The 144179-nt window shown below is 35.5% G+C and overlaps 1 protein-coding gene, 3 long non-coding RNA genes and 1 pseudogene across 11 annotated transcripts; 3 read left to right on the top strand and 2 right to left on the bottom strand.

Annotated features, from left to right (window-relative positions):
* Nucleotides 1–29054: 29054 nt before the first annotated feature.
* LOC145115301 (uncharacterized) lies at nucleotides 29055–76946 on the top strand. Of its 8 annotated transcripts, none has more exons than XR_013711500.1 (6): nucleotides 29055–29455; nucleotides 29558–29607; nucleotides 29682–29753; nucleotides 49306–49395; nucleotides 56830–56908; nucleotides 56993–57156. It is a non-coding gene; the product is annotated as an uncharacterized LOC145115301 (long non-coding RNA). The 8 variants fall into 8 exon arrangements; XR_013711497.1 differs by lacking the exons at nucleotides 49306–49395; nucleotides 56830–56908; nucleotides 56993–57156 and adding exons at nucleotides 41089–41382; nucleotides 41473–41710; nucleotides 42191–42577; XR_013711501.1 differs by lacking the exons at nucleotides 56830–56908; nucleotides 56993–57156 and adding an exon at nucleotides 76882–76946.
* Nucleotides 76947–81208: 4262 nt separating this feature from the next.
* Nucleotides 81209–82172, top strand: LOC145116954 (uncharacterized). The gene is made up of 2 exons (XR_013712402.1): nucleotides 81209–81618; nucleotides 81718–82172. It is a non-coding gene; the product is annotated as an uncharacterized LOC145116954 (long non-coding RNA).
* Nucleotides 82173–82716: 544 nt separating this feature from the next.
* LOC145112144 (protein FAR1-RELATED SEQUENCE 5-like) lies at nucleotides 82717–86369 on the bottom strand (annotated as a pseudogene).
* LOC145116827 (uncharacterized) lies at nucleotides 84474–85660 on the top strand. The gene is made up of 2 exons (XR_013712322.1): nucleotides 84474–84982; nucleotides 85434–85660. It is a non-coding gene; the product is annotated as an uncharacterized LOC145116827 (long non-coding RNA).
* A 2667-nt stretch (nucleotides 86370–89036) lies between the features above and the next one.
* Nucleotides 89037–96778, bottom strand: LOC145111213 (protein BREVIS RADIX-like). Its single transcript, XM_079047509.1, has 7 exons — nucleotides 96581–96778; nucleotides 96327–96432; nucleotides 94120–94313; nucleotides 90390–90754; nucleotides 89973–90102; nucleotides 89547–89893; nucleotides 89037–89451 (listed from the first exon to the last, which is right to left on the bottom strand). The coding sequence occupies exons 3-7, from the start codon at nucleotides 94228–94230 to the stop codon at nucleotides 89373–89375; spliced, it is 1032 nt and encodes a 343-aa protein (XP_078903635.1). The 5' UTR covers nucleotides 94231–94313; nucleotides 96327–96432; nucleotides 96581–96778; the 3' UTR covers nucleotides 89037–89372.
* Nucleotides 96779–144179: the final 47401 nt, after the last annotated feature.

The following is a 144179-nucleotide window of genomic DNA, read 5'->3' as shown; positions in this document are numbered from 1 at the left end:
CGGGAATCCCACCAAACTCGTATTTTTCGTAACTTAGACCCCTAAAACCTCTATTTTATGCCAAATTTGATTATTTAAATCATGTTTACATAAAATAAAATTTAGGAATTATAAAGATCCTATCCTAAAATCAAGATAAGGACAACGAGGTTTGACCTTGTGATTTGATGTAATCTTCCATTTCCCATGCAAATCACGGTATCCAATGCTTTACCCACCAAATATCAATGCTCTGACCATCAGATTTCCATGCATCTAAGTTCCCCCCCCCCCTTCCCCTATTCTCTTAAAGCAACGTCAGTGAAAGAGTTTTAAGTTCCACTTCTTTCACTTCTCTCACATTCTCTCAAATACTCCTCCCAAGAGCAAAGTTAAGGATCTTGCTGAAAGCAAAATTTCTCAAATCTTCCCTGGAGTTTTTTTTAAAGTAAGTTCTCCACTCTTCTAATATTTTATATAATTTTCAAAATGAATCCATATTATTTTACTCATAATAATATGTGATAATCAACCTTAGGACAACATTCTTCCCGGAGGAGTTCCTCATCTCAGCCAAAGTCTGGGCTTGAGATCTTCACTCCATCACTCCAAACAACTCCTCAACCAACTGAAGGTGAGCTTCATACCCCCTACTTTTTCGAGAGTTCTATTGTTTTTGGGGGAGAATACAAGTCAAAGTCTTGTGTAAATCATGATCTATTGGTTTATTGTGTATGCATGCCACCTTACATGTGCTTAAGTATGAAATTCCTTACAATTAGTCCAAAAACTCGAGATTATGGTTAAGTCTCAAGAGTTTGGATTATTTTTCCACAAATCATGTTTAGGAACAAGAACTAGTATGTTACCAAGTATAAGTCACGAATTTTTATAACAACTATAAGGATTTGCGTCAAGATTTACTTAAACAAGTTGTGGGGCAAAATATTTTGAAAGTGATTAAATTATGGAAATAATAATATTTTGGATCACTTTTGGCCAAACATAAGTACAAGGGTTATCTTGGAATATTATGTCATACTCATGACTTTTTACCAGATTAACAAACTATTTGAGATTATTTATAAATATTTAATATAAATAATTTTATCAAGGAAAATATACGAAAACAGAGTTTTCATGACAAAAATATTTGCATTTCATAAACTGTTGTCGTAAAACCTTCAGGAACATAAGTAATGTTCTATATGTCATAAAACAGAAAATGTGTGTCATAACCTGCAATCATAAATTACATAAATTATAACTTGACACTTTTCTCTTGACTGATATGGGTCTGAGCCGACAATTTATAGAAAGGAAAGTCCATTTTGTCAATTCCGATAACGTTGGGTCATTTTGTTAAACGTTCAAAATGGCTTATTTTTCAATAAACGAAACGGAACGAACACGAGCACCCAGTTAACAAGCACAATAACGATATGGAACGAGAACTATATTTATATTAAATGAGTACAAAATTCATTATTTATCTAACGAATAATGGATCTCAAGCGATTGCTCAAAAGGTTGTTAATATTCTAGTCAGACAAATCTCAAAAGTACCTAAATATAAAAATATTAGTGTACGTCTAAAGTCGTGTAAGGAGTTATAGCCAGAGTCTCCTGGATGAAGAGCGGGAATTTGTGTATAGATCTATAAGGGGTTGACACCCCGCACCTTCGTTGTTCGCTATAGCTAGACAGACCAGTCTAGGGTGACAAATGTCTTTTTCCAAAACAAGGGCGCCCGAGAAACGCCAAAACAGACTTCTGTCATATTAATATGGTTATAACGACTCACTAGAATATGTTATGTTATCTAGAAATTTATGCAAGGAAAAACCTCATAAATAAATTTTGGCACGTTGTGTTGACTGTCCTACACATGATAAGTGATGGTCCGCATTTGTTGCGTTGACTGTCCTTTTTCATCGCGTAGAATGTCCACAATTGCCATGTCGATTCTTTCACCTAACAAGTATAGAGTCTAAATACTGCTATTTTACAAATTAAAAAGCGTAGGACTTTATGGAAAACGTTTGTAAACGATTTTGAAAACGATAAACTAACCCACACATATACACAGTTGGAAATAGAACTTAAGAATATTTTATAGCAGAAAATATAGGATTTTCTGGAGAAAACGATTTTCTACGATTTCAATAACGATAAACTAGAACGCACACTGAAATTTTACTCGATAAGAAGAACAAGATTTTCAAACATATTCTCTTTTTGAAAACAGGGGATTTTCTGGAAATGGTTGACCAGTACTACACAAAAGAACTATTCTCGAACACAGCTCGCCTTACAAACTATATTACTTTTCAAAATCACTCCTTATAAGGATAACCAAAAGTAACGACATGCACACACATATCCATGATTTTCAAAGCAATGCTTCAAACGATTTTATAGAAAATATCGGATTTTCTGAAAGTACAATAAGAACGATTCTAAACAAGTGTAAAATTATCTTATACAAAAATGCTTATGAACTCACCAACTTTTTAGTTGACGCTTTTTAAAACGACTTGTATTCTCAGGGATCTAGTAAGCAGGTAACAAGGGACGCGGATGCAGGAATATTTAGCTGTAGTTTGGATTTTTCTGCTTATGTCTCTTTTGTGTAATTCGAAGGACAAATACAATATGTAAACAATATAAGTTTGTTATCTCAATGTATGATGTTTGGATTGCTCTGTTTCATGTATATTCAATTGTTATGATACTGCACAATGAAGTCACCCACCTCCGGACGTTTCCACCGCCTGGTCTGGGGGTGTGACAGATTGGTATCAGAGCATTATTTATAGTGAACTGGTATATCTAGCCATACAAGATATACAACTATAAATACAATGGGACTAAAACACACTCTGCCTGAAAGTATACTTTAAAAAGACAAGTATTCTATAAAAGTATACATACCTACTAATACAGTATCATAACGAGAAGAAAACAAAAGTAACTAAAGGTTGAACGCTACAGTCAAACCTAGGCAGTATGTAATCATATATGGGATAAATATAGCCTGATCAACTATATTTATTTGAGATATGACCAACATGTGCTTGGGAGTGATGATAGTGTTGCAACAAACCTAAAACCTACCAACTATAAGTACAAGAGAATACTAGAATCGAACATCAAGTTTAAAATACTATAGGAGTATTTTAGGATACTATAAACCCCTCCCACACCTAAACCTTCCCCGTATATCTCGTACCTTGATTCTCGCACAAACAAGTAGTTGAAATTCCTCGCCAAGACTTCTACTACCCTGTCACGGTAAATTACGAGTGGGGCAATGAGAGACCAAAAGAAGTCCATGAGGAAAAACCCAGAAATGGATCCTAAGGAATACCAAGAGATGAATTGTAAAAGGGAGGATTTCGACTAAGGGTCAAACAAGGATGAAAGCACCAAGGGAACTCATAGCAAGCTTATTCCTATTGGCAGAAGACCCTTTCACCTTTCTCTTCCCAGATACATAAACACCCCATATAGGTACTCCTGCAATAGACATACCTAGAAACAAAACGGTACCCACGCAAAAACAAGTTGAGAAATTGACTCCTATCCAAATCAGGGCACACATTCACGAAATACACCCCGATCCACAATCGACGTGCACCGAACTCCGATAGTCAACACCCTCACAAATCAAGCATCACCTCCGTTTGGGCCACAAGTAACCCAAATTGACTCCCGGTTTCCAACTCTCTGTCATTGAGTAATGGAGACCGTAAACAAAGCCCAGTACACAACAATGTAAATCCGATCCTCCACAAGTAACAAGAACACCATTCTAAATGCCTTGCGAAACCCACAAGTAGAACCAGAAAACTATGCAGACCATCTACACTCCTTGAAAGAGGAGGTGGTCATTTAGAGACCACAACTCATTATAATCAAGGCTAGGGCAGCCTTAGCAGTGTAAAGAACACAAAAAGAGCACTCAGGATAGGAGTAAAAAGGCCAAGCACCTTGTGCGCCTTGTCGATAAAAGAGAATTACCGCACCACTCGCCTTAGGTTAATAATGCCTTTAATCGCAACCAATAGTAGTAAACCAAGCGGAATACGCCCTCCAAGAATCCATGCAACCAAGTCCGCTAACTATATTACTAACTATGTGCTATTTTGACGAACTTAACATCATGCAATATATGTTTCCACTCTATACCATAACTGCATCATAGGGATGTAGGTTGACACAATTAGCACCAGTACGTTAAGATTATATGAGTAAATCCACTTGGAATTAACTATGAATACTTACAAGCTCACTTTTCGTGTGCAACAGAGTCATGTCTTCTCATGAAGATAATCAGTAACCTGACGATGCACCGGTCCTACGAATAGAATCTGCCACTTTCCAAACCACTGTAATAGTTGTCGTGGCAGCCGCATTGGCATACTTCAATGCCAACAACACGAACGAAAATGGAAGCAGTATCGATAAATTCAACCGTAACAACAACCAGGGAAACCAACAAAGAACAACTCACCAATGCACCCTAAAACCTAAACCTAAGCTCAAGAAAAGAAAGTTCAGAAACGAAAAAGGAGGCAGTTCGACTCGAAGGCTTACTAAAAGACAACAAGCGGGATTAGTCCCTACCCCTATTAATCCTACACCTCCCACATCGAGACAACCATACCTTGGGAACAATCCACCCTGCAACAAGTGCAAATACCATCATTGGGTAGCGTGCCAGACAATTTGTTGCAAAAGGTGCAACAAGATGGGACACACCTCCCGCTACCGTAGGGCTCTGGCCCCATGCGTTGCCCCAACCCTCAACCCAAAAGTAAGTCCAGTTTGTCACAAGTGCGGTGCAACAGGACATTTCAAGAGAGATTGCCCAACAGAGATGACTAACCAAGGAGTCGACAGTTAGACAGGAAGAGACGACAAGGAACCCTACCGTAGTTTTTGGTACGTTCCACGATAAACTTTAAGCATCGAATTATCACAAAAAGTTTTGTTGATAAAAAAATATATATATAATCCAAAAACTACTTTCTCATTAGAGCAAATCCTGTAAATCACGGGAAGCTAGGGATCCTTACGAATGGACGATGATGGTTCCATATGAACGTTAGTATCATATATAGTTAGGATTCCACAAACTAAGAGAGCGCGATCCCGCCTTATTTTCTGTCCCAGGGCTGAATAGCGATTAGGACAAAACCCCGCAGTCAATCACCTTTAAAAATCCTAAGTATGTACGGTTACGTCACATCCATATATAGTAGAAAAACCGAGCGGAATTTGGATTTCGAATTCCCTTGCTTATAGCATTGCCCATGAACATTAGAACACCTAACAAGCAGAAACAAGATAGACCCAATGGTAACAACGAAAACAAAACTAACAATGAAAAGAACATGAACATAGAACACCCCGTGATTCCTAACAACCAATACTCCCCAAATCGACGTAACACCTGATGTAACAAGGAGTCCAATGCCATCAGTTGGCACGGACAGTCTCGATTCTCACCTCACAAACCCCGAGCACTACAAATAGATTTTCGTCTTACCCAACCGGGTAGCGAAACTCTTTCAGCTGGTAACGACGAACCCCTAGCAACCAGACACCTAAGTCCTGGTGTAAGAAATATCGCACCTTTCCCTAGCCCCAATAAAGAGGGAAAATCAAGAAGCAAAAAGCATCAAGGGAATCTGAAAGGCTTCCAACCTTTCTCCAGAGATTCCCAAGGATCCCTTTGGAAACCTCAACCAAGTGGTAAACGGAGATAAAATCACCTCGACTCCTGGAAACACCCCGACAACCAAACATCCGATACTACTTAGCACGGTCACATGAACAGATAGTGTCTGATCACGAGATTGGCATAATAGATAAAGGAAACATCAGACACAGTCCCTAACCGCAGGAAGCACCTATCTAGCTCATAAGAAAGAAAGACGAAACTACCATAGGCACCACCGACTACGAATAAGCCAAACAAACCCATCCTCAAGGAATCGATACTCCCTACCTCGAATCAGAGACATGTTCAAACAACAGCAAAGAACTGGCAGAGGCCGACCTACCATTAGCTCGGAAAACCATAGAAAGAAAACTCCTAAGATAATCTAAGACTCATAAGGTCAACTACATCACGCAAACGCAATCTTGGTGACCATAGTACCAACTCTTAAGGCCCATAAAACTCTACTTCTAGGACACCAGGATCACGATCATTAGAAGACCATTCAAAAGTCCTCGCCAAGATATGCCCGATAACTCATAGTCTCCGATTAACATAAGGACCCAGTTTTGGACATTTCACCTTCCATATGTTCAACACTCATAAGTGTCAGACCACAGAAGCTCTAGAAATTCCACCTGTCAAGGTCAATATAAACAAGAACCCACCCCCCCAAAGAGAAGCTTGTGTAATGGAAATTGACAAAGCTAGGGCTACCAACCCGCCTCTAAGTGAGTACTCATATAACAACAACTACCACTCGAGCATAGGTGTTGCACCCCTCGAGGCCCTATATGGCCAGAGGTGCAGATCATCGTCTGTTGGACTGAGGTGGGAGATACCCATCCAACAAGATGACAAACGCCCAATAGCACACTCACTAGACCCGTAATTATTCGAGAAACAACGGAAAGGATAGTCAGAACCCGAGCACGACTCCAAAAATCGTAAAGCCGACAAAAGAGCTATGCGGATAGCAGATTAAAGCCTTGGAATCCCAAGTAGGGGATCAACGTATTATTAAAGATCTTCCCTCGGGGAAGGATGACACGAATTGAAAGAGAAGGTAAACTAAATCCCTGGTGCATCAGACCATTCGAGATCCTTGCACGGATCGGTCCAGTAACCTACAAACTCCAACTACCCTCGGAGTTTAGTAACGTACACCTCGTATTCCATGTGTCGAACTTAGAAAGTGTCTATCGGACAAACCCTCCCGGTTCCATTAAACAAGACTGAAGTGAACTAGAACCTACTAATCATTGATCATCCTATCAAGTCAATGAACGAAAAGGTTAAGTACACAAAACAAAGTTGCATCCTGATTGTGAAGGTTCGAGAGAACGCTAGACGTGAGCCGGAATTCACTTGGGAGCGCGAAGATCAAATAAATCAAAAGTACCTTCACATATTCTCATATTCAGGACCCTATCTATCGAAAGAATTTCGGGACGAAATGTCCTCTAACGGGGGGATGATGTCACAACTAGCATTTTGGCTAGGAAATTTCGTCCTCATGAAAGCAATAACTATTGTGAGACTTGTGCTAACATATAAGAAGTATACTTTATGGTTCCTAATGGACCATGAAAAGATAGAATGCAAATCTCTCCATGTATCTCAAATCTCTCCCAAATCTCTCCAAGTATGTGAAATCTCTCTAAGAATGTGAAATCTCTCCCAAATCTCTCCAAGTATGTGAAATCTCTCCTAAATCTCTCCAAGTATGAGAAATCTCTCCCAAATATCTCCAAGTATGAGAAATCTCTCCCAAATCTCTCCAAGTATGTGAAATCTCTCCCAAATCTCCCTATGTACCTTCCTCAGTCGAAAACAGTCCAAAACCGATGGAGAAAACCCAAAAGGACCCTCTTGGTCCGGAACCCTCTTGGTCCGGAACCCTCTTAATCCGGAACCCTCTTGGTCTGGAACCCCTCTCTACTTCGGAGCTTCTGATGAATTCCGGAATGCCCTAGTTTGCTTCGGAACACCCTCACTTCGGAAGACCTCGCTTAAGACTACTTCGAAAGTTCTAGCCAGCCTTCGCATCTCCGGTCCGGACCTCCGGACTTCGCTTGCAGCTTCGGAACTCGCATGTTGACTCTAGAACTTCCTTGTCAACCACTTCGGAACCTCGCAGACCTGACCCTCCACTCCGGAATTTGAGAAGTAGCCTCGGAATTCACCATATGACTCCGGAATTCACCTTTTAGCTCTGGATTTTGGACTATTTCGGACTTTTTCTCCATTTTGGGGTATTTTGACATCGGGAATCCCACCAAACTCGTATTTTTCGTAACTTAGACCCCTAAAACCTCTATTTTATGTCAAATTTGATTATTTAAATCATATTTACATAAAATAAAATTTAGGATTTATCAAGGTTGTAAACATCGCTCGGCGGTAGCTCGGCGGTCGACTGGCGATAAGCGATTAATCGAACTAGGCGGGGATTAATCGGCGATTAATAGGGGACCCTTAATTATTAGTAAAATTATTTAAAAATTTAATATTCCCTAAAAACCTAAGTATTTGAAAATTTTAAATATTAAAAATTTTAAAATTTGAAAACTTTAGTTTAATATTTTAAAATTTGAAAGCTTAAAATTTTGAAAATTTTAAATTTTGGTGTAAAATTTGAAAATTAAAATTTTTTGAATTTTTTAAAAAATTCTCGCCTATGACCGCCGAGACCGTCAAGGGCCGCCAAGGACCGCCAAACCCGACTTTGACCGATTTTGACCAATTTCCGCCAAGCACCCTAATCGTAATCGGTTTAAGGCCGCCAAGCGATTAATCGCCGATTAATCGGCCGTTAAGGCCGATTTCTGCAACACTGGGATTTATAAAGATCCTATCCTAAAATCAAGATAAGGACAAAGAGGTTTGACCTTGTGATTTGATGTAATCTTCCATTTCCCATGCAAATCACGGTATCCAACGCTTTACCCACCAAATATCAATGCTTGGACCATCATATTTCCATGCATTTAAGTTCCCCCCCCCCCCCCTTCTCCTATTCTCTTAAAGCAACGTTAGTGAAAGAGTTTTAAGTTCCACTTCTTTCACTTCTCTCACATTCTCTCAAATACTCCTCCCAAGAGCAAAGTTAAGGATCTTGCTGAAAGCAAAATTTCTCAAATCTTCCCTAGAGTTTTTTTTAAAGTAAGTTCTCCACTCATCTAATATTTTATATAATTTTCAAGATGAATCCATATTATTTTACTCATAATAATATATGATAATCAACCTTAGGACAACATTCTTCCCAGAGGAGTTCCTCATCTCAGCCAAAGTCTGGGCTTGAGATCTTCACTCCATCACTCCAAAAAACTCCTCAACCAACTCAAGGTGAGCTTCATACCCCTACTTTTTCGAGATTTCTATTGTTTTTGGGGGAGAATACAAGTCAAAGTCTTGTGTAAATCATGATCTATTGGTTTATTGTGTATGCATGCCACCTTACATGTGCTTAAGTATGAAATTCCTTACAATTAGTCCAAAAACTCGAGATTATGGTTAAGTCTCAAGAGTTTGGATTATTTTTCCACAAATCATGTTTAGGAACAAGAACTAGTATGTTACCAAGTATAAGTCACGAATTTTTATAACAACTATAAGGATTTGCGTCAAGATTTACTTAAACAAGTTGTGGGGCAAAATATTTTGAAAGTGATTAAATTATGGAAATAATAATATTTTGGATCACTTTTGGCCAAACATAAGTACAAGGGTTATCTTGGAATATTATGTCATACTCATGACTTTTTACCAGATTAACAAACTATTTGAGATTATTTATAAATATTTAATATAAATAATTTTATCAAGGAAAATATACGAAAACAGAGTTTTCATGACAAAAATATTTGCATTTCATAAACTGTTGTCGTAAAACCTTCAGGAACATAAGTAATGTTCTATATGTCATAAAACAGAAAATGTGTGTCATAACCTGCAATCATAAATTACATAAATTATAACTTGACACTTTTCTCTTGACTGATATGGGTCTGAGCCGACAATTTATAGAAAGGAAAGTCCATTTTGTCAATTCCGATAACGTTGGGTCATTTTGTTAAACGTTCAAAATGGCTTATTTTTCAATAAACGAAACGGAACGAACACGAGCACCCAGTTAACAAGCACAATAACGATATGGAACGAGAACTATATTTATATTAAATGAGTACAAAATTCATTATTTATCTAACGAATAATGGATCTCAAGCGATTGCTCAAAAGGTTGTTAATATTCTAGTCAGACAAATCTCAAAAGTACCTAAATATAAAAATATTAGTGTACGTCTAAAGTCGTGTAAGGAGTTATAGCCAGAGTCTCCTGGATGAAGAGCGGGAATTTGTGTATAGATCTATAAGGGGTTGACACCCCGCACCTTCGTTGTTCGCTACAGCTAGACAGACCAGTCTAGGGTGACAAATGTCTTTTTCCAAAACGAGGGCGCCCGAGAACGCCAAAACAGACTTCTGTCATATTAGTATGGTTATAACGACTCACTAGAATATGTTATGTTATCTAGAAATTTATGCAAGGAAAAACCTCATAAATAAATTTTGGCACGTTGTGTTGACTGTCCTACACATGATAAGTGATGGTCCGCATTTGTTGCGTTGACTGTCCTTTTTCATCGCGTAGAATGTCCACAATTGCCATGTTGATTCTTTCACCTAACAAGTATAGAGTCTAAATACTGCTATTTTACAAATTAAAAAGCGTAGGACTTTATGGAAAACGTTTGTAAACGATTTTGAAAACGATAAACTAACCCACACATATACACAGTTGGAAATAGAACTTAAGAATATTTTATAGCAGAAAATATAGGATTTTCTGGAGAAAACGATTTTCTACGATCTCAATAACGATAAACTAGAACGCACACTGAAATTTTACTCGATAAGAAGAACAAGATTTTCAAACATATTCTCTTTTTGAAAACAGGGGATTTTCTGGAAACGGTTGACCAGTACTACACAAAAGAACTATTCTCGAACACAGCTCGCCTTACAAACTATATTACTTTTCAAAATCACTCCTTATAAGGATAACCAAAAGTAACGACATGCACACACATATCCATGATTTTCAAAGCAATGCTTCAAACGATTTTATAGAAAATATCGGATTTTCTGAAAGTACAATAAGAACGATTCTAAACAAGTGTAAAATTATCTTATACAAAAATGCTTATGAACTCACCAACTTTTTAGTTGACGCTTTTCAAAACGACTTGTATTCTCAGGGATCTAGTAAGCCGGTAACAAGGGACGCGGATGCAGGACTATTTAGCTGTAGTTTGGATTTTTCTGCTTATGTCTCTTTTGTGTAATTTGAAGGACAAATACAATATGTAAACAATGTAAGTTTGTTATCTCAATGTATGATGTTTGGATTGCTCTGTTTTATTTATATTCAATTGTTATGATACTGCACAATGAAGTCACCCGCCTCCGGACATTTCCGCCGTCTGGTCCGGGGGTGTGACATTATCTTTGAGCTAAATTTGACTGATGTTACATAAAAGCACAAAGCAAGCAGCATTTGAGCATCGAGTACTCATAATCAAAGCATAACCTAAAAAAGCCATGAAGATCACTGAATGATCAGTACTAGCATGCAAGTCTACAAGCTCATACATTAGGCATATAAAGGAATCTCTCCTAGCATTCTATCATGCAATCCTGAACAGATCCTTAACCCTAATCTAACATGCGATTCACAGAGTCACAATTCAAAGCATAACAAAAAAACATGTATGGGTATCTTGGGAAAACTCACTTGAGCTCGGTCGATTGCATGCACCAAACCCCTTTCTTTTATTAGACAAAAACTCTTTTATAAAACATTTCTTTTGATGAAAAATCTCCCAAACCCTCAGTATGAGTTCAGACATACCCGAGAGTATGTCTGAATCCCTCAAACCAAGGCTCTGATACCAACTTGTAACGTCCCAAAATTTAAAACCCAAAATTTTCTTTTTAGTAATAATAAAACCATCAACCAAACATGTTATAAAACCATATAGGAAAATCAGAGTATGGTAATCAATCATCCCAAAATACATCAGAGTCAAATAAATGAAAAGTCATGGTGTGTGTGATGCGATCATCCCGAGCTCTTCCCCTTCGATCTAAAAGTACCTGAAACATAAACTGAAAACCATAAGCATGAAGCTTAGTGAGTTCCCCAAAGTACCGCACACCATACATATATGTCAGCTCAAGGCTGTGTCGGGTCTATTTCACCCGCGAGTCTATTTCACCCCCCCGAGTATATTTTAACTCATGCGTCGGCCCAAGCTGTATAGGATCTATTTCACCCCCGAGTTTATTTCAACTCATATGTCAGCACAAGGTTGTATCAAGTCTATTTCACCCCATATATATATATATATATATATATATATATATATATATATATATATATATAGCAAACAGACACACATGCATATAACATATACAACAGGAGTCACAAAGACTACAAGAAAATAACATATCCTAGTGTCCTACAGTATAGTGAGCAAACTCACCTCAATTTACTGGAAAGATAGTCGAACATGTCACAACTCCAACTGTTGACTCTACAAGTCACCTATACATCAACCAAGGGCCTAGTCTCAAACCACTACTCAAAATACCCAAAATACCCCTAGGTCACACTTGGTTAAAATCATGGTCAAAGTCAGCGGTCCACGTCAGATGGACAGGTTACCATGTCGTGGCCTTACATTTGCCACGTCGTGGGTGCTTCACGACAAAATAGTCGGGTTTCCCCATTCGGTACGTCATGGCATCCAAATGTCATGTCGTGGGAACTGGGTTCCAGTAGCTTAACAGATCACTGCTTTATCAAGCCCTTTCCTTCTAACCTTCTAGAATCCATACTAAGGTCCAAAATACTCCAAAGATCACTGCTTTATCAAACATGCATGCCCAAAACATGTTTAGATCCCAACTTAGGTCAAAATGAAGCAATACAACTAAAAATCTCTTGCATGGAACTCAAAATAGCATTAAAGTCCAGATCTGAAACATATGATAGCAAGGGGACCTTAATAATTGTCACACCCCCAAACCAAGGATGGCGGAAACGTCCGGGGGTGGAGGACTTCATGTATAGTATCATAACAGCAATTGTAATAGTAATTCAAGCAAACACAACCAACATATATATAATTAAAAAAAAAATTACATCATTGTATGAATTACATGTTTACGAATCAATTACAATATGTTGATAAAATATGAAATAGTAGACGCCTTAGCGTCCCATCCTCAAAAGCACTTGATTACCTGTTTAATGATTTCCTGAGAATACAAGTTGTTTGAAAAAGTGTCAACACAAAGGTTGGTGAGTTCATAAGCTTTTCATTTGTAAAAGTAGTATTTGTGTTAGAAAAATCCAATATTTTCCTTAATGTGTAAATGTAGTCTTAAAACCCAAAGACCGAAATGTACAAGTAATTTGTCATATTTATAGTAAAACAATGCAAGTTTAAATCGACATAAACTCGTTAAATTTTAATGAAGTCCCCGTAAATTCCAATGTTTGTTAATACTTTATGTGAGTTTATTATAACCATACTATGACCACGGTTGCCTAAAACGACGTTCTTCAGGCGTCGGAAATGTTATGACATTTGTCACCCCAGACCTATCGGTCTAACTGTTGCATGCAGTTTAGGTGTGGGTTTGTCAAACCCAATATAGATCTATACACAAGTATCACGCTCTCCCTCAAGGAGACTCTGGTTACAATACAGGACTTAATGGTAATTTGAAGTAAATGTCTCACAAAGTCATTAACGGAATTACGTGTTATGAAAACTTGGTACCGTATGGCCGTACCTTGCTTAATGAAAATATCCTTTGTATAAATGTACCCTTTTTAAATGTATGTGTTATGTAATGTATCATAAACTATACCTATTATGGTTTATCAACCAAGGGTAGTACGTGGTAATGTATGCAAACTATATTCAAAATAGTTTATTTAATGTTTGAATGTATCGATTGTACTTTGATTATAATCACTTGTTATTCTTTATATTTTATATGACCAAATCCATTTGTAAACTGATGTGTGTCTAAATATTAAGATAAAATATCATATATTGCAGTAACATATAGTCACATAAAGATATACACCTTGCTCAACATGTTACAAGGTGAAATGAAATTAACAGCAACTTTTCGTTAAAAACAGTTTCTGTTACCGTTCTTAGAAAATTTATAGAAAAATCATCACAGCTCTAAATCCAAATCTGCAAATTTTGAGAGTTTGGAATATGAGTCTAGTTTGTTCGTGAATTTTATCATGATTTTTAGTGATCTCTAACAGAGGTGAAAATGTTCATAATCACAGACTGGTCCGGGTTTGCCTCTGAAATGACAGGCAGTTTTGTAAAAATCACCATTAATTGTAGAAAATCATTTGGAGATGTGCAAGTAGTCATTTTAAAGCTAAGAGTTTGAACTACTTGCACCTGAAACAGTTTTGAAAACTAAAATTTTTAAGTTGACCAAAACAGTCTGTGATTAACGTCCATCTTTTCTGATGCAATCTGTTAGAAAAAGTTTAATTGTGTTCTTGATGATTTTACTTGTATTCCCCCCTTAAAACTTAAGAAAAACATGTAAATGTATGGGTATGAACTCACCTTATGTGATTTCAGTAGATGAAAGTGAGATAGAGGAAGTGTTCAACCCAAGAACACTAAGAAGATGTCTTGATGATTCGAGAATCTAACACCGAATAAGATGGAATTTGTGTAAGATATCAATGATTTGAGTAGAATGGAGTTTAATAATTATGTGAATGATGAAGATACTTACTAATTGAAGAAAGAAATCCCTGGAGAAAGCCTTGAAGTTCTTGAAGTTAAGAGAAAAGATGAGAGAATTTCGGAGAGTGTTCTTGGTTGCTAAGTGTAGAATGAAAGAGTTTTTATGGAGAATGAGGAGAGAGGATCAATCCTCCAGCTCTTAGAACGTGGGAAGAGCTGTAGATTGGTTGTAAAGGTCCACTAAGGAGACAAGGAGTAGTGGGAAAGAGTGGATGATCATAGAGTGAGGTGGTGGTGGCTTGCTTTTGTCATAAAATAAGGAAAAGCAAATATTCCCTCAATAATTAGTCCAACCACCAATTCTTTTAATACATTTTTATAAAAACCCTGGAGATTTATATATTTTGGGGCCTTAGTTTATAAAATAAAGTTTTGGGTGAAAATCCCACGTTAAAATAATGAAAAACGGAGTTAAAACGAAGTCGTAGTCGAAAAACCGGAAAAATTATGACACGCAAACATGCATGTCGTCTTATTTTATGACAGGGGCTTCCTTGATACTCATTGCGTGTCCTAAACACGCGAGTCGTAAGTTTACGACAGACAAATGTGTGTCGTCTTCCTTTATGACAGGGACTTCGGTCCTGAAGCTTCAGTTTTGGGTCCTTAAGCCTATTTTACCCCGTTTCAAGTGGTTTTTGACCCAGTTAAGGGTCGGGATGGCCCGAATGATTACAAAAAATTAAAGGAACTTTTGAGAGAGATTTGGGAGAGATTCGGGAGAGATTTGGGAGAGATTTTAATAGAGAGAGGTTGAGTGAAAGAGATTGTGAGAGGTTTCGTTTGTGATCTTTTTGAGTGTCCGGCTTCGCAACGAAAGGTCCATAAACCCCGTTAAGCCATGATTTAGTGTCTTACACAATCCCGATGATTGTGCAATAGTGTTTTATCGCTTTGGTTTGTTGTTTAGCATTGTTAAGGCTAAAATCAAACACATGAACTTTCCAAATGATGATTTCTCATTAAAATAGCGAATTGTATAGTGATTACATAACGTAAACCCTAGCATACAAGGGTTATTGGAGTTGACCGGTTTGACTTGTTGACTTTGAATTGACCGAAATTTGACGGTTGTCACATCATCCCCCCGTTAGAAGGAATTTCGTCCCGAAATTTTCATTTTGACTGGGATTTCAAGAGTTTGGGAAGAGATGTGGATACTTTTGTTTCATCTGATCCTCGCGTTCCCAGGTGAATTCGGGTCCTCGTTTAGCGTTCCAACGTACCTTCACGATGGGAATACGACTTTGTTTCGTTCGTTTGATTTCCCGGTCCATGATCTCCACAGGTTCTTCCACGAAGTTGAGGCTCTCATTGATCTCGATTTCCTCGAGTGGAATAATGAGAGTCTCATCGGATAGGCACTTTTTCAAGTTCGAGACGTGGAAGGTAGGATGCACATTACTAAGTTCGCGGGGTAGATTGAGTTTGTAAGCTACGGGGCCGATTCTAGCGAGAATCTCAAAAGGTCCTATGTATCTTGGATTCAGCTTCCCACGCTTTCCGAAGCGTATCAAGCCTTTCCAGGGTGAGACTTTCAAAAGGACTCGGTCTCCCACCTGGAATTCCAAGGGTTTCCTCCGCTTGTCCGCGTAGCTTTTCTGTCGGTCTCTTGAGGCTTTAAGTCGTGCTCGGATTTGTACGATCTTTTCGGTGGTTTCGCGGATGATTTCTGGACCGGTGAGAGTGCTATTAGAGACTTGCCCTCTAGCTAGCTGTGTATCCCCCACCTCAGCCCAACACAGGGGTGATCTGCATTTGCGACCGTAAAGAGCTTCGAATGGAGCGACTTTGATGCTAGTATGATAGCTGTTATTGTAGGAGAATTCGATAAGCGGTAGATGGGTATCCCATGCTTTACCGAAGTCTATCACACAAGCTCTTAACATGTCTTCCAACGTTTGAATGGTTCGCTCGCTCTGTCCGTCGGTTTGTGGGTGCTAGGCCGTACTCATCTCAAGCCTAGTTCCCAATGATTTTTGTAGAGACTGCCAAAACCGTGAGGTAAATCTACTATCTCTATCGGAGATAATGGATATCGGCACACCATGGAGTCGTACAATCTCTCTGATGTACGTTCTAGTCAGCTTCTCCATCTTGTCGGTTTCTTTTATTGGAAGAAAGTGTGCTGATTTGGTCAATCTGTCTACAATTACCCATATTGTGTCAAGACCGCCCGATGTCTTAGGCAGCTTGGTTATGAAGTCCATTGTTATTCGTTCCCACTTCCACTCAGGTATATCCGGCTGTTGTAATAGCCCGGATGGTTTCTGGTATTCGGTTTTGACCTTAGCGCAAGTCAGGCACTTGCTCACATAGGTAGCAATCTCAGCTTTCATGTTCGGCCACCAGTATAATTTCTTGAGGTCCAGATACATCTTATCCGACCCGGGATGGATGGAGTATCGAGTCTTGTGTGCTTCATTCATGACGACATCTCGGAGTCCACCGAACTTCGGTGTCCAAATCCGGTTCATGATATAACGTGCTCCATCCTCCTTGACTTCTAAGTTTTTATCCATTCCCCTTAATGTCTCTCCTGCCACCTTTTCTGGTTTCAAAGCTTCCAGTTGAGCTTCCTTGATTTGTATGGTCAGGTGGGAATGGATTGTCATTGTTAAGGATTTTACTCGGCGGCCCGAGTACTCCTTCCTGCTTAGAGCATCGGCCACTACATTGGCCTTGCCCGGATGATAACGAATTTCGCACTCGTAGTCATTCAGCAACTCCACCCATCTCCTCTGTCGCATGTTGAGCTCTTTCTGATTGAGGATATGCTGAAGACTTTTGTGATCAGTGAAGATAGTGTATTTCGTGCCGTAGAGGTAGTGTCTCCAGATCTTCAAAGCGAATACCACTGCTCCTAATTCCAGGTCGTGCGTAGTATAATTAACCTCGTGCGTCTTAAGCTGTCTCGATGCATACGCGATAACCTTCCCTCTCTGCATGAGCACACATCCGAGGCCTTGATTCGAAGCATCACAGTACACTACGAAGTCCTCGGTTCTCTCTGGGAGAGACAAGATCGGTGCGCTGCATAGGGCTTGTTTTAACGTTTGGAAAGCAGTTTCTTGATTATTTTCCCACTTGAATATCACACCTTTCTGCGTCAAGGTGGTGAGTGGTTTCGCAATCTTGGAGAAGTTTTGTATAAATCTTCGATAGTAGCCAGCAAGCCCAAGGAATTGTCGAATTTCGGTTGGCGTCTTGGGTGCTGACCAATTCTCGATTGCCTTGATCTTGGAGGGATCCACATGTATGCCTTTCTCACTTACCACATGTCCAAGGAAATCCACTTCTCTAATCCAGAATTCACACTTAGAGAACTTAGCATAAAGCTTCTCCGCTCTTAGCGTCTCTAGCACTTGGCGTAGATGTAGGCGATGCTCCTCCTCGCTTCGCGAGTAGATCAAGATATCGTCGATGAATACGATTACAAACTTGTCTAGGTAGGGTCGACACACTCTATTCATTAGGTCCATGAATACCGCAGGTGCGTTTGTTAAACCGAAGGACATCACCACAAACTCGTAGTGCCCATAGCGAGTTCTGAATGCAGTTTTGGGAATATCTTCTTCTTGAACTCGTAGTTGATGGTAGCCTGACCTTAGGTCGATCTTTGAGAAGAAATTTGCTCCTTGGAGTTGGTCGAAAAGGTCGTCGATTCGGGGCAGAGGATATCGGTTTTTGATGGTGAGCTTGTTTAGTTCCCGATAGTCGATGCACATGCGAAAGGATCCGTCCTTCTTCTTTACAAAAAGGACTGGTGCTCCCCAAGGTGAGAAGCTTGGTCTGATGAACCCTTTGTTCAAAAGCTCGGTCAACTGACTGGACAACTCCTGCATTTCTGATGGTGCGAGGCGGTATGGAGCTCTGGCTACGGGGGTAGCTCCGGGTATTAAGTCAATTCTGAAATCGACTTGTCGTGCGAGTGGTACACCAGGAAGATCCTCTGGGAACACATCCGGGAAGTTACACACTTCGGGGATGTACTTGATGTCTTTCACGTCTTGTTTCTTGTCTACTACATGGGCTAAGAAGGCGTGGTACTCCTTCCGGAGATACTTTTGGGCTTTGATGCATGAGATGACTTGTAAATTCGCACTAGGTTTGTCACCATAGATGAGAAGGGTTTCGTCATTTGGTAGATTGAGGCGAACGGCCCTTTCGTAACATAGAATGTCGGCACGGTGAGGAACTAACCAATCCATCCCGATGATTACGTCGAAGCTTTTTATGGTGACTGGCATCAGGTCAATTTTAAATGTATGGTTGTCTAGAGTGAGAGTACATTCTGAGTATATATCGCTAGTGCTTTCTACTTTCCCATTTGCCATTTCTACTACATAAGTATCCTTTAGTGATTGGGGATTTTGTTCAAGTAAATGTTTATATTGGTGGCTCACGAAACTCCTCTCCGCTCCACTATCGAATAGTACGCATGCATAAGAGTTATTGAGGAGAAACGTACCGGTAACCACCATGGGATCCTCGACTGCTTCCCCGTGTCCTATTGCCAGGACTCTTCCTACTCCACCAGCATTAGGGGCTTGTGCTTTGGGGCAGTCTCTTTTGAAGTGACCTGCGTCTCCACAGTTGTAGCAGGTCCGGGTTGCCCCCGTACTGGCGACTTGGTTGATTGGTTGAGCCGGCGCTTTACAGAAACGAGCAGTGTGCCCCTTCCTGTCGCAGTTGTTACAGTGCATCTCCCTACAAGCACCATTGTGGTGAAAGTTGCACTTGTTGCACTTAGGTAGTTTTCCCGCATATGGCTTCGGTGGTGCTGGAGTGGTAGCAGTAGTGGCAGCATTAGTGGCAGCATGGACAGCAACAATTTGTTGCTTCTTAGCGGGGTCCTGTGCTGGTTGGCTCTTCTTTTCGTTCCAGAACTTCCTTTTGTTGTTTCCCCCTTTTGATTTATCAGTGGTGGTGGTTGTAGTATTATGACCGGCTCGGTGGTCAACAAGTTGTTGTGCCAGCTCCCTGGCACTGTCAAAAGTAGTTGGCCTTGAAGCCAGGACGCTACTTTGCACGTGGAGAGACAGTCCCCAAAGGTATCGCTCCACCTTTTTCTCCTCCGGAGTAACCATTGTTGGGCAGAGGAGAGCCAATTCATTGAATCGGGTGGTGTAGGTTTCAAGGTCAGAGCCCGTCATCCTGAGGTTCCAGAGTTCTTGTTCCAGCTTTTGAATTTCACCTCTCGGGCAGTACTCCTTCATCATCAACGTTTTTAGTTCTGCCCAGGTTATGGAGCTAGCCACTTCGAGAGTAAGTGACTTAACCCGACAGTTCCACCAAGTAAGGGCCCGGCCGGTGAAGGTTAAGGTTGCGAACTTAACTTTGCTCGCTTCGGGGCAGGAGCACACCTGAAAGACTACTTCGGTCTTTTCAAACCATTGCATCAACGTGATGACTCCCCCGCTTCCATTGAAGTTGTCGGGTTTGCCATTTGTGAAGTCCTTGTATGAACACTCTTTTGCACGCCACGTACTGTCTCCGTGGTTAGAGTGTGTAGCTCCCGATCCCGAACCACCAGCTCCGTTGGTCCCTATATGTGACATTGCGGCCGCTACGGCTGCTGTTACTGCAGCCTGGAATATCGCGGGATCAAACTGTGGAGGCGGCGGCGGAGGAGGTGTTGCTGTGTTGCTGGAAGGTCTTGGTCTTCTTCTTGGCGGCATGGTTCTGTCATAAGTCGTAAACCAATGTACTTTTAGTAAAAGTGTATTTATAGGGAGAGAAATCTTTTATACATAAAGTATATTATTACGTTGTTTTCCGGTATGTTTACGACACATACGATTTTATACTTTTTATTGACCCAATACATTGGGTTATGAGGTAAAATGAAAGTATAAAATATTTTTATTATAGTTACACAAAATACTCCTATAGTATTTGTAAATGTTTAGTTTTGAGTTCTTAAAGCATTTAGTTACTTTATAATATTCATCATACTTTTAATGAGAATTTATAAGTCCTTGTCTTACCCGTTCGGCTAACGACCCTCCACCGATCAAGGAAGCGGTGGGTGAGAGTGGACACCCATTAAGTTGCCATTTTATAGGCAACAACCTTATACCCCCCTTATAGACCGGCTTCGTGAATGAGGCGTACTAGCGGTAAGACGAGTTTGTTAGATTTGTTGTCCATCCTGACCATCCCCCGGTATATGCAAGTCAATTCCCGGACAGATATAGTTGATTAGGCTATATCCTTCCCAGACTTGATTTACATATACCAAGGCATACCCATAATGTACAACTCCTCTTCTTTTATTTTATGTTGTTGTAGTTATGACACTATGTGAGCATGTATGCATGTATTTATACCTTTTTAATAAAAAGAATCATTTATTTTCTAAAAGTATATTTATTTGAAAAATGCACAAATCAGAGACTATTAGTCCCAATTGTGTTTATAGTTTGTATATCTTATGTGGTTTGATATACTTAATTCACTATAAACTGCGCTCTGATACCAATCTGTCACACCCCCAAACCAAGGATGGCGGAAACGTCCGGGGGTGGAGGACTTCATGTATAGTATCATAACAGCAATTGTAATAGTAATTCAAGCAAACACAACCAACATATATATAATTAAAAAAAAAATTACATCATTGTATGAATTACATGTTTACGAATCAATTACAATATGTTGATAAAATATGAAATAGTAGACGCCTTAGCGTCCCATCCTCAAAAGCACTTGATTACCTGTTTAATGATTTCCTGAGAATACAAGTTGTTTGAAAAAGTGTCAACACAAAGGTTGGTGAGTTCATAAGCTTTTCATTTGTAAAAGTAGTATTTGTGTTAGAAAAATCCAATATTTTCCTTAATGTGTAAATGTAGTCTTAAAACCCAAAGACCGAAATGTACAAGTAATTTGTCATATTTATAGTAAAACAATGCAAGTTTAAATCGACATAAACTCGTTAAATTTTAATGAAGTCCCCGTAAATTCCAATGTTTGTTAATACTTTATGTGAGTTTATTATAACCATACTATGACCACGGTTGCCTAAAACGACGTTCTTCAGGCGTCGGAAATGTTATGACATTTGTCACCCCAGACCTATCGGTCTAACTGTTGCATGCAGTTTAGGTGTGGGTTTGTCAAACCCAATATAGATCTATACACAAGTATCACGCTCTCCCTCAAGGAGACTCTGGTTACAATACAGGACTTAATGGTAATTTGAAGTAAATGTCTCACAAAGTCATTAACGGAATTACGTGTTATGAAAACTTGGTACCGTATGGCCGTACCTTGCTTAATGAAAATATCCTTTGTATAAATGTACCCTTTTTAAATGTATGTGTTATGTAATGTATCATAAACTATACCTATTATGGTTTATCAACCAAGGGTAGTACGTGGTAATGTATGCAAACTATATTCAAAATAGTTTATTTAATGTTTGAATGTATCGATTGTACTTTGATTATAATCACTTGTTATTCTTTATATTTTATATGACCAAATCCATTTGTAAACTGATGTGTGTCTAAATATTAAGATAAAATATCATATATTGCAGCAACATATAGTCACATAAAGATATACACCTTGCTCAACATGTTACAAGGTGAAATGAAATTAACAGCAACTTATCGTTAAAAACAGTTTCTGTTACCGTTCTTAGAAAATTTATAGAAAAATCATCACAGCTCTAAATCCAAATCTGCAAATTTTGAGAGTTTGGAATATGAGTCTAGTTTGTTCGTGAATTTTATCATGATTTTTAGTGATCTCTAACAGAGGTGAAAATGTTCATAATCACAGACTGGTCCGGGTTTGCCTCTGAAATGACAGGCAGTTTTGTAAAAATCACCATTAATTGTAGAAAATCATTTGGAGATGTGCAAGTAGTCATTTTAAAGCTAAGAGTTTGAACTACTTGCACCTGAAACAGTTTTGAAAACTAAAATTTTTAAGTTGACCAAAACAGTCTGTGATTAACGTCCATCTTTTCTGATGCAATCTGTTAGAAAAAGTTTAATTGTGTTCTTGATGATTTTACTTGTATTCCCCCCTTAAAACTTAAGAAAAACATGTAAATGTATGGGTATGAACTCACCTTATGTGATTTCAGTAGATGAAAGTGAGATAGAGGAAGTGTTCAACCCAAGAACACTAAGAAGATGTCTTGATGATTCGAGAATCTAACACCGAATAAGATGGAATTTGTGTAAGATATCAATGATTTGAGTAGAATGGAGTTTAATAATTATGTGAATGATGAAGATACTTACTAATTGAAGAAAGAAATCCCTGGAGAAAGCCTTGAAGTTCTTGAAGTTAAGAGAAAAGATGAGAGAATTTTGGAGAGTGTTCTTGGTTGCTAAGTGTAGAATGAAAGAGTTTTTATGGAGAATGAGGAGAGAGGATCAATCCTCCAGCTCTTAGAACGTGGGAAGAGCTGGAGATTGGTTGTAAAGGTCCACTAAGGAGACAAGGAGTAGTGGGAAAGAGTGGATGATCATAGAGTGAGGTGGTGGTGGCTTGCTTTTGTCATAAAATAAGGAAAAGCAAATATTCCCTCAATAATTAGTCCAACCACCAATTCTTTTAATACATTTTTATAAAAACCCTGGAGATTTATATATTTTGGGGCCTTAGTTTATAAAATAAAGTTTTGGGTGAAAATCCCACGTTAAAATAATGAAAAACGGAGTTAAAACGAAGTCGTAGTCGAAAAACCGGAAAAATTATGACACGCAAACGTGCATGTCGTCTTCTTTTATGACAGGGGCTTCCTTGATACTCATTGCGTGTCCTAAACACGCGAGTCGTAAGTTTACGACAGACAAATGTGTGTCGTCTTCCTTTATGACAGGGACTTCGGTCCTGAAGCTTCAGTTTTGGGTCCTTAAGCCTATTTTACCCCGTTTCAAGTGGTTTTTGACCCAGTTAAGGGTCGGGATGGCCCGAATGATTATAAAAAATTAAAGGAACTTTTGAGAGAGATTTGGGAGAGATTCGGGAGAGATTTGGGAGAGATTTTAATAGAGAGAGGTTGAGTGAAAGAGATTGTGAGAGGTTTCGTTTGTGATCTTTTTGAGTGTCCGGCTTCGCAACGAAAGGTCCATAAACCCCGTTAAGCCATGATTTAGTGTCTTACACAATCCCGATGATTGTGCAATAGTGTTTTATCGCTTTGGTTTGTTGTTTAGCATTGTTAAGGCTAAAATCAAACACATGAACTTTCCAAATGATGATTTCTCATTAAAATAGCGAATTGTATAGTGATTACATAACGTAAACCCTAGCATACAAGGGTTATTGGAGTTGACCGGTTTGACTTGTTGACTTTGAATTGACCGAAATTTGACGGTTGTCACAATAATCCATAAAGTTGCCAACTTTAAGGACTCCATGCATTTTACTTAACCCAACATGAAGAAATAAGAACAAAACCCTAGATCTAGTATGCTTGAAATAGAAAGGTAAAAGATTGAAAACTTACAAGAGTCCAACAACAACACAAGATGATGGAAAGAAGCTTGCTTGCTTTAAACAATACAATAATGGAGTCTTCTTCTTCAATGAAGAGCTACAAACCACCGAAAAAGGCCCAGATGAGCTCAAAAGCTTCAAAGGATATTAGGGTTACGAACTCAGAGGTTTAAGAGTGATGGATGCTGAAGGTGGGCAACCTTAGCCTCACTCTTTCATTTAAATACCCGAGAAATTAGGGTTTAACCTTCAGCCACTCTCCACATCGTGGCTAACAATGCCACGTCGTGGGGGCTCATTAAAGTCTCACGTCGTGGTGAGCCTTCACCACATCGTGGTCAACCAAACTTCAAGAATTAATTGTAAAGTTTTTACCTTAGAGAGATCGAATATGCACGAATATGATGAGAAAGCATGAAAAGACATTATACATATGACCAAATATGCTATTCAACATAATTATGTAGAAAAGAAATGTACATTGCCTTAAACGGTTGAGAAACAAAGATTGGACAAATACATAATAATTAATTGAAAGTATACCAAAAATCAATTATTATTATTATCATACTCTCGATCATCATGTAGAAATGATTTTTAATAAAATGATATATTTGATTTTTATAATTATTATAAAAATATAAATCATTTTTACTATAATACGAAATTCGTCGTATATGATAACATAATTAATTCTCAGATCTTAAGAATTGTTACCTAATAAATTATACATCGTATCAATTATGCAACTTATCGAATATTATGAGAATTATTGGTTTTCATGTTGGTTGGAAACTGGAAAATGTTATAAAAATAGTTGTTAGGCTGCCCGAATTTCGTCATGAAAGACAATAAAATTTGGAAATATATTAAGTCTTACGGATCTCAAATACTAAAAGACTTAAATCAAAATCATTCATAAGCATCAAAGAATTATAAGTATTCTAAAGTATTATATCAGAGAGTTTAGGATTAGGATGCCTAGACGTATTGTTAGGTTCCATCACACCCACGCGACGTTCTATATGAGCTATGTTTGTTTCTAAAAGCTTTATGAGCTAGGATCATTTCCTAAGCTATGGGTTATGTTGTTGTGTACACTGAGACTGGTTGTCTTAGTTAAAATCCTCTATGCTATAACCGTTAATCTGAGATGGATTTATAGTGTAAATCTGATTTTACATCATAGATTTATAATAAAGAACTTTGGTGTAAATCTATGAAAAAGGTATAGATTTATGTGGGTCAATATTCTCCGCCTGTGGTTGCTAGCTACCACGTCGTCTAACGAGACTAAACTCACATCAAGTGTTCTTTCTTTGTTACCACATGACTTTTTAATGTGTTAGTAATGATCCAGATACCTCCATTTCTTGTGCCCGTCTAGGGCAGGAAGGTCTATAGTGTCGGTTATAGGCTCACATTAGATCCCATATTTGTTTTGTTACCGTATAAAATTTGTATTTGGTTTATACAAGGTCTTTGTTCACTCATACTAGTTGGAAGAGACTGTATTTAGTGGGATAGTTTGTGACTCAAAACGATAAGTACCAATACCAGAAATTAAGTCATATCACACTTAATTAACAACATGACATGATTGGTTAAGGTTTATTAACTTACATTTAAGAAGTTATTTATATAAAACCCTTTGTATTTATATGAAAATACAATATTTATGTGGCAGGAGTTTGTCCCACTAGTTAAGTGTCGATTTCCAAATTAAGTAATATAACACTTAATTAATACCACGTCACGAATTTACAAATTTTATAAATTTGAAACTTATGAGTTTTACATATAAACTATACAAATGCTTGTACAAGGTTTCAAGAGTAAGGTTGGCTATTTTATGTTTTCACAAAGTCTGATATGACTTTATTTTATATAAATTGGTATTTAAAATATTTATATAAAAATCATTTTGGTCATGGGAACAGTAAAATTTGATATAAGTTTGATTTACTTATATATTTATCAAAAGGTGTATTTTTGTATTTGAGCAAACAATATTTCTAAATGAGTCTAAATACATTTTTATAACTCAATTATTTTATACTTTTGATAGTAAAGTATGTATTTATAAAAGCTGGCCAACCAGATAAATTTTATAAAACCTTTTGAGTATAAAAATACTTTGTGTCAAAACCTGTAGAACTCACCAACAATTTTTTTGACGTATCTTAATGCATGTATTCTCAGATTATTTACAAGGTCGAAAGTGTTCGTACAAAAGACCCTCCGTTATTTTTATCATACATTTGTAAACGTTGAATTGTTAGGCGTGTGTCGTGATTTAGCAATAACTATTGTCAATGAAATTTCTATTTCGATAATAATAGAAGATTTTATTTGTATTTTTCAATGTATGTTCAATAACTATGATCGTTGATTTACGTCGTGCACCTCGGCGTTTTCACCGGCGGCCAGGGGTGTGACAATATGTATATCAACAAAGAACTTGACAAGCTTTGCTCCGTTCTATAACTCTTAACTTCTAATTTCCATCTATAACCTTTTCTCCTTAAGTACAACCTGGGATACATGACATAAAAATGGATACGTAAGATAATAATGTCTCGTGAGATACACGGATTTCTGATCCAAAACATTTCAAAGCTTTTAAATGAAAATAATTACATACATAACATAACATAACATATCACATCATATATTTTCATACATAACATTACATATCATATCTTATCATACCATTTCATTTAATCATTTTCCATTTCTAAGGCCAAGGTGGAAAGAAAAAAATCAATCCACCAAGGTATCATAATTGGCCAAGGTGAACAGAACCAAATCAGTCCACCAATGTATCATAATAGGACATTTACTTTGTGACATAGAAGGTACCACCCTAGTATATTCCTTTAGTGCCTCTTATGAGGTATCATGGCCCGACAATTTTCATATTTTTTTACTTTCTTTTTAACTTTTACTTTCCACATTATCAATACTCACATCGTCATTTATAATAGCATATGTTACTAGTAAGATATACTTTGAAAAGTAACATTTCACATATCAAACATTCATTTTTCTAAAACATTATTTGCTTTAAAAAACATTCTTGCCTTCAAGGCATTATTTCAAAACATCATTTCCAAAATCATTTAACACATTTCATTTCAAAAACATTTCGTATATCAAAGCATTAGTATTTCATTATCATAATTCATAAAAACATTTTTTCCATGTACCCCAAAGTGGAAAAATGCCAACACATACCCACCTTAATCACACATAGGTTAGCTAGTTCTCTTCTAATTCATTTCCTTAGAACAACACTCTCAAACATCACCTATATAACATGGACATAAGTCATTAAAAACGCCCAAAATACCCCTCAAGGGCTCCATTACTAAATTTTATCGATTCAAATCATTATGAAAAATTATGAACATAGGCGAAATTCGAGTCCGTATGCAAAAGTTATAAGGAAAATATTGAAGTTCAGATTTTTGGTCGAGCTACCCTCCACGCGGGGTCGTGTCCCAAGGCACCCCAAACACACTCACAAACTCACTTTTTGATGCTTAAACTTGCTTGGATGGTTTTGGTCTTTTAGCTAACCATATGTAACAACTGAGAAGGTTTCCAAGAAATACCAGATGACGTTTTATCATGTCAAAACATTCAACTTAATTCATTAAGTCCTCAATCAAAATGTTAAGTTCATAATATTTACAAACACTCAAATGAAAAGGGTAATGAGCTGAGGTTGCTCAAGACCACTCTTTAACCAAAGAACACTCTTTAACCGATATAACTTATTCACAAATCATTTAATACATCATTGGATGTTATCAAGTACATAAAACCACAACCAATCTCATTCTAAGTACCTAATGTAACTATGTAATCCTCAATTTCATTCCATGTTTCCAAATTGCATTGGGCCAAAACGATCACTAGAGCTAGAAATTCACCAACATTCCTTCATGTTTATGTTCTAATATGTAATATCATATTTAAAGTGTCAATTCATGTTCATAAATATCATTCACTTGTTAGATGTAATTCATCATGTAATTATCAATTTCATTTATTAGGTGTGTTGCTTAGGAGCAGGCCCGGGCCTAAGGGGGTGCAAGATGTGCGACCGCACAAGGCCCAAGAAAAAATAGGGCCCGAAATTCAGCCATATCAAATATGCCTTTTAGTTCACTGGCTTAGGGATGCACCGTATTATTCTTCATGTAGGCTGCCAGGGTTCGAATCCCACTTGCGGTTGCTCCTTTTTATTTTTTTACCAATCAGCATTTTACATTTTCTGCTGCTGAATCTTTTTATTTTTTTTCTTTTGATTACTCATTTTCCTTTTTGAAAAAGAAAATCAGTTTCAATTTTTTTTGTACCCACGTTTGATCTAATCGACCCATCTGATTTCATGGACCAATCTCATTTCATGGACCAAATGTAGTCTATGTAGTCTATTTCCAATGTAGTGAAAACAATCAAATTCAAAGCTATTCATATATTAAATATAGAAAACACTTGCATCAATCTTTTTTTATATATATTTTATATCATTAAAGAAAATTAATTTTTTTATATGATTTTGTTTTTCAATTTTCGTAATTGCCCCCTTAATCGCAATACTAGCACCCCGTATGTGCGTTAATGGACTAACATTTGAGTTCATTAGTCCATTAAACCCAACAATTTTCTTTGTCGGCAATTCTACGCACGTCATTGAGTATACTCTAATCTCTTCTTCGGCCACTTCAGAAATCAAATTAACACCTTATTAAATTGACGTTCTTTTGTTTTGATTATTTTTATAACATTTATCGACTTATCTTACTATTAATTTATTTATTTATAAATATAAAAAATATAAATTTAGGGGCCTATTTTTTACTTTCCGCACAGGGCCTTCAAAATTAACAGGCCGCGGAGACCTAAGAATTTAGAAACATGGCAAAATAAGACTTGAAATTGCCACCTTTATGTCTTATTAGATTAGACGTTGGTCTTTTCATTTGGACATAAAATGGAGTGGAAGTTTTAGCGGATCAAAAGCGTTGGCGCAAATGACCTAGCAGCCATAAGAGGTGATGCCCGGTTCATTATGAGTTTGCTTCCGTGGGCTGTGGCCCAGCTCCTTCCTCCGGTCAAACATGACAGTTTCAGTTTCCCTGTCAGTCAAACCCTACTCCCCTTCATTGTTTCAACTTTCATCTTCTCCCCCATCGCCGCCTTCTTGAAGAACGTTGGTAAATCCATGCCGAAGGCGACGTTGGTCAGATTTTCGTGGAAAACCACAAAAATTATCTGGTCGGTCTCTGGAATCTGTCGCCAGAGAAGGAAGACGACGATTAAGAAGAGTGGCAGACCAACAGAGGGCCAGCGATTGTAGAGGTCGTCGGCGTTGCGTTGGAATGAGAGTTTCTGCAACCCGAAGGTCAAAAAGTCATCTCTTTTTGTTGAGATCGAAAACCGAACCCTAATTTGTTCAGCTTTTGGGTTTATTTGATAGTAATTTTGTTTATATGTGTTTGAACAGGAAGCAAAGGAGGGGATGAGATTGGTGATTGTATATCCCCTGAAGAACCTGTAAGTCATGTAATTAAATCAAGTTAATTAGGAAGCCAGAAGTTCTTAAGATCTAATCGACTTGTGTTTACCAGGGATTTGTTGCTGAATATATTAACCGAAGACATACATACCATTCTCAAATCTCAACGTCACAGCATCTCAAGGTGCACATTTTTCTTATTAGCAAAATTACACTGTTCATTTTTTTTTTCATATCAACTTAGAAGCTACATCACAATAATATTTAATAGTTTGGTAAGGTTAGATTCTTTCAAATACTTCATAATTTCCCTTTAATTTGATGAAAGTGCATATTATTATTATTGTTTGTTAGTATTTTTTATTACACGAAGCCAGAAAACAAACTACAGTTACATAAAAAACAGCAACAGAAACATGTATTCAAAATGAATAAACCAAACACAGATTGGACAGGGTTGTCTAATTTTTTACTGTTGTTAAGGTGTAATGCTCGAATTATATCCAACAAGAAAAGTATAATAATCGAAAATCCTTCTTGTATCAAAAATCTCAAATCTCAAAACAAATAAGCGCCAACAATAGTCTAAAGAAATTGAATTAAAAAGAATACAACTTGATGCAATTCTCTTTAAAGTGTAGCATTTTGTTTCCCTTTAATGCTGAAGCTCCCAGAGGTTGTTTATATTTTTAAAAATTAAGGGGGGTCGATGTTTTGTATCTCTTTATTTGTTTTAGTATCGTACTGTAATAATAAATAATATTATAAGAAAATCCATTGATGGATGAATATTAGGATTTAAATAATTTAAATCAGTAAGGATTAAACTTCATACATATTAATGAATTTGAAAATTTTATTTATCCAAATTATACAATGAAAAGGTAGTTAAAACAATTAAAATTTTAAAAACATATGCAAGCAAAGCAACATTAGTAACGTGTTGGGCTAATGTACTTTGAATTTGATTTAGCCCATATATGATGATATGTATTTTTACATATATATTTACTAATCCAAACACTTTTAAAAAAAAAATTATATTATATTACATATTTTGTAGTAGTTGTCAAAGTATAAATTATTATATGTAAAGCTACTATATAGTTCTAGATATATAAGAATGTCTATATTACTAATCCAAACACTTTTAAAAAAAAATTACATATCAACTTATAGCTTTTTGAAATCAAGCAAGCACTTTTTCAGAAAATAATTTATTGTCACCAATAAGCTAATAAACAGTTTTTATTGGGTTAAATAAGCAAATGCTAAACAAATAAATTTATTTGATAAATCTTGAAACAAAAAGCAAGGCAATGAGACAAAAAATCACAATATCCAAAAAATCAACATAACCAAAACATTTTAAGTTCACAAGCTAATCCAAACACTTATTAGGAAATATTTTTTTCTCACCAATAAGCTAATAAGCAGTTTTTATAAAAAAAGTGCTTATTTGGTTAAACAAGCAAAATCCCAAACACCCCTTAATATTCACAAATTTATGTTGAATATTTTACCATCTTTCATAGTTATTATTATTAATTTTTTCCAAAAACAGTAACATCAATAGCTATGAGTTATCTGGTAAAATTGTTCTATATACCACTTTATCCGGTAAAACTAAATTGGCGGAGTTCATGACTTGAAGGTCATGCTATCTTCACAATAATAAAATTAGTTTTTCTAAACTAAAATTAATTTGACTTCAATGCTATATAAACGTATTGTTGGTGTTGATTAATTCACACTACTTCAAATTTCAATATGATGATAATGGTTTCTTCCATCATCTTGATGAAGGGTGCATTAGCATTGACACTTTTGTAGATGAGCATTGGTGGCCTCTATGGTAACTCACAATCCTTATGTTTTTTTTTCTTCTTTGTAATGTAGTCATTGTTTGTAATGTCTTTGGGATAACTTATTATTTGCAATGTAGTCATTGTTTGTAATGTCTGAAGCATGTTTGGTAGTATGTGAAACTCTTACGGAAAAACAAATCTAACTTGGAGTTCTAGCAAAAAAAAATACTGTTAAATTTTAGATAAAAACAAACCACCCCACTAAAAATCTAAACACTTGCACCTTGTGTTTTACGGATATAAATGTGCTTCTCTATTGATTTCATTATATATAATGAATGTGCTTATAATTGATACATTTGAAAATTAAATAAAGATAACTATCTTTTTCATTTTCATATCTTAAAAGAACGATGTTCCTATTTAGAAAAGAACATCGATCTGCGTCATTCTTTCATATCATTGTATTTCTTATTTCTCTTTCATGATGGCCAAACAAACGTTTTTTTTTGTTCTTCTTCTCTCAGTAACCCCATGAATTAATCACATTTAAATACAAATCACAAAATCGTGTGCTTCCTATTCTTTGGCTTGCCAATAGAAATAATAACAAAAGAAAGATGAATTGTAAAGAAGTCTCACAAACTGCCCTCAACAAATAATGAAAATAGAGAATTAAAATTAAGCACTTAACACAATAGCCACAACAACTGAGCAAACTAAGAATCTCCAAGAATTTACTAAGCACATAAAATAAACACTTAACTAGTCAAAAAAAAAAAACCTTGAATTCGAACCTCCACATAAACAAAGTATCATGAATAAACCAAGAAAATCACAAAGCATAAAGCAAATATGAAAATAGTAAAATAAAAGGTCAAATAGAACCAAATATTTAAAAGCTTTTACAACTAACAACTTCATAGAAACCTTCCGTTAATTGTATCTAAAAAAGAAAACTTTAACCTAATTCCAAGACTTACATTTTAGTTATGCCTTATGCCTGCTTAACTATAGGACTCTTGCCGACACCCATGTAAAATAATCAAACTTTTTAAAGTTGAATAAAAAATTGTAGTTTATTTAATTTTCACAAGTATTAATTATAAGCACATTCATTATATATAATGATATCAATAGTGAAACACATATATATTCGTAAAACACAAGGTGCAAGTGTTTAGATTTATAATGGGTTGGTTTGTTTTTATCTACAATTTAACAATATGTTTTTTTTGCTAGAACTCCAACTTATTTCGTAAAAGTTTCAACGACTACGACTTTCTTTCAACAACCTCCGGTATCACTTTGCGGATAATGTAATGTAATTTGCAATGGGAGATGAAACTCATATAAGATTTGACAGGACATAGTATACTTACTACATTATAAGTTATGCCAAAGACATTACAAAGAATGACTACGTTACAAAGTTACAAAGAAGAAGAAGAAAAAAAACATAAGGATTGTGAGTTACCAAAGAGGTTACCAATGCTAATCAACAAAGTGCCAATGCTAAGGCACCCTTCATCAAGATGGAAGAAGCCATTATCATCATATTGAAACTTGAAGCAGTGTGAAAATTAATCAACACCAAGAATACGTATATATAGCATTGAAGTTAAATTAATTTTAGTTTTTTTTTAAAAGAACTAATTCTATTATTGTGAAGATAGCATGACGTTCAAGTAATGAGCTCTACCAATTTTAGTTTTACCGGATAAAGTAGTATATAGAACAATTTTTTACCATATAGTTCATAGTTGTTGAAGTTACTTTTTATGGAAAAAATTAATAATAATAACTATGGAAGATGACAGAATATTCAAACATATATTTGTGAATATTAAGGGTTGTTTGGGATTTGCTTGTTTAACCAAACAAACACTTTTTTTATAAAAACTGCTTATTAGCTTATTCGTGACAAAAAAAATATTTCCTAATAAGTGTTTGGATTAGCTTGTGAACATAAAATGTTTTGGTCATGTTGATTTTTTGAAATAGATTTATAATCTATTTTAGAATCCGGATATTGTGATTTTTTGTTTCCTTGCCTTGCTTTTTGTTTCAAGATTTATCAAATAAATCTATTTGTTTGGGATTTTCTTTATTAGGGTTGCTATTATGTAAATAATGAAAATAGAGAATTAGAATTAAGCATTAACACAGTAGTCACAACAACTAAGCAAACTAAGAATCTCCAAGTATTTACTAAGCACAAAAAATAAACACTCAACTAGTCAAAAAAAAAAAAAAAAGCCTTGAATTCGAATCTCCAAAGAAACAAAGTATCATGAACAAACCAAGAAAAATCACAAAGCATAAAACAAATATGAAAATAGTAAAAGAAAAGGTCAAATACAACCAAATATTTAAAAGTTTTTACAACAAACAACTTCATAGAAACCTTCCGTTAAATGTATCTAAAAAAGATAACTTTAACCTAATTCCAAGACTTACATTTTAGTTAAAAAAGAAAACTTTAACCTAATTCCAAGACTTACATTTTAGTTATGCCATATGCCTGCTTAACTATAGGACTCTTGCCGACACCCATGTAAATTAATCAAACTTTTTAATGTCGAATCGGAAATTGTAGTTTATAGAATCAAACCAACAATTAAAAAAAACCACAAACCAACAAAAACATAGAAATTGAATCGTGAAGCAACAAAGTAGAGAACTTGAAGAGGTTAAAGACGCCTAAAAAGAAAATCAAAATTCTAAAAATAAACTCATTTTAAATTAATCAATGTGGGAGAAAAAACAAGATGAGGAATCAACCTCACCTTCAACCGAATATGTTGGACGTAAAAAAATTGGAGAATTCAACATTAGAAAGCAAAAATCAATTGGATTGCCAAAAAAAAAAAACAACCTTAAATGGAAAAAAATGAAGAATATACTCTTGAACCCGTATAAAGGCCAGCCATGGAAAGATAGAACCAAAGCCAAAACAACCAAAAACAACCCAACCATATATCTTAATAATATGATTGTTGGACATTATTATATGATTATTTTTGTTTATAAGTTGTTACTTGTTGACAATTAATATTTTTTCTCTTGTTTACGATATTATTGTTTGTTATTTATTCAATTTGATTTATTAATATAAATATGAGAATACGTCTTAAATTGTTATAAAATATTCCTTTTTATTTTTAAATAATGTTCAAGTCTCGTTGTGAACATAGGTGAAATTAAAGAGTAGTTTAATATTAGATTAGATTCTGTGTTAAAAAATGAGTTAATATTATATCTTTGATAATCCAACCCATTAATCGAAAATATGTGACTTTTTATTTTGTCATCTAATTCAAATCTTTCATATTTATCATGTTCTATAAGTTCAAATTAAGCACCCTAAATGTTTCTAAATTTCATATTTTATACAATTAAGGCAACCTTCTTAAAGAAAATAGATAGACGTTAAATTTAAAACATGAATGAATATTAATTATAACAAAGGCCAGTGTCTAGTAACAATCCATTTTTTTAGTTGATAAAGTAGAAACAAACGTAATGAAATCCACTAGTAATTATTGAATGTACATGGAAAAATTTACTGGAAGTTTAAAAAAAGAAAAAATTATAAAAACAGATGACAAGCCATTAAACGAAAAAAAAAAACACAATCGCGACTAGGGATGTTATTCGGGTCGAAACCGGACCGAACCGACCCGAACCCGGATAACCCGAAAACCGAATAAGGGTATTTGTATGAGCCGAAAACCGAACCGATTAACCAATACGGGTTCAGTTAGGTTCGGGTATTAATCGAGTTCGGTTCGGGTATTAATCGGGTCGGTTTGGTTATTACCCGAATAACCCGAATAACATGTACAAGATGATTAATGACCGAATATAACCGAAAAAAATCGAATAAACAATATTAGGATTCTATAACCCGAACATAACACAATAACACATTGAAAGAATAACATTTACATAGTAGATTAAACATAATACAAATTAATTTCTTACTTGAGGTTCTTGTGTTGGAGCCTAATTTTTCATGACTAGACAAAGTAGAAATTCGTGAATCCTTAGAGACAATAGAAATGGTCGATTTTTGAAAGTCTGAAGCAAGAGGATGGATCGACAGACGTGATTTGGAGTTTGGAAATAGTTGAGAAGATTGGTCGATTTTGAAATGATGAGAACGAGCATAGAGTTTTTTTTTTCTGTTATGAACGACGAGGACAAAAGTGTGAATCGTGATTTTGATTTCTGTCGATAAGAGAAAGGGGATGAGGAGTGCTTATTCGGGTCGGGTATTTAGAACCAAATAAGCTCTTATTTGGGTAATCCGAACCGAATAACTCGAGAACCGAATAAGCATAATATAGATACCCGAAACCCGAATCGAATTGTTTATTCAGACCTAATTCGGTTTAGTTCGGGTTGGGTTTCCTGGCCAAATTCTCATCCCTAACCGCGACACTCAAAAGGAAGAAAATAAGCACATCAAAAGTAACTAAGATGTTCAAAAATACTCATATGTATTGCCTTAATTTGTCATATTTTAATGATGTAGCTTAACTGTTCAAGTCTAGACTAGTATCTTAACAATTTGCAATGTTGTTTCATATTGAGTTTTCTGGTCTTTTTTACTAACGATATGAGATCTATCTCGCGAAGTGGAGGTACCATCCTAGTAAAATCTTTTAGGTCCCCTTGCGAGACACTCTAGGTTAGGTCCGGGTGAAACAAACACTGATGGGCCTATCTAATTTCTATGTGCTATCTCTACTTGGTGTATGCATGATCACACTTTTCTTTTATGCAAGCCCCTCAAACACAAGTACCATGATATGCTATGCTTGCACAATAAACATGTTTAATAGAAAAACATTCAAAGCCACAAACTTTATCTAGAACTATATTTAATATGTAAGACATTCAAGACTACAAACTTTATCATGACAAACAACGTGGACTCACAAAAACATTAAATCAAATAGCATTTAATATCTTGGATAAATTTTCAGTATATGTAGATTGATATTGGGTACGAAAGTTGTTTTATATACATTGACATATGTAAAAGAGTGATTTTAGTTGGATATTCCCATTAGACTATATACATATGACATAATATATGAATGCATTCCCCTAGTCTGGCACTAGCACATCACTGGTAAACAACTGTAATATTGTGGATGTCTTTGGTCTATCCTTCGGTTTTTGCTGAAGGCATAGATATGGGATATCAATAATCCTCATCACTTCATCATCGACGTCCTCATCTTGTAGTAGTGGATCCTTTAACTTTGATTTCTTTTTTTTTTCTCCCATAGATGCCATGCCTAAAACCATTTCAAAGTTTCAATTAGTAGATGTACTGATTGTGAGGTTAGATGAATTATTTTTCTAATATAACGGATGTATAAAAATCATATGTCAACTAAACTTACATAATCCACGATTGATCCAGAAGTGTTTTCTAGAAAAGATGTGCTTACAGCACTTATTCCGCTCACAATTTTGAGCATTAAGACTCCAAAGCTAAAGATATCATATTTAGTGGAGAAGGTTCTACTTGTTATATACTCCAGAGCCATGTATCGACTGCATGTTATATATATATATATATATATATATATATATATATATATATATATATATATATATATATATATATATAGTTTTTTATGCTTAAAAAACAATGATACCCCACCCATATGGATGGTGTAAGAGATAGTTTGGATATTTGTCTTATATCTGATATACCTTTTATTAAAGACAAGTAAAAGAACCATGTTGCCATATATCAATATAACCAACTTTTATGGATATTCAAGTAGATCTAGAAAAAATGAAGGGTGTTCTTACTATGTCCCATTCAATGTTTTTGTCGATGTCGCGATCTCATTTAGATCCAAAAACTTGGCCAAGCCAAAATCAGAGATCTTCGCGTTCATATTTTGATCTAAGAAAATATTACTGGCCTTAAGATCTCTATGAATGACTTGCTTATTTAAGTCCTCGTAAAGATATGTTAATCCCTTGACAACCATTTGAATGATGTTTTTCCGTGTTGGCCACCTTAGCTTCATCCTCATGGCTTCATCTACACAAATGTTATAGGAACTTAGACAATCATAGATTTGTATTGAGATATAATTATCATATAAACTTTGTTTAATATTTTTTTTTCTTACCGTAGAGATGGTAATCCAAACTCTTATTCTCCATGATATCATAAACCAAGATCAACTCAGATCCACGAATACAACAACCTCTGTCACACCCCGCTAAAGCGGAAACACAGGGCGTGGCAGTATGTGTATGAGCAAACAATGAGTTCTCATCCAAACCTATGACTGAAGCCCTATCAAGATCTATGTTTATCGTTCCATAGATTAATATGGTATCATGCACTCCAACAATAGGGCGAGTGAGGAGTTGTCAATTCCTAATAGCGCTATCCATAATGACCATTGGCTCAAAGAGTTAATGGTTAGAGATAAGGGAAGGGCCTTAATACGATAAGTTCTCATGTTCCGTGTTGCATATACATACATAGAGAGATATAGCAATAAAATAGCAATCATGTTTGATACAAATCAATTTAAATACAACATTCAAATAATAATTTTTCGGAACATGCTTTTCCACCCCAAAACATAAAAACTGAAAATAGGGGAGTGCGTGAATACTCACAATGCATTGAGATGATGCAAATGATGCCTTGAACTACGTTCCACGTGTACCACTACCGATTCCTACAATAATGGTATTCGCTAGTGAGTCTCTAATCGAAATCTAACACTAGTATACTTACTACTACAATAGAATTATGCCAATATTGTATCAAAATTTAATATTGATAAGTTACAAACATTTTTCTGAAATGGTGAAATTTTATAGCTCATGTGATTAAGACAATTTTGGATATTAATTTTCAGATTTTTGTAATATTAATTGATGGTATTTCAACACATTTAAATGTGTTTTAAGCTCTTAAAAAAAGCCAAAATATTATCAAACAATTTCCAAAAAGTCTCAAACTTTGCACTTTCATTCTAAACACAGTAGAGGTCTTCCAAAAATTTTCCCTTGAATTTTTGTTGTGATTTACTATTTTTCCCAATTTTTAAACCTTCATAACAATATAAATTTGTGAAAAATAGGATCCAGATGAAAAAATTCCCAAACTTTTTATAATACTGCCATTACACATACTTGAGCTGGAAAAAATATAAAAACGGTCTTCTAAATTGTTTAACCTAATTTTATGATTTTTGTGCATTTATTCTAATAAAAATTGAAATAAATAGAAAACAATTTCCAAAATTACCCAAACTTTTTGTATTACTGTTATTAAACATTATTAAGCTGGGCAAAATATAAAAATTGATTTTTAAATTGTTTAACCCAATTTTATGATTTTTGAGCATTTATTCTAATAAAAATTGAAATAAATAGAAAACAGTTTCCAAAATTGCCCAAAATTTTTGTAACACTATTATTATACATATAGAAGCTGTGAAAAATATAAAAGATATTTTTCAGTTAGTCTTTCTATTTTTCCTTGTTTTATCCTCTTAAATAATCATTAATTGGAGAATAATTATTAAACAGTTAAAGTAAATTACCAAAATTTTTGTAAAGTTCATTTACAGTGTAAATAATCTGGGAAAAATCCCAAAGGTGGTTTTTATCTACTGGAATCCGATTTTGTGTATTTAAGTGTATTTAATCTTAGAAAATAGGAGAAAAATAGTATACAGAATAGAAAAATCATCAAAATTGTTATGTAGCCTCCTAATGTACTACAAGGTGTTCTGGTAAATTTTCATGAATTTTGGATGAGCAGAACTATTTTTTCTATTTTTAGGCCATTATAAATACAAAAATCGGGGAAAAATAGGAATGCATTATGAAAAATTCTGAAAATATTTTTCTGAGTCTTATACCTCTGGTAGCAACTGCGAAAATTGTTATATATCATTTTAAGATTCTCTAAAGTGCTTTTATGATTTATTGGAGCCAAACAAAAAGAAAATTCAAAACCATATTAAACAGTAACAAAAACCGATGAAATTTAATTTGGGGTCATTTCTTAGCATAGGGGTCATCCACGAATTTACCTAGGATTTATAGACATCAGAAAGTATTTTATATGATTTATTGCCCTATTTTATTTCAACAATTATAATAATTCGAGAAAAATGAATTATTTTCTGAAAATTTATTGAACATCTCATTTTGTTGATGGGAATCTAAGAAAAATCGGATTTGGTCAGAAAAGGAGTTTTAGATATTTATTTGGAAATAAATCCTTCATGAACATATTTGAAAGCTTTTAACAACATACTTTGATGATCTAGCATCTAAGCTTGAAGATCATCACATGCATGTTTGTTTGAAGACCATTCATGAGTTTGAAATGTTCAAAAATCGTTTTTAAAAGAAAACTTAGAGTGCATGTGGTGATTTTCCACCAAAACTTGTAGAAAAGTGCATTTTCATGATCTTGACTTAGGTTTAGGTCCTTGGATTTCACCATTTACAACATGCATGTTGTTTTTGGGTGAAATCCTACCACCATCATCATCAAAACTGAAGTGAATGAACATGCACACATATTTTCTAAGAGAAAGGTGTAGAAGAAGAAGGAAATGCAAGAAAAACCTTGAAAACATGGAGGAAAATGAAAGGAAATCGTGTTCTACCTTAATGAAAATCACTAGATGATGAAGATTTTGAGTTTGAGGTGTCTTCTTGGACTTATTCTCTGGAAAATTTCGTGGGTATAAAGAAAGGAAGAGAGAAAATGGAGTGGTGAAGGTAGAGAGAAATGATAGAAAATGAGAGAGAAGAAGTGTGAGAGAGAAAGAAGTGATTATGTGTTTTGGGAAGAGGGGGAGTGTCTTGGGAAGAGGGTGGCCGGTTTTGGGGGATAAGAAAGAGTTTCCCTCTCTTTTATTTTTATAAAAATTCAAATCTTGTATAAAAATATCAAACTCTTTTATAAAATATACACTAAAATCAAGTTTTTATTCATAAAATCTTTATTTTTGATTTATAAATTAAGGGTAATGTTAATGAGTTAAATTTTATTTGCCTTGAATATATTATACTAATTTTAATTATTATAAGATAATATTATAAGTTTCATAATTATTTTTATAGAAATTTTAAGGTTAAAGTTTCATAAATATGAGTTTTTTATGGCTTTTAGGGTTTTGGAGTTAAATAAACTTTGAATATCAAAATAAATAGAATATTTGAGACTTTAAATTATCTTATGGTATTATAACTCTTTTATAGTTATAAATAATGTTTGTAATTTATTTTTTTTATCGGTTTATTGGCATTCTATGTAGTGATTCCGAGATTCAAGCGAAATTGAGGAATCAAGTATACTAGTCCTAGTCTTCAACTTTGACTTAAGTTTCTATGAGACTTTGACCTAATTTCTACCACTAGGTCAAGTGCATGATGTGTGTATATGATTCATGAAAAGGTGTTCGAGTCAAAGAGTGACCCGAATATGGATAGTCTCTACAGTTAAATAGTTATAGAATTCACATATCAATATGAAATCTATGCACACTATCCATTGATTCTAATTGTTTCCAAGTTTCTAGTAGGTTATAACTTAGCTTCTAGTTACTAAGTCTAGTATGTGTAGTGCCTATATGTGCAACTAAGTTTAGTCAAATCTAAAATCGACTCGAATTTTGACGACTGTCACAGTCTCCTCCGGTTGAAAGAATTTCGTCCCGAAATTCAATTCGTGACGTATTCTATTAGAACTCAGCCAACATCAGCTTATGGAAAAGGGAACATTTGATAGTGAAGAAATGACTGTGAAAAAACTTAAACCAACATCAGCTCAAGGATCTAAGGAATTCGAGAACGAAATAATAGCCATCGTAACCGCCAAACATACATGCCTTCTGGAGGTTCGAGGCTGTTGAATTCGTGGATCTGAAGTGATCTTGGTTTATGAATTCATGGAGAATAAGAGTTTGGATTACCATCTCTACGGTAAGAAAAAAAATATTAAACAAAGTTTATATGATAAGTATATCTCAATACAAATCTATGATTGTCTAATTTTCTATAACATTTGTGTAGATGAAGCCATGAGGATGAAGCTAAGGTGGCCAACACGGAAAAACATCATTCAAATGGTTGTCAAGGGATTAACATATCTTTACTACGACTTAAATAAGCAAGTCATTCATAGAGATCTTAAGGCCAGTAATATTTTCTTAGATCAAAATATGAACGCGAAGATCTCTGATTTTGGCTTGGCCAAGTTTTTGGATCTAAATGAGACCGCGACATCGACAAAAACATTGGATGAGACATAGTAAGAACACCCTTTATTTTTTCTAGATTTACTTGAATATCCATAAAAGTTGGTTATATTGATATAGGGCAACATGGTTCTTTCACTTGTCTTTAACGAAAGGTATATTAGATATAAGACAAATATCCAAACTATCTCTTACACCATCCATATGGGTGGGGTATCATTGTTTTTTAAGCATAAAAAACTATATATATATATATATATATATATATATATATATATATATATATATATATATATATAACAAGTAGAACCTTCTCCACTAAATATGATATCTTTAGCTTTGGAGTCTTAATGCTCGAAATTGTGAGCGAAATAAGTGCTGTAAGCACATCTTTTCCAGAAAACACTGGATCAATCGGGGATTATGTAAGTTTAGTTGACATATGATTTTTATACATCCGTTATATTAGAAAAATAATTCATCTAACCTCAAAATCAGTACATCTACTAATTGAAACTTTGAAATGGTTTTAGGCATGACATCTATGGGAGAAAAAAGAGAAATCAAAGTTAAAGGATCCACTACTACAAGATGAGGACGTCGATGATGAAGTGATGAGGATTATTGATATCTCATATCTATGCCTTCAGCAAAAACCGGAGGATAGACCAAAGACATCCACAATATTACAGTTGTTTACCAGTGATGTGCTAGTGCCAGAACCAATCTTCCCATCATGTTTGGGAGGTACAACTACACAATCGTCCTCGTTATTAAACAAGAGTAGAGGAATGCATTTATATATTATGTCAGATGTATATAGTCTAGTGGGAATATCCAACTAAAACCACTCTTTTACATATGCCAATGTTATATAAAACAACTTTCGTACCCAATATCAATCTAAATATACTGAAAATTTATCCAAGATATTAAATGCTATTTGATTTAATATTTTTGTGAGTCCACGTTGTTTGCCATGATAAAGTTTGTAGTCTTGAATGTCTTACATATTAGATATAGTTCTAGATAAAGTTTGTGGCTTTGAATGTTTTTTTATTAAACATGTTTATTGTGCAAGCATAGCATATCATGGTACTTGTGTGCGTGGGGCTTGCATAAAAGAAAGGTGTGATCATGCATACACCAAGTAGATATAGCACATAGAAATTAGATAGGGCCCATCAGTGTTTGTTTCATCCGGACCTAGAGTGTCTCGCAAGAGGACCTAAAAGACTTTACTAGGATGGCACCTCCGCTTCGCGAGGTAGATCTCATATCGTTAGAGAGCAAAGATGAACTGATTTGTTCTTTTCATTTTGGTCCTTGGGGTGTTACAAAATGTGATCATGCCCTAAGTATAAAAATATAGAATATGTAATTAATCGATTAGTAAAACCAATAGTAGTAGCAAGAAAAACACTAGAACTATATCATGCATTGCATAGTAAAGGATTTATAAAAGATTTTAAAAGTGAGGTTAAGAATTTTATAAAAACTTTTGAAAGTTTTTTTGTCTAAACACATATAGTTCATGGGACATTTATTTGTCTTACCTATTTTCATTTATTCCATGTATCTCAGGTTTGCACTCAAGGGATAAGAAGAAGTTTGTGACCCTGCTACAAATATTTGGAAGACAGCCAAATAGATTTTAAATTAAACAAGAAGGTTCTGTTTGGGACCATTTTTGCAAAGCATGACATGATGTCATGACAAGTTACATGAATGGTCTTTGTGGTTTGGGTTAATTTACGTGTTTGATCCCTAACTTTTTTAACTCAGACTATCCCTATATTTTGATTTTGTTTCAACCTTGGTCCCTAATTGACTTAAATTGATTATTTTCCCTTAGTATATCTCCTTTATGTATTTGAATAAAGAAAATCATATAATAAAGAGTAAATTACCTGAATGGTCCTTATGGTGTTGTGCTATTGCACGTTTAGTGCTTAAGTTGGGGTTTCCATATATAGAGTCTTTAAATGCCAAATTTGTTGCACGATAGGTCCTTATTCTAACCCTCTGTCAACTTCTATTGTTAGTGAGCCCCAAAGTAAGGGGTAATTTAGTCAAATCATATATGGGGCCTACAACCTTGCAAGTAAATCATCACTTGTTAAACCCTCCCACTTTAGCCTATAAAATCTCAACAACTGATTTCTCCGGATAATTGTTTTAGGAATGCGAAGTATGAAGAGGCATTGGAAAATCTTGAATCTGTTTTAGGGTCATAACCAGAGTATAATGAAGCTTTTGTAGAGAATATAAGGAAATATGAGGGGTTTGAGGCGTTGATGCAGAAGTTTGATAAATCATTTAATATCAAAGAGAATGCGCTAAATTAGATGAAATCACTGTTTGGATTTGGGAAGTGCTAGAAATTTACATGTGTGGATAGAAACAAATTGAAGGCTCACTAGGGTTAGCTTTTGTTTAGTTCATCAATACAAAAGATTCTAGGTTGAAGATTCTTTGGTCCATACGTTTGTCTTCCCCATCCTAACCTCCTTTGATCACAATGTATACTCCCAACCTCCTTTGATCACAATGTATACTGATGGTCTGGATGCAAAAAACTAACCATTAGAGAAATTCATTTCACCAACACCACCATCCATACTCCATAAAGATTATAGAACCCTAAATTCGCCCGCCTTCATTCCCTCACTGTTTCGTCGAGCCACCACCAACCACCGTACCACTTCCGACTACATCTCTCCCACCCCTTCCCCGCCTTCTTCCCACTTTAAATGTCCTTGAAGTCAACCACCAAAAAAGAACTAGGAGGACGTTTTTGATGTTAGATCCTTTCGTTGGTAAGTGTAATGGTCCATGCCGAGTCATTTCAATATGTTGGATCACTTATAGTTATGGCCGCTGCAAAGAGTAAATGTGTATTCTATTGGTTCAAGTTAAATTGAGCATGTAAAATCTGATGGAATCTCAGGAAAATCACTTCAATCGTATTTTTTAGATCTAATTTCTCAAAAAACCCATCGCCGTAACCTACTCCTACACCTCCACTGACATGCTGTCACTATCAAATACCCTATCTTTCACAACAAATTCTGAAAATCAGATTGTGGGTTTTTTTATTGTACATCACAAGATTAATATTGATTTCTATGTTTTCTTCTTTCTTTCTATAGGATTGTGGGGTTTTTTTATGTACAATATTTGTTTTATTAGAGAAATTTTGTTCAGAGTTAGATTCCTGCGAAATAAGAACACGACACTGAATAAATAGAAAATGTTCAAAGAAGCCATTACAAAGTGTACAAGTTAAGACCATGATTTGACCCATTACAGGAAGTGATTGTAATAATATGATTCGGCCCAAAGAATTCACATGGGTTTGAAATAGACTGGCATTTTTCTTGAAATACCAGGGTTTTGCACTTGGAATATATACGGAAGAACAGGATCTGGCCCCTGACACTTGTATAAGTGAAGACCATGATTTGGCCCATGGAAGGAAGTGATTGTAAGAATATGATTCGGCCCATGGCACGAAGTGATTTGTGGGTTCGAACCCCAAGTGGAGGATAGTTGGTAATTCGTGGCGAGGGCACTCAACGAGGACCGACATTTTGTTCAGATGCGAGGGCTAGGAAGTATCTTCAGTAGGGGTGCTTTGGGTTTTTGTCTTATGTCATGGGTACACGGGGTTGTGGAGAAGAATTTTGTTGATAGTATAACCATCGTTCGAGATTTCCTGATGTGTTTACCAAGGATTTACCTGGAGTGCCTCCTGAGAGATAGGTGGAGTTTCAGTTTGATTTGATTATGGGTGTGGCCCCGCTAGCCATGGCACAGTACCGCTTAGCACCTCTAGAGATGCAGGAGTTGTCCATACAGCTGCAGGACTTATTGGAAAAGCGATTTATCAGGCCTAGCAGCTCATCGTGGGGGAGCATCGATCTTGTTTGTGAAGAAGAAATATGGATCTCACCATATGTGTATTGATTACAGGGAACTGAACAACTTGAAGGTGAAGAATCGCTATCCACTCCTGAGGATCAACGACATGATCAGCTTCAGGGTGCATCTTGGTTCTCCAAGATTGATTTGAGATCGGGATATCATCAGATGAGGGTCAAAGATGAGGATGTATAGAAGACGAACTTTAGAACTCGTTATGGTCGTTACGAGTTCGTAGTGATGCCTTTTGGGCTCACCAATGCGCTGACATCGTTCATGAATCTCATGAATCGAGTGTGCATGCCGATGTTGGACCGACCAGTGATTGTGTTTATTGATAATATCTTTGTTTATTCTAAGACCAATGAGCAACATAATGAGCATCTGAAAAAGGTTATGGAGACTTTGAAGATGGAGAAGCTTTATGCCAAGTTCTCCAAGTGCGATTTATGTTGCCTGAGGTGCAGTTTGTTGGGCACCTTGTCAACCAGAAGGGTATATTGGTCAATCCGGCCAAGATCGAGGTAGTGATGCAATGGGAGATTCCGAGGTCTTCATATGAGATTCATAGTTTTCTTGGGTTAGCAGGATATTATTGGAGGTTCATCCAGGATTTCTCTGAGATTTCTATTCCTTTGAATTTTTTGACGATGAAGAATGTCACTTTCCGATGGGAGCCTAAGCAGCAGGAGGCATTTGAGGCTTTGAGACAGAAGTTTTTGTGAGGCTCTGGTACTGACTCTACCCAAGGGTATGAATGATTTCGTGTTATATTGATATGCTTTGATTATGGGCCTTGGGGAGGTTCTAATGAAAAGAGGTCGTATGATCGTGTACGCTTCAAGGCAGTTGAAGCCTCATGAAGCGAATTATCCTATGCACAACTTGGAGCTGGGGGTTGTGGTTTTCACCCTTAAGATTTGGAGGCATTACTTGTATGGGGTTCGGTGTAACATCTATACAAACCACAAGAGTTTGATCATCCTATCTTCTAGATCTAGCCAAATAAGTCGTTAACATGAAAAATAATTTGGATTCAAAGTCAACTTAGAGATTGTCCTTAACATGAAAAATATTCCTTTGTATTATGATTTAGAGAGTGTCATATGTATTTGTCATAAGCCTGTTCAACATTCAATGACAAAGCGCATTGCTTTTTTAATATATCATTTTATAAAAGACCATGTTAAAGATGAAAATGTTGAAATCCATTTTGTACGATCAACGGATCAATTGGCTGACATATTCATGAAAGCCTTACCAGAAATTACATTTAACATAATCTTACAAGGACTTGGAATGATTGAAGCAGAATCAGTTCCAAAGTCAAATTCTTGAACTTGCAAAAAGGTTACTGTTTACATGAGATGTGACGCGATCTTCGCAGTCTTTCAGATTTCTCATGCGAACAAATTACTTAGTTGCGAGAAGGAAGATGGTGCTCTAGGTATTTGTTTATTTCTTTTCTTAGTTTTTAATTCCTTCTTTATATTCAAAAATCCAAAAAGATTTTCCTTATTTTTATTTTTATCTTTCAAAAATATTCATAAATCCAAAAAGAATTTTTCTTTATTTTTCTCCTTAACTTTCAAAAATATCCAAAAATCCAAAAAGATTTTTCTTATTTTTGTCTTTATCTTTCAAAATATTCAAAAATACAAAAAGCTTTTCTTTATTTATTTTTATATTTCAAATTTGAACATAAGTTGTATTTGCATGACTTGTCTACTTTCTTCAGGATCAGATATTATTCTTTTCCGCACTAGTTAGGTGTCCCTAGAAGCATGTTGCAGCATGTTGTATAAAGTCTCAACGATTTTTTGTTTGCGAAAAAGCTTTAATGATATTTCTTATTCTAAGAATTTCTTTCCAATTGGCTGTATTAACAAAAATCATTGAGCGACCTATCTCTATTCATTTCGGAGTTTAGAGATTTTTACGTGGTTAATCTTTCGCAACAGAGGTATTATATTTCGTTTAAAACAATCTTGGAAACCGATGATGTCTTGGGTATATACAAATCCAAACATAGGGTTCCTTTTCCTTAAGGAATTGACGATTTTCTCAACAATAGCTTTTGATTAACCCTTAATCTTTCGAGTTTATACCAACTCAGAGCTATGGTTTCTCAAAAATTGTTTTTATTATCATTCTCATTATCACCATGAGAATGTGAAAAACTCGATTTCTATCCCAATCTTATATTTCTTACACTATGTACACACAATGACGCTTATCCCGAGACATCTCTATTTCAAAACAACTAGGATGTAGGTTTGCAAAAAATTTATATTTATGATCTCTTAGTCATTATTACCATGATCTTGGTGAAACCTAACAACCATTTCTAAAAATTAATTCACAGTGAACATTTTTGTTCTAGCATGAAACAAATGAATTGACGGTTCAAATTCGTATATTTCGCAATGTGAACGTTAAATTATGTTCCAGGGTAGGACCCAACAGTGGCGGAGCCACAGTGTAATAAGGGGGGGTCCATGGACCCCACTTGAAAATTGATACTAACCCCATTTTACTAAAATAACTCTTAAAATTTTCATATTTTGTTGAAATTATCCCTTTTGACATCCATTTTTGCTGAAAAAACCTATTTTTGTAATATTTTTAACAGAAAAAAACTCCCAAAAAACCAAAATTCAGATTTTTTCTACTTTCAAATTTTTGTTTAATTTTTTTATATAAGATAGACCCCGTAATAATTTTTTTTCTAGATCCACCATTAGACCCAACAGAGTCAATATCAAGGAAACACTGGAGGGGAGATCCGATGGTTTAGTTGGCACATGTGTTTATTTTGGTTGGATAAATCCAATGGGATTATGGCTTTACGGGTAGGAAAAAGAAACACTTCATCACAAGTTATATGTGTATGAAACGTTTGTGAAGATGAAGTGCATGCTAAAGTATGGTCGCTCAAATCTTGAGGAGATTGGATAAATCCAATCGGTGATCTACATGTTACATGAATAAATGAAACCACATTTTAATTGTTGGGAAACAATATTGTGATCAATTAAAGACTCATGGTCCTTATCATCTTGGTCATCACAAGTAGAGTTCCACGTGTGAACTAAATATAATAATTTATATGAAGGAGGTATGCCTATAATTCATTATTTTATGTTGTGGTGGATGGGATAATATATATAATAATTTTATATGATGGCTATATGTATATATGAAGTATATAAAACCTAAGGATATAAGTAAATTACTTGGAATCAGTGGCGGAGCTACATGGGGCGTTGGAATACTACATCATCCCAAAAAAAATATTTTTTATATATAAAAATTATTTGTAAACATGTTTTAGGTTATTGTACCCCCAACTAAAAAGATTATACCATGTTTTTTAATACTCGTGATAAGATAACTACATAAAATATATCTTGACATTGTTTGTACCTTGTATCGAAATTTCTAGCTCCGCTACTGTATGGAATGTTAAGTAACTGTCTATTGATATTGAGTCTAGTTAATGAGTCTAAGATTTTATGTTAGACTGTGATGTTTAATCTTAGTCATACATAGGTTTTATCTATTATGACCTGGTTATGATTAATTTGACGATTAGGCTATCATTAAACAACGTATTTATTCATTTTTACAAATGATATTAATTATAGGATGTCATGATTAATTTGGCGATTAAGCAAAATATTATTACACATGTATTTATTCATATTTACAAATGTTATTATAGGATGATTTGATTCACGACGATCTTTGAGACTGAGATATCTATGGACGCGATATTATAATAATTAGCATTGACTATTCAATCGACACCGAGGTGAGTTAATCTTTGTGGATTTTAAGTACTGTGTTATGGGATTTTATATCTTAGATGGATTGGAATGAACCTAGGTTGTATAGGTTGCATGCACCCCTATTATGTATGATTTGGTATTGGTAATGACGATTCGTTTTTGTGTATGAGAACTTAGGATCAATTACATGCTAGATTCCTATTTTTGATGTGAGAGGTGCGTTAGGTCCAAGATAGAAAGAGGGTTTTGTGTTGTTTATATGTGAGGTGATGTAAAATGTTTTAACTTGTATTTATTACTTTGCATGTTTACATAAGAAGTAACTTGGGAAGTAACATGTCTTTAGTTATAATCACAATGAGCATGATTACTTAGTGTGATTTAAAATGTATCTCCTTGATTGACGAATTAATAATATATTAATAAAAGGGGGAATCCACTTAATGGGATGAAGGGTAGCAACCTAGACTTAGGTGTGTATCCTATCCGGATTGGGAGGTGGCCTATTAGGTTGGAATACACCTATAGGATAAGAGCTTAAGCCAAAAGAGGCGTCGAATGGTTTTTCTAGGCAATCACTCGGGACATGGTCCTTGCAGTGGGTGGATTGGAGTGATGTTGGCCATGCGATGGGCCAGCACAAACATTACGTGGGATACAGGAGGTGTAACATGGTAGATTTGGTACCGCTTCTACCAATCCTTAACGAGAACGTGTGTACTAGTATATGCAACGTCGAGGTAGCGAACGCAACGAATCGGGGGCAATGTTACAGGTGATATTTTTGCCTCACTTAGTGCATTGGGTCGTGCCGATCATGTTAGTAATGAATATAATACTTACCTTGGGGTTACTGATGAACATATAGACCCGTAAATAGGAAGTATTATAATAATAATTACAAATGTGACTAGAGGAGAGTAATTATTAATGATGAAAATGAAGATTAATATTATTTAATAATATTATAGTGATGAATGAAGTAATAATCATTAGTTAGATCTTTTATCTTAGAAAAATTCATATCCATGTCTAATGTCCATACAATATCTTGTAGAACAAAGGAACAGTTGATCACTTATCTAAAGGTTGTCTCTAAGAATATGATTCAAAGTTTGGCAGTTGCTAAGCAAGCACGCTTTTGCGGATTAAGTGGGAGCCTTGTGTGAGAACCCGAACCTTTTTTCGTTTCCATTAACCGATTTCCGTTAATAAAATTTGAATTTTATTAAGTTCAGTCAAATTCTTTTGGTTTGGAAAAATCAATTAGTTATATAATTGAACTTTAAATATGAGTCGGGACCAAAACTACGTGAAATTTCGAGTTCTCCTTCGATCAAAACAACAATTCACGGCTTGGCATGAGTTTACGGCCGTACACTCGTTTACGGTTGGTGCCAGGTGGACCCCACCACCGACCATGCAATCCCCCTATAAATAAGAGTCCCTACCCCTCATTGACACTTTTCTGGCCGAAAACTCTCTCCTTCTCTCTCTATCTCTGGACCGTAAACCCCAAAAACACCGACCATGCAAACCCCCTATAAATACGAGTCCCTACCCATCATTTACACTTTTCTGGCCGAAAACTCTCTCCTTTCTCTCTATCTCTGGACCGTAAACCCCAAAAACACCCTTATCCTTCCGAAAATCATCAAGAATCGGCATTGGGAGTTGATTTGGAGCATCTAGAACACGTTTTTCATCGAATCCAACATCCTTGTTCTTGAGTGTACGGCCGTACACCCTTCAAGTCTGCAAATCTTCATTGACCGTAAACCAGTTCACGGCCGTACACACTTCAAACCTTCAAAGGCCGTAAACCCTTCGAGAGGCGGTTCACGATCGTAAACAGTTCACGGCCGTAAACTCCCTCCACGACCGTAAACCCCATTCACGGCCGTAAACACTTCCTAAGTGGTGCATTAGACTGAAAACCCACTTTCTTCGATTCAATCAAGTCCCGGTAACATTCCTTAACCGAAAGCAAGTGTTTTTCTAACACTTTATCTAATGAAATCGCTAATTTAGATACATGTATGTATTTAAATGTTATTAGGATTCCGTTAAGTGTCACACACTACAACTCGAGGGTCTTTATTTCAGTTCGTTGGTTCGACGCTTGTACACAACTAACAGTGAGTTCATACCCCTACGCTTTTATAATTTTTAATGTTTTCAGGGGGGGGGGGGGAATACAAGTCAAACACAAATGATTTTGTGAATCAAAACAAAAGGTTTTAACGGGTTTAAAACTTATGCAATTGATACAGTCAAACGATTCCCACGTTTTATAAAATATTTAGATATTTTATCCCTTTTGTACTATGTTGAGCATAAGGGACACTTTTATCTTGGAAACATAATTGCATAATTTTCAGAACAATTTACAAACCAAGTACATGACATTTCAAGCAAACTATAATGGGTATAGTTTGGGGAATTCAATACACAGCTTTTACCGATTCAGATTACATACATGGGCAAACATATAAACTATGACAGATTTAGTTTATGGTATACATTACCACAATAGTACAACACTTAATAATTATTTAAGTATAATTATTATCTTATACAGTATACGCACGAGTACAAATATAGTTGATCGATACAGAACTACACGTCAACTAGTTAATACAGGATTGTAAGACAACACTTCAAATGTACCCTTCGGGGTACAGGTTAAATCCTATCATAGTATAACCAGAGTCTCCTGGAGGGAGAGCGTGAGATTTGTGAATAGATCTATTCGGGACTGACAATCCCACACCTGAACTGCTAGCTACAGTTAGATAAAGGTGAATAGATCTATTCGGATAGGGTGGACGAAATTTGCTAGGGTTTATCCCTAGAGATTTTGTCCAATGCATAGATAAAGGAAAGTATTTAAATTAAATCTGATTATTTAATTATTCAAATCTGCTTTATCTACAAGCTACAAGAAGCTATAAATACCCTCCCTAATGCTCATTATTGTCATACCACTCTAAATCCATTCTTAGAGTTGCTCTTCTTTCTTTAACTCCTTGATTAATCTCTATTGTTCCAAGGGTTATTTTCTAACATCAAATAGCTTGGTATTGTTTAGTGTGAACCATTAGACGTAACCTACTTTGGTTACTCTTCTTTGGCTTGTTGAATTCGATCGACATCAAAGTTCTACAAGAAAATTGGTTTTGCTAAAGTTTAGTAAAATTATATCTCTCTTGTAATTGTTAATATCATTAAGTTAAATCCTTGTAGGTTTTAGAATTTGCTTCCCTTGGATTAAATTTGTTTGTTTCCGCTCCACATAATTAATCTAGGAGGTATATAGAAACCTATCACTCTTATCATCTCTTTAAGGATTTTCTCCACTTTCCTTCCTCCCAAAGTTCCAGAAATGATGCTTTAATTATGAAGTATAAGATATGCTATGGAGATTTCGAGTTTCTTTGTAACTCATAGATTCTACCCTCAAACTCTATAGTCGTTCCTCTCTTTTTCCTTGTCTCTTTTTTATTCGAAGGTTCGAAGAGGAGTCTAAGTCTTATTATACGTCCAAAACAGAAGGAAGAAAGGCGTGGGTTTCATTCCTAAAGGGCTGAAGCCCGTTTTCATGCCAACATTGTAGATAAATTTAGTCCTATGTTGTGGGTTTGTAACATAATAGTCTTTCTCTCTAAAACTATAACCGTCCTAACACTTCTTGTCTCATTCTAGTCCCACGTAATGGTGTTCATTTGCAATGATACTTGTGTAAATATATTATAGTGATGTAAATAATTGAATTATTAATTTTGTAAAAACGTGACATTACATATTACAAACTTAAAAACCATAATCTAGTTTCATTATTTTTATATTAACAAATTCAATATATTATGTGCAGTTCATCATAACTAATTATAAAACAATTTTTATATAATATCACATACGATGACAACTTAAGATTGATATGGTGGATTACAATGATCATGGTGCATTACAATTATTACCAAAACCAATTGTTAAATGGCCTATCCTAATTCCTAAAACGATTAAAATTATTTTTAAACAAATGACTTATTAGTTTATTTTAATAACGGTAACAAATTTTATTATATACCTTTATTAGGATCAAAAGATTGGAAAACTCATTGTTATTAATTAGTTTAATATGATAAAATTCTCGTTTTATTTTAAAAATATTTCATATAAGATCTTTAATTGAGTAATCTAACTCATATAAATGAATAATTTGATAACAATAACCAATTTTTTATAATTTTTTGTAAAATAACCACTTACCCTGGAATATCGTATTCCGGAATAGTTAGGTTCATTCCGAGTTGGGGTGGTTGGTAGGTATAGGTATGTAATATGACAATCGTAGGTTCTCCAATATGATATTCCAGATTATTTATGTTCATTCCGGAGTTGGTCGTGGTTGGAAGGATTCTAGGTTGGAATCTGATACTAGTACGTTCCAGACTAATAAAGTATATTCCAGAGTGTACTCCAGAATGTACAACTATTCTGGACTGATGTTCCAGAGAGGTAATATGAGGCTATTTGTGTGTTATTTATCATCCACAAGCCACATGTAGTATATTTATGTCTTTGTTCCCAATTCGTACAGAAGCAGTGTTCTTTGATAGTTTTGTATTCTAAAAGAATGAATATGAATAAAGATTTTTTTCAAGTGTCAGTTTTTAGGGGAGAACAATGACAACTTATCTAGGGATCTATGCAATATATTGCTCTAGGCTATACATGTTTTGGTGTAACTATAATTAATGATATCAACTTTGTTGGTTTAATAATGTTGGTTACATCCAAGTCCAGATTACCCATTGATCGAATATGTCTATCTTTTCAATGTCCTTGACCAAATATAGTTATGCAGATTCTTGAAGATAGTGATATCAAATATTTTCTTAGTTTTATTAGTAGCATGCCCCTTAACATAGTACAATTGTTTGTTAATAATAATGTTATGGAAAGTGGTATTCAACGATTTCCTAGGGAAAATCGTTCGAGTGGCAATGGGTCTTCCAGTACTGGAAGTAACCAAATTTATAATTTATTACCTATGATAATTAATCATGATCTTTCTTATTATGGGCCTATAGATAAGGGTGATTTTAGGTATAAAGGTAAGGTTGTTGATGATGTTTCTCCAACATTTAATGTTTATGAATATACAAATGATGAGACAAAACTAATGTTATTGGTGTGATGATGGTAATATAATTCCACATAGAGAACCAGTTAAACCTTTTAAGAGTTTCATTGAATTTGATGGGGATGAAACTAAACCTGAATACGAGGAGACTGAGCGCCTAAAACCCAGAAACCCCTAACATGACAGGTTTCCTTATTATTTTTCCAATTCTGAAGAAACACAAACCACTCATTGGGGGATCTCTGAACCATTAACATTGCCCGAATTAGCTCAATAAAAATGTAAAGGCGCCACAACCCACAACTATACTTCTTATGTGAAGAAGTATCAACTCTTCAAAAGCAAAGATGAACTTAAGCTTAATTTAGATTTCAAATGTATTACTGAGGGCCTCCAAATGAGAGTCAACAAATCTTCAAAAGATAGGGTTGAAGTTATTTGCTTTGTGGAAAGTTATAAATGGTGGTTACAGGCTACAATAGATAATGACAATGATACATTTCAATTAATTAAATTATTGGACAACCACACTTGCTTAAACACATATCTCCTTCCCCATCATCGACAAGCTAACAAAAAGGTATCGGGTCACTTCTTGAAGGGCATATTAGCTGATAGTACATGTAATATGTTGTGGGGGAAATAGATACACTGAACTTTAAATGATTGTCTTGGTGTACATATTTCATACTGGCAAACATGGAGTTCTAAAATGTATGCTCTAGTTCTGTTGAGAAGGAACCCCTAAAGAAAGCTTTGCAAGACTTCCTTTATATTTCTAAAATTTGGAGAGGAAGAATCCAGGAACCATTACATTGGAAATGTTTAATCTATATATATATATATATATATATATATATATATATATATATATATATATATATATATATATATATATAAAATTCAGTCTTACCGTTAGTAGGCCTCATTCACGAAGCTGGTCTATAAAGGGTGTTTAAGGAAGCGGCATGTAAAATGACCGTCATTGGATATCCATTCTTACCCACCGCACTCTTGACTGGTGGAGGGTCGTTAGCCGAACGGGTAGGATAGGACACTAAACTCTCATTAAAAGTATAATAACATAAAGTAACTGGACCTTTTCTAAAATCGCATTCTTAGTTACTTTAGGAAAAATGTGAATTTGATGCTTACCCATGAAATTGCACATTGTACCTTATTGGTCGTTAGTGGAGCGTGTGTGGTTAACCGGCACACTAATATGGACCGATATTGTTGGCAATGGGTGTCTCGTAAATTATCATTGATCAATGGAGCGTGTGTGGTTAACCGACACATTGATTAGGTGATAAATGACATCGAGAGTGCCAAGCTATTTTGCATGGTTATTAACATCTCGTTTGTGATCCTCGGCATCCCAGTCACAAAGTGAGAGCATAATCGAGATTAAACATGTCATTAAATAGTTCAATGAGTCTCAAAAGATCTAGGAGTTTCATTAGATTGAAACTGGTAAATGCTTACCTACCTAACATAGATTCGAATTTGATTACGGCATCCCTCTTCAGAATTCAAATCGAAAATATGGATCCTAGCCTTAATTTGAATTTTTGGTTAAAAATTAAGGATTAAAATGAACTAACTTGAATTTTCTTTTCTCCCTTATAGATGTCAAGTTCTGACAACTATGGTCTTGATGGAAATGGTTTTCCTTCTCTTTCTGAATATGATCTTCCACAAGTTGATCAAGGTGAAAGAATATTCCCTTCTTCAAATGGTGGAACTGGAAATCATACTTCTCCAACTCTTCCTCCACCTCCTCCAGTGATTCTCCCCGACCCACGTTTTCGTCAAATTGAAAAGTTCAAGATTACTCAAGCCCTATTGGCATGTAAACACTTAGATGGAAATTCTGTGTGTGCACATGTTCTTAAAATGAAGTCACACCTTGACAGATTGGGAATGTTGGGTGTCATTTTCCCAAAGGAGCTGGCTGTTAACTTGGTTCTTCACTTACTTCCTGAGTCATATAGTCAGTTTGTTAAGGACTACTATTTGACTGACAACGACGTGACCCTTATTGATCTGACATATTTACTAATTGCCGCTGAAGCAGAAATGCTAAAGTGCAATGGTCAAGCAAATATGTTTGACGGATAAATTTCCCAAATTTCCATGGACCTTAACAATGGCAACATCGGTAGTCCAGAAAAAGGTTTCTCTTCCCAATGGAAAGGGATCGACCAATGTCAAACCGTTTGACCATATGGTAAAGAGAAAGGCCAGTTCTGAGATACTCTCATGTGTTGTTCCTGAAGATTCCATATGTTTCTATTGTCAATTGAAGGGATATTGGATGTGAAGCTGCCCTGACTACCTGAAGGATTGTAGAGATAGTAAAGTCAAGATGTATGACTCTACTTCAGGTACATCCATTATCTAACTCCATTAAGTTCATATTCATATATTCTTAATACATGATGTGATAGTCACATTTTGATGTTTTGCAGGATCTAAGAGAAAGAAGGAAGCTTAAGAAGATCAAGCTAAATTTGATTGTGAGAGATGGATTTCGGTTAATGATCAGATTTTGGAGCTGCTAATTAAGAGTTATGATAGTTTAATAGATTGCTTAGGAAATATGTCGGGAAACATAGTTTTCATATGTTTGCATTGTAAGGATAAATTTTTTCACATTTAATCAATAAAGTGATTTTTTGTTTTATCTTATTTACTTTACATATCCCTGCAATGATATTTATGAAAATTGGTGGTTATAATTCCACTACTAGCAATGTTAAATATGGATTTGATTATTAGTTGTGTCTTTTGTGGAAATGTCATAATCAACCAAGTGAAAAGGAATTCTCATCACCCAAGTTTCAGTTGGATAGAAACTTGGAGTCATGCAATTCGAATTGTGTGATGTATGAGACTTTTGATCTTTGGAAGATTAAGATTATTTCCTTGTTCACGTGTTTGTGTGAGTCAAGTGAAGGACTAAAGGATCTAATACACATTGATGTGGACTGGTCAGATCCACCACAAAGGATGATAAGTTTATTCGTCATGATTTACTGATGGTTTAGTAAATATGGTTATACTTATAAGATTAAGTGTAATTCTGATTTTTTGAAAAGTTTCAAAGAGTGGCAGAACGAATAAGAAGAATCTGTTAGGCAGAAAGATAAAGGTTTCTCCAATCTGAAAGGAAAGGGTAATACTTTAGCATCATGTTTTATGACCGTATTAATGATTATGGATCCATGTCACAATTTATCCTCTAAGTACATCTTACTTCATTTGTATGACTAAGAAGAGGAATCAGATATTGTTGAAATGAATTAATTGAGAGATGAGTCATACTTCGTATCAAATCAAGTGTTAGAGTCATACTCTTGAAACTTATTTCAAACAAAGTAAGTTTATAACACATCATAAAATGTGGAGTAGAAATGTTTTCTTACCCTAGCACATTTGGAATTGGTAGTAGTGTTTTTTAGTTAAAACAAATGATAAACTAAGACCAATTGCAGGAAGTGTTTTCTTGATAAAAACCCAAACTAAATCTTGAATATTTGTTTGCCGAGGAATGTTCCTTAACATAAAAACTTATATGTCAAGAAGTCAGTGACAGTCTTATTGATCTTGAATAGTTTCAGGAGTTGATCAAGAATAAACCTTTTAGTTATCACTAGCACACAACCTGAAGTTAATAACCAATCGTGTTGACACGTTCTTGTTTCTATGCACCTTCCAGTTGATTTGGCAATTCTTATGAGTTATGTGGTTCTCATTTGAATGCAATATGCAGAGCACGTTGGTCAATGATAGTACATTGGTTAATGGAAGTGAGCTGCTTAAGCAACATGGAAGGCATGGTAGGCCCTTATGCTACCATATGGCAAGAAATAAAGAATAAGCAAAGTTCAGTCCATGAAAGGAAAAACAAAATTTTGATTTTGGTTTGTCCTCAACCTTAGCTTATGATTGTAGGTTGGAATTGATAAATTCACATGGATAGGAACACATACACCATAAAATCTAGGTGACAAAAGTTTTTGCTCTAATTCTTGAAAAAGATTATGAAGAAACACTTTTGCTAGTAGATTTGAATCTTATTGATATCATGGTTAGCCGGTGTGATAATTGCGTTCTCAAACTCGTATATGATTATGGCATCCCTTTTCATAGTTTGAATTGTGAGAAATGGCAAGTAATAGTTTGAACATTCAGGACTTATCACTATAAGTTCTAAATGGGTTTAAACGCACACATATGTTATCTAATGAAAGGTGTATGAGCTTGAGAAGTCTGGTTGAAGACTTATCAAGGCATCACGTATCGGAAATCAGCACTTTAGTAAGAAAGTCAATAGTATTGATTTATAAAAGTCCAGTTGATTTATGGGTACATGTCAAAGCTAGTGGGAGCATAATTTTTATGTTAAGTATTGCAAGTTGGGAATGCTATTTATTGGAAACAAAGTTTTCAAATTTGCAAGTTGCACAGTTTGAAAATTGTTTCGTTGTAGAAAGTTATAGGGGAGAGAGCACTTATACTTCATTTCAAATCTAAAAGTTTAGATTGAAGGATTTTAATAGAACTTAGTCATGAACATATATGAATATCATGTTGAAGTGATTCAAGATAGGAAAATTCTATATATGGAAATATTACAGCAAGAGACTGATCAAGTATCATGTCTTACATTATGTATCTGTCACACCCCCAAACCAGACGGCGGAAACGTCCGGGGGTGGAGGACTTCATTTGCAGTATCACAACACATGCATTATAGTAATCAGAGTACAAACAACCACTGTATTTAAAAAGTATAAGTATTTACATATGTTTCAACATTGTATACTGAAACTAAATAGTTGTACAAAAGAAGAAGACAAGACATAAATAGCTCCATCTTCTCAAAAGCATGGGGTGTACCTGTCTACTGGTTCCCTGAGAATACAAGTAATTTGGAAAGAGAGTATCAACATAAAGTTGAGTGAGTGCATAAGTATTTTTATGTTCTGAAAGAATGTCTTCTGTTTCTTGAATATGTAAACTATTTCCAGAAAATCTTATATTTTTTGTTGTATTGTGAAAAGTAGTTTTAGTTGCATAAAATTGTTTTATTTGTAAACCAATGTTATGTATTTGTAATCCTTTTGTAAACGTGTATCTGAGAGTATGTCTGAATTCATCAACTGTTATTGTAAACTGTAATGTAAGACTATAAATTGTATCTTGTAAACTAGTACTTTGAAATAGTACATAAGTTTAATTAATTATACACTAACGCATTGTTAATATCTTTTAATGAGTTATTATAACCATACTGACTAGATGGCCTGACCCAACGCTATGAGTGCGCTGAACACATGTTGATAACAATTTGTCACTTACAGCCGTGTATGCCTGACTGTAGCTAACAGTCCGAGTGCGGGGTTGTCAATCCCAATATAGATGTATACACACATTGTTTCGATCCCCGGCTGGAGATTCTGGTTATAATGTCAGGACTTTACTATATTGTTTAAAGGAATTAAACAACCTGTACTACTTGACTCATAAAAGCATATAAACGTTGCATGTATAATGGTTATGAAAACCCAATCATTCTTAAATAAATGATTAATAGTATGTTCTTGAATTAGTACTCTTAACCTGTATCTGAAAGATTGTATACTCTTGGATAGTTTTGAATTTAACCTTTGTTTTTGTAAAATAATGTACTCTAGTATGCTTGAATCGTGAATTAATGTTCTGTGAATCATAAATTATACCTATTATAATTTATATGTACTTTCTGTATTGATACTTAGTATTCATGAATGCAAACCCTTTCTCAACTTGTTACAAAGGGTAATTGAAACTAAATGAACAAACTTTTATACTTGTATCCATATACTAATATATATAAGTAAAATTTAAATGACACTAGGACAAATAACTGATACTTGTAATCCCACATCCAAACAAGGAAAAGGAACCAAAGTGGGCTATCAGTCCTAAGTCTTTTAAATCTTATATATATAAATATATGTATACTAGTATGATTTTTGGGAAAAAATATAAGTTTATAAAAACATTTAAAAAGAAGTTTAATATTTTGAAATTCATTTTGGTGACTTGATGTCGTTTTGAAACAATCATTGAAAACCATTTGATTTGATAATAAATGAAATCCATTTTGATAAGATATTTGAAATCACTTGTTTATAACACAAAAACTTTGTGTTAGACTTGTATTCCCCCCCCCCCCCCCCCGCTTAAAACAGTAAAAACTATGAAAATACGGGGGTATGAACTCACCTGTAGTAAGTTATTCAAATGTAAGGTCGGTGTAGGATGCTAAGTGTCAAGTGAAGTCTTGAACACAACATATACTATTAAGCATATAATGATACATATATAGATATAATTAGTGTATATAACAACTAATTATGATAGGAAACCACTTTAAGGACTAGGAAACACTTGAATTTAAATGTTACAATCACATGTGATTGCTCTAAAGGGATTTACGGTCACACAATGTGTTCACGGCCATGGAGTTTATGGCCAATGATGTTTACGGCCTAAGAAGATCTTGAGTTTACGGCCAAGGGAGATGCTAATGGCCGTAAACTCTTATGTTCTTGGGAAATGGTTGATTTCAAGGGTGTATGTATGAGCTTCTATAGAATAACTAGTATTAGGATGTATACTTACGTTTTGAAGCTTGAATGAGGTGTTCACGGTCTAAAGAACTAGTATGTGTTCTTGGTGTTCTTGAAGATCTAGCCAAAAGAGATGATTTCATGGATGAAATCATAAGGTTTTACTAGATTAAGCATAGTATCAACAAATGAATGGAATGAACACTTACTTATTTGGTGAGAATTAGAGGTGTTCTTGATGATACTTGAGATAATTTGAGAGTTCTTGACTGGAGGATATGAGAAATGAAGGAAAAATGAAGAAAATCTATATATATATGCGAGGGTTTACGGCCGAGGAGTTTACGGTCTGAAGTCGGTTAGCAGTTTACGACCGAAGCCTCGTTTACGGCCTGCGAGGAGTTTACGGTCCGAAGCGTTTACGGTCGTAAACTCTTTGCGGTCCGAAGTGTTTACGGTCCGAGCAATGAATAGTATGTGAAGTTTATCGGTTTTTCAAACATTTTCCTTCCAATTTCAATTATGGATATTATAAGGATTTTAGAAATTAAAGGTATTTCATAACCTTAATTAAAAACCCAAACAATAAAAAGGACTTTAGTTGACCTTTGTTTGACTTTGGTTGACTTGAGTTGATTTTACAAACAGAAAATAACGGGATGTTACATTATCCCCCCGTTAGAGAGAATTTCGTCCCGAAATTAGAGTTTAAGCAAATAAGTAATTACAAACAACTAAGCGAAAAGATGAGGATATTTCAATTTCATTTGATCATCGCGTTCCCAAGTGAATTCAGGTCCACGCTTGGCATTCCAGCGAACCTTCACTATAGGAATACGACTTTGTTTCGTTTGTTTGACCTCTCGGTCCATGATTTCTACCGGTTCTTCCACGAAGTTGAGGCTCTCGTCGATCTCGATTTCGTCGAGTGGGATAACAAGAGTCTCGTCGGACAGACACTTTTTCAAGTTTGAGACGTGGAAAACAGGATGTATATTACTTAGTTCTTGAGGTAGTCGGAGTTTATAAGCTACGGGACCAATTCTAGCAAGAATCTCGAACGGTCCTATATACCTTGGATTCAATTTGTCACGCTTTCCAAAGCATATCATGCCTTTCCAGGGTGAGACCTTCAACATGACGCGGTCACCAACCTGGAACTCCAAAGGTTTTCTTCTTTTGTCAGCGTAGCTTTTCTGTCTATCTCTGGAAGCTTTAAGTCGCTCCCGGATTTGTACGATTTTCTCTGTGGTTTCGCGAATGATTTCCGGACCAGTGAGAGTACTGTCAGGAACTTGACTTCTAGCTAGCTGCGTATCACCCACTTCAGCCCAGCACAGAGGTAATCTGCACTTACGGCCATAGAGAGCTTCGAAAGGAGCAGCCTTTATACTAGTGTGATAACTATTGTTGTAAGAGAATTCGACAAGGGGTAAATGAGTATCCCATGCCTTACCAAAGTCTATCACGCAAGCTCGCAACATATCTTCTAAAGTTTGAATCGTCCTCTCACTTTGTCCGTCAGTTTGTGGATGGTAGGCTATACTCATGTCCAGCCTAGTTCCCAAAGATTTTTGTAAAGACTGCCAGAAACGAGAAGTGAATCTACTATCTCGGTCAGAAATAATAGATATTGGCACACCATGCAGTCTAACAATTTTCTTGAGGTAAGTTCTTGTTAGTTTCTCCATTTTGTCGGTCTCTTTGATTGGTAAGAAGTGTGCGGATTTGGTTAATCTATCGACGATGATCCAAATGGTATCATAACCTCCCGATGTCTTGGGTAACTTGGTTACGAAATCCATTGTAATCCGCTCCCACTTCCATTCCGGTATTTCAGGTTGTTGCAATAAACCTGAAGGTTTCTGGTATTCTACCTTGACTTTGGCACAAGTAAGGCACTTGCCCACAAAGGTAGCAATTTCGGCCTTCATGTTTGGCCACTAGTACAGTTTCTTAAGGTCCAGGTACATCTTGTCTGAACCTGGATGAATGGAGTATCGAGTTTTGTGTGCTTTATTCATAACCACATCTCGGTAACCACCGAACTTTGGTGTCCAAATCCGATTCATGAAATAATAGACTCCATCATCCCTAACTCTGAAGTTTTTATCCATTCCTCTCAAAGTTTCACCTGCCACGTTTTCAGGTTTTAAGGCCTCGAGTTGAGCCTCTCTGATTTGTGTGGACAGATGTGAATGGATTGTCATGGTCAACGACTTTACTCGGCGTCCCGAGTATTCTTTTCTGCTAAGGGCGTCAACTACTACATTAGCTTTACCAGGGTGATAAAGTATCTCACAATCGTAGTCGTTCAGTAGCTCTAGCCATCGTCGTTGTCTCATGTTTAGCTCTTTCTGATTGAAGATGTGCTGGAGACTTTTATGGTCCGTGAATACTGTGCATTTCGTGCCATATAAGTAATGTCTCCAGATCTTCAGAGCGAATACCACTGCTCCTAGTTCAAGGTCATGTGTTGTATAGTTGACTTCATGTGTCTTTAGCTCTCTTGAGGCATATGATATCACATTTCCTCTTTGCATAAGAACACATCCAAGTCCTTGATTAGAAGCATCACAGTACACTACGAAATCCTCTGTCCCTTTAGGGAGAGACATGATTGGTGCACTACACAAGGCTCGTTTCAGCGTTTGGAACGATGTTTCTTGTTTTTCTCCCCAGCTAAAAGTTACACCCTTTTGCGTCAGGTGGTAAGAGGTTTAGCTATTCGAGAGAAATTCTGGATGAATCTGCGATAATAGCCAGCAAGACCTAAGAATTGACGAATTTCTGTAGGTGTTTTCGGTGCTGACCAGTTTTCAATTGCCTTAATTTTGGAAGGGTCGACGTGTATTCCTTCAGAACTGACCACGTGACCTAGGAATTCAACCTTCCTGATCCAAAATTCACACTTTGAAAACTTTGCATAGAGTTTCTCTGTTCTAACTTCTAGGAATTTGCAACATTTGACGAAGATGTTGGCTATGATCTTCTTCACTTCTTGAGTAGATAAGGATATCGTCAATGAAGACTATGACGAATTTGTCCAGGAATGGACGACACACTTTGTTCATTAGATGCATGAACACAGCAGGGGCATTCGTCAATCCGAATGGCATCACAACGAACTCATAATAACCATAACGAGTTCTGAACGCGGTTTTGGGAATGTCATCCTCCAAAATCCGTAATTGGTGATACTCGGATCTTAAGTCTATTTTAGAGAAGTAGCTCGCACCTTGAAGTTGGTCGAACAAATCGTCAATGCGAGGCAGAGGGTATCGATTCTTAATGGTAAGTTTATTTAGCTCGCGGTAGTCTATGCACATACGGAATGATCTATCCTTCTTCTTCACGAACAAGACCAGTGCTCCCCAGGGTGAGAAGCTTGGTCTTATGAAACCTTTGCTAAGGAGTTCATTAAGTTGGCTGGATAATTCCTGCATTTCAGAAGGTGCAAGACGATAGGGGGATTTGGCTACAGGAGTAGCCCCAGAGATTAAGTCGATTCTGAATTCGACTTTTCGTTCAGGTGGCACTCCTGGAAGATCATCCGGAAAAACGTCGGAAAAGTTGCAGACTTCAGGAATGCTCGATATGTCTTTCACTTCTTGCTTCTTGTCTACCACGTGAGCTAAGAAAGCACAGTACTCTTTGCGAAGGTACTTCTGTGCCTTGATACAAGAAATGATCTGGAGGTTTGTTTTGGGTTTGTCGCCGTAAATAATAAGAGTTTCGTTAGTTGGCAATTTCAGACGAATGGCTCTTTCATAACATAGGATGTCAGCATGGTTAGGAGACAACCAATCCATACCTATTATGACGTCGAAACTTTTGATAGAGACCGACATAAGGTCTATTGGGAACGAAAAGTTATTCAAGGTAAGAATACATCCTATGTATATATCGTTAGAGGATTCGGATTTCCCGTTAGCCATTTTTATCTAAACGAGAATAGGGATAAGAGATATAGAATATAGTTAGTAACGATCGATTAAGAATATAAGTTTCTATGAGAGAGACCTACAGTTAACAATTAATGTATTATGTATATAATGTTCTAGATATTACTATAACTATAAAGTGTATACTAATTATATATAACTTGGGTATATTCGACCTTTGATTAAATGACCCAGCTCTAAATCCACAATCAAACAAGGAACAGGAAATGAAGCTAAATCACATATTCTAAGTCTATATAACTTTAATTATATATAATTGTAATATACCCTTAATATTTATAGTTCTACCCTTAATTGTTCTATTGTTTTCACATGTTTATTTTTAGTATGTAGTGCCTAAAATACCCCCATAGTATTTTAATCTTTATGTTCTGTTCTAGAGTTCTTCTGAATATGTATGGTAAATTTTAGACATGTCGCAACACCACTATCACTCCCAAACACATGTTGGTCATATCTCAAATCAATATAGTTGATCAGTCTATATTAATCCCAGATATGATTACATAACTGTCCAGGTTTGACTGTAATGTTGTGACATCCCCAAATTTCACGGACATAAAAGACCGATTTCGTTTATGCTTTTTAAAATAAAATCAGAGTAATCTTTCAAAAGGTGTTGCAGAATTTGTCCCAAAACAAAATATAATAAATATTTATCAAAGCATTTCTTAAAGAAATGTATTTTCGTTTTATTACAAAACTCGGGATGTCCACATTGATACATACCAAAAGCATAAACTGAACATACATTTATTTACACTAGTGATTTACATCTCCTTTAATCTCTCAGTGCAAAGCAGCTTCGTATCGATACCTATGATACAAATAAACTGAGTGGGTCCGGCTTGGGAGCCTGGTGAGCATATAGGGTTTTCAACCTACAATAATATAATTATTATATTCAATCATCAAACAATCAACCCAATTACACATCCCTATTATCTTCTTTAATCTTAAGGATCTACCCTAAGAATCAACTATTCCTCGTTCATTTATTCGTAAGGATTATCCTAAGGATTAGAGACGAAGTCACATCGTCACCAGGGTTTTCTACAACATGTGCTAAATCCATAGCTCTCATTTATCGACAGTATTATTCACAGGAATCCACCTGCAATACATGTCAATGGGTTTTTAGAGTACATCTGATGAACATATAGTTCACACCTACAGGTTGCGAACCTGCCAGTGTTCCATGGACCGTCTAGAATAGTCCATGGTTGTCATCCATACTCTGTTGAATGACGGGGCCATCGCTTGGGTCATCGCTTGGCTCATCGCTTCTCACCATATTTTACCACTCATATATCATCGCTCATCGCTTCTCACCATATTTTACCACTCATATATCATCGCTCATCTTTCATTGCTCATCGCTTATCTCATCATTTTATCGCACATCAACTATCTACCCATGTTTTAACCCAACATATTTGTAGATAAAAATACATATACAGTTTAAAACTTGTATAAAACATTTATTCAACACTTATTTGAAATAAACAAATAATGTATAAAGACATAGCACGTATTTTATAGAGAATACTTTGTATCTATGTGTTGGAAGAAAGTGACTATACACTCACTTGATAAGACGATGATCGGACAGCACCTCGTCTATTAAAACAATAATCTTCGATGAAACCGAGATGTTTTCTCCAAAACCGGGCTTTACGCGGGCAGAATTTCAGCTCGGAAACTTTACTTCTCGGGATCCTCGGGGCTTCGGGACTTGCTTCGGGTCTCGGGAATGATATCGGGGCTTCGGGGTATAAGTTGCACGCAAAACGAGGCAATAATGAGAGAGAGAGGGAAGAATTTGAGCACTAAAACTCGGCAGCCCACGACATCTATTTATAGGGGCTGGTCATCAGGTTACACTGGGCGTAACTTCCATGTACGCGGGGCGTAACGCCTCTTTCATGCGTACGCTGGGCGTACGAAGATCTACGCGGGGCGTTGTTCGGATAAGCTTTAGTATGTGTGCCTCGAACTTCAAAAATTCATAACTTTCGCATACAAGCTCCGTTTTCGACGTTCTTTATATCCACGCGTAGGTGAGATTATGCTCTACAACTTTCGTTTAGACTCCGTCGGCTAATTTTGAATTTATTTTTAATATATTATTTTTAGTAGGCCGGGACAGGAAAACTCCGTTATAAAATCATAACTTCTTCATCTGACGTCCGTTTTCGTCTGTCTTTTTACCGATGGACTACTATCGACGAGATATTCGATTCTCGTTTAGATTGTTTCGGCTAGAAATCACTTGATCTCATTTTCGAGTTTCGGCTGCATACTACTGAGCTGAAACTTCGAAAAATCATAACTTCCTCATACGAAGTCAGATTTGGGCGTTCTTTTCATGCACGCTCTCGGTTTAACGTATTCTACGACTTTCGTTTAGATCGCTAAATCCAAATATCGCTCTATCGTAAATTCACTATTTAAGTCGCGCTGTGTCGTGTCGGTTCTGTCGCAAAACTTCGATATGTCATAACTTCTTCGTTATAACTCGGATTTCAGCGTTCTTTATATGTACGGAATCCTTGTAACATATACTACAACTTAGTTAAGATTACTCCTCCTAAATAATCTTCCATCAAAAAGTCATTTTTGACGCTTATCGTCCTTAAATTGACTAGCCCGGATCTACGGGCGTTACAATTATCTCCCCCTTAGGATGATTACGTCCCGGAATCATCAACGAAATAGGGCTTGTATAATGATTCCATACGTTATCTTTTCATCCTAGGTAATAATTGTAGTATCTAACTCTAGGGCTCCTTGACTGCAGACGATGCTCAATCTTGCATTTGCTTTTCGTATTTATGTTGGACTTTCAATTGTAACCTTCGAGTTACAAAATAAATCCTTATTGAGGACTCCTTCTTCTTCTTAGGACAAGTACTTTCCCGTATCTATTGTAACAGACCGATGGTTCATGTTCTAACGACCTCTCATCTTATAAAGCAACGTTTAGACTCAAGTCTCTTACAGTCAAATTCCAGAACGGAATATACTTTCCTTCATATTCTAATGTGATATAATCACATTTTAGCATGTAGCATTTCTAGCTACTAACTTTTTTTAACAACGAGCGCAATACTATTGATCGCATTGATTTCAATCTTCTGACTTCAGTCAAATGCTACATCAAACTCGGTTCTCGGAACCACGTAACAAACTCATCGTAGTCGGACTCAATTTGATGTGACCACTAGGGTCGGAATAACAATCATCCTACTAGTCATTACCGAAACAAAGGTAATGACATACCTGAATAAAACGGAATCAATTACTAGTTTCTTGGTAACCTTGTGACTTTCCCTGATCCAAGTGCGAGTCCTGTGCTTCCGGTAGTATATGCATCTACTACCTTTCACACCTACTCATACTCGTCCCAAGTATTGTCTCGCAGTCCCCAAGTCCTAAAATCACAAAACAATTTAACACATACGAATGTGTCCAAACAATCATAAAAATTTCCCTAGACTCTACTAGGACTTCTTCATTGCGTATCTTCAATCATCAATTCTACTTCAACTCGATTGGTGATGGAAATACCAGATGATGAGACAACTTCAAGAATTACACCAATCGTTCCGTCATCGATATCTTCCGATAGGTGTCGTTCACCATCATAAGCCTTTTCATTTCCTCTATTTTCTCAATTCTCTACGAGTCTTCACCATAATGTTCTGCACACCAAAGCAGTCGTTCGATGTATCGAGACGAGGATATAGATAGAGGAAGGTTTAGACGCATATTCCTCCTCATTATTTCAAAAAAATTACATGCCAGTTCTAATATCGTAATTAAACGTTTAGAAACCTGAGCACATAAAATTTCCAGATCCGCTCTGCAACAGACCCTAGATCCGAACAAACAACTTCATATATGGCAAACATATAACATTTAGCAAATAAAAGCATTTTAGGCATCATTCCTAAAATATACTAGTGCTCATGTCTAAAATATGGTAGACACTCATCTCACGATCATCACTTAGCATTCTAAGTTTAAGTCTAGAAATCCTACAAATTCCTAGTTCGCTTAAACTAATGCTCTGATACCAACTGTGACATCCCCAAATTTCACGGCCAGAAAAGACCGATTTCGTTTATGCTTTTTAAAATAAAATCAGAGTAATCTTTCAAAAGGTGTTGCGGAATTTGTCCCAAAACAAAATATAATAAATATTTATCAAAACATTTCTTAAAGAAATGTATTTTCGTTTTATTACAAAACTCGGCATGTCCACATCGATACAAACCAAAAGCATAAACAGAACATACATTTATTTACACTAGTGATTTACATCTCCTTTAATCTCTCAGTGCAAAGCAGCTTCGTATCGATACTTGTGATACAAATAAACTGAGTGGGTCAGGCTTGGGAGCCTAGTGAGCATATAGGGTTTTCAACCCACAATAATATAATTATTATATTCAATCATCAAACAATCAACCCAATTACCCATCCCCATTATCTTCTTTAATCTTAAGGATCTACCCTAAGAATCAACTATTCCTCGTTCATTTATTCCTAAGGATTATCCTAAGGATTAGACACGAAGTCACATCGTCACCAGGGTTTTTTACAACATGTGCTAAATCCATAGCTCTCATTTATCGACACTATTATTCACAGGAATCCACCTGCAATACATGTCAATGGGTTTTTAGAGTACATCTGATGAACATATAGTTCACACACCTACAGGTTGCGAACCTGCCAGTGTTCCATGGACCGTCTAGAATAGTCCATGGTTGTCATCCATACTCTGCTGAATGACGGGGCCATCGCTTGGGTCATCGCTTGGTTCATCGCTTGGCTCATCGCTTCTCACCATATTTTACCACTCATATATCATCGCTCATCGCTTCTCACCATATTTTACCACTCATATATCATCGCTCATCTTTCATTGCTTCTCGCTTATCTCATCATTTTATCGCACATCAACTATCTACCCATGTTTTAACCCAACACATTTGTAGATAAAAATACATATACAGTTTAAAACTTGTATAAAACATTTATTCAACACTTATTTGAAATAAACAAATAATGTATAAATACATAGCACGTATTTTATAGAGAATACTTTTTATCTATGTGTTGGAAGAAAGTGACTATACACTCACTTGATAAGACGATGATCGGACAGCACCTCGTCTATTAAAACAATAATCTTCGATGAAACCGCGATGTTTTCTCCAAAACCGGGCTTTAAGCGGGCAGAGTTTCGGCTCAGAAACTTTACTTCTCGGGATCCTCGGGGCTTCGAGACTTGCTTCAGGTCTCGAGAATGATATCGGGGCTTCGGGGTATAAGTTGCACGCAAAACGAGGCAATAATGAGAGAGAGAGAATAATTTGAGCACGAAAACTCGGCAGCCCACGACATCTATGTATAGGGGCTGGTCATCGGGTTACGCTGGGCGTAACTTCCATGGACGCGGGGCGTAACGCCTCTTTCATGCGTACGCTGGGCGTACGAAGATCTACGCGGGGCGTAGTTCGGATAAGCTCTGGTATGCGTGCCTCGAACTTCAAAAATTCATAACTTTCGTCCGGGGGTGGAGGAATTCATTTGCAGTATCACAACACATGCATTATGGTAATCAGAGTACAAACAACCACTGTATGTAAAAAGTATAAGTATTTACATATGTTTCAACATTGTATACTGAAACTAAATAGTTGTACAAAAGAAAAAGACAAGACATAAATAGCTCCATCTTCTCAAAAGCATAGGGTGTACCTGTCTACTGGTTCCCTGCGAATACAAGTAATTTGAAAAGAGAGTATCAACATAAAGTTGAGTGAGTGCATAAGTATTTATGTTCTGAAAGAATGTCTTCTGTTTCTTGAATATGTAAATTGTTTCCAGAAAATCTTATATTTTCTGATGTGTTGTGAAAAGTAGTTTTAGTTGCATAAAACTTTTCTATTTGTAAATCAATGTTTTGTATTTGTAATCCTTTTGTAAACGTGTATCTGAGAGTATGTCTGAATTCATCAACTGTTATTGTAAACTGTAATGTAAGACTGTAATTGTATCTTGTAAACTAGTACTTTGAAATAGTACATAAGTTTAATTAATTATACACTAACGTATTGTTAATATCTTTTAATGAGTTATTATAACCATACTTACTAGATGGCCTGACCCAACGCTATGAGTGCGCTGAACACATGTTGATAATAATTTGTCACTCACAGGCGTGTATGCCTGACTGTAGCTAACAGTCCGAGTGCGGGGTTGTCAATCCCAATATAAATCTATACACACATTGTTTCGATCCCCGGTTGGAGATTCTGGTTATACTTGTATACATATACTAATATATATAAGTAAAACTTTTATACATGTATACATATACTAATATATATATATATATATATATATATATATATATATATATATATATAAGTAAAATTTAAATGACACTCGGACAAATAACTGATACTTGTAATCCCGCATCCAAACAAGGAAAAGGAACCAAAGTGGGTTATCAGTCCTAAATCTTTTAAATCTTATATATATAAATATATGTATACTAGTATGATTTTTGGGGAAAATATAAGTTTATAAAAACATTTAAAAAGAAGTTTAATATTTTGAAATTCATTTTGGTGACTTGATGTCGTTTTGAAACAATCATTGAAAACCATTTGATTTGATAATAAATGAAATCCATTTTGATAAGATATTTGAAATCACTTGTTTATAACACAAAAACTTTGTGTTAGACTTGTATTCCCCCCCCCCCCCCTTAAAACAGTAAAAACTATGAAAATACGGGGGTATGAACTCACCTGTAGTAAGTTATTCAAATGTAAGGTCGATATAGGATGCTAAGTGTCAAGTGAAGTCTTGAACACAACATATACTATTAAGCATATAATGATACATATATGGATATAATTAGTGTATATAACAACTAATTATGATAGGAAACCACTTTAAGGACTAGGAAACACTTGAATTTAAGTGTTACAATCACATGTGATTGCTCTAAAGGGGTTTACGGTCACACAATGTGTTCACGGCCAATGATGTTTACGGCCTAAGAAGATCTTGAGTTTACGGCCAAGGGAGATGCTCATGGCCGTAAACTCTTATGTTCTTGGGAAATGGTTGATTTCAAGGGTGTATGTTATGAGCTTCTATAGAATAGCTAGTATTAGGATGTATAATTACGTTTTGAAGCTTGAATGAGGTGTTCACGGTCTAAAGAACTAGTATGTGTTATTGGTGTTCTTGAAGATCTAGCCAAAAGAGATGATTTCATGGATAAAATCATAAGGTTTTACTAGATTAAGCATAGTATCAACAAATGAATGGAAGGAACACTTACTTATTTGGTGAGAATTAGAGGTTTTCTTGATGATACTTGAGAAAATTTGAGAGATCTTGACTGGAGGATATGAGAAATGAAGGAAAAATGAAGAATATATATATATATATATATATATATATATATATATATATATATATATATATATATATATATATATATATATATATATATATATATATATATATATATATGCGAGGGTTTACGGCCGAGGAGTTTACGGTCCGAAGTCGGTTAGCAGTTTACGGCCGAAGCCTCGTTTACGGCCTGCGAGGATTTTACGGTCCGAAGCATTTACGGTCGTAAACTCTTTGCGGTCCGAAGTGTTTACGGTCCGAGCAATGAATAGTATGCGAAGTTTCTCGGTTTTTCAAACATTTTCCTTCCAATTTCAACTATGAATATTATAAGGATTTTAGAAATTAAAGGTATTTCATAACCTTAATTAAAAACCCAAACAATAAAAATGACTTTAGTTGACCTTTGTTTGACTTTGTTTGACTTTGCAAACAGAAAATAACGGGATGTTACAATCGAATCCTATATGCTTCAGATATAGGATTGATTACATATGCTATAGTATTCACTTGTTCTAAAATTTTCCGAATGCCTAGGGCATTAAGAAGGGAAAAGGACTGGAACTGGATATGACTAGAGTTGTTGAACAACTGTTAAAGGACAATCTGAAGTTCGCTGAAGATTGGTTGCTTATGGACAGTTGGAAGTATAACATTTGGACGGACCATAATGACATGTTTCAGATTGGGATAATTCTTGATCAGAATTGATAGTCATATGGAAATATGGAAAAGTTTCCATAATGGGAGTTGGTGATTAGAATCTGAATGTGAGTTAGAAACCTTAATGCAAAGAAGGTATTCAAGGAGTTACCTTGAATCTGATACTTCATTACTGTTTTAAGGAACAAAGTTTCATTGGAGCATTTTGTGACATCGTTGGCAAAGTCTTTGCGACTTTTAGGCCACGTCATCACAAAAGGATCATTGCATGAAAGGTTAGATTCTAACACATTTAGGTGTGACAAGAATTTTGAAAAATCTTACACTTGTAATATAGATGTGGAATTGCGATATGAGTATTATTGGAATTATGTTTAGTTGATCTATTCACAAAGGAAGGACCATAGAGAGACATAGTATGCATGTTTATTACATGGCATGACTAATGTTTAATTCAAGTGATTAGTTGATTACTTGAAACATTATACAATTAATAAAGTCTAATTAATATGGTGTTTAAATAATAAGTGTTTTATTTATATTCAATAGTTTTGAGACCATAACTAATTAGGTTATTATTATGTTTTACTTTGCATGTTTTACTTCCCGAATAATTGGATTATTCAAAACATTCACAATCGATCGTACTTTGTAAGTAAGTAGTGAATTAAGACTGTCATGAATTGGATTGTAGATTGTCTAAGGGTTTAGACATAGCAATGGTTTGTTGCAACATTCACGAGTACTTTTGAAATGGAGATTTGAGTATTGGATTAACACACGCTCAGAGAATTACTTCATGGATTTTATCACGAGAAATTTTGAGACGATAATATCTTATATTCTTTAAACGGAGACATATGAGTTATTGTTTGCGAGTCAAATGTGCATTGATAATATGTAAACGCATCAGTAACTTGATGTTATAAAATGTATTGTTGTGCGTAGTTTGATGAGTAAATAGTGCAAGCATATGAGTTGAAGTTTATCCGTTCCTTTTGCCCTAATGAGAAAAGCGATATCTGTGGGCCCCTTGATGATTTGGTGATGACATCTAAAGCGCTTGGCCAAGCCTGGACTGAATTGATGTGTTCAATTAGTAGTCTGATTTCAGTCGTCATAAATCGGAAACCGGGAAACAAACCTTGGATAGAGAGATAGATTATAATCCATGTCTCATGTCCATACTATATCTTGTAGAACGAAGGAATATTTGATCCCTTATTTAAGGACACGTAACTGACTAGGTCAGAGTTTGACAGCGGCTTTTGAAAACTACGATTGCTGGTCAAATTTTGAGGTCATACTTACAACCATAGTTATTAAACTTATCCAGGTGGGAGAATGTTGGATTAGGTGTCTAAGCCCATAACTATAATTGGTATTTACTTGATTTGATAGTAGCATGGTCCTTTTGGGTTGCCTTCACTCTAGCAACTTGACAGGGTGATTTTGGAGAGAGAGGTTGATAAATGATTTATTAATGTATTAAGAGAATAATATATTAATTAGAAATCATTTTATTTAATTAATATTTAATTAGAAATTAATTTGGAATTAATTTTGGGATTAAAGGAATTAATTAAATGTACAAGGGCTGTTTTGCAAATCATTGATAGTTGTGAAACTGGGCTCTTGGACTCCTTGGATAGGAGTGGACGAAAATTATAGGGTGGCCCTATAAGTTTTCGTCTAAGGCCTTCTAAATAAGAGTTCATGGGTTGCTTAGGCCTTAAGCAGGGAATTAGGGTTTCCACCTGTAAACCCTAGCTTTGGGACTAAGTCACCTCATGTATAAAAAGGATCTAACACTTTGGATTTTTAGCCAATGCTTGCATTTGAGAACCCTAGCCGAATTTCTAAGAGCATCCCTCCACTCTCCTCTCATCCTTTTGCTAGTAATGTTTGTAAGCCATTAGAGGTGCAACATTTAAGGCACTTGCTTTTAAGATTCAAGGATCTACAAGGTTTCTTGTTATTGCTACTTAACAAGTGAGGTAAACTTCTAAACCCTAATTATATATATATATATATATATATATATATATATATATATATATATATATATCGATTTATATATGCTAGATCTAGGGTTTTGCTTTGGTATTCATTTTGCATGATCAACTAGTGAAAAACTTAGATCCAAAGAAATTAGGGTTTCATGAACACATAGGTTGTAGTTATGCTTAAAACCCATCAGTAACTCGATGTTATAAAACGTATTGTTGTGTATGATTTGATGAGTAAATAGTACAAGCATATAAGTCAAAGTTTATCTGTTCCTTTTGCCCTATGGGGTAAAAGCGATATCTTGGGCCCCTCGATGATTTTGTGTTGACTTATGTGTCGGGCCTGGTCGGGTCTGAATTGATGTGTTCAATTAAGTTCATTGTCATACAAATCAGAAATCGAGAAACAAACTATTGGACAATGAGAATGATTCTATTCCATGTCATTTGTCCACATGATATCTTGCAGAACGGAGGATTATATGATCCCTCGTCTTAGGACACGTAAGTGACTGGGTCAGAGTTTGACAACGGCTTTGAGAGTTACGATTGCTAGTCAAATTTTGAGGTCATATTTGCAATCATAGTTATTAGACTTATCTAAGTGGGAGACTTTTGGATTAGGTGTCTAAGCCCATACCTATAATTGATATGTACTTGATTTGATAGTAGCATGATCCTTTTGGGTTGCCTTCACACTGGCAACTAGACAGGATGACTATTGGAGAGAGAGGCTGAATTTATTATTTGGAATAATAAATTGGTGTATAAAATGATTTATTAATATGTTATGAGAATAATATATTAATTAGAAATCATATTATTAATTAGTATTTAATCAGAAATTAATTTGGAATTAATTTTGGGATTAAAGGAATTGATTAAAAGTACAGGGGTTGTTTTGCAATTATTTGATAGTTGAGATTTTGTGCTCTTGGATCACCCTTATTGGGGTAGGATGAAAATCCCTAGAAGATTCTAGAGATTTTCGTCCAAGCCTTATGGATGGGAGTCTATGGGCTGCTTAGGCCCTAAGCTAAGGAATTAGGGTTTTCCACCTCAAAACCCTAGCTGCCTAAACTATAAATAGAACCCCCAAGCCCTCATAACTTCATGCACCTCCAAGGAACCCTAGAATAGCCGAAATTATGACCAAGTATCTCCTCTCTCCTCTCTCTTATATTCATCCTCTTTCCCTACTGTATTTGTGAGCCATCAGAGGTACTACACTTGTGGTACTTGTTCTCAAAGCAAAGGATCTTCAAGTTTTTCTATTATTATTACTACATAACAATAAAGGTATGTGATCTAATCTTTCTTTTATGGATTTCAAAATTATTAGATGCATGCTAGGGTTTCTAGTTTTGTGTTCAATGCTTGTATGTCTAATAGTGAAAACATAGATCCTCAAATTAGGGTTGCATGCACACATAGAATTGATTGCTATGTTGAAAACCCATCAATGTTGTGGGCTCGGGAGTAAGCCAAACATGAGTTGTGGGCCTGAAGGTAAGCCATATTCATGTTGTAGACTCTGGGGGTTATCCAGTCTGTCAGTTGTGGACCCAATATGCATGTTGTTATGTGTTGTGTGGTAGTACTTTGGGGAACTCACTAAGCTTTGCCTTACAGTTTTAGTTTTATGTTTCAGGTACTTCGGATGATCATGGGAAATCGAAGGTGTGATCGTGCACATCCTCTTGGTTTTGATGATTTTGATTTGGGACACTCTGATATATGATTTCTATGTTTGAGAATAATGTTTTGTAAATGCTTGGTTGATTTGGGATTTTATTTGAAAACAATGATTTCACTTGATTTAATAATGAAAAACATTTACCTAGATTTTGGGATGTTATAATTAGGGACATGACCTCTTTGGCTATCATATCTGATAGAGCCAATTCAATTGAAATGACCAATCAAGTCGTGTTTCCGAACGCATATCACAAACTCTATTGTTGTCATTTGTTAAGGAGTGTGAGAATAAAGATCAACAAACAAGAGAGAACCAAAATTTTGTTTTCGGAGGCTACAAAAGCTTACGGGGGGTTTGATTTCAAATATATCTTGGCTAGGCTACGTTGTTCCCTATCCGAAGACTATCGTACATTGATAGACAAAATCGGTGTCCACAAATGGGCAAGGTCGTGCGTGTTTCTCTGTGGTTCGGTATGATATAACGACATAGAACAACATATAGTCCATCAATGTGTTATCAAAAGACGCATGAAAACTACTAATACCAATGTTAATTGACTTCTTTCGAGCAACAATGCAGCAATGGTGGTGTCAACGACGTAATGGTGGAGGTAATTATTTAAATTATAGTACTTCCATGGTAATTCTACTATAATTTACTATGCATGACAAGATATACATATTTTTTTAGCTCAAAGAAAAAAAAGATATTAATGAGTATGATGAGAAGGTTATTGAAAGGAGAATCAACAAATTCTCCGGTTTTCGAGTATACCAAATTTATGAAAGAAGATATGAACTGACTAACCAAATGAAAAATGGTATAGTCAACTTGGAATCTCGTTGCTGCACATATGGGAAATGGAAATTATCTAGTATACCTTACTCTCATGCTATGGCGGTATTCAAAGAACTGAGATATCAACATTATATTCAATGGGTGTTACCGTACTTCACACTTGAAACATATCGATCAACATATATATAGGTTGTGTTTCCTGTGCCAGTTCTAGCTGAATACCAACAACCGGATGAAGTCATGGTTGTATTACCACCATTCATGGACAAACGACAAGCTGGACGAACAACAAACCATAATCGTATCACATCCCAAGGTGAATGTCCGAATCAGAAAAATGCAGTTGTTGCCTAAGGATCAGTCACACAAGCAGAAACTGTCACGCTCAGTTCCTGTAGATTCAATAAAAACTGAATCTTCAAGTAGGACTAAATAAAGTTTCAAAAGTAAAGGTAAGTTTAATAGAAGATCTAATGTCAAAACTAGTAAAAAAAACTAGTCAAGAGTATGATACTGCTGATCTAAATTACCCGTAGTAATGTTTGTACCAAATTAAAATATTATAGAAATTCTTCTTCGGTCACATAAACTTGTTTTTTCTACATCATGATAAGCAAATGTCACAAAATCACCATAATTCAAATATCAGGGTAATCTGCAACATTTATCCATGGTGAATTCTTAGTCCACCACAAAGTAGCACACTCCTGCGGAGTAGACTGCAACAACTTGTTGGGGGGACGTTACATAAAAGAATATATATAAAGGTTAATGTTATGTTATTTTATCATATCAAGTTATAGGTTATAAGTTAAACTCTCTCTCTCTCTCTCTCTCTCTCTCTCTCTCTCTCTCTCTCTCCACCCGACAATATATTGCCATATTTAGTCTCTATCTATATTTTTTTTGTTTTCACACTTTCTCCACATGAGTTTTGTATATTTCCAGGTTTACTCCTTTCACTTTCGAAGTTACGTAATTTTGGCCCACTTGGGTCCCCCACGAAGCGGAGATTAGGCAGTTTCTAGTAGGGGTGTGCAATAAACTGCACAAACCGCCTGCACTAAACCACACCGCATAACGCGGTTTAAAACACTCGCGGTGCGGTTTACGGTTTGTATTTTTGTTAAACCGAATTATGCGGTGCGGTTTGTATTTTTGTTAAACCGAATTATGCGGTGCGTTTTGCGGTTTATGATTACAAAATTGCGGTTTAAACCGTACCGCATTGATAAAATCAATTAATGATTATATATATATATATATATATATATATATATATATATATATATATATATATATATATATATATATATATAGGTTTAGGTTCTATGGAAAACAAAAAACCCTAAAAAAACCCTAAAAATCATTAAAATGCATAAAAAAATACTTAGAGATCACAAAACTTTTTTTTGAATTTTTTTATCAAAAAATCGCAACTTTTAGGTCAAAATCGCTGAAAAAAAAATTTTGAAATTTTTTTTTCCAAAAAAAGAAAAAATTGATTTTTTATTTTTTTTCAGCGAAATTGTAAAAAATGCTGCGATTTTTTGATAAAATAATTCAAAAAAAAGTTTTGTGATGTCTTGGTATTTTTTTTATGCATTTTTATAATTTTTTAGGGTTTTTTTGTTTTTCAAAGAACCCTTCCCTATATATATATATATATATATATATATATATATATATATATATATATATATATATAAATTATTGTGTGGTGGTAGGAACCAATCGGAATTTAGCAAAATTTAAATCATTAATTAAATTAATAAGAATAGATTAGTAATATTACATATATATTTAATAAATACCAAAATTAAATCCAATCATAATCGGTTTGTTATTTACCTATTCAAATAGAACCATCGTTAACAAACCAGGAACGCCATCTCTTTCCTGCAATTTAGTCGCCGCCACCATCACCGACAAAGGGCACCTTCAGCTGTCGAACAGGAGGTTGGGAACCAACTCAGGTTTCGTCTGATATTTAATTGATATTTTCCTTGTTATAATCGCATCACCATCTAAGCAATTGATAGAAAACCCAATTTTCTGCAATACCTACTGTTAAGGTTTGTTCAATTTTCAATACACTTTTTTTATTCCAAAATAAACGAGATATAGCCCAATATCCAAGTTGTAAGAGACTTCACTATAATTTTGACTTATAATTTACAATGAATCACTTTGAATATGTTATACGAACACACATCTTGTTGTATTATATGGGAAATTTCTTGTTTTATTTAATTAGATTTTTTATTTGTGGTGGACCTTAGCATTAATTGAAATTGAAAGAATGTGATTCATATATGTTTTTTGAAGCAGTCGACGATTTGTCTGAGTTCTTTTAATTATTTATTTGTGTCTTTTTTTCTTTCTTCGCAGGGATGTTACTGTGACTAGGGTGAAGAAAAAGATTGGTCCTGGTCTAACACAATTTGACCAAAAACGAGGAAGCTGAAAGCATTAAATGGATTATTTTTTGTCAAATATCTATAAATATACCATTATATATTTATTTTATTTTGCTTTTGTGTAGGGTCTAGAAAGTGAAAAACTTGCTGCCACTTCAAAACAAAAAGAAAAATGCATTGAAAACTATAGGATATTTTAGCATAATGTATCTTTTAGAATGTATAAAAAGCTTAATAGTAATAATATTCTCTCACAATAAATATCATTTTTGTTAGATTTTGATTTTTTTCCCTTTGTTTATAGTTATATTCTTTAAGAATTAACAATTAACGTAATTAGTGATTCTTAAAGAATATGATCTGCTTCATATAAATGTGTATTTTTTAAAAATCGTTAGTTTTGATAATATATGTTGTAGAATTCTTTAAGCATGTTAAATCTTAAAAATACCTTGAATGAAACTACTATTCTATAAGAATAAAATCAAGAAAATCTTGTTTATGGCTGACAGAATAAAATTTATTATGGATAAATATTATGTTATAATTAAAAATCTATTATGGATAAATATTATGGATAAATATTTGTCAATCTCACAAAATAAAATCTATTATGGATAAATATTATGTTATAATTGAAAATGAATTAGTTTAAAAAATCAGAATTTAAAATTATAGAATCAATTATCCCTTAAAATTCGAATTTTCCTTATTTTAACATAATTTAAATGACTAAAATACCCTTATAATGAAATTTGTGTGATTATATGGTACATGTTATTCCATTGTAATATCATAGACCCTCAAATCTTCATTCTATTCATTCATTGGTCCAGAATCGTCCTTACGATCACACAATAGATGTCATCCATATTATAACCTAACCCTATATATATATATATATATATATATATATATATATATATATATATATATATATATATATATATATATATATATATATATATATATATATATATATATATATATATATATATGGGTTAGGGAATATGTAGTTGTTGGGTATTTAATTTTAGGTGTGGTGCCTCTAACACTACGTTGTTTTGGAGGAAAATTAATTAACTGCGTTTTCTGTATTGCACGACTCAAATAGTCGTTCCATTCACATCGGTATCCAAGATTTTTAGTTCTCTTCCCTCTTCCTCGAATGTTGGTTTTCTTCCTTCCCCATCGGTGTGTGTTTTTCCGTCTTCTCCTCTATCTCTCTTAATCTGGTGTATAGATTGTTGTTATATGTTCGATTACGTTAATCTTCTATTCGATTTAACTTTATTGTTTTCGGATTTTGCCCTTAGTTGGTTCCTGTTTTAGTGGAGGTCGAGTGTTGTTCAAACTTCACTCTAGTCCCATTGATCAATACCTATCTCGACATATGAAGTACTTGATTTCAGATTGATTATTTATAAGGGTTTTGTTTCTTTCTTGAGTTGGGTGCTGGAGGTGTCTGGTTCGTATCGTGGTTCATAATTGGCTTAAACTAGCATTAACTCAACCATAGAAGTTCTACAGATCTCTAATTGGTGTTATTTTTGATACTTTCGTCCAGGATTAAGCATTCCTGAGTTGAAGCCGGAAAAAAAAAAGATTACTTTTTTTTGCATTCTAGAGGATACATGGTGTTTTAGATCCTGGAGTATTTTTGTTCAATTCAAATAAAGGCCTCAACTGTATAGCAATATCATGGAAGGATTAGGCATCCCATTTACAGAAAATTGCATAATTTCGAAAATTCAAGCCAAGTGGTCTTAAATAGGTTTGCTTCCACCATGCTTCAGAGTGCAATTGAAGAATTCAAACTTTATTCCAGCCCTTCTGGTGTTTCAGATGCAAATGCATAGTGCTCCATTTCAATGCCTTGATTCATCATGCTATGTAGATTCTTTAGATTTCATTTGGTGATTTTTGTTGTTATTATCTTATAGCATTCAGGGTGCTTTTGCAAATGTATAGAATCAAATGTATACAATATTATATGGTTTTTTAGTTTTACTTTTGAGGTCAACTTGTTCAGTTCCAGCAAATAAGTAAAAGAATTAAAATGATCATGAAAATTGATTTTTTTTTACAGCAAAATTCAATTTAGTCTTATTGATTATATGATGAAAGAATTCCTATATAAAAACAATGGGTGCTTTTGTTGCAAAATGGGATATTTAATTAATAAAATTCTAGAATCACCGTTAAGATGTTATTTTTGGGTATAAGTGTCAAGTACAATGCCTAGATAAGAAAACAAAAATAATAGGGCAATGCTATAACATAATAAAATGAAAGATAATGCTTGTTTTTAATGGTTTAATGAATGTTCAAGTCCGTTAAAAATGTATCAGGTATGGTAAAACACGAATTGGGCTAAATATCAATGTACTTACAAAATGTAGGAATTGGGTTAATTAGTATTTTAGTTATGTTAAATGTATCATGTCTACACAAAATGGGTTCATTAGTTTCCTTAATTTAACATGTTTCCTATTGGGCTAAACATTTTGGAGTAATTTAACAGGTCTACACAAAATGGGTTCATTCATTTCAAGAAAATTTCTTGTCATGTAATTTGATCAGGGGCTATGAGCTGATTCATTCCACATTTCCACTACTAAATTAATAAGAAATAAAACTGGAAGTACTGTTTGCACGCACATACCATAAGAAACAAAACTGGATTTTCAAATGCATTCGGTTTTTTCTGAATAACTTCATCTTCTAAAAACTTTACTAATAAATTATTGAGTTTTGTTATTTTTGAAGGGGAATTTTTTGCATGTTCGATTGCTTTAGTACTGTTTGCATGCACATACCATAGGATTAAGGCACTGACTTCCTTTTCATTGTTCGTTTCGTTCAATCCAATGCTATGAGTATCCACCTTGAATCTAGCATCAAGTGTCCACCTAGGCAAAATATAATGATTCGGAAGGGTTTGAACATGTCTCTTCTTGATCACATATAAACAATGCTTGCATAATATGCCGTATGTTTCAAATTTTGCACAGGAACATGTGACATCCACTTTATCTTTGAGACGAAAGATGACAACTCTCCAGTGCGTTTTATCAACATCTAGCTGCCCAACCCGGTATTTGATTTCTTCTGTACATTTGCTTATTGTCTCGTGAGTTAGATTGCTAGTAGCTTGTATCCACTCTTTTTGAAAAATCTCAAAAATCTTTCTGGTACAACATCCACCTGCTTTTGCTTCTATCGGATGAATTGACAAAAGAACTGCCTTTGAGTTCATAGTCTTGAAGTCTTCATCTTCTTCAACGGCTCTTCGAGACTCAACTGCTTTATCATACTGAACTACGAATTCATTCAACATAGTCTTGGAATTAACAAATTCATCAAAAAAAGAATGAATGCTCTCGCTTCGTCCGCTTGTTGTCATGCCAGCAAAAAAAACATCCTTCAAGTAGGCTTAACCCAATGATTCTGTTGGTTATACATCTCGGTGATCCAACGATTATTTTCAAGGTTATATTTACCACACATAACTTCCCACTCCGCTTCAAATTCTTCAATTGAATAACTCCTTACCCATTGTCTGTAAGATTCTTTGAAATCACTATAACGGGCTTCGAGGGGTCGAAGATGTTCCAACTCATGTTTCTTAATATGCCATGCACAGTAGCGATGTGTAGTGTTTGGAAACACTTTTTTTATTGCATTACCGATAGCCTTATCTTGATCGGTTATAATTGCAGATGGGTACTTGTTGAACATGCACTTTAAGAAATGCTCAAATAACCACTGGAAAGTTTCTTCTTTTTCATTTTCTAGCAATGCACCACCAAATAATATGGATTGACCATGATGGTTAACCCCCAACAAAAGGAGAAAACGACATCTTAAACTTGTTTGTCATGTAAGTAACATCAAACACAACAACATCTCCAAATTTAACGTAAGCATCCCTTGACCTTCCATCAGCCCAATAAACATTTCTAGGTGACCCATCCTCAAATAAATCCACAACAAAATATCGGTTAAGATCAATTAATGTTTTATCTTGGAAATGTTTGATAAGTCCATAAAACTCCTTACCTTTGTATTGTTTTCGTTGCTCGGATAAGATATCAACACATTGTTTTGAAGTAACATTAGCTTCACATGGAGTTTTCATTGCATTTACAGCCTTTTTAATTTGAGAAGGCTTCAACCCTGATTGACTAAGCTCCACCATAAGAGATTTACAAGCCATTGAGCGGTGACACTTCCCATGAGAGCGATGTTTCATTACTTTGGTCGGTATAAGGCCTTGTTTGTTTTGCCTCTTACCAAGTCCAGTAAGAGGTAAGGCCTGAATGGGTCCGGGTCAGACCGTTTGTTTTGTAAGAATTTCATCCCTTACTCGGTCCCTCCTACTGGGTAAGCAAAAAATATAGCTGACCGATGAAAATAAAATCATTTGCCCTTTGTGCCCCAAGTTCACGCCTCTTTTTTTTCATCTCCCGCTTCCAACGTCCCCATCTACTTCATCCTCCGGTCAATCCTCCCGTTCCTGCTTCCTCCACCGAACGCCAACGTCCGACGACTTCAACTGCCAATGTCCGTCGACTTCCATTGCCGGCGTAGGTAGCAGCGCCGTCGATCAGAGTAGTTTCGCCGACCACAACCGCTCCGTCGACCACAACAGAGTTGCAGACCATCGACTTCCTCCGCCACTCCTATTCCAGGTCCGAATAACTGCCTCCTGCTGCTTCATCCCCGACGATGTTACTCAGCACTATTACTTCATCCTCCGGCCGCCGATTACCAGAATCTTTGCTTCCAAACAAAACTTGAATTCCTCCTATCTTGTTCCAGTGATTTAGGTTAGATCTAAATTGTTTATTTTTTTTGTGTTTGATATATTTGTTTCTATATGTTCAGTACTATGTTAGGGATTCAATTACAATTTCTACCAACTATGGCGATGTTGTGCTTAGCTTTGTTGAATGGATTTTGATTTTTGTGTTTTTAAAGCTGTGTGAATGAACTGATTAGTGTTATTCTTATGCCTCGAGATTTCTTATGCCTCGATTACATTATCAAATACTTGTTTTGGAAGGAAAATTATTCTTATAACTTGAAGTGTGTAGTATAGTGTCATATTGCTCGTACACCCAGGATAATTATCTCATTGTTTCATGTGAGTTATTAATGCTTGTTTGAACATTTGACTTTAATACAAATGGTATGGTTAATTCTATTGTAAATGTATTGATTTAAGGAAATTGGATTTTTCTTTGAACTTGTAGTATTCATTGGTTGCAATCGTGGCAGGTGCTCAGGTGCAATCTACCAGCTTTTCTTTACAAATGGAGTTTAGCATACATGGAATCTTGATTGCTTGAAATATGATCTAAAAATGTGGTGTATTGATCATGTCATGTAGTAATTTAAATGGAGTTTGAGAATTCATGGAATTCTTTATGATTGTGTTTCATCATTATAATTATTGTTGTTTATAGACTCTATAATTATTGTTGTTTAATTTAGATTATGTGTGATATTCTGTTTAATTATTCATCAATTTTATCTAGATATTTGACTAAACAAATAGATACATTTTATTCGCCACAAAACATAAAATAAGGGTAAAATGGTCATTTTCAGCATTCATCACAGCCAGTCAGATACGTAATCAAACAACCAGGTTTTAGTCAGAGATAGATGCAGTCAGAGCTTCAGACCCAATCAGGCCCTGACTCAGTCAGATCTTACTCTGTCAACAACTATCAAACAGCCCCTAAGACTTAACTCATGATTATGTGTATCATTAAAAATATTCACAAACCATTTCGCATCTTTTCTTTTTGAAATCCGCAACATCGCTTCACATCCGGTCCTTAAATCTCTACGACGTTTCTTTGCATTCCCACATACACTATCAGCCTTCAAACGTTTAAACCCTTGTTTGTTGCACACATACATCTTACGATAAACCTCCTTTGTTGTCTTGTTTTTATAATTCCAATGAATACGTATGTCAAATCCATGTAAAAAGGCATAGCGGTTATAAAAAGTATATGCATCATGGCGTGTATTGAATACCTTTCCCATGATACGTGTATCATTACTTTCATCGGCATCCACATCACTTATTTTCTCACTTTCAGATAATGATACCAAATGACTATGCATGCCAATATCTTCAGTTATATGCGTTTCATAAGATTGGGCATCTTCTTGGTTTTCTAAATTAACAATGGTTTGCATGTTCTATGCCTACAAACAAACAAATACTATTTTTTAATGCAAAACATATTATATGTAATATTAAAACCCTCTAGTGAGGCGCTAGAGGGGAAACAAAAGTTACCAGATACAAAATCGAATAAAAAAAACACCAAATACATGAGGTTTTAAAAAAAACACCAGGTCCCAGCAAGGTCCTAGCAACAGAGCAATACGTGACATTAAAAGGATTGAAATTAATTTACCTGGGAACTCATCTCGGATAGTTCACTGAATTAGAATGTTTTCTCGAGAAGTACAGCAGCAAAATCTTAATAATTTTGTATATTCAATCCTACAACACCAACAAATAATATAGATTAATATATGTTGAAAAAAAATTAAAACTTCAAAATTGAACATGGAAGGAACTAGTTGATCGTGGTGCACACTTAAAAATTATGGCAAATAAGAAAACTTCAAATCCACATTAAATACAAGATAAAGTGGATGTAAGAAACCTACGATTACATAAAAAATAAATTGATATGGTTGTGCTCATTGATCAAGGAGTATAAGGGTTGTGATAAGGAGTAAAAATAAAAAATATGAGAAAAGGAACAGTGGAGAAGACGGCTTCGTACATACCAGGTCAAGCAATTTTTAACTCTTTTCCCCCAAAGCGACGAAGATAATTAGAGAAGTCAGAGTGAAAGAAAAAAGGAAGCGTATCGATATCTCTGTATCACATAAACATGGAAAACATTTAGAATAATTCTAAGTAACTAGAATAAAATGGCCTGATTTTTCACAAAACGATGCCGTTTTTAAAGAGTTCTATAGAGAAGTCAGAGTGAAAGAAAAAAGGAAGCGTATCGATATCTCTGTATCACATAAACATGGAAAACATTTAGAATAATTCTAAGTAACTAGAATAAAGTGGCCTGATTTTTCACAAAACGATGCCGTTTTTAAAGAGTTCTACACCCAAGATTAGTTACCTAACAACCACATATTCACTTTTCCTATATATATATATATATATATATATATATATATATATATATATATATATATATATATATATATATATATATTCGAAAATATTTTGATAGGTGCTAAATTAGTGATATTATCTTAAGTTTTTGAAATGCAAACTTAATTACTCCAAAATTTAATGCAAAATTTAATAGAGGGACCATATTTTTTTGTCTCAAATTCATTTTCAACTAACATTCAGTGACCATTATTTTATGGTCATTATGTTTTCTTAACTTATGTATATTCATTAACTATATAAGTAGTTAATGACCACAATTCTATGACCATCAAATTTTTTAATGATCACTTAGTGAGCCGTTAGTGACGAAAATGATAGTATTGTCATTAAATTTAAAGTAAATAATTAGTTAAACCGCAAAACCGCATGTGAACCGCATAAACCGCCCGCACCAAGCTGCACCACATAATGTGGTTATGAACGTTCGCGATGCGGTTTGCAGTTTCTAAATAACTTAAACCGCATATGCGGTGCAGTTTGCGGTTTTGGCTCTAAACCGCACCAAACCGCACCGCGCACACCCCTAGTTTCTAGTATATATTAAAACAAATTGGCTTAACAAGAGTAATGTCTAATATTAATGAACTTCAAACTTTTACTGCCACATTTTAATCACTTTCATTTGTAGCCCCATAAATATTTTTAGTTTTAAAGTTTTCCACAAAGCTTTTGAATTTTAACATATTTATTCTCTGTAAGTTTGTAATGTATACAAAAGGTCCTTATAAAGTTATTTCTTTTACAAAAACAAGATATGTTTAATAATTCGTAAGTTGACATGTTTGACCCTTATAGAGAAAATAAATTAAAAAAATTATCTCCGTAATTTACATAAAACATCTTTGTGTATTTTCTTTTTATAGAAATGGTTCATGTGTTTAAAAAATTAACAAAAGTCCCTACCTAACGGAAAATGTGAAGATTACACCTCCCGCAACATAATGTCATCTTTTGTCCTTATACTTTTTTGGTTTCACGCTTTCACCACATGAATTTTGTATATTTACATGTTTGCTCCCTATACTTTCATATTTACATGTTTCTGTAATTTTAATACATTGATTATAATAGATATATAGATAAAGATGTTTTTTTCCTATTATTTACATTTTTCATATGGCTATCACTTAACTTTTACTATATAATTAATTTATCAACTACAACTAGTTATAAAGAAAAATCATATTTTCAGCTAATCCACACAACCAAAACCTCTCTCTCTCTCTCTCTCTCTCTCTCTCTCTCTCTCTCTCTCTCTCTCTCTCTCTCTCTCTCTCTCTCTCTCTCTCTCTCTCTCTCAACATTCACGTTTTCTAGACTCGAATACATCAATACACATACACATTTATATTCTTTACACATTTATATTCTTGACACAAAAATTCTAATAATTTCAATCTAAATAATCCAATCAAATATCATAAACACAATTCTATTCCCAAAAACATCCATTATACCCATGCCCTTAACAATTCAACAAAATGCCTATTCGATCGTAAAGAGATGTTTTCAAGATAGGTTTGATCATTTGTATAGATACCATTATTACTATTATTAATATCATTTACTTGTTTTAATATTGTTCGTGATCAATAAATTTCATCCATAAATTTCATAACTTTCATCCCGACATCCCAAAATATTGCTCATGATCCATAAATTTCGGTATTGAGTATTAATACATGGTGTCATCATTTCATAACCAAAAACCCAACAAACCCTAATCTCTCATCATAAAGAATAAATACAACACTGCAAATTAAAAATAAAATAAAAAATACAAAAGTCCAAGATACCAACTTCCTATCACAAATATTGAAACAAAATAAAAACATTGCATAATTAAACCCGAAAATGGGAACAAGAAATCCCTCATAATTTGACCTAAATAAAGATGGACATATCCGGCTATCCGTCAAAACTTTGACCATCTAGACCCGTTTAGAATATATAATTAGTGACAATGATTGGTTGGTCGTATATAATTAAAGGTATTGCGATTGTATTCTCTCCCTGTTTTGTTCCCACCAAGTTTTTGCATGCACTTCCCCAAACTTTTCACGACTGCATAAGACAAAAAAATGATTTTTTTTTATATAAAAAATTAAAGTTCATATTATAATTGAAAGAAATGAAAATACGATGTTATAATCAGTTACCTGAATCTGACACGTCGTAATTCTCTAGTGCCATCTGTCAACTGTCTGATAGTAATATAAACACCGGGCTCGTCTTGCTCAACCCATTCAGACTCTGTATCACTTGCATTGCTAATAGAAATCGAAGCCTCATCTCTTGAAGATGTTGTTGTCCTTGATGCCTCCATGGACGACATCTCACCCTTGGACCCACCTGCCACGTAGGCACTGGGGCCCACATTGTAGTGGTGGGCCCCACCTTGGTCTGGGGGTTTGTAGTAGTTTCTGTTGTTCCAATCTTTGTTGATTGATGGTGTCATCATTGGACTCTCCCTTGCGGATCCAAGTCGTGAGTAGGAAGAATCTCTCTGTATAATTTTTTTAGATATTTAATTTATTTGTTTATTTTTTATAAATAAATAAATGAAAATACAGTATTATTATTACCCCATCTTCAGATTGGGAGGGTGTATTTAAAGCTTGGCAGTTGAATCTTTGGACATTGTAAAGTTCCATTATTCTGTCATAATTCTCACCCCACCACCTCTGAGCTTGCCATTTGTTGAACATCTCCCGGCTTTCATAAATTTAAAAAAATTAAGAAATGTCAGAATTTTTTTATAAAAAAGTTAACTGGATGTAAATTCAGATTATGAAAAACTAACAACAGGTCTTCTCATTTTGGGTTAAATTAAAGAAATAACAACGTGCTTTCATTTATTTGTGTATTATAGCATCCCATGTTCATTGTTTTCCATTACACCATTGTACTTTCAATTTTTTTTTCTTATTAATACATTGAAATTTTGGGACAACTGAATAAAAGGTTTTGTAAAAAACGTAAAGTTAGGAATAAAGTCTTACTTGAAACGAATTCGTTTAAGGTCATTGCCACCATTAGGCAAGGAAACGAATGTGATTTGGACACCTGGCTCAACCTTAGCCATCCATTCTTTAGGTTCATCTTCATCTTCCAAAACCAAATGACCAGATTGTCTTGGAGGTTCAAATCCTGCATTTGTTTGATGTGAATCATTGTTGCTAGTGAAATCCCATGCAGGAGTACTAGAACTAGTGCTTCCTGATTGCATATATGGGTAGTGGGCCCCCCCTTCAGATATAGTCTCAAAATCTGGGTAAGCTCTATGTGGTGGTGGTTTCTTGTAGCTGCTAGGTCCTATTGGTGGTTTTCCCTTTGAAGTTCCAGACACTTTTAATGCATCCTTTATCTGTATATCATAACACAATCATCAGAAAAATAAAACTTGAATTTCTTATACCGTGTTTGGCATGTATTGGACTGGAGTACTGCGTTTGACATTTATTGGACTGGAGTCTGGACTTTGTACTGCATTTGACATGCATTGGATTGGAGTCAGTCTGGATTGCGTTTGTCGAGTATTGGGAATACACTGGAATCTGGATTTTGTACTGTGTTTGGCGTGTATTGGACTGGAGTCTGGACTTTGTGCTGCGTTTGGCGTGTATTGGACTGGATTGATGTCGATAGGAGAAAAATAATATTTTTTGTAACGCCAAAAAAGGTGGAAAACGATGGGACGGGAGTTGCTGTAGATCTTATATTTGTGGAAAAGACGAAAATGACCTCCTCGTCATCGTTATTATCAAATTAAAAAGTTTGTAATGTAAAGTAACTATTTTTCATTTAGGTTTGGTTTGTGAGATCTATCTTAAAAGAAGAAGTGATAAAAAGCAAAAAGTAAAGATCCACGTTCACAAAATAAGTTGTGGAACAATTGGTTTGAAGGGCTCACTTTTGTATTTCTTCTTTTAATGACTTATCTAAAGCATAGTAATACAATAATCTCACTTTGAAAAGTATAATATTTGCTGGAATAAAGGGTCTAATCATTACTATGGAGTTCAAATTAAAGAAAGTTTTGATTTTATTCTACAAAACTTAATCTAGTTAGTCACATGTCTTTTTCTTAACGTATACTACAAGTTCTTTGATGTAACACAAAATCATGTAATTAAGCCAACATAAGTGACATCCGATAAAACATGACAGTCTTTAACTGTGTTTGAGATGCATTGAACAAATGTTAGATCCTTAGTCAATCATCGGTTGTATAAAAGACGTAAATGTCCATCTTATCGTCTGTCATCTGGAAAACTAAGACAGTCCGATCTAGTTCAGTCCAATCTCATCTCATATAACAACACAAGCTAAAAGTTTTCTCATGGTAAATCAAATATGAATAAAGCTTTACTAAAGTTTTATTTAGGAAACTAAAGGCTAAAACCTTGATAAAACTTTTAAATAATTTCTTTGTATTTTATCATTAGTAATTTGAATTATGAGGGGTCAGAGTGAAATAGACAAATATTCAATGAGGGTCCCACTATAGGACACTCGTGTGTCCCTTTTCCCAACATGGGCGTCCTGTCTTTTCCTCAAGATATACTATACTTCCTCCCTCCCACACATCCACTTTTTGCATGGTGTGATTGGAATATAATTTTTTAACCATCATTTACTCTACCCATATCTGATCCAAATACTTATTATTATTATTTATATTTTTCTAAGAAAGTTTTTTGAAATCTTTATATTTTCATTTTTTTTGTTTAGAAGCCATTAAAAAACCTTCTTTTTATTGAAAAACTACTAATAATTTGTATCTTATTTAATCTATTATATACATGTCAAATTATTATAAGCGTTTGTAACCTCTAACTGATTTTAGTTTTTTATGTTGAAAATTTAAGTTTTTTCCGAAATTTGACGTTGTTTTTATTTAGTTTTTTATAAAAACAAAATAATAGAAATATCATTATTTTTCTTTGTATTTGAAAAAAAAATTAAGTCTAAAAGCAAAAACCCATTGTGTCCCCACCCCAGATCTACCCCAACCTAGAGACTAGAGTCTCTCTCCCCCAAGCTGAATGAATCTTATTTAGTCATTGCTTAACTGCACTTTTTTCATATTTGCGATTCTTTTTATATCTTTTTTCATTAAAAGAAATCAAAGAATCTAAAATCATATATAAAAGTACATAAACTGTACGGATAACCAAAGATTTTGGTTGTTTTAGTAAGCAAATGATGATGGGAATCAAGTTACAAGATTGTGTCTAATCTTTTCTAACCAAAAGAGTGAACTTTGCATTTCTCAATTTAAATTTAAAACTTATTTTAAAGTAAATTTAAAATACTTTAATTGTAAAAACTGTCTATTAGCCTGTGGTGCAGATTTTATCAAGAGGTCAAAGCATCGTAAATCTGTATACAATGACCAAATTTAATGCATCCGCTAGTAGTTACACTATTAATAACAGTTATTTTTTTATTTTATTTTTTTAAGAAAAGAAAAGTCATATTCGACAAATGAAATATCAGAAAAGAAAACAACCCACCAACTTTCTTGAGCAGTTCACACATTTATTTAATCGTGTCAATTTTGGGTATTCGAATTAATAATTGTACTTAATGTAACATTTATTTTTAACTAAATATAGCAAACCTAAACTAGAGTGGCAGTTTTTTTTTTTTTATATATATATAATTTTTTTTAGAATTAAACATTTCTGAACAGATCCCTATATTCTAAAAGACTTTCGCATTGAGAACGAAAAAAGTTTGTGGTCCTACTTCTAATTATAGACTAGACATGACAATAGCTTTCTTCTAAGAAACAACAGTTTAGTTAAATTAGAACCAGAATAATCCCAAATGGTAACGTTTTATTTTATGGATTAAACATAAGCCCACATCACATGAAAACCTTCTTTAGTGTCAGATTTTTCATTCGACATTTTGAATTCAAAAGCTTCTAATGCCACTACGGAAAATTAAATTAAAATTTTGTCATATGGGACATGTCTCTTTGTTGGATAACGTTTTGTACGATAAGTTTTATAATAACAAATGATCAAAAGGATATATTCTTCTTTTTACATATATTCTTCTTTTTACATATAAAAAATATCGATAATGAAACTTCGGGTGTTGTGTTGGAGTCTTTATGCGAAAGGTTTAATATTGTATATCTTAAGTCTTCACTGCACTAGGCTTCGTAGTTGTTTGTTATTAGTTTGATAGACTGTCTTAGCTTATGTGTTGCGACCTGATTGTTATTAGTTTGATAGGCTGTCTTAGCTTATGTGTCGCGACCTGATTGGTCATTTTTTGCTACCATTTGTAATTGAGCTTCTTGCTTGAAAAACCATATCATATTTACTTGTTTGTGTTCATTCAATTTTTTGGAAACAAACAGAACTTGAAAACTTTCAAATTTTTATAAAGAATACTAAGAAAGAAAATTCAAAAACTATAGCATAAAATATAAATATCCCACCTACAAATACAAGTATAGATAAATAAATAAATTTTTTAAAGTGGTGCCAAATGCCAATAAATGTCATAAGCATGGTCTGTTGAAAGATTTTGTTTTGTATGACAAAAACGGGAAAAGATACAATAAAGAAGAATCGCAAGCAGAAAAAAGCAAAGAGACTACTGCTAGTAATAGGCAAATTAGCCACACATAGAATGAGGACAATTCTTTTAATATTTACATGCAAATAGTGTGTAGCGTAAGATAGATATAAGTAGGGAAGGGAAGCTAACCTGCGCCGTCAGGCTTTTGACGGCTTCTTTTCCACTAGGAGTCCCACGCGCTCCCACTTCTTCTCCACCATCTTCGATCTGTTGCTTCGAACACGTTATACACGTCAGCATTCTCTCCCCTGTTTTTTTTTTTTTTTTTTTAATTACCCTTTTTCACCTTCTATTCTATCCTTCTTTGTATATTTTTTTAACCACTGCATAACAAAAATATAAATAAATCAACTTTAGCACCTTTGGAGGCGAATAAACATCAAAATGGTTATTGTTGACAATATATCATAATATGGTTTCCATAAAACGAATTAAATATCACAAAAAGAATTAAATGTTGAATATTTTGTAATTTCAAATGGCTGATATAGTTAAGTGTTATATCTAAAAAAGATTGTTTCCATAATTTCAAGAAAGTCAATAGTTTTTAGGGCTAAAGGTTAAATACAATAAACAAAACATGGATTTTTATGTTATTTTAGTACTAAAACATTTTAAATATTAATTTTTTTTATTATAATATTACATTTTGGAGATATATGGAATCATAGAAATATTGTGCGAATACAAAATAATACTATTACTATAATTACTTAATTAGGTAGACTTTTTTATAATATAATATCTTTAGAGTTAAAATAAATCGAAAAAACAATATTATAATTTAATAAAGTTTTCAAAATATATTGATCTTAATAAAGAATTCAAAATGTATTATTATTAAAAAAAAAATTCTACCTTTTTGCATTTAACTCTACATTTTTATATTATTTTGACATATGATATTAAAATATTATGATAATAGTAACATTATTGCATCATCCTAGACCATAGAATGTTCATTGGGCCCACATGATTCCCGAAATTGAGCAATATTATATGGCTTAAGAACACAACCACCAAACTTTTATCTTGAAAAAGAAAAGAGAGAACAAATCTTATTGTTGTGATTTCAAGTATATTACATTTAATCACGCATGTACAATTTGAATGTGACATCAAATGTTCTTTTTTGAAAAGGGACAGAATATATTTTAAAGGTATACGATTTGGTACGAATTGGACAAAAATAAAAACCATAGTTGTAATGGATATAACCAATTATCTATGGACCACAAACTTTGGTTAGAAACAAGAACTATATAAAAGATAAATAATTGAACAAGATGATAATAACAGTTTCTTTTCATAGTACAAATGACAATAAAGGGCATTACATTGCGTATTGGTGAAAAGGAAAAATAACGTCAACAGAAAGAATGAAAATCAAATTTTGTCATCACAAAATGTAGCATCATAATTGTTTGCTTAAATGAAAAAGAAAATTTGTGATGTTTTTGTCCGACAATATAAAAAATAATACTTCTTGAATAAATATTCATTGTTTCAAATTATTGAATGCAAGATTTTGTCAGTTTTGATGCTATTAAATAAAGTATATATTATTTTGTCAGCCGTTCGTAAGAATATTATTTTGTGTTTATCAAAGGAATGAAATGAGATCTTTAAAGTTAAGAATTGAAGATCGAGAAAACAAACAAAAAGAAATTTATCTAAATCAAACAGATTTATTTAGAATTAAATTAGATTGTTGTTTAAAAAAATTTAATAATATAGTATTTTATAGAGATAAAATAACACATACGTGGGAATTGGGATAAATAATAGATTTAATGGATTGATTACGTGGATGAGAAAAGGAAAAGAAAATTCCAAGACAACATTTTCTTGGGGCAAAGGAAAAGGAAGAAGAACAAATAAAGAGAAAGTGCAGAGAGCTCTCCGGGATCAGAAATTGCTTTGTTTTGCTTTACCCATTTTTAATAAAAATAAACGATTGCTCTACAGATGGAAAGAGACGTTTATACATATTCTTTGCAAAATCGTAATTGAATCAAATTAACATTTGCACCAGATTCTATGAAGTTGCAATAATTAATCCGACTGTATATTATATAACAAAAGATTTGATATTTTGTTATTAGTTATATAATCATCAGATTCTGAGCATCACCATCACTGATGACTGATGAGAGAGAAAACGAGAGGGACTGGAAATGGAATGATGATGATGATTTTCAAATTATTTCCGATTGTGTTGTTGGAAGAAAGAGTGGGAATCGTATGATCAATCGCTTTAAAAGTGTCGAATGCACTGAAAGTGTTTGATGAATTGACAAACAGACAAATCGAAAACAAAGTCATGCAAAAATTACCTCCGAAAACGACTGGCCTTGGCAGAGACAGACTCTGTTCTTGTCGCTATTTCCCCCCTTCTTCAATATTCGTTCGTATCTAAACTTATATGAACCTCAGCTTCTCCTGCAAATCCAAAAGTAACAACTGAATTCAAACTAAATCTGGCATAAAACTATCCAACTCTTCAAATAGAATGAAAATGCACAGCATCAATGACTGTTTGTGTTTCGATTTTGAGATAATTAATACACCAAAAAAAACAAAAAATTACCAAAATAAGAACGTTCTCAAAATTTGGCAAAATGCTGCAACAATCTCAGTTAGAAAAGAGTATTTTCTTTTTCTTCCAAATGACCGATGAACAATCGGAGACTCTTACTGATATTCCGGTGTATCTCCGATGATGATTAGGATTTGGGAGGTTGCGAGTGGTTGTACGTTAAGAATATGCACTTGAGAGAGAAACTAAAAATGGCTAAAGAGACAAGAAAAGAGAAACATCTCTCGTATTTATATAGGGGGTAAAAAATTAACGCCGTCTTCTCCGTTACTTTCTTAGCGGAAAACGTTTGTTCGACATTTACCATTTTTGGGAGAAAATAGAGATACCTCTCTTTACCATTAAGGAGTTACTTTTTGGTTGATTAAATTATTACAACAAATAGGACGTATTTTGAAGTTGGTTAATGGTGTAAGCTCGTGTGTTTTAACAATTTGACTTACCTTTGACTTCAAATAGATTATAAGTTAACCATGAAACAAATCAAATTATTCCCCTAAATTGTTGTAGATCTTAATGAGTGGATGTATAATTACCTTACATCAATGTTATTAATGGACTTTTAATAAGAAATGGTCAAATTCTATGGAGACTATGATAAAGATCCATAAGTGCTAGTTATCTTTATATGTTTGTCATAGCATCAAGACGTGAGAATTCATATGTGATGTCACGAGTTTAGATTTGACATCATCATCTTTGCTCCACGAATCTTGTTAGTTACCTCCTCCATTTGTCCATGAGACACGTGTTTGGGGGCGTCGACGAGTGAAGTTGACCTTTGATGGTTGTATTTAGTTGAGACGCATCTCTCAGTTGTTGTTTATTAGTACTTTATATGAATAAATGTGTTTTTTTTTCTCTAGAATCTTTGACGAAACCTAAATGTCATTGTCACGTCTTCAACTTGTCGTTTTCTGTTGCTACCCTTTGTCGTATACCTTTCTTGTTTTGGAGTATTGTCCCAATTTGGTTGTAAGACGCATAAATTATGCGAAACTCTAACATGTAATGCCTACTTTTGAACCCTACATATGCACAAGATAGATATACATACAAGACAAACACTACGTTTTTCATTTGAAAGGAATGTAATAATCATTTATAAACAAGTAGTGAAAATAACAAAACAGAAAATATTGTAAATTACTGTTAGTTAGTATTTTGCAAGTAGTTTTTCATGTGTCATAATGAATGCAATCTCCATGAAGAGAAACCCTCAACGTTAGTGGTGCACATTAGAAAAATTTTGATATATACCAAAACAAGCCTAAATAAAAGCAACAAGTTGACATAATAAACTCACTCTTGGTTCCCTTTTTATCAACAAATATCTTACCTGCATGTCTTACATATTTATGATAGAGTGACCAATTCTTTATGACCGGACAAAATTCTTCAAGAAATCACTCGAATTCGTATTAATCAGGCCGTCTTAAAAGGCATTAGGATTAACAACCTACTATGTGAAAACATAATAATTTGGTTAGTCTTTTTCTTGTAGAAATCTCAATCATTATACGTCGTAAATAAAACATCATGAAGTAAACTCATATAGATGTTCAATCCATTAACTAAGACAAATATGCTCTAGGAAAATTTTTAGTTCAAACTATTTACAATAAGAAATAAACATTTTGAATTCTACTTCTTTGTTACTTCATAACAATTAACTCTTAAAATTTGAGTATTGCATCAAAATATTGTGTTAGGCTAAGAAAGTATAATAAGCAAGATGGAGGTTATGATCGAATCTTATAAATAAATACAAATTTAATCTTTGGCTTTAGGGTTTGAATAATTTTCCCGTAAATCGTATTACCCTTCATTCCATAACATATATACGTACACATACAAAAATACAAGACATATTGGGCCGATACAAAACTAGGCTAATCTAAGTGGGCTAAATATACAACATATACCATATACTAATACGCCCCCGCAGTATGAGCGGGAGATGGAGATCAGACTCTCAAACTGGATCTGAATTCCGTGAAAAAGGATGACGACAGTCCCTTAGTGAATATGTATGCATACTGAAGGCTGGAAGGGACATGAAGAACACGGACTTTCCCAGTGGCGACCTTATCTCGAACAAAGTGGATGTCAATCTTGATATGATTGGTTCTTTGGTGTTGAATCAGATTAGTCAATAAGTAAATTGCGCTGATGTTGTTACAATATACGATGGTAGCCCTGGTCAGTGGACAATGAAGTTCCCGAAGAAGGTTGCGAAGCCAGCATGTCTCGGCTACAAACATTGGCAACTCCCATGTATTCAGCTTCTGCTCATGATCGGGAGACAGTGGCTTGGCGTTTTGATGACCAGAAAATCAGATTGTCACCGAGATAGACACAATAACCACTGCTGGAACAACGAGAAGAGGGACATCATGTCCCCCCCCCCCCACCCCAATCTACATCAGAGTAGGCGGTGAGGTTCGTCATGGAGGATGGATGAATTTGAAGGTCATGGTCAAGAGTACCCTGGATGTAGCGTAAAATGCACTTAAGCACATGAAAGTGAGGCTTGCGGGGATCATGCATGTAAAGACAAATCTGTTGAACGACATATACAATGTCAGGGCGAGTGAAGGTCAAGTACTATAGCCCGTCTGCGAGGCTGCGATAGAGAGTCTGGTCCTTAACAGGGGTGCCTGTATGGTCCAGCTTCATCTGAGTGTCAGTTGGTGTACGATAGGGGTTACACGAAGACATATGTGCCCACTCAAGAAGGTCTAACGCATATTTGCGGTGAGACAAGAATAATTCCGACTGGTCTCGTGTAGCTGAAATGCCAACAGCACAATTAGGTGGAGATTGTAGTTTCAATTTCGTCGTAAGGAAAACAACCCAAATAGATAGAAGTTTTCATTTAGGTTTAGGGTGAAGAGAGTAGGAAGTCTTCTGCTAAGATCATCCATATGTTATGAGCTTCTTTTTTCCCAAGGAAAGATTGGTCTTTCCTCCCAAGCATCAGATAGAATTTAGGGATTTACCAAATTCTCGGGTTCGGCTCAGACAGTCAAGATGACCTGATAGGTTCGTGCTTTCAAGAATGTAGGATTTATCCTCACATCAAAAGATCAGTAAATAAGAAATTCAGTTGGTCACGTAAATCACCATAAAAGACAACAAGTACTCAAGGCATATACAAGACTAAGAAACTCGATTCAAACCATAGTAAGGATTTAGTAAACTTGTTGTAGTAGTTAAATTTCAGGTTGCTAGGATACATGAACTAGGCATAAAAGCCACCTATAATCTAGGATGGTAAGTATTTTAAGGGTACGTTATAGAAAAATGTCATAGGATACAAAGTCAAGACAATACATTGTTAGCCTTTTTAAAGGCATGTTCCGAAAAAAATGGATTATGTTAGGATATCATAGATGAATTCTCCTATACAATCATTTCATTACGAGTCTATTGTGTCGGCATTTCACGTCTAAAGATGATTGCCCGTCATAGGACATCAGATTCAGAAAGTCTAGACCGAGGAATACCCAGTTTTGGAAGACTTCGCAAAGAGCTCAGGAGTACGTCTAAGGTAGAAAACGAAGTTCTGGAAGACATGTATATGCGACAACGTCGACGAGATCACGAGTTGATCTTGACAAACTCTGATAACATAACGTCAAAGTGCATTAGGAGTAGGATTTCAGGGACAAAATCTTTGTAGTGAGGAGAGTTTTAACACCTCATTTTTATTGTTCCATAGGATTCAATATAAACAAATGTTTATATAATTCGAAGTAGAAATATATTACTCTTTCTCCCAATAAAAATAGGAAAAATACACCGAACCATCCGTAAATCGTAAAAATGAGTGTGACAAAACATATATATATATATATATATATATATATATATATATATATAATATTTAGAAAGTACACGTCGTCCCAATCCCGAAAATATAACTTTCGTAGAAACCTAACTCTCTATAAATTATATATGATTTTTATAAGATATAAAAGTCAGTCGCGCACAAGGAATGTGTGACGTAAAAAGCTATGAAGAAAATGGTTGACCTTTAACTAAAGTCTCCAAAAGGGAAATCATAGTACTCTTTAAGATAAAAATTTTGAGAAATATATGTCAAAATCAGAGTCCGTACGAGAGAGTTATGATTTTAGCAAAATCATTTAACTATATAAAAATATGGACGAAAAATAAAGTAAGAATTAGTTGTTGGGGTCTAAAGGAAAGTTGTAGATCTCGTCAAGAACTTTATGGAGATATAAAGAACGTTAATAACGAAGTACGTATGAAAAAGTTACGTAATTTACAAAATCTGCGTTTTACACCGCGCGTGGTGCGCGGCGCACGCTTCTAGAAGGTGAAAACGCGGACCACAAAGAGCCTTATACGTGGCACAAAATGGCTGGGGAGGCGTAGCCTTAAAATGCACTTTGTGCACCCCAAAAATGACCTATAAAAGGGAAGTAACCCTCATTCTCTCCCTCAGAACCTCCAATTCTCTCTCTCTCTCTCTCTCTCTCTCTCGAAATTCTGAGATATAGTTACAAAATCTCCTCGGTATTTAGGATATTTTGGTGAAGCTCTGAGGTCCCGAAGAGCCCGACAACTAGTAGCTATCAGGCCGGAGTTCTGCCAGCGCAATCTCCGTACTTTGTGTAGGAAATCTCTGCAAGTTAAGCTACACTATTTTGTTTTCAGTGCAATTTATAATTATAGTCATAGTTGTTATTATGAACCTATAATTAAGATTTATCAGTTATTCCATGTTATAATACTGATTAATCTACTTACGGGAGAGGTGTCTAGATTGGTCACGTTGGCTTGGTTGTTGGATTTCAGAAAAGCTATATGTTGAAATGATCTTGCCGCCCACCTGTCCTGCCTGGCTTATCCTTACTTGATAGATCTATCAGTATTCATTGGGATTAGTGTCACAACTAGCATTTTTTGCTAGGAAATTCTGTATTCATGTAATCAACTCTTGTATAACTTGTAATCTAAGTTGATGTCATGTACTATACTCATTCAAAATCGACCACTTGAATCAAAACTCATTAGTGAAGTTCAAAACCTAATTCAATGCACCTCATATACTCAACTATAAGTTTAAAACCCTAATATCCCAGTTCAAACTCAGAATGGACAAGGATCCCCTTATTGGGCCTAATGGGCCAACAAACTCATAACTTGGTCAGTATGGGCTAAGAATCCTTATATGGGCCCTAGTTAGACCCATGTTTATTAAATAATAGCATTTTGGGCCATAAGACTTCTCATGGGCCTTATTGGGCCTAAAATGTCCCACTTCATTCTCATGGGCCTTTATGGGCCGTGAACAAATCTCTTAAACAATGTTGGGCCGTAAACCCAAATTTCTTTACCAAGTTGGGCCGTAAACCCCATTCCTTCACCACCTTTGGGCCGTAAACCCATAAGAAGGGCCCAATGGGCCGAGAACCTTCATATGAGGCCTAAAATTTCGAATATGTTCAATATAGGCCCAAACACTTCTTCTCAATTCCTTACTCCTCATTCACGGCCCACACTAAAAAACAAAACAAAAAAAGAGAAAAAGATGGGATTAATTAGGGTGTGACACCTCAACATTGCAAGATGGATCTCCATGCAAAAACACAACATATATCTATGATTGTCTCATGTATCCATGAAACCATCACATCTCACTTCTCTCTTCTCTTCCTCTTCTTCTTACTCACGACCAAAGCCACCTCCCACCACCTCTCTTTATCCAAACTTCTTCAAACATTCTCCCTCTTTAGCATAAGAATTCCTCCATTCTTTTTCAAAGAAAAACGTGAGGAGGTGTGGTTTTACTACAAGTTCTCACCAAAGTTCATCACTTTTGGGTAAGTTACTTCACCATTAAGTTGAATAAATCCATCTTATGTCTAGATCTTCCTCAAAACATCACAAATCTCGTGTTATTACTCCTAGAGACATCATATTTTCGAGGATCCTCTCAAGAAGCTTCTAGGGCCGAGATCTCATCCATCCTTCATCCAAAAACCGAAATCTTCAAAGCAAAGTGAGTTCATACCCCTTATTTTCGGTTTTTACTATGGTTTAGGGGAGAATACAAGTTGTTTTGTGTAGATCTATGTGTGTATGCATAATTTTGTGTGTTTTTTCATGATATAAGTGTGATTATGTGTTATAAACTCCATGAACTTTAAGATCTACTAAAATTTGTTGATATTTGTAGAACATAACACTCATTTCAACTTATTATGCAAAGAAAAGGTTTAAAAATACATCAAAGTTACTTATAACTAAGAAATTTGCATAAGAGGGCCAAAAATGACAAAATAACCAAAAATGAGGTATTTTTATCCAACTCACGGTTTTAAGGACCAAAAAGGGTGTATTTTGATAAATATAAATCTGTATGGTATTTGTGATCTTAAAAAAGGCTAGGAGTGTAAAAGTTCATAAATGGGCTTCTTTTGGGCTTTTACGAATTTTTGGGCCAAGTTTGTAAATATTTGGACTTTTGTGGGCTTAAATGTCATCTTCAACAAAGTTGTGCCAAAATGTAAATTTTGATAAGAGGAACAAAAAAAAATGTGAGTTTATTAAAACTTGGGCCAAAACGATGAATTTATTTATAAATGGACCGAAAATGCACATTTTCATGAAACCAAGCCAAAAGTAATATTTTTGACAAAAGTGGGTTAAAATGTTATTTCTACTTAAAACTAGCCTTAGATGCAAATTTTGTCCTTAAAGGACCTAAATTGTCTTTTTTACCAAAAATGTGCCACAATTGTAAATTTTCGGTTTTTAGGACCAAAAATGACCTTTTGCAAAAAGGTGAGCTTTTATGTCACTTTGTTAAACAACATAGCTTAAATAACCAACGTAACAAACCACAGATCGATTTCGGTATTCACGTCCTTATAAGGTCTGGAAATAATATACATGTTAAATGGGCCTTAGTTGCCCTTTTACATGTATATATTGGGTCGGGATATATATATTCTCATTCCTTTTGAGCCTGGAAATAATTTACATGCTTAGTGGCCTTAGTTGTCCACTTACATGCTTATTGGGCCTGAAATATACCTTATATGTTTTTCTTTTTTGCGTAAATTCGATTAAGGATCTAGTGAGACGTGTCGGTTGACACCTATTGAATGTACAATTGTAGCCTGTAGTTATAACTAGAGTCTCCTGAAGGGAGAGCGGGAGTTTGTGTATAGATCTATACGGGGTGACACCCCACATCTGATCTGTTCGCTACAGTTAGACTAGGCCAGTCTAGGGTGACAAAAACCTTACCTTATTCCGTCGACGTCCGAAAAACGCCATGACAGGCGAAATTGTCATTATCTAGTATGGTTATAGCGACTCACTTAGAGGAATTAACATTATGAAATTTACGGGAAACCATCTTTTTTTTAATAACACGGTAACCTTTTCGCGCTAGTACTCAACCACGGGTGTTGAGTTCCCAACATTCTCATAAACGGGCAACATCGGGTTGTCTAGGGTCATTCTCTTTATATTCTCACAAACAATAACACACATGCATTAACACAAGATCGGATACAAACATTTCAATCTGGTTTTCAGAAAATATCGGATTTTCTTGTATTTACAAAGCGATACAAAACATTTTACTCAAACATGCTTATGAACTCACCAACATTTTTATGTTGACCTTTTTAAATTAATTTGTGTTTTCAGGAAATCGTTGAGCAGGTCGGTTAACAAGATTACATGGATATTTTGTTATGGTTTGTTTTCATCATACTAGAATATTTTGGCATGTAATATTGAAATACAATATTTGATGTAAACCAATGACAGTTGTAATATTACATTTGTGATGATGATGATGTTATGTTTCAATTATATACTCTGTGATGATACTACAAGGATGAAGTCACCTAAGCCCCCGGACGTTTCCGTCGTCTGGTTCGGGGGTGTGACAGATTGGTATCAAAGCATTGTTTATAGTGAACTGGCATATCTAATCATACAAGATATGCAACTATAAATACAATGGGACTAAAACACTCTGAATAAAATACATACCTAGGTGTGCATTAATACTATAACTCTAAAAGCTTCTGGAGGAAACTGAACACTGTGGTTAAACCCGGACAGTTATGTAGTCGTATTGTGGATAAATAGAGCCTGATTAACTATATTTATTCAAAATACGACCAACATGTGTCTGGGAGTGATCATGTTGGGAAATGAATCTACAAACTTACCTCGTATCAAAAAAGCTCTAAGGAACTCAAACTTAAACAATTAAAATACTATAGGAGTATTTGAAATATTATCTACGTACACTCTCCTTACACGCTTCTCACCCCTCAGTTTCTCGCGCAGTCGTCATGGAAGAATTCCAACAAGGTATCCTTTACTATTAGGCCCTGGTGGCCAATGGGTTGATTGAAGGATAACCTGTTATGGGTCAGGAGGCAGATCCAGGTGTAGGACCTGAGGAATACGTGGAGATCTACTATGAGTTCGGGGAACCTAACAAGGATATGGAGGAAGATGGGGACACTAATGAAGTCCCCAGCGATCTTCCCACTTCAGAGGTGAGGCAGGACCACCCCACAGCACCGAGGAATCCCATCGATCGGACTCGCTCATTAAAGGAGGAGGTTTCCACCCTTCGGCAACAACTATTAGCAGCAGAAGCTCGAGTCGTGCAAGCAGAGCATGAGAGGGATGAGGTCGCTAGGGAGATGAGCGAGATGGCTGACCTCGTGGTGCGACATTTTGGCATGTGATTTCTCCACCAGACCCTCCCCACCGCTACTAGGATCAGTTTTCACTTACCATCACTACTGTTAGGACTTCTTTTATGTACTACTCTATGTACTACCAACTTCATGATTAAGTGATTACACTACTCATGGAGTCGTCACGCTGTCAGAGTTTATTTTACTTCGTGTATTGTGTGCCTTATATAGGCAAATTTTCATGTACTCAAAAGATTATCATTAATGAAAACGGTTATATATTTTCTCATGATGTTGTTATCTGTTATGTGTTCTATTACTTTTATTACATGTTGATTGTATGTACTCACTTACTCACACACAACCCTATCACCGAGACTGTTCTATAATTGAAGAATCGTGAAACTAGAATGCACTAAATACTCAACATCTTTTCGTTCCATGACAGAAGATGCCACAGAGACTGAATCGTGGAAACAACACAACACCAACACCACCGGAGATAAACTCAGCCGCATTCCAAGCGGAAGTGTTAGCTGCAGTCACCGCAGCACTGACACAGATTCACAATGGAAATAACAGTGGATGTAACGGGCAAGGAGCCGGAAGTTCAAACCAGGGGATGAATCAGGGACCTAAAAAGGTCTGTACCTACAAGGATTTCACGAATGCCAAACCTCGAACCTTCAACGGGACAGGAGACGTAATAAATCTAAAAAGGTCGATAGAAAAAGTGGAATCAGTATTCGAGATCTGCGGATGCCCTTAGGAGTGCAAGGTAAAGTTTGCAGCTTGCACATTCGTCAATCAAGCTCTTTCTTGGTGGAATGGTCACGTGGAGGCCATGACACTCCCAGTGGCGAATGCTATGCCATGGGAGGAGCTTAAGGAAATGCTAATGGAGGAGTACTGTCCAAGAGGAGAAATCCAGAAGATGGAGCAGGAATTGTGGAATCTCACAGTCCAAAACTCCGACATCGATGCTTACATCTCGAAGTTCAGTGAGTTGTCACTGTGTCCAGGCATGATCACGTCTGAAGGAAAGAAGATTGAGAGGTTCATCTGGGGATTGACCTCTCCGATTCAAGGAAATGTAATCGCAGCAAACCCTGGAACATATGACAGTGCTAAAAGACTAGCAGAGAAGTTATACGACCATGGAAACAAGAAGGGTGCCAAAGCAGGAGAGACTGAAGTCAAGAAAGAGGGAAAAGACAACAAGAAAAACAAAGACAACAAGCGAAAGGGATGAAAAAACCAAGAGTCATCGAAAAAGTAGCAAACTGTAGCGGTCCATGCTGCTACTGCTCAGGTTTTCTCAAAACCACATGCTCCAGCCTCAACTACGCAAACTACTACCATGCAATACTCGGGAACCCTGCCCAAGTGTAACAAATGCGACTTTCACCACGATGGAGAGTGCAGAGAAATACAGTGCACAAGTTGCAACCGTAAGGGCCATACCGCACGATACTGCAGATCTCAGCCCCAACCAAACCAACAGTCAAACCACAACAACAACAACAACCACAACAACAATAATGATGGGGCTAGTCACATATGTTATGGATGTGGAGGAACCGGTCATTTTAGACGCGATTGCCCCAAGACCAACAACCAGGGGGCAGGAGGATCGGGAAGGGTCCTGACGTTGGGTCAAGGTGAAGCAGTTCAAGACCCGACAGTTGTCACTGGTACGTTCCCACTTAACAACACTTACGCATGTATTTTATTCGATAGCGGAGCCGAGCGGAGCTTCGTTAGTAAAAAATTCAAACACTTACTAAAACAACAACCCCAGAAGCTAAACGAAGCCTTCACGGTGGAGATGGCTAATGGGAAAACAGAAACAACCAAAGATGTTTACGTAGGGTGCACATTAACACTAATCAACCATTCATTTCAAATAAATTTGATGCCAGTAAATATTAGGAGTTTTGATATGATAATCGGCATGGATTGGTTAAGCCCCCACCGTGCTAATATTATGTGTCACGAGAAATCCGTTCGCCTTCACCTCCCGAATCATGAAACCCTAATAATCTATGGAGATAAGTCTGGCGCCAATCTTCGTCTTATTTCGTGCATCAAGGCACAGAAGTGCCTGCACAAGAAGAACTATGCTTTCCTCGCTCATGTTGTGGACAAATCTAAAGAAGGAATAAACATTAAAGACATCCCAGTGACTGCGACTTCCCGGATGTATTTCCTGAAGACCTTTCGGGAATACCCCTGTAAAGACAGGTCGAATTTCAAATCGATCAAATACCAGGAGCCACATCAATTGCCAAATCACCCTATAGGTTAGCTCCCGCCAAAATGCAGAAATTATCCAGTCAATTAAGCGAACTTCTGAGCAAAGGATTCATCAGGCCAAGCTTCTCACCATGGGGAGCCCCGATCTTGTTTGTCAAGAAGAAGGACGGATCCTTCAGAATGTGCATCGATTATAGGGAATTGAATAAGCTCACTGTCAAAAACTGATACCCACTCCCTCGGATTGACGATCTATTCGACCAGCTTCAAGGAGCTAGTTACTTCTCCAAAATAGATCTAAGATCCGATTATCATCAGCTTCGAGTCCGAGAAGAGGACATTTCAAAAACTGCTTTTCGAACTCAATACGGTCATTACGAATTTATTGTGATGCCCTTCGGTCTAACAAATTCCCCCACAACATTTATGGACCTCATGAATCGAGTCTGCTGCCCATTCCTCGATAATTTCGTAATCGTCTTCATCGATGACATTCTCATATACTCCCAAAGAAAGGAGGAGCACGATCAACATCTCCATCAAATCTTGGAAACTCTGAGAGCTGAAAGGCTATATGCAAAACTCTCAAAATGCGAGTTCTGGATTCGCAGTGTAAACTTCTTGGATCACATAGTCAGCGAGAAAGGGATTCACGTAGATCCTTCCAAGATCAAGGCCATTGAAGGCTGGGCGATTCCGAAGACACCAGCAGAAATTCGACAATTCTTGAGTCTCGCAGGCTACTACCGAAGATTTATACAGAACTTTTCCAAGATAGCCAAGCCCCTTACCGCCTTGACATAAAAAGGTGTATCTTTCAACTGGACGGACAAGCAAGAAGCTGCCTTCCAAACCTGAAGCGAGCCCTCTATAGCGCAGCAATGCTATCCTTACCGGAGGGAACCGAAGACTTCGTACTCTATTGCGATGCTTCGAACCAAGGATTAGGTTGTGTCCTCATGCAGTGTGGAAAGGTGATAGCTTACGCATCCAGACAATTGAAGACACATGAAGTAAATTACACCACCCATGATCTCGAGCTGGGAGCAGTGGTCTTCTCCCTAAAGATTTGGAGGCACTACCTCTACGGTACAAAGTGCACCATCTTCACGGATCACAAAAGTCTCTAGCACATTCTGAACCAAAAGGAGCTAATCTTGAGGCAGTGAAGGTGGGTTGAGCGGCTAAATGATTACGAATGCGAGATCAAGTACCACCCAGGCAAGGCTAACGTGGTAGCCGATGCCCTGAGCAGGAAAGAATACTCAGGTCGCCAGGTGAAAAAATTATCGATAACCATCCACTCCCACCTAACATCACAGATCAAGGGAGCCCAATCAGAGGCAATAAAGCCAGAGAATGCCACACATGAAACATTGTGTGGGATGGATAAAAACCTTGAAGCCAAAGAGGATGGAGCTTACTACTTCATTGATAGAATCTGGGTCCCAAAATTTGGGGGACTCAGAGAGTTAGTCATGAACGAGGCTCATAAAACGCGATATTCCATCCATCCAGGTTCGGATAAAATGTACCTGGACATTAAGAAACATTATTGGTGGCCAAATATGAAGGCATAGATCGCCACTTACGTGGGCAAGTGTCTCACTTGCGCCAAAGTGAAAGTGGAGTATCAGAATCCCTCGGGGATATTACAACAGCGAGTGATACCCGAGTGGAAATGGGAAAGGATTACCATGGACTTCATAACCAAATTACCTAAGACAGCGGACGAATTGGATGCTATCTGGGTGATTGTCGATAGGTTAACCAAATCCGCCCATTTCCTGCGAATAAAAGAATCGTACAAGATGGAAAGATTAACACGAATCTATATAAAAGAGATCGTGAGACTTCATGGAGTGTCAGTATCTATTATCTCGGATCGGGAGAGTAGATTATTTCACGATTTTGGCAATCGCTCCAGAAGGCAATGGGAACACAACTAGACATAAGCACTGCTTACCACCCCAAACTGATGGCCAGAGCGAATGAACCATCCAGACCCTTGAAGACATGCTCTGAGCTTGTGTGATCGATTTTGGCAAATCATTGGATACCCACTTTCCCTTGATTGAATTCTCGTACAACAACAACTATCACACGAGTATAAGGGTTGCTTCTTTCGAGGCTTTGTATGGTCGCAAATGCAGATCGCCTCTCTGGTGGGCTGAGGTGAGTGACACCCAGCTGGTGAAAGGGTAATCACCAAGCAGCACACTTACAGGACTAGAGATCATTCGAGAAACCACAGAGAAGATAATCCAAATCAAAGCCCGACTCCAAGCATCGCGAGACCGACAAAAGAGTTATGCTGACAAACGACAAAAGCCTCTGGAATTCCACATCGGAGATCGACGACTATTAAAGGTCTCTCGCTGGAAAGGGATGATCCATTTTGGTAAACGAGGAAAACTAAATCTGCGATACATCGGACCATTCGAGATTCTTGCCAGAATTGGTCCGGTGGCATGTAAGCTGCAGCTACCTGCGGAGCTCAGCAACGTACACCCCGTATTCCACGTCTCAAATTTGAAAAAGTGCTTATCAGATAAAACCCTCATCATTACTCTGAAAGTGATCGAAATAAACGATAATCTCCTGTTCGTCGAAGAACCAGTTGAGATAACGGACAGAGAAGTAAAGCGTACGAATCAGAGTCACATTCCGATTGTGAAGGTTCAATGGAACGCTAAGCGTGGACCAGAATTCACATGGGAACGTGAAGACCAGATGAAACAGAAGTACCCTCACTTATTCTCTCGTTCATAGTTCTATCTGTCAAAAGAATTTCGAGACGAAATTTCTTCTAACGAGAGGATGATGTCACAACTAGCATTTTTGGCTAGGAAATTCTGTATTCATGTAATCAACTATTATATAACTTGTAATCTAAGTTGATGTCATGTACTATGCTCATTCAAAATCAACCACTTGAATCAAAACTCATGAGTGAAGTTCAAAACCTAATTTAATGCACCTCATATACTCAACTATAGGTTTAAAACCCTAATATCCCAGTTCAAACTCAAAATAGACCATGATCCCCTTATTGGGCCTAATGGGCCAATAAACTCATAACTTGGTAAGTATGGGCTAAGAATCCTTATATGGGCCATAGTTAGACCCATATTCATTAAATAATAGCATTTTGGGCGATAAGACTTCTCATGGGCCTTATTGGGCCTAGAATGTCCCACTTCATTCTCATGGGCCTTTATGGGCCGTGAACAAATCACTTGAATAATGTTGGGTCGTAAACCCAAATTTCTTTACCAAGTTGGGCCATAAACCCCATTCCTTCACCACCTTTGGGCCGTAAACCCATAAGAAGGGCCCAATGGGCCGAGAACCTTCATATTGGGCCTAAATCTTCAAATATGTTCAATATAGGCCCAAACACTTCTTCTCATTTCCTTACTCCTCATTCACAGCCCGCACTCAAAAAAAAACATGGGATTAATTAGGGTGTGACACCACAACATTGCAAGATGGATCTCAATGCAAAAACACAACATATATCTAGGATTATCTCATGTATCCATGCAACCATCACATCTCACTTCTCTCTTCTCTTCCTCTTCTTCTTATTCACGACCAAAGCCACCTCCCACCACCTTTCTTCATCTAAACTTATTCAAACATTCTCCCTCTTTAGCATAAGAATTCCTCCATTCTTTTTCAAAGAAAAACATGAGGAGGTGTGGATTTACTACAAGTTCTCACCAAAGTTCATCACTAATGGGTAAGTTACTTCACCATTAACTTGAATAAATCCATCTTATTTCTAGATCTTCCTCAAAACATCACAAATCTCGTGTTATTACTCCTAGAGACATCATATTTTCGAGGATCATCTCAAGAAGCTTCTACGGCCGAGATCTCATCCATCCTTCATCCAAAAACCGAAATCTTCAAAGCAAAGTGAGTTCATACCCCCTATTTTAGGGTTTTACTATGTTTTGGGGGAGAATACAAGTTGTTTTGTGTAGATCTATGTGTGTATCCATAATTTTGTGTGTTTTTTCATGATATAAGTGTGATTATGTGTTATAAACTCCATGAACTTGAAGATCTACTAAAATGTGATGATATTTGTAGAACATAACACTAATTTCAACTTATTATGCAAAGATAAGGTTTAAAAATACATCAAAGTTACTTATAACTAAGAAATTTGCATAAGAGAGTGAAAAATGACAAAATAACCAAAAATGAGGTATTTTTATGCAACTCACGGTTTTAAGGACCAAAAGGATGTATTTTGATAAATATAAATCTTTATGGTATTTGTGATCTTAAAAAGGGGTAGGAGTGTAAAAGTTCATAAATGGGTTTTTTTTGGGCTTTTACGATTTTTTGGTCCAAGTTTGTAAATTTTTGGACTTTTGTAGGCTTAAATGTCATCTTCAACAAAGTTGTGCCAAAAATGTAAATTTTGATAAAAGGAACAAAAAAATGTGAGTTTTGTTAAAACTTGGGCGAAAACAATGAATTTATTTATAAATGGGCCGAAAATGCACATTTTCATGAAACCAAGCCAAAAGTAATATTTTTGACAAAAGTGGGTTAAAAATGTTATTTCTACTTAAAACTAGCCTTAAATGCAAATTTTGTCCTTAAAGGACCTAAATTGTCATATTTACCAATAATGTGCCACAATTGTAAACTTTCGGTTTTTAGGACCAAAAATGACCTTTTGCAAAAAGGTGAGCTTTTATGTCACTTTGGTAAACAATATAGCTTAAACAACCAACATAAGAAACCACGGATCGATTTCGGTATTCACGTCCTTATTAGGCCTGGAAATAATATACATGTTAAATGAGTCTTAGTTGTCCTTTTACATGTGTATTGGCTCGGGATATATATATATATATATATATATATATATATATATATATATATATATATATATATATATATTCTCATTCCTTTTGAGCCTGGAAATAATTTACATGCTTAGTGGGCCTTAGTTGTCCACTTACATGTTTATTGGGCCTGAAATATACCTTATATGTTTTTCTTTTTCACGTAAATTCGATTAAGGATCTAGTGAGACGTGTCGGTTGACACCTATTAAGTGTACAATCGTAGCCTGTAGTTATAATCAGAGTCTCCTGTAGGGAGAGCGGGAGTTTGTGTATAGATCTATACGGGGGTGACTCCCCACACCTGAGTTGTTCGCTACAGTTAGACTAGGCCAGTCTAGGGTGACAAAAACCTTACCTTATTCCGTCGGCGTCCGAAAAACGCCATAACAGACGAAATTGTCATTATCTAGTATGGTTATAGCGACCCACTTAGATGAATTAACATTATAAAATTTACGGGAAACCATCTTTTTTTTATAACACGGTAACCTTTTCGCGCTGGTACTCAACCACGGGTATTGAGTTCCCACCACTCTCATAAACGGGCAACATCAGGTTGTCTGGGGTCATTCTCTTTATATTCTCACAAACAATAACACACATGCATCAATACAAGATCGGACACAAACATTTCAAACTGGTTTTCAGAAAATATCAGATTTTTTGGTATTTACAAAGCGATACAAAACATTTTACTCAAACATGCTTATGACCTCACCAACATTTTATGTTGACCTTTTTAAATTAACTTGTATTCTCAGGAAATCGTTGAGCAGGTCGGTCAGCAAGATTGCATGGATATTTTGTTATGTTTTGTTTTCATCATACTTGAATATTTTGGCATGTAATATGTAAATACAATATTTGATGTAAACCAATGACAGTTGTAATATTACATGTGTGATGATGATGATGTTATGTTTCAATTATATACTCTGTGATGATACTACAAGGATGAAGTCACCCAAGCCCCCGGACGTTTCCGCCGTCTGGTTCGGGGTGTGACAATTAGTGATAGGTCTAGCCTACATTACCCGATCGTCGTAGAAATTAATAAGTTATAGTATTATAGGTTAATACTCGTTAAGCGTGTTACCCGTCTATTGGATCACAAATCGGATCGCCCAGATCCTGTCAATCGTCTAAGTAACTGTCTAGGTGAGTTCATCTCACTATATTAGGTGTTCAAGTATATATCCATGTATGTTAGGATATAGGAACTAGTAGTGTAGAGCACATAGTATAGTTTTCTATGTGCTTGTAGAGCCGAATATGTAGTATCTATCTGTGTGATTGTTGATATGCTTATAAGTTATTACAAATTAGTTAAGGGATGATGATGGAATGACAAAGAGGTCGGGAGCCTATAGGCCATCGTGTTAACGAAATGGCATGTAGGATGTAAGTACACATTGATACGCATTAACGAAATGACATGTAGGTCGTAAGTATATGTAGACTCGTGTTGAAGACAAAATGATGTGTAGTCCGTTAGTCTAAAATACATATATTATTTGTATGCATTTATGTATATTGTGGTATATGGTATATTGGGGGAACTCACTAAGCCTAATGCATACCTTGTTATTATAAATGGTTCATGAGAAGGGAAATGTTCGACTGTACTCATGCGGATTAGCAATCATGTTTTTTCCCGCATTATACTCTGATGTAATTGAATATTTAATAAATAAAAATGAAAAATTTGTCTTTGAAATTTTGGGACGTAACATCGATGCACAAATAACAACTTCCACTTCTTCTTCTTCTTCTTCTTCTTCGTCTTCTTCTTTTTCTCCTCTTTCTCAAATTCTTTCGACACTTGAGCACAATCACATTCTTTCTATGTTCAACTATCACTTGTAATCATTATTCTCCATTAAATACATGTTATATGGTGGATGCATTTATCACCTACCGAGGTTTTATGTCGGAGATCCAAAAGGATTAAGGGCTTTCCTCATACATCATTATGTTGTTGCTTGATTTTATTTATTTATGAGTGTTTAATCGATTACATCACTTTTTGCATACTTATTTGATTGTTTATCTGTTTTATGTACTTATCAAGATATTCTATGGTATCTTGATATCTTTTCGAGTATTTTACAACTTTCTTGTATAAAATGTAACATCCCAAAAATTTCATAAAATTTAAACTTTTCAAAACAACAATTTTTCTATAGAAGTGTTTACAAAAACCGTTATTCCCAAAACATTATTTAAAAATCAGAATCTCTTTCAACATAGTTTTCAAAACATTCACTTTATTAGAGTTTCCGAGAATCCATAAGTACAAAACGCGAGGATATGTATTGTCACACCTTCACTTTGCCACGATCCACTGAAGTACCTGAAACCATAAACCAAAACTATAAGCACGAAGCTTAGTGAGTTCCCCCAAAGTACCAACACCCAATCAGAAAACATATACAAATAACAGCATGCATACAGGGCCTTCAACATGACTGGGACGCCCCACCGGCCTATAGTCCATCTGGTACGCCATAGAGCCTTCAGTATGACTGGAACGCCCCACGGGCCTATAGTTTATCTGTTACGCTCACAGAACCTACAACAAGATTAGTACGCCTCACCGGGCCTTCAGCCTATCTAGACCGTTCTCCGGGCCTTCGGCCTGACTGGTACACCCTACTGGCCTTTAGTCTATCCGGGACGCCCTGGGTTTGTTGGCCTTCAGCACAAAGTAGGTCCGGGTCAAGCCAACCGCACATAACATGTCAACATATACATAACAATTAAACATATAACCAGTCAACAAACAAACAGGCAGATCTTACAGATCACTAACCATAACATCATCCTATCTACCAGGATACAGATCTAATAGATCATAACAGGATAGCAACATCCTATCTACCAGAATACCGATCTAACAAATCACCACAACATAAAAGCATACGATAAACCAGGATAACAATCCAAAAGGGTCGGCATTGGTGCCTTCGACCCATAAGCACAGTGAAGAAGACTCACCTCGAATGCAGAAGCTCCCCGAAAGAAAACCTTAGCTGCTGCCCTGTCGGCTTCCAAACTATGAAAACCAACAACACACCCAATTTGCAATTGGGTCCCACGCTATAATCCATAATCCTTACTTGGGGTAAAATGACCATTTTACCCCTGAGCCAACATGAACCAAAACTCAGGCCCAAAACTAAAAATATTCAGAGAGGCCCACAAATGGCCCAATTTTCCGAATTGGGCCCAACCTTATATGGGTCTTATCGTAAGCCCATATTTTACTTAAATACAAATCAGGTTACCACAAACACCCCTTGGGACAAACTTGGTCAAAGACATAAGTCAAAAGTCAAAGTCAACGATCCAAGTTGACCCAACTCGTCGAGTTTCTCCATCAATCTGCACAGATCGGGAAAAACCAAGTCAACTCGCCGAGTTGACCCACCAACTCGTCGAGTTCCTCTATAAATCTCAAAATATGGGGGAAAACCGAGCCAAATCGCTGAGTTTATCCAAAAAACTCGCCGATTTTGCCAAAAACTCACTACTTAACACATTAAGCACTTAATCCATGAGGTCATGACTCCAAAACATAGATCTGACTTCCCTGAGCTAGAAAACCATGTAAACTTGCCAACTTTACGTTCATGCAAGTCTAAATGAAGCTCTTAAAGTTGGAATGGACTTAATAATTGCCTTAATGCATGCATGACACCAAAATCCTCATAAAGTTTGCACCTTTAAGTTCAAGGGTTCCAAAACCAACCCAAATCTGGAAGAACAACCCCTAAAATGACTTTACTCCATCATCATCCCCAAAAAGAGGCCAAAACACCACAAAGCCGAAAATAAGGAAATCTAATCAAATATTAAGTAAGGTGAGGACTTTATACCCGAAATGTGATGGAAATTGAGCAAAGAACTCAGATCTGAAAGCTCCTACTCGAACCACCACTTTGCACCAAGCTTTTCTTCCTTCAATGATTCTCAAACACACCAAAACACACCCACAATGAGCTCACAAGACTCAAGGAGGCTCTAGGGTTTCGAGATTAGGTTAGGGGCTATGGAGGCTGGAAATGAGGCCAACACATAGGACTTAAGGTGTTTAAATAGGGTGCAACACCCTAAAATTAGGGTTTCCTTCTGAGTGGCCAACTCGTCGAGTTGAGGCTCCTCAACTCGTCGAGTTGCCTCATTAAACTTCGCGGTCAAGCCAACTTCTACTCTCCGAGTTGAGGCTCCTCAACTTGTAGAGTAGACCCATTAAATCCCCATGATTCTTCATCTTCAACTCGTCGAGTTGGCTCCTCCAACTCGCCGAGTTCAACTTGAAATTGGCATTATTCCACAATTAACCTTCTAGATTTCAGGTGTTACAACTCTCCCTCACTTAAGTTAGATTTTGTCCTCGAAATTGCTCCTTATTAATACTCATAACAAAACGACCAACCTGATGATTGTTGGATTAATGTCTAAGTCCATAACTATATTTGGTATGTACTTGACCCGACCCGGCATGGTCCATTTGGGTTGCACTTCACCGACACAATTTATATGGATAGTCTTTTGAGAATAGTATATTTATGATTTATATTAATATATTATAAGTTCTAATATATTAATATGGAATCATATTATTTAATTAGTATTGATCAAGAGTTAATTAAGTGATAAAAAAGAACTAATTAAATATGGACTCTTATATATATGGAATGGGCCAAGTTCATTTAGGTTGGGCTAAGCTTTCATGGATGGTCCATGGAGCTTTTAACCCATGGATCCTATGTAAATGAAAGGTCATGGGTATTAGGGTTTACATGGATGTAATCCTAATCCTCCATAATATATAAAGGGGTCCTTGGCTCACAAAATTGGTACAAGTGTGTGAAAATAAGAGTGGGCCGATTTTAGTGTGCATACATATTCTCTCAAGTTCTTCCAAGGTGTTTTGGTGATTTGTGATTCCATTTGAGGCTTCCACACTATTGGGGCTAAGCTCTTAAAGCTTGAAGACATCAAGCTACATCAAAAGGTATGTCATCTAACTAGAACTTTGTAGTATAGGTGCTTCATAATATGCTAGTTAGGATGAAACCTTGGAATAGTTAATATTTGCATGTATAATAGAGAAAACATAGATCCAAGGTTTATAGGGTTGCATGTACACCATAGGAGTGTTATGCTCAAAACCCAACAGTGGTATCAGAGCCTAGGCTTGTTTTCTTGTTATACTTGCTTAAACTGCTGAAAAATCGAATTTTTATGCTGTCTGCTCAACAGACTCGCCGAGTCCATAAAGGGACTCGAAGAGTCCAAGGCAAAAAGCATCCAACTCGCCGAGTTGGTTCGTGCACTCGACGAGTTGGACCCCCAGACAGCATATATTCGATTGTTTTGGCTGGAATTGGACTAGGAACATTACCCTAAGATGTTTTTGGACTTATAAACTTGCTTTGATGTGGTAATGTTCATGCTAATCCAATTTCAAAGATAATTGTCAATAGATTCATGTTTTGTATTAGTTTAAGGTTTAGACTAATTACATGAAAAAGTTTGATTTGAATTATCTTGTTCTTATGAGTTGCTTTGATTAATAGGAAGTTATGTGAAATTGTTGTTTTCAATCCAAATTAATCTAAGAGTTGACTCTAAAATGTGTTTTTGTAACTTGTCCTCAAGTTATATGAAAAGTCACATTTAAGTTTCATAAAACTCATAAAAGTTGGCAATGGTTACAAAAAAAAATGAAGAGTCTTGTCCACAAGTTATGGAGGTTCAAGAGTCACTTCATTAAGTAATAAAATGTGTAACCTTAATTAATTCCATAAGTTACAAAATAAAGAAAAGTTACATTCTTTTATTAGTTTAAAATCTTCCATAACTTGTCCTCAAGTTATGGAACTTGAAGAGTTTTTTTTTTTTTTTTAATTAAAACTACTTTAAACACATAAGTTATGGAATTAATTAGTTTTGAATAGTTTCAAAACTTGCCCTCAAGTTTTGGAATTTGAAAAGTTTTCACTTATGAATACTATAATTCCAAGTTAGCCCTTAGAATTTTAAAAGTTAAAATTCAACCCTTATACTTTATAATATTATAAGTTAATAATATTTATATATATATATATATATATATATATATATATATATATATATATATATATATATATATGTATAAGAGTAAAGTCAGTCTTACCGTTAGTAGGCCTCATTCATGAAGCTGGTCTATAAGGGGGGTATAAGGTTACTGCCTATAAAATGGCAGTTTAATGGGTGTCCACTCTCACCCACTGCTTCCTTGACCAGTGGAGGGTCGTTAGCCGAACGGGTAGGACAAGGACTCGAATTCTCCCTTCATTAAAAGTATTAATGATAAATACTAAGTAACTAAACTCTTATTAATACCCAATCTCAGTTACTTAGGAAAATGTGAATAAGGTGCTAATCCATGAAATTACACTTTGCACTTTGTTTAAGCCGTTAGTGGAGCGTGTGTGGTTAACCGGCACACTAACCTGCACTTAACAAGGTAGGCAAATGGTAACTTAATATTTATCATAGTATCGGTGGAGCTCGTGTAGTTAACCGGCACATCGATTGAGGGGTAAATATTAAGGGTACCAAGTAATTTGCATGGTTACTTCACACCTTATTTTGTGATCCTCGGCATCCCAGTCACAAAACCTGAAGGGCACACTCGAGATTGAAACATGCCATTGAAAAGTTCAATGAATCTCAAAAGATCTAGGAGTTTCAAATCCAATTAAAACCTAATAATACATTTCGTTTTTCGTGGTGGAAATTGGTGAATCGTCATTCACCTACCTTCAAATATTTTATAGCCTGGATTACGGCATCCCTCTTCCAAGTTATAAAATATTGTGTTGGGTCCTAGCCTTAATATCTCATATTAGGTGTTATATTAAGGACTTAAATCAACTATCTTGAATATCTCCCAAAAGATGTCTAGTTCAGACATCTATGATCTTCCTAAATCTCTTGGAACTTCACTTCCTTCTCCTCCTCCAATTATTCTCCCTAACCCACAAGTTCTTGAAAAATTTAAGGTCACTCAAGCCCTATTGGCAAGCAAGGTCTATGTATGATCACATCTTGGAGATGAAGTCACATATTGACAAGCCGGGAGAGTTGGGTGTCAAAGTCTTGAGAAAGTTGGATGCTCAATCACTTTCTAAGTCACATAGTAAGTTCCTTATGAACTACCGTGTAAAGGACTATGACATGACCCAGAATGATCTTATCTATTTGCTTTGGGGTGCTTAATCAGCAATGATTTGGAGCACTGGCAGAGCAAATCTGATTAGGAGATCAACTTCTCAATGGACATTGACAATGGTAACATTGGATACCCAGAAAAAGCATTCTCTTCCCAATGGAAAGGGATTGGCCATAGTCAACCCAGTTGACCAAATGGTAAAGAGAAAGGCTAAGTCTGAGATAGTCCCATTACCAAAGAGTCCATATGTTTATCTTGCCAAAGGAAGGGGCATTGATTGCGAAGCTGCCTATTTACCTGAAAGATCATAAGGTTGATCAAGTCAAGAAGTTTGACTCTACTTTAGGTAAAAGTCCACTATCTAACTCTGTTAAGTTTCTATTTTGAGATTCTTATTACATGATGTGACTGGGTCACATGTTGATGTTTTAAGAATCAAAGAAAAGTGAAGAAACTTAAAGGAAGTATATATTGATTCTAATCGCGAAGATGGATTTCAATCGCATGGTTCAGTGATCAGAATTTTTGAAGCTGTTACTTAGGAGTTATGATATATTGCTTAGGAATAGATAACAACAAGTTTTTCATATGCATTTGCACTGTAAGGATAAGTTTTTTCCGCAACGTTTTGAAATAAAATAAAAGGTTTTAATTTTATATTTATTTTAAATATCCTTACAAGTGGCATTTGTGAAAAATGGTTGTTTATATGATTCCATTGATAGCAATATTTGAAAAAAATGGACTTGATTCTTTCGTTTGTGGTAGTGTCATAATTTACCAAATAAGGAAAGATTCTCATTCCCAAGGCTTCAGTTGGATAGAAACTTGGAATCATGCAAGTTAAATAGTATGATGAATGTGAACTTTCAAGCATTGGAAAATTAAGACTTGTTCACATGGATGTGTGAATCAAGTAAAGGACTAAAGGGATCGAGTACACATTCTTGTGCACTGGTCAAGTCCACCACAAAGATCGATAAGACTATTTGTCATGATTTACTAAAGTTTAGTAAATATGGTTATACTTACAAGATTAAGTATAATTCTGAAACATTGGAAAAATTTCAATGTATGGCAGAACGAATGAGAAGAATCAAATTAGGCAGAAAGATAAAAGTTTTCTCAAATCAGAAAAGATGGGAGAGTACTTTAGTATCATGTTTTGTGATCATCTTAATGATTTAAGAACCACATCACAATTGGTCTTCTAAGGACATCTTAGTGCATTCTTATGACTAAGAAGAGGAGTCATGAATTGTTGAAATGGTTAAATCAAGAAGATAAGTCATACTTCGTTTCAAAACAAGTCTTAGAGTCATACTCCAAGACCATAAATTGAGTGACATATCTTAAAGAAAGTTTTATAACACTTATCAAATGTAAGAGTAAAAGTTTCCTACTCTTGTACATTTGAAGTTGGTAAGTTGTGATGTTTTGGATTAAACAAAGACCAACTAAGGCCAATTGTGTGAAGTGTTTGTCTTGATATAGAATCCGCACTATCTCTTGAATATTTGACAAGAGAGTCTTATATGTCAAGAGGACAGTGGGAGTCTTAAAGGTCTTGAAAGTCTCAAAAACTAATCAAGAGTAAAACCTGAGGTTCTTCACTAGCACACGACTTGAGGTTTATAACCTATTGTGTTGACATACTTCTATTTCTGTGCCCATTCCAGTTAAAGTTGGTTTTGCATATGAGTTCTTAGAGTTCTCAATTGGTTTCATAACAACTTGGAAGCAATGGCAGGCCTTGTACTGCCAGGTGGCAAGAAGTTAAGATTGAGTTCAGTCCATATGTGTTTGGATTTGTCATTATCCTTGTCTTGTGACTAGGGTTTTGACGATTCACATGGATAAGAACACATACACCATAAAATCTAAGGGTCATAAGGTTTCTCTCCGATTCATGAAAATGATGGTGAGGAAACACTTCCACCAAGTAGATTTGAAGCAGATGGCAAAAGGTCTAAACAATTGAGACTATGATTACGACATCCCTTTTCATAGTTCTGAAATTGTTTAGACACACATGCATGCTATCTAAGGTAAGGTGTATGATTTTGATAAAGTTTTATCAAAGCATCAGGTATCAGAAATCTGAACTTTGGTAAGAATGTCAATAAAGTATTGACTTCTAGAGGTCCAGCTGTTTTTTGGATACATGTCAAAGCTAGTGGGAGCATAAGTGTTATGCTAATAATCATCATGTTAGTGGGAGCATGATAATTATTGTTAGTGTTGCAAGTTAGCAATGTTAATTATAGAAAACAAAAGTTTCAATTCGTGAGGCTGCAGGGATTGAAAAAGTTGTTTTGCTATAATTAAGGGAGAGGATATACTTCATTTCAGTTCTAAAGGCTTAGATTGAGACCTTAATCATCTTTAGTCAAGAATATATATATGAATTTCATGTTGGATTGGTTCAACTTAAGGAAATTCTATATATTGCGTTCTCAAAATTCGATTATGATTACGGCATCCCTCTTCATAGTCAAATTTTGAAAACATGGCAAATAAAAATATTGTAGCAAAAGACTGGTCTAGAATCATGTCTTTATGTGAGACATCATGAATTGTGTACCATTTGCTTTGGGTACAGGATCGATTGCATGTGCTATAATATTTGTCATTTCTAAAATTTTCCAAATGCCCAGAGGCATTAAGAAGGGAAAAGGTCTAGATTTGGATATGACTAAAATGATTAAGCAATTGTCGAGGACAATCTGAGGTTTACCAAAGATTGGTTGCTCAGGGACAGTTGGAAGTATAGTGCTAATTTTGGAAGGACCATATTGACATATTCTGAAAAAAGGCATCTCTTATTCAGAAGTGATAGTCAAAATGAGAATATGGAGTTGTCTCCATAGGTGGAAGTTATCTGTGTAAGATTAGAAAACTTAATGCAAGAAGCATGTCCAAAGCAATGTACTTTGAATATGAGACTTAGTTTCCATGGAGTTGATCTCCATTGGAATACCTTATAATGACTGTGGACAAGTCTTTGTGACTTTGTACATATTCATTACAGGAGGGTCAGTGCATATAAGTTTAAAATCTAAACAGATTTCGATAAATGATAGGAATTTGAAATTCTCACATTTTTCGATAAGGATTTGGGAGTGTGAAATTAGAATCATTGAAATTATGTTCAATTGGTTTATTTCACAAAGTAAGGATCATAGACAAACATAGAGTGCATACTTGGTGTATGGCAAAGCTATTGTTTAAGAAAAACATAGTGTACATGCTTGGAGCATGGGACAACTAGTGTTTTTAATTCAAGTATAAAGTTGATAAAACCGAAACAATGAATAATGAGTAATCAGTATGGTGATAAATAAAAGTGTTTATTTATATTCATAGGGTTTGATACCATATTTGATTCATTTATTCTTGTGTTTCACTTTGCATGTTTTGACTTCCAGAATAACTAAGTCGCTCTTCCTGAATGATTAAGTTATTCAAACCATCCACAGTCGGTCATATGTTGGAAGTAGATATGAATCAAGACTGTCATAGGTTGGTTTGTAGAGGTCCAAGTTGGTGGACAAAGTGGTGCTACAACACTCATGAGTGCTCATAAGTTCTGAGTATTAGATTCAACCCGCGCTCATTTGAGTCACTTCATGGATTTTATCACGAGTGATCATGAGACGATAATATCTTATATTCTTCAAACCTAGAGATATGAGTTGTTAGTATGAGTTGGTTATACATTGATTGCACGAAAACGCATTTGGTAACTCGATGTTATAAAACGTGTGTTTGTGTATGATTCAACAAGTAGTAGAACAAGCCATATGAGTCGAAGTTTATCCATTCCTTTTACCTTCGGGATAAAAGCGATATCTGTGGGCCCCTCGATGATTTAGCGATGACACATGTGAGTGCTTGGTCAATCATCATAAATCGAAAATCGGGAAACAACAAATGGACAGAGAGAATTATTATAATCCATGTCTCAGTCCATATGATATCTAGAATGGAGGAATATATGATCCCTTATCTAATGGACAAGTCATTGACAAGGTTAGAGTTCGACAGCGGCTTTAAGAGATACGATTGCCAGTTAGGTTTTGAAGTCATACTCAATAATAGTTTTAGACTTATCCAAGTGGGAGACTGTTGGATTAATGTCTAAGTCCATAACTATATTTGGTATGTACTTGACCCGACCCGGCATGGTCCATTTGGGTTGCACTTCACCTGCACAATTTATATAGATAGTCTTTTGAGAATAGTATATTTATGATTTATATTAATATATTATAAGTTCTAATATATTAATATGGAATCATATTATTTAATTAGTATTGATCAAGAATTAATTTAGAATTAATTAAGTGATCAAAAAGAACTAATTAAATATGGACTCTTATATATATGGAATGGGCCAAGTTCATTTAGGTTGGGCTAAGCTTTCATGGATGGTCCATGGAGCTTTTAACCCATGGATCCTATGTAAATGAAAGGTCATGGGTATTAGGGTTTACATGGGTGTAACCCTAATCCTCCATAATATATAAAGGGGTCCTTGGCTCACAAAATTGGTACAAGTGTGTGAAAATAAGAGTGGGCCGATTTTAGTGTGCATACATATTCTCTCAAGTTCTTCCAAGGTGTTTTGGTGATTTGTGATTCCATTTGAGGCTTCCAAACTATTGGGGCTAAGCTCTTAAAGCTTGAAGACATCAAGCTACATCAAAAGGTATGTCATCTAACTAGAACTTTGTAGTATAGGTGCTTCATAATATGCTAGTTAGGATGAAACTTTGGAATAGTTAATATTTGCATGTATAATAGAGAAAACATTGATCCAAGGTTTATAGGGTTGCATGTACACCATAGGAGTGTTAGAATGCTCAAAACCCAACAATGATCACAATAGGAAATTCTACGCCTAAGACAGTCTTGCCATGGCAACCGAAACCCGAACCGAAACTTCCATCCCGAAGACAACAATTAAGACTTTAGCCCATGCAAACCACTTCTACCCTTCTAAGACCTGAAATCTATAATGGTCTGACCCCCAACAGACTGCCCACACTGAAGCAACTCCATGCAAAGCTCTCAACGAATAACAGACCAACCGTAACACTTCCAACTCTGATCATACAACGATCTATCCAGATCTACCGAAACCATCCCTAGAATAGTTCTTCTAGCCCGATGAAGAACGAATCCTCTATCTTTTGAATAAAAACCAATCTTACCTCCACTGAGATCTGAAACCTAAAGTATCAATGGTCTGAGTCCCTGTCAGACCTCCCCTACCGAACTCTCACCAAGCCAACGTCATAGAGTCTCGTGGCAAACAAAACGCTTCCAACGCCTGATCAGATGCTGATTCAAAGGGAAACGAAGTCACTGACCATATATAGCGACAAAACACTTATACTCAACAGAAGGCTCATATAATCCTTCGAGTAGAAGTTTCATTCCTGTAATGGTTAGACTCAGACGAGAGCTGCGTAACAGGGTCAACCCAATTACTCTGAGATTATTTAATCCCGTTGTGAGTGACTTATCATTTCCCAAACACCCAAACTCTCCACGCATACATGAAATCCCACGTCACTAATACAACCCGAAACATTGATACTGCCCAAAACACTGATACTGCCCGAAACACTGATGCTAGGAGCCTGAAATCTCCTCACTAGCCCAACCTTCACAATGGTAGAACCATCCATTTGAATCTACCCCCAGTCCCTAACTAGGACATTTCCAGAACCATGTAGAATGATCCTCAAAACACACTGACCGCGAATCGTATCCCAATACCAAACCATATGAAGAACCCAAAATCTTAACACCCTTGACTCTATGCTATGCCATTACCAACCACTGCTTTGACAAGCAACTTCGATCCAACCATGAACTTTTGCGATACATCCAACCGTTACCGACTCCGGTGTAGTCCCACCAGGGCACCCACTCGATACAATCCCCATGAACTTTACGACTTACGACTGCATAAGGAATTTTCAACTTGAGAATCACAAATCTAACAACCGCTTGCGAATAACTGGGATTATTGCATACAACCTGCCGAGACTTTCTGATACATTCCTGATACTCCACACAACTCTTACTACTCCCTTTACTTAACCAACATATTTGTGGCTCGTCTGATTCCCGTCAATGTGTCAACCCTGAAAACACTACAAGCAGAAGAAATGAACCATTATGATCACTAGGCCCAGAACCTATGACTGGAATGCTTCGGATAACACACAGACCTTGACGACACTATCACAACGCTACTGAGCACCATATTGCCGCTACCTAAGAAATCCGTATGAAAACAAGGTCGCACACGATCCACAGAAAGGATTACGGTTGCACTCTTGATCCAAATCGGAATCTGAAACCCAAGAGAACCATGCACATAACTCGAACCAAGAGCCCCAAATCCATTTTGCCCAGCTCATACGGAACATCCCCATACACATACTTAAGAGACCAAAAATCTATTCCGAAGAGAAAAGAAACACCAGAGATAATAGACATGCCGCCTTAATCAAAACAGAAAACATCTTCACGATTGGTCAAAACAAAACCCCATACTGGACTAAACGGATTCCATCACTACCCCACTAGCTCAAGAAAACCTCCAAGATGATCCTAAAGGCTACCAAAACCTGAATATGTCGATGAACCATGCTCCCAGTCTACCATTGAGGTTAAACATACCTGAAGACCGAAGGAACATAGAATATACTGAACAGGAGGGTAGCTGACGCATTCCTTGACCTTTAACTGGCACCACTTAAATCCCTCATAGAATTCCCGCTAAAAACGAACTCAACGACCAATGGTCTCGAATACCCTGACACCTAAACCAAAGAAACCACACCCACCTGGAGTTAAACATAACTGCTTTTGAAAAGGGTTCACTGACCAACATCTGCCCAACAAATCTGAAAGCAACAACCCAAACAACGATCTGACAGAACCCTCATTGACTGTCGTTCAAATTGAGAATTCCAATTCTCCCCCACTTAGAACTCGAAACACCGCCCACTGGTGGTGAAACCAAAACATAACCCAAGCATCCCATCCAGGTACAACCACAGTTTACCATGAAATGAATATCATCTGCAGAATGGTCCTCCAGATACGGATCAAACGAACCCCACGAGGAACCTGAAATACAGCTAAAGACCTCAGATCTTCCCATAAGAACCACTTACAAAGCATAGGAAACTGCTGGTTTACGATCCAAACATACACCCCTGCATGCAACCCACACGAAAATTCGGCACCTGGCCTTCCCATCTACCAAGGATACAACCCTTGCTCACATCGCTAAGATACTCGTGCCACATCAAACCACTTGTGCACACCGGCGATGACATGATGTTTCCAACCACCACGACCAACATACCTCAAGCCGAGAATCCAACCTAACTCAGGAGGTCAAAAGCCTGCCCACTCCCTCTAACTCGGAAAAACTAAAGGCAAACAAAATCCCTGCCACAGATAACAACAACTCAAACCGACAATCCTCCACTTAAATCCCAGATGCAATTCCAAACCGATCATGACAACCGCTTTCTCCCCGTGTCTCGAGGCTCGTGGCACGACCTCTAACAAAACCATCGCGACTTCCAATGAACATACTCATCCGGGTCTGAACCATTCAACCCACATCAATATCAGCACAGGGGCCTGAACAACACAAAACCCATCCTCGCCTGAGCGGACCAAGCCAAAAGATCAACAAATACGGAACCACTATCTCGAACCATGGTTTCCAACCATGCTACCTACCCTGACCAATCCTTAGAATCTCTGAAAATGCTCCTCGATTTGAGTATGCATCATGTGTTTCCAGTAGTACGAGCCCAATACTACCTTCCACACCTATACATATTCTCCTCAAGAATCCTCTTGGGTCCTCTAAGACCTAATCATAAAATACTGCTGAAATCTGCTCAACAGTGAAACATCTGTACTAGAATATTCCCTAGGCTATCCTAGGATTCACCCACACCCCCTCTGCCATCAGCTGCTGAAGAACCCCTACCAACACCAACTAACCACTTCACGAATACAATTACATGCGACCAGGATTAAATAATCCTTCGCCTAAAGGACTCAGCCCTACAACGGTTGGACTCAGACAAGAGCTACACAATAGGTTCAAGTCCTTTATCCTAAGATTATTTAACCCTCATAGCATATAAACTAATGTATTCATTTTATGGTTAGCTCCCATCAACATGGGGCCCACTAAGCACAAAACAAGCAACATTCGAGAGGAGAAGCCGACTAGCACTGAAATGCAATAAAATCAGACACATCCTTGTGCGAAATACTCGATCTCCAACTCCCAAACCCATAGGTACACTTTCGTCCTAATCACACTCTCCCCAGAGTGGCTAATCATTCCTCACCCTAACCCGCTATACACTGCACCCGCTCATGAAACTTCCACCAACCCTGCATCACTCGCGCACGCTAGCCACACATAACACTGGATCCTATAGACAGTCGAATACTCGGTCCTACTCTAAGCCCACAACCAGACAAGGACCAGGAAATAAAGCCAAACCAAATATTCTCAGGCTATGGAATCTTAGTTAAGTACAAGTACGATGCATACACTAAGCAACTACAGTAATGATGTCAATTTCATATAAGGAAGAACCCTAGGCTATCAGCCATCATATAATCAGGCAATTCTATCATGCAAATCCTGAAGATCCCTAGCCTATCACTAGCATGTTTTTCAAACGTATCACAATATCAAATAACAGTATGGTATTTTAGGGTCTACTTACTGGCTCTGGCTAATCGTACACATCGCATCCTCCTTAAGTATGTTGAAAACTATTTGAAAATCATTTTGAAAATATTTTTCCTTAGTTTGAGATTGGATTCACACGAGTGTTCCTCCAATTCACTCAAACCAAGGCTCTGATACCAACTTGTAACATCCCAAAATTTTCAGAAAATTAAAACTTTTCAAAACAACCCTTTTTCTATAGAAGTGTTTACAAAAACCGTTATTCCAAAAACATTATTTAAAAATCAAAATCTCTTTCAACATAGTTTTTAAAACATTCACATTATCAGAGTTTCCCAGAATTCATAAATCCAAAACGCGAGGATGTGTATGGTCACGCCTTCACCTTCCACGATCCACTGAAGTACCTGAAACCATAAACCAAAACTATAAGCAAGAAGCTTAGTGAGTTCCCACAAAGTACCAACACCTAGGGATGAAAGTGGGTCCAAACCCGGACCGTTGGACCCGGACCCGAAAAACCTGGAACCCGGAATTGACGAATTATAAGACCCGATAACCGGACCGGTATACGGGAACCGGTTCCGGTTCGGTTCTGGGTATCAGACCGGGTAAAGTGGGTATGGAACCGGTTGGAACCGGAATTTGAACATTGGAACCGGAAACCCAAGATTGGAACCGAAATTTTGAAACCGTAATAAGAAAACTTCCAAAAATACCTTGTTATTAGTCAAACACATAAAACATGTTACAGTTTACCTTGTTTCAATTAAATATAACAAAAATGAAGCTTGAATGGTAAAACCACTTCGAAACAGTCATGTAGGTTAAAAAAATCTTAAATTTGCTTAAGCTATTATTTCATGTCATTATCCGTATAAAAAACTATTAATGTTAGCCACCAATTGCTACAATAGAAAATTTGTATTCAAGTAAGCTGATATAACAAGAACCAAATAAAAATACTTTAAAATTATAATATGTTGTTATAATATACAAATATATAAAAAAAACTTCAATTGCCCTTTTTTCTGTTGACTTTATAAGCTGATTGTTCATCTACCTAAAACATAAACAATATATGATTATTTACACAGTGATGACTCATTATTCATCTCTCTGTATGAATTTAAAATGATAAATGACAATTCTATCCTTTGATTATCAAGTCTTTATGAAAAATGTTAGGGGTATAATGTGGAATTGTGGATTAACAGAAAGCCATTGATAAGCATATGTCACGTGTTTCTTATACATTTTCTTCTTTTCTAAAGTTTCAAGAAAGAAAAGTTGCATTTTGACTTTAGGAATCAAACTGTTTGACCAAAAAGGTCAAACTGTAACTTTTGTGCACAAAATCAAGATTGGAACTTAATTCATTTGAATGGGATGACATAACCATTTGACCTTTTAACATTTCAGATTCCAAGGCTACGATTGAAACACAAATATCACAATAGTTGATTCCATTACATAACATAATATTTGAATGTCCACCATTGTCGATCACAGTGAAGGGCAAAAAAAAAAAACGAGTTATGTATCTTCACAAGACATGAAATCAAAATTTTTGACACTTACTTGTGTATCTTCATTATTATCTATCTAATTGTCCACCATTGTCGATCACAGAGAGGAATTGTTGTTGTCGTCGATCACATATAAGGGCCAAAAAAACGAGTTGTTGTCGTCGATCACAGAGAAGGGCAAAAAAAAAAAAAAACGAGATTGAATTTATTTGATGATTATCACAAACAGATGAGGATCCTTTCAATGTTGAGCAGAGAAAAGGGAGTCGTCAAGCAAGAGAAAAGAGAGTTGTCGAACGTCAATCACAATAGATAATCCTTCAGTTCCAGTTCTTTTACCCTATACCGGTTCCTTGGCCCACTAAACCCGGTTTCGGTTTTTTAAACATATCCGGTTCAAAAAACCCGGATAACCCGGACCCGTTGGACCCATACCCGAAATACCCGGAACCCGGATAAGAGTAATTTTGGAACCTAATACCCAGACCGTTTAAGCATTTTCCGGTTATACCTGGTTCCGGTTCCGGTCCGGTTTTTCGGTTTTATAACTCATCCCTACCAACACCCAATCAGAAAACATATACAAATAACAACATGGATACATGGCCTTCAGCATGACTGGGACGCCCCACCGGCCTATAGTCCATCTGGTACGCCACAGAGCCTATAGTCTGACTGGAACGCCCCACCGACCAACAGTCTATCTGGTACGCTCACAGAATTTACAACAAGACTGGTACGTCTCATCGGTCCTTCAGTCTATCTAGACCTTTCTCCGGGCCTTCGACCTGATTGGTACACCCCACTAGCCTTTAGTCTATCCTAGACGCCCTGGGTCTGTTGGCCTTCAGCATAAAGCAGGTCCGCCTCAAACCAACCGCACATAACATGTCGACATATACATAACAATTAAACATATAACCAGTCAATAGACAAACAGGCAGATCTTACAGATCACTAAGCATAGCATCATCCTATGTACCAGGATACATATCTAATAGACCATAGCAGCATAGCAACATCCTCTCTACCAGGATACCGATCTAACAAATCACCACAACATACAAGCATACGATAAACCAGGATAACAATCCAAAAGGGTCGCATTGGTGCCTTCGATCCATAAGCACAGTGAGGAAGACTCACCTCGAATGCAGAAGCACCCCGAAAGAAAACCTTAGCTGCTGCCTTGTCGGCTTCTGAGCTATCAAAACCAACAACACACCCAACTAGCAATTGGGTCCGATGCTATAATCCATAATCCTTACTTGGGGTAAAATGACCAGGCTTGACCCAACATGAACCAAATCTGAGGCCCAAAAGCAAAAAGATTCACAAAGGCCCACAAATGGCCCAATTTTCTGAATTGGGCCCAACCCTATATGGGTCTTATACTAAGCCCATATTTGCCTTAAAGACAAATCAGGTTACCACAAACACCCCTTGGGACAAACTTGGTCAAAGACATAAGTCAAAAGTCAAAGTCAACGGTCCAAGTTGACCCAACTCGTCTCTCCATCAATCTGCACATATCGGGAAAAACCAAGTCAACTCGCCGAGTTGACCTACCAACTCGCTAAGTTACTCTATAAATCTAAAAATATCGGGGAAAACCGAGCCAACTCGTCGAGTTTATCCAACAAACTCGCCGAGTTCACTAGAAACCCACTACTTAACACATTAAGCACTTAATCCATGAGGTCATGAGTCTAAAACATAGATCTGACTTCCCTGAGCTGGAAAACCACGTAAAGTTGCCAACTTTATGTTCATGCAAGTCTAAATGAAGCTCGACTTAACAATTGACTTAATGCATGCATGACACCAAAATCCTCATGAATTTTGCACCTTTAAGCTCAAGGCTACCAAAACCAACCCAAATCTGGAAGAACAACCCCTAAAATGACTTTACTCCGTCATCATCCCCAAAAAGAGGCCAAAACACCACAAAACCCTAAATAAGGAGATCTAATCAAATATTAAGCAAGGTTAGGACTTTATACCCGAAATGTGTTGGAAATGGAGCCAAGAACCCATATCTGAAAGCTCCTACTTGTACCACCACTTTGCACCAAGCTTTTATTCCTTCAATGATCTTCAAACACCAACAATGAGCTCACAACACACAAGGAGGCTCTAGGGTTTCAAGATTAGGGTTAGGGGCTATGGAGGCTGGAAATGAGGCCAACACCTGGGACTTAAGGCGTTCAAATAGCGTGCAACAACCTAAAATTAGGGTTTCATTATGAGTGGCCTGCTCGTTGAGTTGAGGCTCCTCAACTCGTCGAGTTGTCTCATTAAACTTCGCGGTCAAGCCAACTTCTACTCACTGAGTTGAGGCTCCTCAACTCGTCGATAGACCCATCAAATCCCCATGATTCTTCATCTTCAACTTGCCGAGTTGGCTCCTCCAACTCGCCAAGTTCAACTTTATATTGGCATAATTCCACAATTAACCTTCTAGATTCCGAGTGTTACATAAAATCATTCATTAACTATTTTAACACTATTTTTGTCCCAAACATTCCAAATACAGTTGTTTACTAATCAATTTCATTAAACAATTTCATGAAGGTAAGTACTTTCTTCCCAGGATCTTGGGAACGACCAAGATCTTCGATAGATTTTAAGACCTTTAGTACTCTTGCTTTTAACATCTTATTTCTAACAGCACATCAATTTACTAATTTGGTTACAAACTTAGTTAGTTAATTGGCGCCATCCGTGGGACGAGTAGTGTTATTATATTTTTCTCTTTAGAGTTGCTCGAAAAGATTTATTTAGATTTTCTATCACTTACATATTTTTTCATCAAAATTGTCTTCTCTACCAAAATCCACTTCTAGAACTATAACATATATCTCAGCTGGTCAAAGCCTTCCCCCACCTCCTACAACCTCCTCGTAAAGAATAAATGTTGAGATCCTTAGAAGAACAATCCCAACATCCTCTCCAGTCCATTACTCAGGAAATGCAAATCAAGAAATACCAATTATGGTCTCGAACAATAAGAGCATAGCCATGCTGACCAAAATGGATCGACATATTGTTGAGCAAAGTGAAGCCAACAAAATGTTATTCAACTGGATGGAAGCACTTCGCTAGAGTTTGAAAAGACTCATGGAAACTATGCCAACTTCGTCTTCAATCTTATAGCCTAGAATCCTAAATTTCGACACTGGAGCATCTTCAGAACGCCAAGCCGGATACTTCATATCAAGGTAGATTCCCATCTTTACAAATGGAGCAACTCCTAGTATGGGAGGTCTTGTCTTTAATATGTCATTATTTAACTATGAAATTTAGGCCTTTATCCTAATACATTTGAGTAAAAATGTTATATTTTAAGATATATTCTACTTAATATACTTTGAAATGTTTAATTAAAGTTGAAATCGAAGCGGGGATGCAAAAGGAGGAAAAAGGAGCTGAAAAAGACCAACAAGGATGTTGCTGGCAGCTTGAGCTCTCTTTAGTGTTTTGGCTATGTCTAACGACTCGTAAATCCGATTGACGAGATTACAGATGATTTGAAAACTAGATAAAATTTCGGATGATTTTCGTGTTTGTGAAAAATTATGATTCCCATTTCCCACGTCGTGGCAAAGCCATTTCCACTGAGTGGAAAATAAAAAAATCATGCACATGAAGATTCCATCTCCCACGGTGTGGCAAGTCTTTTTCTACGTCGATGCATCATTGTAACCTATAAATTAAGCCGAAAATTAACCCTAATGACATATATTCAAACCTAATTCATTCCTTATGGAAGTAAACTGCAGATATTCCGTTTTGAGGGTCTAGAAGGCGGCTGGAGGGCCGTTAAGCTGATTTGGAGCGAATATCTGAAGGATCGAGAGTTGATTCATGACAAGAATCATTTAGTTTGTTGTTCCAACCATGATTAGCATTCCATGTGATTTTAATAGTGTTTTACTTTTTGAATATAGGTGTTAAAACCTTTTGCTTTGCGTTTATAAATCGATGAATCTTGAGTTTTGGATCAATTTTGTATTGGGATCGTTTGTTGTTATTTAATTTATTTTTTCAAGTCTGATTGAAAGTTCAATATGTGTTAAAGATCTCTGATTTATTTCCTACTGCTGAATTAATAAAGTTTAGATAACCATTCTGACTGTGTTAATTTGAATCGTAGTTGTCCATGATCATTGGTAATTATGACTAGACTTTGATTATATTTTGGGGTTAGGTTAATAATGTTTTGAACTTTAATGTGTATGCATGAGTAGAGGATAAGTCTATGCATGATTTAATTTCTATGATGATTAGGATTAATAAAGATCAAATCTTGCTTAATACGAACTGAACAATGAACTTATGGATAATTAATAGCATGACAATGAAATATTTAAGAGTCTTTAGATTCATTAAAATTAGTTGTCTATACTAAGTCATATTGTGAATCGGTGAATAATGAATAAATATCCATTTCACTTTGTAGTTAACCATTATTTTGAGATGAAATACAATCTGAACCAAAGTAGTCGAAGTTGTTTTTTTCCAATCAGTTTATCTAGTTAGTTTAGGTTTGAGATTTAATAATCAAAACCCCTTTTTATATGCTTTCTTTAATTTAATATAACTGTTAAACCGTTGTCGCACACAATTTAAACAAATAAAATAATCACTACTCAAATGCACTAAAGGATAGCAAATGGAAGCATTGTCGAATCCCTAGGGACAAAGCCTAATGGCTAATGCCTCTTTGTGTAAGTCACATACTAGTTATAAAACGAAAAATATGAAAAAGGGGATTTTGATTATTAACAACAAAATATGGCCAATGCCTCTTTAGTGACAATAACTAAAAAAGCTTATTAAATAAAAACGAATTCAATTATGTTGGGACTTTCCTAATCATTCAATCAATCTAGACCCGGTGATTTAAAATGTGTTCTATTTAAGTTGGTAATGTGAAAACTAACAAGCTCTAGTAAATTCTCTTTTACCTAATTAATTAACCAAAACAAGCTCTTTAGTTAACCCTAACTTTTTACTGATCTAATTAAACAAAATCTTAAATAATTCAGAAAATCTACATTATGATCTGTGTAAAATTCCCATCAATATCCAATACTTCTCTTAAGCTCGGAAGCCTAAAGATATGCAATTTTAGTTTGTAATAAAGTCAAATTCAAACATAGAACTGATTTATTACTTGTTACTTATTACTAGATTGTCAAAATAAATACGGATTTCAACAACTGATTAACTAGAATGATTAAACACTAGCTAGATGATTCATTAAGCACAAAAATGAAATTACTAAATAGAGTCACACAATGAAAACCAAATCTGATCACTGATCACATGAAAAGTACTAGTCTTTTGAAGAACTGAAAACTAGGTTTTTAGCCATACATGGTTAAAATCGAATTAAAACTAATAAAAAGAGAAACTAAATGACCAATCTTACTAAACTAAATGTATGAGATGATCAACAGCCTTTAGATCTTCAGAAAATGATGAAAAGTAGCAGAAATCGCCTTCAAAATGGTTTTTCGTCGTCTGGGAACGTCTAGGCTTCAAACTGATAATAAATGTCAAATTTATATGCAAGCCAATAACTTCTGGAGCAAGTAAGACGAAAATTCGATCAAAATTGATAAAAAAGATCAAATTTGTTACATTTTGATCGAATTTGGATTTAACTGATTTCTGACAAATTCTATGACTTTGGCATGTTTACATGATTGAATTTATGGAGAAAATTTTATCGACTTTTTGTTTTTCCTTCTTTAAACATCAAAATGTAGCAATTTATCTTCATAGGATCAATTTGATTGAATTTGTGGTGAAGCATGATCGAATTTCCTATTTTTCTTGTGAATCGTCCATTTTTTGTTGACCAAAACAACTTCCAAGCATTCATCAACATCCTTCATAAGTTCTAACCTCCAATTAAGCTCCAATGCTCCATAAATGCATCCAAAATTGCTCACAAAGTACTGCTCCACTCGAATTATCTAAAAACAACATCAAAACATGAGCAGTACGAGAATTCTGAAGAAAGACATGAGTTGAACGTTATTTAAGCTAATGTACAAGAAATAAAATAAAATATGATGCAAAATGCTAATAAAAACTACCCTAAAAGATGCATAAAATGGCATCTATCAGTAACCTATAATCAAATATTCTAATGTTAATTTACTACAGTTGCCCATGAGTTCGACACCATTGTTTATCAAAACTTTATTATACTCGATCAGGTTCACTGCCTGTAAGGTATGATTTATATGCGATAGACTAGGATTTATAAATAAAAAACTAGTTCATTAAAAATACACATCAAAGATTTTGGCGCTGTTGTCGGGCAATGGTTTTCAATTAATTTAGTTTATTTGATTATTCGTTATTTGTTTTTTGCATTTGCATTTGCACTTTCAGTTTTATTTTTATTTTATTTGATAACATGTCACTTGTCAGGAAAGTTTTTGTTGTTATTTTCCGGAATTCGTGATCATACACATTGCATGGTTTGTCTTTTTGCATGGGTTTCGTGATTGCAAGCTATTAAGGAATTCTTGACTTGTTTACCCTACTATTTTGGTGATTTGTCAAACTCAATCCTCGAGGCGTAGTATAGCGAGACACATCGCGATGATTAGGTGGAAGACCGAACTTTTGCTACTCTTGACTAGTTGGGTCAATTCTTGTTCCACTTATTAGTTAATGGTGCAATGAAAACAAAGGAATTAGCCTCTTTAGTTATATTGGTTTGCTAGTTTTATATTTTATTTATTATAGTGTGCTTTTATTTTTAATTTTAGTTTGTTTATTTTTTTCCATGTTAATGCTCTTTGATGTTTTAGATCTTTGCAGAATTATATTGCCTTTCAGATGCTTTCATTAATTTTAGCAATTAGGACCAGGTGTCGTTTTGTCACGAGAGATATTTCATGAGAGGTGTTGTATCACATATTTGTGGGGTCACTTATCCACACGAGAGAGGGATCGAGACTTTATTGAAGTCCAATACTAGAGGTAAGAGCATCTACGAGAGACGAGATGAGTGTTTAGCTGACACGACTCGATTTGATGATTTTATTCGTAAAATATTCAAATATTTGGTTTCCACATTGTGGCATGTACACAACCACGACGTGTCGTCATCTTTTGTACAAAGAAAATTCCTGGGAAACTATTCCCATATTTTACATATTGATCTGTTATATGATGTTTCACCAATCGTTTCACACACCAAGTCCTGACATGAGCAGAAAATTGTAGCAGTTCCCGTTTTTAGTTTCCAACAAAATCCGAAGCATCATCTCTTTAGCACAGATTCCAAAGCAACCCACTACAGTCAATTTTGTTCTCGTGACTACATACCCAAGGCGAGTTCGTTCATTTTCTCTCTCTTTTATTTTATATGATTAAATTGTTATTATATACAATGAGAGCATTGTATAATTTAAGTGCGGGGTAGAAAATTGGAAAAAGGACAACAAGCATGTTAGATTTTAAAAATTTATATATGCTAGATTGAAAAAAATGAAATAATAAAGACTTGAAAAATGGGCTAACATAGAAATCTAGTAAAATTTAAAATTTTTGTTTCGATATTATTGTGTTAGAGCTAAGTTTGCTAGTGTTATGTGAGATAATTTAATGATAATTCTAAAATTAGTTGAGCCAATATGTTATAGTATACTTGTGGCTACCCACTTCTAGTGAAATAATGAGAGAAAAACCGAACTTGTGTAGTTTGAGGGACACAATATTTTTTGCATCGTGTAATAAAATATATCTAAGAAAGTTTATGTAGTCATTTCACTTTGGACTAATGCCTTTAACCAATAAAGGTTGAGGTTAAGTTCCCTTGATTAAGTATATGTTTTTCTTTTAGATTTTTAGTTTGAGAGTAAAAAGGTGAGTTAAGAAAAACAAAAAAAAAAGTTATGAAAAAATAGAAAAGAAAAAAGTTGTTAAGTAAATAAAATCTATCAAAGTATGCAGATCTTAGTGAATACTCTAGATAGCGCTGGCTATACCCATGTATGTTGTTTAAAGCCTCTAAATTTCATCTATAATAGAGACCCACAAAAGCTATTTTCATTTATGATAGGTTCTTTTCATAATTATACTAAATTAGAGCAATACTCTAGATATAACCGAATACAATATGTTTCTTGTTATACAAAGTTTTCTTTAATAATAGATTTTTTGGTCAATTACCATGTGGTGTGACATTGAGAACAAAAAAAAGATTTTGATCATTATATCTTTCAAATTTCAACAATGAAAATAGAAGCAACAAACAAGCATAGTTACTTTAATAAGAATTAATTATTTTATTATTTATAGTTTTAACTTATTAAATTGATTAAAATAATAATTTTGGTAAGAGAAATCAGTAAAAATGGTCCATGTGGTATGCATTTTTCTGAGTTTTTGTCCAAAATCTCAACTTTTTGGATTGGTGGTCCTTTTGACCATGTTTGTATGTTTGAAGGTCCCCATACTTAACATCTGTTAGTATGTTGCTGTTAACCCCCTCATGTGCCCCCATGTTAGGGTAAATCCAATTTTTTTTGCTTCCGGGGACCAATTTTGCAAAGAAAAACAAATGTATATCCCATTTAAATTCTTCCCCCAACTTCACTCTTCTTCCCCATCTGTGGAGTTACTTAAGTTGTTGAATCTGCTGTTGTGTCGGACCACCACTACCACCACTACTGTTGCCGCCGCCACCAAATTGCTTCTGTTGTGGTTTCCCTCCTTTGTGTTGCTGCTGATGTTGGTTGTTTCCACCTTTTTTCCCTGTTGCATGTTCTTAATCTGATTATTCATCGTTCCTGTTTTCACCATTTTTAATTATGCAAATCAGTAACAACTTATTGGCTACAAATTAAGGAACAATCTATCAAAAAACATTGATGATCTCTTTTAAAAACAAAACAAAAATCTTGAAATGCTTTTTATTTGTAGAACAAAGAAGTTAAGACAACATTAACATTTAAAAAAAAATATTAGTTTATTACCATCCATAATTGGCTTGTGTTTCTACTTTTGTGAGAAAGCCTTTTGAGCCCTTTATGCCAATTCCACTTCTTTGGATCTCATATCAAAGTATAAAGATCCAATCTGATGTTTCCTCTTATGTAGTTTTGTTGGCTTCCCCTCCCCTAAAGAAGTTGACTAAAAATAATTCATAATAGACTTTAAGTATAATAATTCTAGAACATCAAAATCATTTCAATCATACAAATTGAAACAAAGCTCTTAATTCTTACTATGAGTCTTAAGAAAATATAATCATATACATGATATAAGGTCCCAAATGCTATAAGTATAATAATTTTAGAACATCAAAATCATTTCAATCATACAAATTGAAACAAAGCTCTTAATTCTTAGTATGAGTATAAGAAAATATAATCATATACCTGATATGAGGGCCCATATGCTATTCCAATGGATTTGACTCTCTTGCTAGGTACCCTCGTAATATTTTGAATAATTGTTGCCTTTGAGATTTCTGGGTGGATACTTCCACTTGATATACTATAAGATGCATTCTAGTCAACTAGTAATCAATAGAATTAATATGCTTTAAAGGAGGAATGATGTGAAGGAACTGATTTTAACCTTGAGAGAAATCAAGAAGATAAGTGGGTGTATGGTTTGCTACAAATAAGGGGATTTATCTGAAATTGGAATTCAATTATGTTTTAGTTCCATGTTTGGTTGAAAATGAGTATAACATTAAGGGCATCCACAATGTATTGAACTCCATAGAGTTCAATGGATTGCCACATAATCTTTCTAAAATCCATACAACTCTATCATTTTTTTCCTACTATGCATTGATCTCTACAAAGTTTAATAGAATGTTACAAAATGTAATTTATAGTAAATATTCAAAAATTAAAAACTTTCCTTTTTCTCATTGAAGAGCTCAATGGTCTTTGATCTCCAAATCCATTGAATGCCAAGGTGGCATCTCACAATGGTAGAGTTTCATCCATTGAATGACACATAGACTTGCCACCTCATTCAACTCTCCTATTGAACTTACCATTATGGATGCTCTAATTTGGTTGGAATTCATATATGTGGAATAATGGATATTATCATTCCATTCTAATTCAATTCACTGCATCATGACCCAACAAGAAACAAGTAATTTCATATTTGTGACCCTAAATTTTGATAATAAGTTGATGATTCAACTTCATGCCCCAAATTCGAGGTCAAACAATTAAGATCACATTTAAAAAAAAACCAAAATTAAAAAGGGTTGGTCATGGGAGAGAATAGAGCACCAATTTGCAGGTCACATGGGAAAGAAAATGAGTAGAGTACCTATGGACGAGAGGTCGTCGGTATGACAAGTGGTAGTGGCAGCCGGTGACCAGAGGCAGTGTCACCTGAGTGATAGCAGATGTAAGAGAGGCGTGATACTGTTGATCGACAAAGAAACATGGTCCTCTAAAAGAAAATGACATATTTACCCTCAAGTGGTGGTCACGTGAGGTGCTTAATAGCAAGGAGTTAACAAGAGTTAACTTGGAGGACCAAATCTACATAGAAACATGCCTAAAAGGACCATTAATCCAAAACTATAAGGGTTTGGACCAAAACCCAAAAAAATGCATACCATAGGGACCATTTTTGCAGTTTTGTCTTTTGGTAAATATAATATTTTGAAAGGTTTATATATATATATATATATATATATATATATATATATATATATATATATATATATATATATATATATATATATATATATATATATATATATATAGACAAAACTGCAAAAATGGTCCCTGTGGTATGTATTTTTTATGGGTTTTGGTCAAAACCTCAACTTTTTTGGCTTCGTGGTCCTTTTGACCATGTTTCTATCTAGTTTTGGTCCCTTTAAAAATTAATATTACTGTAATACCCTGATGTATTTATTTTTCTAGTTTTTCATTTTTTATCTATTTTAATAATTAAAAAATAATTAAGGGCCTCTCTTTCTCTCTCTCTCTCTCTCTCTCTCTCTCTCTCTCTCTCTCTTTCTCTCTCCCCCTCTATGTTGAAACTCAAAAACATATACACAAACTCAAACATCTCTCTACACTGTTCATCTTCATCTGATCATCATCTTCATTATGGTGAAGCTATGAAACAACAAACAACCAACTTGGGGCGTGAACAAATTGAAGTCATTGGGGATTTCCACAAACAATTGGTGTGCAACTTAAGAAGTTCACCATGGAATATTTTTCTTTTTTTACTTATAATTGAAATCCAAATTGGAGTTGGACTCAATACACACAGATATACAATCAAGGAAAATGAAAATATACCGCACCGAATACGGTCTTCTATTTAATTTGACAGAAAAAAATAGTGCATTTCTTTTTAGACGACATAAAACTTTGAGAGAGAAACCAGTGGGAAGCTGGATATATACAGTCGAAAATATGAGAGAGAATTTGAGAAAGAGATAAATTGCCACCGTCACTGTTTGCCACGCCTTCGGGATTCTGTCGATGGTTTCTGGCAATTGAACAGACCTTCGACTGTGGGTGGTTTAATGCAGAAGGATGAAGATCGACATCTAGGGTGGTAGTGATGGCAGAAGCAGGTGGTAGTCACCGATATGGTGGTGGGGTTGGGTCAGTGGAATCAATTAGAGAATGCATCCACTGCCATCAGTGAGTGGCGAATCTAATAAATTTGAGAGCAAAATAATTTGATTTCTTAAGTTCAAAACCGAGATTACGATATCCTTATATAGGCAGCATTACTAATCTGATAAAGACTAAAAAAGATAAGAAAACTAATCCTTGTAGAACAAGGAAATGATAAGCATAAGGTATCTAATAATAAGGAAACTAAAAAAATCTTAATACTCCCTCTCAAGTTTGACTGTGAACATCACGAACACCCAACTTGCTGCAAAGAAAATAAAAACAATTTGTTCCCAAAACTTAAGTGACGTCTGAAACTTTGAACGTATGGCCCAAGGTTTTATTTCCCCATAGATCACTTGTTCACGAACAAAATAGCAATCCATTTCTACATGCTTAGCCTGTTCATGATAAACTGGGTTGACTGCAATATGTAGCAGCCTCATTGTCACACATCAAAGGAGTGGCTCCAACTTGTGTAACATCAAAATTGTTGAGTCGAATGTAGATAGTGAGGAGTCGAAAGTTGTCTGAGTCTGTAAGGTGTCGAAATCAGTATGATTTCGACACTCTATCTATTTTACAAGGCATATTAGTTTCGACACTTTAATGTTTAGTCCTTGTAAATTTATGTGAATATGATGTACCCTATAAATAGGGTAGGTACATAGAGTAGAGTAATGATTGAACCTAGTGTCATTCTCATTTGTACTCTCATTAAATCTTGTACTCATTCAGACTTAATCGAGCCAAACAGATCTTATTTAGATCTTGTGTCCATTTACTGCTTTTATTGTCTCAATCGTGTTCTTAATCAATCGTTAACTCACATCAATTGGTATCAGAGCAGGATTCACTCAATCAATTGAAGTTTTCTCGTATTTTTCATTCTTTAATCGCTCGTTCCGATTCAAAATTTTTCGACAATTGAATCAGGAAACTAGTGTCGATTGATTGTATTGAATTGATTCTGCACTCTATGACCAGTTGAATTCTGATCAATCTCTTATTGATTTCGCTCTTAGATTTCTATTTGAGTCAAACATCCTCTTTCTTCAAAATCCGTACAAAAATAGCGAATTTCAGCATGAGCACGATGACAAATTTCTCTCACTTGCTCGGATCATCAACTAATATTCCGATGTTGATTCCGGTGTGTTATTAGCAATAGTCTGATAGAACGGAAGATTATCTGAATGGTATCGATGAAGATTTGATGCGATCAATCAACAAAAGTCTATTTCTTCCTAAAATGTTCGTTACTCTTGGAACTACTGCTACGAATGATGATATGATCGCGCAAGGAAACAATATGAAGGAAAAAGATAATAAATGTCTATGTGAATTACGTGGTACTCTTCCACTAGTAGTTTACAATTACGTGCGTGAATGTTTGACATCTAAGCGTATTTGGGACACCTTGAAGGAGATATATCAAGGTAACGAGAAGACAAAGAAGAGTTCTGTAAAACAATGCTTGCTAGAGTCGGGAGAATTCAAACAGAAGGATACATAATCAATCGAATCATACTATGATCGATTAAACGAACTGATTTTCAAGTGCTCACGATATGGAGTGAAAGGTTCGACGTTGGAATTCAATCTCACCTTTCTCATGGGTTTACGAAAGGAATGGAGAAACATTAGCTTGATGATCAAGATACAAGAAAGCTTTGATGACTACTCTCTTGCAAATATGTACAATGTCTTGAAAGCACATGAAAGCGAGATCAATGATATTGTAGAGGAAAGTAAATTGACTCTTGGAGGACCATTAGCTTTGGTGTCGAAATTCGAAGTTAAGGAATCTGAATGTGAAAAAGAAGCTAAGGATAGTGAAGAGGGATTTTTATTCAACTCCGATGATGAAGCTATCTTAAACTACTCGAACAACAAAGTGAAGAAATTCTTCAAGAAGCCTTTTAATCCGAAATTCAAGAATAGCAATGAGGTTAAAGAAAACTGTTCACCTGGAAAAAGTATGAAGGTTTATTAGAAAGTGGAGAAGAAGCATGTTAACAGTTCGTATGGTAAGAAGAAGGAGTTGAAATTGAAAGGAGACTTAGGTTTTGACTGCAACTACTGCAATGGGTCGAATCACTTGGATAAGGATTTCATTCTTAGGAATAAAGAAGAGAAAAATGAGAGCTTTAAGGATGAGGCTTACAATGCAGAGAAGCTGGAGGAGATTCAAAATCGAACAAAAGTATGTTTCTCTGATTGCTAGATGACATGATAAAGAAGAGGGAACGTATCAAATCTGGTCTTCTGGATCAGATGATGATGTGATGCACCATCCGAATCATGGGGACGTGTATGCAAAAATTGAAAAGGATGAAGAGGAGAAAGAAGTTTCGGGTGATGAAGATGAGATTACTGGAAAGGTGTTTCATGTCCACAGACTTGCCTAAATCACTAATGACTGAAAAGGTACGTGATCTTCTGAACTCATTTAAAATTCCTTCATCTTCTTATAACGATGTTTTGTCTGAGTTTGATAATATGTGTGCTTATCTTAATGACATGTTAATCTCCATGAGTATGGCAGCAGAAAGATCCAAGTCCCAATTATATGAAGCTAGA

Source organism: Lactuca virosa, chromosome 5 (genome assembly GCF_052849685.1).
Source record: "Lactuca virosa cultivar CGN04683 chromosome 5, Lactuca_virosa_CGN04683_v6, whole genome shotgun sequence".
In the NCBI taxonomy this organism is placed as follows: Eukaryota; Viridiplantae; Streptophyta; class Magnoliopsida; order Asterales; family Asteraceae; genus Lactuca; species Lactuca virosa.
The sequence above is the reverse complement of the archived record's forward strand: the minus strand, read 5'-3'. Positions and strand labels throughout refer to the sequence as shown.

What these genes read in the sequence shown, in the direction of transcription:
- LOC145111213 (XM_079047509.1), bottom strand. Translation starts at nt 94,230, where the DNA reads ATGCTGACGTGTATAACGTGTTCGAAGCAACAGATCGAAGATGGTGGA. An exon ending in TCAAAAGCCTGACGGCGCAG is followed by an intron (nt 90,755 to 94,119) that starts GTTAGCTTCCCT and finishes TATGATATACAG; the next exon opens with ATAAAGGATGCATTAAAAGT. An exon ending in CCTCCCAATCTGAAGATGGG is followed by an intron (nt 89,894 to 89,972) that starts GTAATAATAATA and finishes AAAATTATACAG; the next exon opens with AGAGATTCTTCCTACTCACG.